Source organism: Salvelinus namaycush, chromosome 19 (genome assembly GCF_016432855.1).
Source record: "Salvelinus namaycush isolate Seneca chromosome 19, SaNama_1.0, whole genome shotgun sequence".
Taxonomy (NCBI): Eukaryota; Metazoa; Chordata; class Actinopteri; order Salmoniformes; family Salmonidae; genus Salvelinus; species Salvelinus namaycush.
Window position 1 is genome coordinate 8946122 of NC_052325.1, and position 121359 is coordinate 9067480.

General features: G+C 44.7%; 2 protein-coding genes across 2 annotated transcripts in view; both read left to right on the forward strand.

Annotated features, from left to right (window-relative positions):
• LOC120063679 (FERM, ARHGEF and pleckstrin domain-containing protein 1) overlaps positions 1-5384 on the forward strand; it is a 193232-nt gene extending 187848 nt beyond the window's left edge. Inside the window, exon 18 of the mRNA XM_039013974.1 lies at positions 5158-5384. Coding sequence (XP_038869902.1) covers positions 5158-5384 — 227 coding nt within the window. The remainder of the gene's footprint in view (positions 1-5157) is intronic.
• Positions 5385-7441: 2057 nt separating this feature from the next.
• On the forward strand, positions 7442-118818 carry LOC120063680 (dedicator of cytokinesis protein 9-like). The gene is made up of 55 exons (XM_039013976.1): positions 7442-7549; positions 21064-21180; positions 34025-34114; positions 38108-38190; positions 38893-38962; positions 44150-44245; positions 44534-44668; positions 51374-51548; positions 52515-52567; positions 58351-58425; positions 58525-58665; positions 59963-60175; positions 60414-60536; positions 61004-61086; positions 66447-66569; positions 66930-67009; positions 67147-67334; positions 67878-67943; positions 68293-68385; positions 68547-68670; positions 68881-68999; positions 69994-70077; positions 70202-70291; positions 72658-72773; positions 72960-73029; positions 77194-77319; positions 77425-77496; positions 79133-79279; positions 79369-79452; positions 79559-79670; positions 89105-89283; positions 89384-89505; positions 90045-90151; positions 90268-90401; positions 93850-93964; positions 94206-94272; positions 94414-94461; positions 98478-98545; positions 99478-99593; positions 99897-100034; positions 100139-100321; positions 101035-101148; positions 101251-101466; positions 102824-102881; positions 103499-103605; positions 108922-109044; positions 111685-111798; positions 112143-112148; positions 113192-113221; positions 113965-114111; positions 114193-114403; positions 115402-115592; positions 116499-116599; positions 117802-117940; positions 118342-118818. The coding sequence occupies exons 1-55, from the start codon at positions 7442-7444 to the stop codon at positions 118465-118467; spliced, it is 6216 nt and encodes a 2071-aa protein (XP_038869904.1). The 3' UTR covers positions 118468-118818.
• The last annotated feature ends 2541 nt before the right edge of the window (positions 118819-121359 follow it).

Below are 121359 nucleotides of genomic sequence, written 5' to 3' on the forward strand. Positions count from 1 at the left end.
GACCAACCAGGACCAACCAAGCCCACAGTGGGTGGGGGGCCCTCGGAGTGTGGTGTCAGGAAAATAACCTCACACTCAACATCAACAAAACAAAGGAGATGATTGTGGACTTCAGGAAACAGCAGAGAAAGCACCCCCCTATCCACATCGACGGGACAGTAGTGGAGAGGGTAGTAAGTTTTAAGTTCCTCGGCGTACACATCACGGACAAACTGAATTGGTCCACCCACACAGACAGCGTTGTGAAGAAGGCGCAGCAGCGCCTCTTCAACCTCAGGAGGCTGAAGAAATTCGGCTTGTCACCAAAAGCACTCACAAACTTCTACAGATGCACAATCGAGAGCATCCTGTCGGGCTGTATCACCGCCTGGTACGGCAACTGCTCCGCCCACAACCGTAAGGCTCTCCAGAGGGTAGTGAGGTCTGCACAACGCATCACTGGGGGCAAACTACCTGCCCTCCAGGACACCTACACCACCCGATGTCACAGGAAGGCCATAAAGATCATCAAGGACAACCACTCGAGCCACTGCCTGTTCACCCCCGTTATCCAGAAGGCGAGGTCAGTACAGGTGCATCAAAGCAGGGACCGAGAGACTGAAAAACAGCTTCTATCTCAAGGCCATCAGACTGTTAAACAGCCACCACTAACATCGAGTGGCTGCTGCCAACATACTGACTCAACTCCAGCTCACTTTAATAATGGGAATTGATGGAAATTGATCAAAAATGTATCACTAGCCACTTTAAACAATGCCACTTAATATAATCTATATGTATATACTGTACTCTATATCATCTACTGCATCTTGCCATCTTTATGTAATACATGTATCACTAGCCACTTTAAACAATGCGCTTTTATGTTTACATACCCTACATTACTCATCTCATATGTATATACTGTACTCGATACCATCTACTGCATCTTGCCTATGCCGTTCTGTACCATCACTCATTCATATATCTTTATGTACATATTCTTTATCCCTTTACACTTGTGTGTATAAGGTAGTAGTTGTGGGATTGTTAGGTTAAATTACTCGTTGGTTATTACTGCATTGTCGGAACTAGAAGCACAAGCATTTCGCTACACTCGCATTAACATCTGCTAACCATGTGTATGTGACATATAACATTTGATTTGATTTGAGGGTGGTATGCTGTTGGCTGATTGTTTGTTACCTATAGTAGAAACAAATTGATACTTGGAATCAAATATCGATATTATATTGGCCCAAAAAAGATATAGTGATTATTTAACTTTATTGGATTTTGTTTCATGTGCCGTTATCAGAGAAAAAACAAACAATCAGATCCCTCCCCCTCCTCTTTTCAGTTCGCTGCAGCTAGTGACTGGAACGAGCTGCAACAAACACTCAAACTGGACAGTTTTATCTCTTCATTCAAAGACTCAATCATGGACACTCTTACTGACACTTGTGGCTGCTTCGCGTGATTTATTGTTCACTCTACCTTCTTGCCCTTTGTGCTGTTGTCTGTGCCCAATAATGTTTGTACCATGTTTTGTGCTACTACTATGTTGTGCAGCTGCCATGCTGTGCTGCTACCATATTGTTGTCGTGTTGTGTTGCTACCATGCTGTGTTGTCATGTGTTGCTGCCATACTATGTTGTTGTCTTAGGTCTCTCTTTATGTAGTGTTGTGGTGTCTCTCTTGTCGTGATGTGTGTTTTGTCCTATATTTTTGGGGGGAATCCCAGCCCCCGCAGGAGGTCTTTTGCCTTTTGGTAGGCCGTCATTGTAAATAACAATTTGTTCTTAACGGACTTGCCTAGTTAAATAAAGTAAATAAAAATCCCCCGTCCCTTTACATTCTGGCCCTAAGCACAGCTAAACAACAACAGACTTAGCTCCCTAGCTGTCTAGCTAAACCAGACTTAGCTCCCTAGCTGTCTAGCTAAACCAGACTTAGCTCCCTAGCTGTCTAGCTAAACCAGACTTAGCTCCCTAGCTGTCTAGCTAAACCAGACTTAGCTCCCTAGCTGTCTAGCTAAAGCGGGAATTGTTTTGTTTTTGTTGTCAGGATTGCTTCCTACCAACAGTATGTGTGTCGTCTCAGGCCATTGTGAAGTTGCCTAGGAGGGAGTGTTTCCAGGCATGCTGATAACATTGAGACGTTTTCCGTGGCCGCCTCTCTGTCACACTCTGACACTCTGACTGGGACAGAAGAACATTATCTAGCTAGGCTCCTGCATCAACACCTTCCCTGGCAACAGGGGCTTTGTTTGACTCTGACAGCTACATTGTACACATCATTGCCCTGCTGTTTGGAACTTGATGGGCAACACATTTTTTGATAGAGTTACATTACATTATATTATTTTCCACAACATTCAACCTTGGCAAAAGACTACATGTATCATGGGCATGCTGTAGAAAGAAAAATGTACCTATATATTTTTTTATAATATAATCTTTGAGAACTAACAATCACCATAATAAAAGCTAAATAGTACAAAAAATTGAAAATTCTAAAAACAATTAATTGAACAATATTGATATAGTTATTAAGTTTGAGCAAAATAACATAGCATTAGCCATGGCAAAATGCATAGAATTGCAGGAAAATATCTTTAAAACTGCAACATTTTCTCTCAATTACTTGTCAGAATATGTAGAATCGTTGGAAATTAGATTTAAAACTCCAAAATGTTCTCTCAGCTCTATGACAAAATGTGTAGAATTGCAGGAAATGAACGTTAAAACTGCAAAACGTTATCTCAGCTCCATGGAGAAATTCTGAGCATTGCAGGAAATTTGCTTTAAATTACAAATATAAAAATAAAATAAAAATAAAACCATCAAGATGGGGCCTCTAAAATGTTCTACAGAATTCTGCCATGCTGACTGTGCCCATTGCCACGCCCCCTGCCACACCCTTTGCCACACCCACAACTTTAGCCCCCTTTTGATCCAGAAAAAACCCTGCTGACATAGCAGTGGTGTAGATGTGGACTGACCTGACATAGCAGTGGTGTAGATGTGGACTGACCTGACATAGCAGTGGTGTAGATGTGGACTGACCTGACATAGCAGTGGTGTAGATGTGGACTGACCTGACATAGCAGTGGTGTAGATGTGGACTGACCTGACATAGCAGTGGTGTCGATGTGGACTGACCTCACATAGCAGTGGTGTAGATGTGGACTGACCTGACATAGCAGTGGTGTAGATGTGGACTGACCTGACATAGCAGTGGTGTAGATGTGGACTGACCTGACATAGCAGTGGTGTAGATGTGGACTGACCTGACATAGCAGTGGTGTAGATGTGGACTGACCTGACATAGCAGTGGTGTCGATGTGGACTGACCTGACATAGCAGTGGTGTCGATGTGGACTGACCTGACATAGCAGTGGTGTAGATGTGGACTGGCCTGACATAGCAGTGGTGTAGATGTGGACTGACCTGACATAGCAGTGGTGTAGATGTGGACTGACCTGACATAGCAGTGGTGTAGATGTGGACTGACCTGACATAGCAATGGTGTAGATGTGGACTGACCTGACATAGCAGTGGTGTAGATGTGGACTGACCTGACATAGCAGTGGTGTAGATGTGGACTGACCTGACATAGCAGTGGTGTAGATGTGGACTGACCTGACATAGCAGTGGTGTAGATGTGGACTGACCTGACACAGCAGTCTAAAGAGAGTGATTAGTTGAGGGTGTTTTACTATGTGCTAACCTTATCATTGGTATACTGACCTGAGGAAAAGTCCCAATGAAAAGACTGCTATCATTGCACAGTTTGATAACTGTCCTCTAGTGCCAGATGCAGTGTGATAGGCCCTACAATTCCAATTTCCTCATATTTACCAAAATAGATAACAAGGTGATTCAGTGATGATGCAGAATGAAACGCAATAAAAGTCTAGGGCTGATATAGATGATCTAAACAGAGGAAGAAACATTTTCTTCTTGATGACGAGTGCTTCAGAGGAAACTGGGATGGCAGTAAAGGGAAGAAGTAACGATGAAACACAAAGATAACTGAAGCAGGGTTCTGCCCCTTCTCTGCTTTGTGCATCATCACACTATCAATCATATGTAGGATCTTAAAGACACAGCTAAACATTATGGGACGCAAATAGAAAAACAGCTACCTTTGTATACCTTTGTATTCACTCTGTCATAACGCTATGACAGAGAACAGGTATACTGTAGCAATAATTTATTAGGGAATAGTATAGCCTAGTATAATAATAATAATAATATAATTTACTATGGAACAGTTGCCAGTTTCTACATGATTCTATATGGTTCTACATGGTACAATAATCTCAAATATAAAATATATTTTGACTTGTTTAACACTTTTTTTTTGGTTACTACATGATTCCATATGTGTTATTTCATGGTTTTGATGTCTTCACTATTATTCTACAATGTAGAAAATAGTACAAAATAAAGCAAAACCCTTGAATGAGAAGGTGTGTCCAAACTTTTGACTGGTACTGTATATATATATATATATATATAATATAAAATAACTACCCAGTTAGGGATTAGAACAGATATCTAGTTGTTTCAGCTGGACTAATACAACATGGATTCACTGTGTCCTGGGTGCTGTGCTAGTCTCAATGACTGTGTCATTGCTGTTAAAGAATTGTTGACATCATGCTAATTTGTAAATGTCACAATCGATATAAACAGCACAGTAATTAATTTGGATTCCTCTGAGACCGTGACATAGTAAACAAGTGGATGTTTCAAAGCATGTCTGGTGAAATTCCTCATGGAGTTGTGGCGTGCAGGAGTAGCTCGATTACTGTACTTGGTCGCGAGTTAGTTGTTTGCTACGAGAGTCAACATCCAAACAAGACTTTTGTCACTAATATGTGGTGGATGGACCTTGCATTACATCAGCAAATGGGGAGATCTTATACATACTGTATAACATAATGAACAATGTACAGCCTTAATGTTGGCCTATAAAGACTTGTCATTCATCGGTTGTTAGTCGTACGAGTGATGACAGTCTTGCACCAAAGGGACATTGCAGACATTGTTTATCAGAGACAGGAACTCAAATGACTCATCGCTGCTCTGTGAAACCTAGAGAGAGCTGCCACTGTTTTCCCTCAGGAAGACACAGACGTGTAACTCATTCCACTGTGATGTTCTCCAGTCCCCTTCTATCTGAGTCTCCGTGCCGCCAACCTGGGGGGGGGGGGGGGGGTGAAGCTGGAGGAAGGTTGTGGATTTCAGGGCCTGGGGCTCCAGCATGTGAGTGGTCTAGTGGGGGACGGGGGTTATGTTTTGGGGACGGGGGTTATGTGTACAGAGGCCAGTGGGGGCAGGGGGACGGGGGTTAAGTGTGGGGACAGGGGGGCAGTGGTAGGGGGACAGCTGTAGTCCTCACCAAGGTCCTGCCCCCTCGCATTGAGCTCTGACACAAGTGTGAAAAGGTAACATCCTCCCTGCTGTGGCCAATTGAGGAATCTGGAGGGTCGAACCTACTTGGAGGTGGGTTAGCACTTGAAAGGCCCCTCTGGTAGATGGATGATCAACAACCAGAGGCTTTTACAGACAGGAGACAAGCCTAATCTCTCTCTCTGAGGCCCTGGTGAGACCCCGTGACCACCAGGAAGCAGAAAGAACACATAAAGATCTACAGCTCAGAGCTACATACAGTGGACAGATACACATTTAATTCTTGACCTTGTTGACTCCATAGATGCAATCATACTGTACATCTGGAGATTTTCATAAGGGGTGCGTCCAAACTGAGTTTGGATCAGTTTCTAACTGAGTTTCAGTCAGTTTCAAACTGAGTTTCAGTCAGTTTCAAATTGAGTTCCAGTCCGTTTCCAACTGAGTTCCAGTCAGTTTCTAACTGAGTTTCAGTCAGTTTCCAACTGAGTTCCAGTCAGTTTCCAACTGAGTTTCAATCAGTTAGAAACTGAGTTTCAATCAGTTTCAAATTGAGTGGAAAAAGGAGAAAAGAGTTTGGTGTTTAGATGGCAGATTATGTGGGTCAGGATTTGCTGTTAAAATAGCAGATTATGTGGGTCAGGGTTTGGTGTTTAGATGGCAGATTATGTGGGTCAGGATTTGGTGTTAAAATAGCAGATTATGTGGGTCAGGGTTTGGTGTTTAGATGGCAGATTATGTGGGTCAGGATTTGCTGTTAAAATAGCAGATTATGTGGGTCAGGGTTTGGTGTTTAGATGGCAGATTATGTGGGTCAGGATTTGCTGTTAAAATAGCAGATTATGTGGGTCTGGGTTTGGTGTTTAGATGGCAGATTATGCGGGTCAGGATTTGGTGTTAAAATGGCAGATTATGTGGGTCAGGGTTTGGTGTTAAAATGGCAGATTATGTGGGTCAGGATTTGGTGTTAAAATGGCAGATTATGTGGGTCAGGATTTGGTGTTAAAATGGCAGATTATGTGGGTCAGGATTTGATGTTAAAATGGCAGATTATGTGGGTCAGGATTTGATGTTAAAATGGCAGATTATGTGGGTCAGGATTTGATGTTAAAATGGCAGATTATGTGGGTCAGGATTTGATGTTAAAATGGCAGATTATGTGGGTCAGGATTTGATGTTAAAATGGCAGATTATGTGGGTCAGGATGTGTGAAATATGTTTTCTGAGGCTACACTACAAACTCAATCTGAGGAGTTGATTCTAGTTGATAACTGATGTTGACACGGGAAAAACCACTACTCATCGGTTCTGCTGATGTGTAAGTGTGTTCCCTCACAGATATGAATTCTCTAGATGTTTGTCAAATTCCTTGAATAAATGACATAATGTATGTCAATGGAAGTACACTATTCTAGTCTCCCTATCTATTATAGTCTTACTTCTCTATGTTATTCTCCATGCTGAAATGGGAAGCAGCTCTATTTACAGCTGTTGTTACATAAGGCCTGGATCCATGGACTGGACAGTCCCTTGAACTAGAAGAACAGTGGCATGGAAGGTGGCATCTTTGTCTGGCATTGTCAGCCCGTGTCATTAAAGTCCAGGTGGAAGCTGAGGGGTCAGATGACTGCAGCAGGAGGAGGAGGAGGAGGAGGTGTGTGTGTGTGTGTGTGTGTGTGTGTGTGTGTGTGTGTGTGTGTGTGTGTGTGTGTGTGTGTGTGTGTGTGTGTGTGTGTGTGTGTGTGTGTGTGTGTGTGTGTGTGTGTGTGTGTGTGTGTGAAGGCTGTAACTCCCCCAGGAAGGCAGGCAGGCAGCGCAGCTGAGTGTGGGAGGGGCCGTCTCTCTCCGTAGCCTGGGTGTGAGTCTAGGACTGGGAGGCTCAGAAATTCAGACACAGAGTGGTCTGAGAGAGAGAGAGAGAGAGAGAGCTATAGGGGCTCAGGAGAACTTCCCTAACTTTACCCTCCGTTGGACATGCTGGCTGCCTATTGCTGCTCTTTGGGATCTAGTGAGGACATTTGTGACCACAGCTGTTGACAATGCAAGGAAGGGCTAACAAAGCCCCTAAGAAGGAGCTGGTGATTGACTCTCCCCAGCAGTACAAGAGTTTGGCTGGAGCCGAGGTGGAGGCAGTGCCACAGGTGGTGGTAAGTCACGGAATGAGGGGATAACCTAGCAATGGTTTCAGCTGAGACACTAAAAGTTACTTTAGTAGTTGGCTGAATTTCTTTACCACATGTTTTGGGTTGGAAACTGTAAGTGGTAGCTAAAGTGGTTGTGTGACTTCATCACATTTCAGCAGTGCTCGAGGATATTGTTTACAGTCAAATAGCACTCAATAGTCCTTGTTGTGGTGTAGTTGTAGCATAACTATTGTGAAGTCAGGTGTCTGGAACCTCTGAACTGGCCTTGTCCTGCTAGCAGCTTCATGACTAGTCTGGAATGGCCTTGTACTGCTAGCAGCTTCATGACTAGTCTGGAACCTCTGAACCGGCCTTGTTCTGCTAGCAGCTTCATGACTAGTCTGGAACCTCTGAACCGGCCTTGTCCTGCTAGCAGCTTCATGACTAGTCTGGAACCTCTGAACCGGCCTTGTTCTGCTAGCAGCTTCATGACTAGTCTGGAACCTCTGAACCGGCCTTGTTCTGCTAGCAGCTTCATGACTAGTCTGGAACCTCTGAACCGGCCTTGTTCTGCTAGCAGCTTCATGACTAGTCTGGAACCTCTGAACCGGCCTTGTTCTGCTAGCAGCTTCATGACTAGTCTGGAACCTCTGAACCGGCCTTGTCCTGCTAGCAGCTTCATGACTAGTCTGGAACCTCTGAACCGGCCTTGTCCTGCTAGCAGCTTCATGACTAGTCTGGAACCTCTGAACCGGCCTTGTCCTGCTAGCAGCTTCATGACTAGTCTGGAACCTCTGAACCGGCCTTGTCCTGCTAGCAGCTTCATGACTAGTCTGGAACCTCTGAACCGGCCTTGTCCTGCTAGCAGCTTCATGACTAGTCTGGAACCTCTGAACCGGCCTTGTTCTGCTAGCAGCTTCATGACTAGTCTGGAACCTCTGAACCGGCCTTGTCCTGCTAGCAGCTTCATGACTAGTCTGGAACCTCTGAACCGGCCTTGTCCTGCTAGCAGCTTCATGACTAGTCTGGAACCTCTGAACCGGCCTTGTTCTGCTAGCAGCTTCATGACTAGTCTGGAACCTCTGAACCGGCCTTGTCCTGCTAGCAGCTTCATGACTAGTCTGGAACCTCTGAACCGGCCTTGTTCTGCTAGCAGCTTCATGACTAGTCTGGAACCTCTGAACCGGCCTTGTCCTGCTAGCAGCTTCATGACTAGTCTGGAACCTCTGAACCGGCCTTGTCCTGCTAGCAGCTTCATGACTAGTCTGGAACCTCTGAACCGGCCTTGTCCTGCTAGCAGCTTCATGACTAGTCTGGAACCTCTGAACCGGCCTTGTCCTGCTAGCAGCTTCATGACTAGTCTGGAACCTCTGAACCGGCCTTGTTCTGCTAGCAGCTTCATGACTAGTCTGGAACCTCTGAACCGGCCTTGTCCTGCTAGCAGCTTCATGACTAGTCTGGAACCTCTGAACCGGCCTTGTTCTGCTAGCAGCTTCATGACTAGTCTGGAACCTCTGAACCGGCCTTGTTCTGCTAGCAGCTTCATGACTAGTCTGGAACCTCTGAACCGGCCTTGTTTTGCTAGCAGCTTCATGACTAGTATGGAACCTCTGAACTGGCCTTGTTCTGCTAGCAGCTTCATGACTAGTCTGGAACCTCTGAACCGGCCTTGTTCTGCTAGCAGCTTCATGACTAGTCTGGAACCTCTGAACCGGCCTTGTTCTGCTAGCAGCTTCATGACTAGTCTGGAACCTCTGAACCGGCCTTGTCCTGCTAGCAGCTTCATGACTAGTCTGGAACCTCTGAACCGGCCTTGTTCTGCTAGCAGCTTCATGACTAGTCTGGAACCTCTGAACCGGCCTTGTTCTGCTAGCAGCTTCATGACTAGTCTGGAACCTCTGAACCGGCCTTGTTCTGCTAGCAGCTTCATGACTAGTCTGGAACCTCTGAACCGGCCTTGTTCTGCTAGCAGCTTCATGGCTAGTCTGGAATGGCCTTGTCCTGCTAGCAGCTTCATGACTAGTCTGGAACCTCTGAACCGGCCTTGTTCTGCTAGCAGCTTCATGACTAGTCTGGAACCTCTGAACCGGCCTTGTTCTGCTAGCAGCTTCATGACTAGTCTGGAACCTCTGAACCGGCCTTGTTCTGCTAGCAGCTTCATGACTAGTCTGGAACCTCTGAACCGGCCTTGTTCTGCTAGCAGCTTCATGACTAGTCTGGAACCTCTGAACCGGCCTTGTTCTGCTAGCAGCTTCATGACTAGTCTGGAACCTCTGAACCGGCTTTGTTCTGCTAGCAGCTTCATGACTAGTCTAGAATGGCCTTGTTCTGCTAGCAGCTTCATGACTAGTCTGGAACCTCTGAACCGGCCTTGTTTTGCTAGCAGCTTCATGACTAGTCTGGAACCTCTGAACTGGCCTTGTTCTGCAAGCAGCTTCATGACTAGTCTGGAACCTCTGAACCGGCCTTGTTCTGCTAGCAGCTTCATGACTAGTCTAGAATGGCCTTTTCCTGCTAGCAGCTTTATGACTAGTCTAGAATGGCCTTGTCCTGCAAGCAGCTTCATGGCTAGTCTAGAATGGCCTTTTCCTGCTAGCAGCTTCATGGCTAGTCTAGAATGGCCTTGTCCTGCTAGCAGCTTCATTAGTCTAGAATGGCCTTGTCCTGCTAGCAGCTTCATGGCTAGTCTAGAATGGCCTTGTCCTGCTAGCAGCTTCATGGCTAGTCTAGAATGGCCTTGTCCTGCTAGCAGCTTTATGACTAGTCTAGAATGGCCTTGTCCTGCTAGCAGCTTTATGACTAGTCTAGAATGGCCTTGTCCTGCTAGCAGCTTCATGGCTAGTCTAGAATGGCCTTGTCCTGCTAGCAGCTTCATGGCTAGTCTAGAATGGCCTTGTCCTGCTAGCAGCTTCATGGCTAGTCTAGAATGGCCTTGTTCTGCTAGCAGCTTCATTAGTCTAGAATGGCCTTGTCCTGCTAGCAGCTTCATTAGTCTAGAATGGCCTTGTCCTGCTAGCAGCTTCATGGCTAGTCTAGAATGGCCTTGTCCTGCTAGCAGCTTTATGACTAGTCTAGAATGGCCTTGTCCTGCTAGCAGCTTTATGACTAGTCTAGAATGGCCTTGTCCTGCTAGCAGCCTCATGGCTAGTCTAGAATGGCCTTGTCCTGCTAGCAGCTTTATGACTAGTCTAGAATGGCCTTGTCCTGCTAGCAGCTTTATGACTAGTTTAGAATGGCCTTGTCCTGCTAGCAGCTTCATGGCTAGTCTAGAATGGCCTTGTCCTGCTAGCAGCTTCATGACTAGTCTAGAATGGCCTTGTCCTGCTAGCAGCTTCATGACTAGTCTAGAATGGCCTTGTCCTGCTAGCAGCTTCATGACTAGTCTAGAATGGCCTTGTCCTGCTAACAGCTTCATGACTAGTCTAGAATGGCCTTGTTCTGCTAGCAGCTTCATGGCTAGTCTAGAATGGCCTTGTTCTGCTAGCAGCTTCATGACTAGTCTAGAATGGCCTTGTTCTGCTAGCAGCTTCATGACTAGTCTAGAATGGCCTTGTCCTGCTAACAGCTTCATGACTAGTCTAGAATGGCCTTGTTCTGCTAGCAGCTTCATGACTAGTCTAGAATGGCCTTGTTCTGCTAGCAGCTTCATGGCTAGTCTAGAATGGCCTTGTCCTGCTAGCAGCTTCATAACTAGTCTAGAATGGCCTTGTTCTGCAAGCAGCTTCATGTCTAGTCTAGAATGGCCTTGTCCTGCTAGCAGCTTCATGGCTAGTCTAGAATGGCCTTGTCCTGCTAGCAGCTTCATAGCTAGTCTAGAATGGCCTTGTTCTGCTAGCAGCTTCATGACTAGTCTAGAATGGCCTTGTTCTGCTAGCAGCTTCATGACTAGTCTAGAATGGCCTTGTTCTGCTAGCAGCTTCATGACTAGTCTAGAATGGCCTTGTTCTGCTAGCAGCTTCATGACTAGTCTAGAATGGCCTTGTCCTGCTAGCAGCTTCATGGCTAGTCTAGAATGGCCTTGTTCTGCTAGCAGCTTCATGACTAGTCTAGAATGGCCTTGTTCTGCTAGCAGCTTCATGGCTAGTCTAGAATGGCCTTGTCCTGCTAGCAGCTTCATGGCTAGTCTAGAATGGCCTTGTCCTGCTAGCAGCTTCATAGCTAGTCTAGAATGGCCTTGTTCTGCTAGCAGCTTCATGGCTAGTCTAGAATGGCCTTGTCCTGCTAGCAGCTTCATGGCTAGTCTAGAATGGCCTTGTCCTGCTAGCAGCTTCATAGCTAGTCTAGAATGGCCTTGTTCTGCTAGCAGCTTCATGACTAGTCTAGAATGGCCTTGTTCTGCTAGCAGCTTCATGACTAGTCTAGAATGGCCTTGTTCTGCTAGCAGCTTCATGACTAGTCTAGAATGGCCTTGTTCTGCTAGCAGCTTCATGACTAGTCTAGAATGGCCTTGTCCTGCTAGCAGCTTCATGGCTAGTCTAGAATGGCCTTGTTCTGCTAGCAGCTTCATGACTAGTCTAGAATGGCCTTGTTCTGCTAGCAGCTTCATGGCTAGTCTAGAATGGCCTTGTCCTGCTAGCAGCTTCATGGCTAGTCTAGAATGGCCTTGTTCTGCTAGCAGCTTCATGGCTAGTCTAGAATGGCCTTGTTCTGCTAGCAGCTTCATGACTAGTCTAAAATGGCCTTGTTCTGCTAGCAGTTTCACGACTAGTCTGGGAGCTCTGAGCTGGCCTTGTCCTGCTAGCAGCTTCTAGGAGGACAATATTTTAATTATTCCACACAATGGTGCAGGCTCACATTTCAAAAGTGCATTGTGTCCGACAGTGGAGAGGAACGTTGGACTCTGCTGATGTTAAACTAGCTGTATAGACCAAGATACTGAATTGCAGTCTTTAGAGGTAATTACTGTAGTGTATACCTCTTATAAAAGTCCCCTCCTTGTTCATTCAGCTCAAAAGTCAATCATAATAACAGATGTACTGTTCAATCCATGGCAGGTTGAATTTGTCATCTGATTGGTCTTGGATTACCTGAACAGCGTATTTAAATCGAAGTGAAATTCAACCGTATCCAATAGAAAGGGACCGCAGACTGTTCCGGTGTAAAGTAGTAGTGTAGTGAGAGATGGAAGCTGAGTCCCGGTGAAAAACCTCCATCAGAGTGGTAGAGAGTTGGACTTTGACTCCAGAAGAAGCTATTTTTGTTAACTATTTCCTATGGTGAGTAGAACTGTAGAACTGCCATTTCTATGGTGAGTAGAACTGTAGAACTGCCATTTCTATGGTGAGTAGAACGGCCGTTTCTATGGTGAGTAGAACTGACGTTTCTATGGTGAGTAGAACTGCCGTTTCTATGGTGAGTAGAACTGCCGTTTCTATGGTGAGTAGAACGGCCGTTTCTATGGTGAGTAGAACGGCCGTTTCTATGGTGAGTAGAACGGCCGTTTCTATGGTGAGTAGAACTGACGTTTCTATGTTGAGTAGAACTGCCGTTTCTATGGTGAGTAGAACTGACGTTTCTATGGTGAGTAGAACTGACGTTTCTATGGTGAGTAGAACTGCCGTTTCTATGGTGAGTAGAACGGCCGTTTCTATGGTGAGTAGAACTGCCGTTTCTATGGTGAGTAGAACGGCCGTTTCTATGGTGAGTAGAACGGCCGTTTCTATGGTGAGTAGAACTGCCGTTTCTATGTTGAGTAGAACGGCCGTTTCTATGGTGAGTAGAACGGCCGTTTCTATGGTGAGTAGAACGGCCGTTTCTATGGTGAGTAGAACGGCCGTTTCTATGGTGAGTAGAACTGCCGTTTCTATGGTGAGTAGAACTGACGTGTCTATGGTGAGTAGAACGGCCGTTTCTATGGTGAGTAGAATGGCCGTTTCTATGGTGAGTAGAACGGCCGTTTCTATGCTGAGTAGAACTGACGTTTCTATGGTGAGTAGAACGGCCGTTTCTATGGTGAGTAGAACTGACGTTTCTATGGTGAGTAGAACGGCCTTTTTTTCAAAAGGCTAAAATTTCCCAGAGGCACTTGTTGTTAATAAGGAATAGTTGCCCTTCTGTTTCAAATCATATGCACTATTTAACCATGTTGTCACTGAGCCGCACTACCCATCGTTTGTGATAAGTCTCTGGTTGCCCTCATGTAATATTATAATATATGCCATTTAGCAGACGCTTTTATCCAAAGCAACTTACAGTCATGCGTGCGTCCATTTTACGTATGCAAGTTCTGCGAATCGAACCCACTACCTGGTGTTACAAGCACCATGCTCTACCAGCTGAGCTACAAAGAACCACTTGACCTACTATCTCAGAGATGAAAATACAGTGGGTGCTGTATTGTACTGTACTGTACTGTACTGTGCTCTGCTGTGCTGTACTGTGGTGTGCTGTACTGTACTATGCTGTGCTGTACTGTACTATGCTGTACTGTGGTGTACTGTGCTGTACTGTACTCTGCTGTGCTGTACTGTGCTCTGCTGTGCTGTACTGTACTGTGCTGTACTGTACTGTACTGTACTGCACTGTGGTGTACTGTACTGTACTGTACTGTGCTGTACTGTACTATGCTGTGGTGTACTGTACTGTACTGTGCTGTACTGTACTATGCTGTGGTGTACTGTACTGTACTGTACTGTACTATGCTGTGGTGTACTGTACTGTACTGTACTGCACTGTGGTGTACTGTACTATGCTGTGGTGTACTGTACTGTACTGTACTGTGGTGTACTGTACTATGCTGTGCTGTACTGTACTGTACTGTACTGTGCTGTACTGTACTATGCTGTGGTGTACTGTACTATGCTGTGCTGTACTGTACTGTACTGTACTGTGCTGTACTGTGCTGTACTGTACTGTACTGTACTGTGCTGTACTGTACTATGCTGTGGTGTACTGTACTATGCTGTGCTGTACTGTACTGTACTGTACTGTGCTGTACTGTACTGTACTGTACTGTGCTGTACTGTGCTGTACTGTACTGTGGTGTACTGTACTGTGCTCTGCTGTGCTGTACTGTACTGTACTGTGTGGTACTGTGCTGTACTGTACTGTGCTGTGCTGTGCTGTACTGTACTGTACTGTACTGTGCTCTGCTGTGCTGTACTGTACTGTGCTGTACTGTGGTGTACTGTGCTGTACTGTGCTGTACTGTACTGTGCTGTATGAGGATCAGGGTCATCACTACAGCAGTGGACTGGGCTGTGGTCATGGCGGTGGGCTGAGGGAGTGAGAATGACTGGGCTGTGGTCATGGCTGAGGGAGTGAGAATGACTGGGCTACAGTCAGTGAATAGACATTTTCTTATCCAGGGCTTACTCTGTGGTTTGTCTGAATATGCTTGTCTGGTCCCTGACATAGGCATATGGAGAACCTCAACGGTCATGTGGACAGTGGGAGGAAGGTTGACAATAGGCAAATCAAATAACATTTTATTTGTCACATGCGCCGAATACAACAGGTGTAGACCTGAACGTGGAATGCTTACTTACAAGCCCTTAACCAACAATGCAGTTCAATAAATAGAGTTAAGAAAATATTTACTAAATAAACAAAAGTAAAAAGTAACACAAAAAAATGACATAACAATAACAAGGCTATATACAGGGGTCACCGGTACCGAGTCAATGTGCGGGTGTACAGGTAGTCGAGGTAATTTGTAAAGTGACTATGCACAGGTAATTAACAGCAAGTAGCAGTAGTGTAAAAACAAAGGGTGTCAATGTAAATAGTCCGGGTGAAGTCATGACGGAGAGTGTAGGCTCCTGAGTGGCGCAGCGGTATAAGGCACTGCATCTCAGTGCTGGAGGTGTCACTACAGACCCTGGTTCGATTCCAGGTTGTATCACAACCGGCTGTGATTGAGAGTCTCATAGGACGGCGCACAATTAACCCAGCTGGGGTAGGCCTTCCTTATAAATAAGAATTTGTTCTTAACTGACTTGCCTTGTTAAATAAATAAAAATATGGCTCAGGAATCAATCACATAATGCACATGTGATATTGGCTAAATTAAATGTGTACTATTTGTCCTCAAGTCCCTGTATTGAATTGAATGAGCTTTTTGTGTTTTCTTTAATAGTGTGTAGCATATTGTTGGCTTCCGTAGGCTGATGATTGGCTTACTGTTGTAAAATCTGTCAGCAGTCACCTGGCCCCCAGGTGTGTCATGCCCAGGAATTGTCTGGGAAAATCCCTGTTTAGTGAGGTTTCTACAGTATTGGCTCCTGTGGGCTTAACAGTAAACATAACTGTCATATTCAATGTGTAGTCACTGAATTAGAGGCGCCTTTTGCTTTCAAAGAATGTCGAATTCCATGTACAGGTTAATACCTGGAATCAGGACAGGCTACCTATGTTTATAATGTTATGTAGCCAGGGTTTACAGTAAGCTGACTCTATGGCAGGTTGGCCTTGTGTAGCTGTGGGGCCCCACACACACCAGCGACTCTGCTCTGTGATCATAGCGATGTGGTGATTTCAGCTGACAGAGGATAAGTGTGCACACACACACACACAGCTCATCTGTCTGGACTGTTATCTCCCAGTAATCTGTATTCATGTCTCCTCACACACCTGGCCTGAGAGCATGACTCTGTCAGCTGTCATTCGTGTTCTTGTCTCAGTGTGTTAGAAAGTGTGTGTGCGTGTGTCAGACCTCAATGCGGGTATGTTTGGGCACGTTTGCGTGTCTTCACAGTACGTGTGTGTGTGTGTATTCATGCTTGCATAAGCCAGCGTCACTCTTCTGAAGAATGTCTGATAATACCCTCACAGGCTAGGAGCAGATAGGAAGACACCCTCCTCCTCGCTGTCTTGCACTTGTCCAGTGGATTGTGACTGTGAAAGGGACAAAAACAGTGATCTCTCCAGTCAACACTGAGGTGCTGACTGTGTTATTAGCATGGCCGCTAGCAATACATCTTAAAACTGGTCCATTAATAAGACTCTCCCTCTGAGATCATCATCCTAGATGTCGAAGCAACTGTACTGCTGCTCAACCCAAAGTCCTGGCTCTCTACCGGAGCTGTTGAGAATGTATAGATTTAGTCGTCTCAAGCTGTTGAGAATGTATAGATTTAGTCGTCTCAAGTTGTTGAGAATGTATAGATTTAGTCGTCTCAAGCTGTTGAGAATGTATAGATTTAGTCGTCTCAAGCTGTTGAGAATGTATAGATTTACTCGTCTCAAGCTGTTGAGAATGTATAGATTTAGTCGTCTCAAGCTGTTGAGAATGTATAGATTTAGTCATCTCAAGCTGTTGAGAATGTATAGATTTAGTCGTCTCAAGCTGTTGAGAATGTATAGATTTAGTCATCTCAAGCTGTTGAGAATGTATAGATTTAGTCGTCTCAAGCTGATGAGAATGTATAGATTTAGTCATCTCAAGCTGTTGAGAATGTATAGATTTAGTCGTCTCAAGCTGTTGAGAATGTATAGATTTAGTCGTCTCAAGTGTTCTGTGCCTCTATGGCCACTATGTATTATTACTGCTTGATGAGTGTATGTCTGAACTGTGCCATATCGTATACACTACCATGATAATACCACCAACATTATCATATAGCAAAGTCCCTTGTGTTTCAGTGGATTCATATAGTTCAATGGACATTGTCATCGTCAGTGATGGATGTGGTCTGTAGCAGCACTATCGAGGTATCTTATGTAACTCCACTGCCTGCTGTGGTACAGCTTGTCCAAGCAGAAGACATTACGTGAGATGCAAAAGCTACAGTTGATTCCCTCTGGAATGAAATCTACATTCTTATCTGCTTAAGGCCTTATGTTGATATGAACAACAATGCGTCACAATTCTGTTTTTAAAATACTCCCGAAAGTTGATTATATAACAGTTCAATGTTTTTAGCTAACTGTAATCATATCAATCAGAAAACCAGATGGTTTGGACGGTGAGGTTCAAACATTCATATAGATACCATGTGTGTTCTCTAAACATTAGATAGTGTAGCTCTTACCCATGGTGTTGAGTTGTAACGTGCTCCTTAGTGACGGGACAGAGCTGTGTGTTAGCTGTCAGAGAGTGATGTCATACTGATCCTCCCTTCCATCAGAGCTGTGTGTTAGCTGTCAGAGAGTGACATGATGTCATAATAATCCTGCCTTCCATCAGAGCTGTGTGTTAGCTGTCAGAGAGTGATGTCATACTGATCCTCCCTTCCATCAGAGCTGTGTGTTAGCTGTCAGAGAGTGATGTCATAATAATCCTGCCTTCCATCAGAGCTGTGTGTTAGCTGTCAGAGAGTGATGTCATACTGATCCTCCCTTCCATCAGAGCTGTGTGTTAGCTGTCAGAGAGTGATGTCATAATGATCCTGCCTTCCATCAGAGCTGTGTGTTAGCTGTCAGAGAGTGATGTCATAATGATCCTGCCTTCCATCAGAGCTGTGTGTTAGCTGTCAGAGAGTGATGTCATAATGATCCTGCCTTCCATCAGAGCTGTGTGTTAGCTGCCAGAGAGTGATGTCATACTGATCCTCCCTTCCATCAGAGCTGTGTGTTAGCTGTCAGAGAGTGATGTCATAATGATCCTGCCTTCCATCAGAGCTGTGTGTTAGCTGTCAGAGAGTGATGTCATAATGATCCTGCCTTCCATCAGAGCTGTGTGTTAGCTGCCAGAGAGTGATGTCATACTGATCCTCCCTTCCATCAGAGCTGTGTGTTAGCTGTCAGAGAGTGATGTCATAATAATCCTGCCTTCCATCAGGGAGCTAGTAAAGGCGGATGTGTTCTCTGTGGGCGGCTGCAGGCTGCAGCCCTCGTAGGGTTGTCGCGGGGGGGCTAACAGATAGCATATGTGAGAAGGGCCCCAGCAGCTACAGATTCTCTGAGCTCAACTTACAATACTGACTGCGTCCCAAATGTATTACTTTTGACCAGGGCCCAAGTTCACTTCTTAGCTCTCCTTTTGAAGTCCACAGTGAGACTCCGCCATCTTTATGTTGTGTGTTAGAGTTGAGAAAGTCCTCCCTAAAAGAGATATCCACCTTTTCAAAGCACTCCTCTGGTCGGCTTTGAAAACAGCATGTTGTCTGTGTAAATACCTGGATATTATCAACATGTTGTCTGTGTAAATACCTGTATATTAACAGCATGTTGTCTGTGTAAATACCTGTATATTAACAGCATGTTGTCTGTGTAAATACCTGTATATTAACAGCATGTTGTCTGTGTAAATAACTGTATATTAACAGCATGTTGTCTGTGTAAATACCTGTATATTATCAACATGTTGTCTGTGTAAATACCTGTATATTATCAACATGTTGTCTGTGTAAATACCTGTATATTATCAACATGTTGTCTGTGTAAATACCTGTATATTATCAACATGTTGTCTGTGTAAATACCTGTATATTATCAACATGTTGTCTGTGTAAATACCTGTATATTATCAACATGGTCTCTGTGTAAATACCTGTATATTATCAACATGTTGTCTGTGTAAATACCTGTATATTATCAGCATGTTGTCTGTGTAAATACCTGTATATTATCAACATGGTCTCTGTGTAAATACCTGTATATTATCAACATGTTGTCTGTGTAAATAACTGTATATTAACAGCATGTTGTCTGTGTAAATACCTGTATATTATCAAAATGTCTGTGTAAATACCTGTATATTATCAACATGTTGTCTGTGTAAATACCTGTATATTATCAACATGTTGTCTGTGTAAATACCTGTATATTATCAACATGTTGTCTGTGTAAATACCTGTATATTATCAACATGTTGTCTGTGTAAATACCTGTATATTAACAGCATGTTGTCTGTGTAAATACCTGTATATTAACAGCATGTTGTCTGTGTAAATACCTGTATATTATCAACATGTTGTGTTTGTAAATACCTGTATATTAACAGCATGTTGTCTGTGTAAATACCTGTATATTATCAACATGTTGTGTTTGTAAATACCTGTATATTAACAGCATGTTGTCTGTGTAAATACCTGTATATTATCAACATGTTGTCTGTGTAAATACCTGTATATTAACAGCATGTTGTCTGTGTAAATACCTGTATATTATCAACATGTTGTCTGTGTAAATACCTGTATATTATCAACATGGTCTCTGTGTAAATACCTGTATATTAACAGCATGTTGTCTGTGTAAATACCTGGATATTATCAACATGTTGTCTGTGTAAATACCTGTATATTATCAACATGTTGTCTGTGTAAATACCTGTATATTAACAGCATGTTGTCTGTGTAAATAACTGTATATTAACAGCATGTTGTCTGTGTAAATACCTGTATATTATCAACATGTTGTGTTTGTAAATACCTGTATATTAACAGCATGTTGTCTGTGTAAATACCTGTATATTATCAACATGTTGTCTGTGTAAATACCTGTATATTATCAGCATGTTGTCTGTGTAAATACCTGTATATTATCAACATGTTGTCTGTGTAAATACCTGTATATTATCAACATGTTGTCTGTGTAAATACCTGGATATTATCAACATGTTGTCTGTGTAAATACCTGTATATTATAAACGTGTTGTCTGTGTAAATACCTGTATATTATCAAAATGTCTGTGTAAATACCTGGATATTATCAACATGTTGTCTGTGTAAATACCTGTATATTATCAACATGTTGTCTGTGTAAATACCTGTATATTATCAACATGTTGTCTGTGTAAATACCTGTATATTATCAACATGTTGTCTGTGTAAATACCTGTATATTAACAGCATGTTGTCTGTGTAAATACCTGTATATTAACAGCATGTTGTCTGTGTAAATACCTGTATATTATCAACATGTTGTCTGTGTAAATACCTGTATATTATCAACATGGTCTCTGTGTAAATACCTGTATATTAACAGCATGTTGTCTGTGTAAATACCTGGATATTATCAACATGTTGTCTGTGTAAATACCTGTATATTATCAACATGTTGTCTGTGTAAATACCTGTATATTAACAGCATGTTGTCTGTGTAAATAACTGTATATTAACAGCATGTTGTCTGTGTAAATACCTGTATATTATCAACATGTTGTGTGTGTAAATACCTGTATATTAACAGCATGTTGTCTGTGTAAATACCTGTATATTAACAGCATGTTGTCTGTGTAAATACCTGTGTATTATCAGCATGTTGTCTGTGTAAATACCTGTATATTATCAACATGTTGTCTGTGTAAATACCTGTATATTATCAACATGTTGTCTGTGTAAATACCTGTATATTATCAACATGTTGTCTGTGTAAATACCTGTATATTATCAACATGTTGTCTGTGTAAATACCTGTATATTATCAACATGTTGTCTGTGTAAATACCTGTATATTATCAACATGTTGTCTGTGTAAATACCTGTATATTATCAACATGGTCTCTGTGTAAATACCTGTATATTATCAACATGTTGTCTGTGTAAATACCTGTATATTATCAACATGTTGTCTGTGTAAATACCTGTATATTATCAACATGTTGTCTGTGTAAATACCTGTATATTAACCGCATGTTGTGTCTATGTGTTCCCCAGGTGAAGCCCAAAGTTATCGAACCGCTGGACTATGAGACTGTTCTTGTCCAGAGGAAGACCCAGATTCTCAGTGATGTCCTCCGGGACATGCTGCAGTTCCCCCAGGAGGACTTCCAGGTGAGTCACCTCTGGCCTTCTGACCTGGCACCAGAACCAGGCTCAGATACCATTAGTGTGTCCCGCATGGCGTCCTAGCGGTACCGGAGCCAAGTCCAGGTCCAAAAGGCTCCTTAACAAGTTCTATCCCCAAGCCATAAGACTGCTGAACAATGAATCAAATGGCCACCCAGACTATTTACAATGACCTCCCTCCCTTGTTTTTACACTGCTGCTACTCGCTGTCTATTATCTATGCATAACCTACATGTACAAATGACCTCAATTACCTCGACTAACCTGTACCCCCCCCGCATATTGACTCGGTACCGGTACCCCCTGTATATAGCCTTATTATTGTTATTTTATTGTGTTACTTATTTATTGTTTAAAAAAAAAATCTTTAGTATTTCTTAACTCTTTTTCTTGAACTGCGTTGTTGGTTAAGGGGATTGTAAGTAAGCATTTCACTGTAAGGTCTACCTACACCTGTTGTATTCGGCACGTGACAAATAAAATTTGCTTTGATATTCCTTATATAGTCCGCTGTTTTTGAGCAGGGCTCAGAGATTGCCAGACAGAATAGAACACCATTTGACTAGACTGCTACAGAATAACTGTCCCGAGTAAGGAATAACTGTCCCGAGTAAGGAATAACTGTCCCGAGTAAGGAATAACTGTCCCGAGTAAGGAATAACTGTCCCGAGTAAGGAATAACTGCAGAGTAAGGAATAACTGTCCCGAGTAAGGAATAACTGTCCCGAGTAAGGAATAACTGTCCCGAGTAAGGAATAACTGTCCCGAGTAAGGAATAACTGCAGAGTAAGGAATAACTGTCCCGAGTAAGGAATAACTGTCCCGAGTAAGGAATAACTGTCCCGAGTAAGGAATAACTGCAGAGTAAGGAATAACTGCAGAGTAAGGAATAACTGTCCCGAGTAAGGAATAACTGTCCCGAGTAAGGAATAACTGTCCCGAGTAAGGAATAACTGTCCCGAGTAAGGAATAACTGTCCCGAGTAAGGAATAACTGCCGAGTAAGGAATAACTGCAGAGTAAGGAATAACTGTCCCGAGTAAGGAATAACTGTCCCGAGTAAGGAATAACTGTCCCGAGTAAGGAATAACTGTCCCGAGTAAGGAATAACTGTCCCGAGTAAGGAATAACTGCAGAGTAAGGAATAACTGCAGAGTAAGGAATAACTGCAGAGTAAGGAATAACTGTCCCGAGTAAGGAATAACTGTCCCGAGTAAGGAATAACTGTCCCGAGTAAGGAATAACTGCAGAGTAAGGAATAACTGCAGAGTAAGGAATAACTGTCCCGAGTAAGGAATAACTGTCCCGAGTAAGGAATAACTGTCCCGAGTAAGGAATAACTGTCCCGAGTAAGGAATAACTGTCCCGAGTAGTCAGTGAGGTAAGGATGGATATAATTTATTGCTGACGGTAAACAATCTGTCAATGTTGATAAGATCTTGATAGTTTCCATTATAGTGTACCATGTTGCATAATTGCTATCAACTTAATGTAATCTATCAACATCAAATAAAATACAATTGTATTTGTGACATGCGCCGAATACAACAGGTGTAGACTTTTCCCTGAAATGCTTGCTTTACGAGCCCTTCCCAACGATGCAGTTTAAAAATAAAATGGTAACATGTGCTGCTATATACAGGGAGTACCAGTACCAGATCAATGTGGAGCTATATACAGGGAGTACCAGTATCAGATCAATGTGGAGCTATATACAGGGAGTATTAGTACCAGATCAATGTGGAGCTATATACAGGAAGTACCAGTATCAGATCAATGTGGAGCTATATACAGAGAGTACCAGTACCAGATCAATATGGAGCTATATACAGGGAGTACCAGTACCAGATCAATGTGGAGCTATATACAGGGAGTACAAGTACCATATCAATGTGGAGCTATATACAGGGAGTACCAGTACCAGATCAATGTGGAGCTATATACAGAGAGTACCAGTACTATATACAGGGAGTACCAGTACCAGATCAATGTAGAGCTATATACAGGGAGTACCAGTACCAGATCAATGTGGAGCTATATACAGGGAGTACCAGTACTATATACAGGGAGTACCAGTACCAGATCAATGTAGAGCTATATACAGGGAGTACCAGTACCAGATCAATGTGGAGCTATATCCAGGGAGTACCAGATCAATGTGGAGCTATATACAGGGAGTACCAGTACCAGATCAATGAGGAGCTATATACAGGGAGTACCAGTACCAGATCAATGTGGAGCTATTGTCACGTTCCTGACCGGTTTTCTGTTATTTTGTATGTGTTTGACGGTCAGGGCGTGAGTTTGGGTGGGTAGTCTATGTTATGTGTTTCTATGTTTGTTTAAGGGTGACCTGATATGGCTCTCAATTAGAGGCAGGTGGTTTTCATTTCCTCTGATTGAGAGTCATATTAAGGTAGGTGTTTTCACATTGTTTGTTGTGGGTGGTTGTCTCCTGTGTCTGTGTACGTTGCGCCACACGGGACTGTTTTCGGTTTGTTTGTTCGTTTGTTCGGTTTATGTAGTCTGTTCCTGTTTCATGCGTTCTTCGTTATATGTAAGTTCTTATGTTCAGGTGCGTCTACGTCGTTTGTTGTTTTGTAGTTTGTTAAAGTGTTTTCGTGTTTTTTTCGTCTTGTTCAATAAATCAGTATGTCATATTCCAACGCTGCATTTTGGTTCAATCCCTGCTCCTCCTCTTCGGATGAAGAGGAGGAGGAAAGCCGTTACAGAACCACCCACCACACCAGAACCAAGCAGCATGAATTTGAGCAGTGGCCTGCTACACAGGAATCCTGGACATGGGATGAAGTATTGGAGGGAAAAGGACACTGGGCTCACATTGGGGAATATCGCCGCGCTCGTGAGGAGATGGAAGCAGCGAGAGCCCAGGAGCGGTGGTATGAGGAGGCAGCAAAGAGACGTGGCTGGAAACCGGAGAATGAAGCTCAAAACCGCAGATATGAAGGTACGCGGCTAGCAAGGAAGCCCGAGAAGAAACCCCAAAAATTTCTTGGGGGGGGGGGCTAAGAGGTAGTGGGTCTAGGGCAGGTAGGAGACCTGCGCCCACTTCCCAGGCTAACCGTGGAGAGCGGGAGTACGGGCAGACACCGTGTTACGCAGTAGAGCGCACGGTGTCTCCTGTACGTGTGCATAGCCCGGTGCGGGTTATTCCACCTCCCCGCACTGGTAGGGCTAGATTGAGCATTGAGCCAAGTGCCATGAAGCCGGCTCTACATATCTGGCCACCAGTAAGTCTCCTTGGGCCGGCTTACATGGCACCAGCCTTACGCATGGTGTCCCCGGTTCGCCTACATAGCCCGGTGCGGGTTATTCCACCTCCCCGCACTGGTCAGGCGACGGGGAGCATACAACCAGGTAAGGTTGGGCAGGCTCAGTGCTCAAGGGAGCCAGTACGCCTACACGGTCCGGTATTTCCGGCGCCACCTTCCCGCCCCAGCCTAGTACCACCAGTGCCTACACCACGCACCAGGCTTCCAGTGCGTTTTCAGAGCCCTGTTCCTCCTCCACGCACTCTCCCTATGGTGCGTGTCTCCAGCCCAGTGCCTCCAGTTCCGGCACCACGCACTAAGCCACCTGTGCGTCTCCAGAGCCCTGTACGCACTGTTCCTTCTCCCCGCACTCGCCCTGAGGTGCGTGCCCTTAGCCCGGTACCACCAGTTCCGGTACCACGCACCAGGCCTATAGTGCGCTTCGAGAGGTCAGTGTGCCCTGTCCCTGCTCCCCGCACTAGCCTGAAGGTGTGTGTCCTTAGCCCGGTGCCTCCAGTTCCGGCACCACGCACCAGGCCTACAGTGCGCCTCATCCGGCCAGAGCCATCCGTCTGCCCAGTGCCATCTGAGCCATCCGTCTCCCCAGCGCCATCTGAGCCATCCGTCTCCCCAGCGCCATCTGAGCCATCCGTCTCCCCAGCGCCATCTGAGCCATCCGTCTGCCCAGTGCCGTCTGAACCATCCGTCTGTCCCGAGCCATTAGAGCCGCCCGTCTGTCCCGAGCCGTCAGAGCCGTTAGTCAGTCAGGAGCCGCTAGAGCCATTCGTCAGTCAGGATCTGCCAGAGCCGCCAACCAGACAGGATCTGCCAGAGCCGCCAACCAGACAGGATCTGCCAGAGCCGCCAACCAGACAGGATCTGCCAGAGCCGCCAACCAGACAGGATCTGCCAGAGCCGCCAACCAGACAGGATCTGCCAGAGCCGCCAACCAGACAGGATCTGCCAGAGCCGTCAGCCAGCCATGAGCGTCCAGAGCCGTCAGCCAGCCATGAGCGTCCAGAGCCGTCAGCGAGCCATGAGCGTCCAGAGCCGTAAGCCAGCCATGAGCGTCCAGAGCCGTCAGCCAGCCATGAGCGTCCAGAGCCGTCAGCTAGCCATGAGCGTCCAGAGCCGTCAGCTAGCCATGAGCGTCCAGAGCCGTCAGCTAGCCATGAGCGTCCAGAGCCGTCAGCCAGCCATGAGCGTCCAGAGCCGTCAGCCAGCCATGAGCGTCCAGAGCCGTCAGCCAGCCATGAGCGTCCAGAGCCGTCAGCTAGCCATGAGCGTCCAGAGCCGTCAGCCAGTCATGAGCTGCCCCTCAGCCCAGAGCGGCCATTTATCCAGAACTGCCTCTCAGTCCAGAGCTGTCTCTCTGTCCGGAGCTGCCCTTCAGTCCGGAGTTGCCCCTCTATCCTGAGCTACCTCTCTATCCTGACCTACCTCTCTGTCCTGAGCTATCTCTCTGTCCTGAGCTACCTTATCCCGGTGCTGCCCCTTATATCGACGGTACCCTTTAAATTAAGTGGGTGGAATAGGAGGGTGGTCATTCAGAGGGGGAGACGTAAGCTGGGATTGACTATGGTGGGGTGGGGACCTCGCCCAGAGCCTGAGCCACCACCGTGGTCAGACGCCCACCCAGACCCTCCCCTAGACTTTTGGTGGTGCGTTCGGAGTACGCACCTTGAGGGGGGGGTTATGTCACGTTCCTGACCGGTTTTCTGTTATTTTGTATGTGTTTGACGGTCAGGGCGTGAGTTTGGGTGGGTAGTCTATGTTATGTGTTTCTATGTTTGTTTAAGGGTGACCTGATATGGCTCTCAATTAGAGGCAGGTGGTTTTCATTTCCTCTGATTGAGAGTCATATTAAGGTAGGTGTTTTCACATTGTTTGTTGTGGGCGGTTGTCTCCTGTGTCTGTGTACGTTGCGCCACACGGGACTGTTTTCGGTTTGTTTGTTCGTTTGTTCGGTTTATGTAGTCTGTTCCTGTTTCATGCGTTCTTCGTTATATGTAAGTTCTTATGTTCAGGTGCGTCTACGTCGTTTGTTGTTTTGTAGTTTGTTAAAGTGTTTTCGTGTTTTTTTCGTCTTGTTCAATAAATCAGTATGTCATATTCCAACGCTGCATTTTGGTTCAATCCCTGCTCCTCCTCTTCGGATGAAGAGGAGGAGGAAAGCCGTTACAGCTATATACAGGGAGTACCAGTACCAGATCAATGTGGAGCTATATACAGGGAGTACCAGATCAATGTGGAGCTATATACAGGGAGTACCAGTACCAGATCAATGTGGAGCTATATACAGGGAGTACCAGATCAATGTGGAGCTATATACAGGGAGTACCAGTACCAGATCAATGTGGAGCTATATACAGGGAGTACCAGATCAATGTGCAGGGGTACAAGGTATTTGAGGTAGATATGTACATGAAGGCAGAGGTTCAGTCCCAGGGTCCCTAGCTTGGTGATGAGCTTGGAGGGGACTATGGTGTTGAACGCTGAACTGTAGTCTATGAACAGCATCCTCACATAGTTATTTCCCCTCTTGTCCAAGTGGGAGGTTGTTTGTTTATGACCCCATACAGTTCGTTGAGTGCCAGAGTGGTGTTGGCTTATGGAGGGATGTACAGTCGTGGGCAGTCGTGATAATTATGGATGAGAACTCTCTTGTTTGATAAAAGGGTCTGCAGCTTACCATGAGGTATTCTATATCAGGTGAACAAAAGCACGAGATTTCCTTCACACTTGAAGCAGCACACCAGTTGTTATGTATGAACAAACGCACTCCACCTCCTTTCGACTTCCCGAAGCCGCCGTCCCGTCCTGCCATTGGATGGAGAATCCACCGAGTACTATGTGCATAGTGTCATCATCCAGCCATCATCCATCAGTCCTTTCTGCCTCCCACATGCATGTTTTGGTTGTCGTGTTTATTGTGATTTCATGCTATTTCAGTGCGGCCCAGCCAGGCCCATGTTGCGAGAGTACGGTGAGGTCATTCACAGAGGCTTACCTTACGTTTGCATCCCTGCTTCACGCTTTAGAGGTCAGGGGTCATCTGTTTTGTTGTGATAGTGTAAGGAAGGGCTAGGCCTATCTCTAGCCCCATTCAGCAGGACTTAGCCCATGTCACCCTCTAAAACTTTCCATCTCTACACGACACATTATGAAATGGGAATCTGGCCTGGCAGAAGCACTTCAGGAAGTGAGACCTCTTTGGAAAATGCTCTTAACAGTGACAGGAATGACATCCTGTATCAGCAAAGCATGACCCTTCCTCACTGTCTCACGATCCAACGGATATTTTTTCTCTCTCGTCTATTGAGAAGGTTCTTTTGTTTCAGAAGCCATAATGGTTTTTAGATATTATCCGTAGGATATAGCTATGTTGAAAAATAAACATTTGAAAGGAAAGGCTCAATTTCCTAGATTTATTCAGCGGGTTAACAGTTTTTTTGCTTTATGGCCAGAAAATAAGAACACTGTTACACTCGTTGATGGAGGATCGGACCAAGGTGCAGCGTGGTAGGCGTACATCTTTCTTTTATTGATGACACCAAAAAAACAAATACAAAACGAAACACACCGTTCTGTAGGGCTGGAAAGCAACAGTACAAAAACAAGATCCCACAAACTAAGGTGGAAAAAAGGCTGCCTAAGTGTGATCCCCAATCAGAGACAACGATAGACAGCTGCCTCTGATTGGGAACCATACCCGGCCAATAAAGAAATAGAAAAACTAGAATGCCCACCCTAATCACACCCTGACCTAACCAAATAGAGAAATAAAAAGGCTCTCTAAGGTCAGGGCGTGACAAATACTTACTGACGCTTACTCATGGACTATCAAGCTATCCAATTCCTCAGTCAACAGTGGAACTCTCTGCTCTGGCCATGACATACGAGTCCTGCATGCCGTACACTACAAGCGGCGTGTTGTGAAGGGAGTGACAGGTGATGACATCTGAAGACATCTTGACTGAGCCCCAACATTTGTTTAGGTCAGATGACTCTCTAAACCTTTATTCTTCTTTATTCAAGCGTTTTATCCGGCAGTATGTCAGGACCTTTCAATTGTGGGCATTCAGTATTATAAGCATGTAAAGGGGGGATTCAGTGTTATAGGCAGGTAAAGGGGGATTCAGTATTATAGGCAGGTATAGGGGGATTCAGTGTTATAGGCAGGTATAGGGGGATTCAGTGTTATAGGCAGGTATAGGCGGATTCAGTATTATAGGCAGGTAAAGGGGGGATTCACTATTATAGGCAGGTAAAGGGGGATTCAGTATTATAGGCAGGTAAAGGGGGATTCAGTATTATAGGCAGGTATAGGGGGATTCAGTGTTATTAAACTCCCAGACACTGATAACTGTGAAGTGATCGGAGCCTATAAATCCAGTCCAGATCCAGCTGAGCTCATCTGATCACACTGCTAGTCTGTGGGCTGTTCTTGTCTGGTGTGTAAATCTTTTGTTGGCAGACACTGCCTCAGCTAAGGACCTACTGTCAGGTTTCTCTACCCTGCTGCCCCCCCCCCCCCCCCCCCCTCCCCCCATTGGAGGTTGTTATTAAATTATAATTTCAGAGCGAACAGAGACTTAAATATTTAAGAAAATAAATGGTGAGACTGTGTTTACGTTGTCTCCATCTGGACTTGATCAGCCTGGCGATAGGAGAGCCAACCACTGGTTCCTCCAGGTTTAGTCAACGTGCCTTCTTAGGGAATTTGTTTGGGATTACTACTATTCATCTTCCTCCTCCTATTCCGCCTCTTCCTCATCTTCCGCTTCCTCATCGTCCTATTCATCCTCTTCTTATTCATCCTCTTCTTATTCATCCTCTTCCTCCTCTTCATCTTCCTCACCTTCCACTTCCTATTCATCCTCTTCCTATTCATCCTCTTCCTCATCCTCTTCTTCCTATTCCTATTCATCCTATTCCTATTCATCCTCTTCCTATTCATCCCCTTCCTCTTTCTCCCTATTGGAGCCACTTCAGCATGGCAGGATGGTTCTAATACAACTCTTCGTATGTCTTCAAGTACTAGGGTTCAGAGAGAGACCTGAGGGGAACAGGAGATAAGGAGAAGTGTAATAGTAATTTCCGGAGAAGTACATATGGGAGATTCCTCTGTAGTAGCAGACCTACAATATGTATCATCAGTGATTGACCCCAGGACGTTCAGCAAAGTGTTGTGAGGGACGACGTGCTAGTGGCTCCATGCTGGGTGTAGCTGGATCTCATGCTGGTCTTTTCACTAGAGATCTCCACTGTGCTCCATAGAGACTAATATCCCCTGTGCTTCCTCTTGTCCACTTCCTGACTCCCTCTGGCCTCCTCCAGCCTACTCGTCCATTTGTTTCTGCTGGTTAGATCATGGAGAGATTACCATCTCCCAGCATGAAACTTGGGGCTGGGGAGTGGAAGTGGAGGAGGGGACTCTGTCTCACAAATAGGACCTTAATACGGTCCTCATTGCAGTTGTCGTACATGATTGAATGCTTATGGTGATTGTCGCCTAACCAAATGGAAATTCTAATGACGTAGTCAATCACTGAATCAGATCTAGTCCTCTGCTGATGACACAAATGCACTACTATTCATGAGCAGCTTTGTTTCTGAGGAATTGTCACGAAAAAATAAACATGATGGACAATGAAACATTACAGTACATTACGCCAGCAATGTTAAAACTGATTTGGTGACTCTCTATGGTAAAATTGTGAGGCAACCTCACTCGTCCCATAACTTATTAATTGTATTTTTGGCAGGCAGCAGAGGGCTAGGCTTTACTAGCACTAACTACTAACTAACTATTTACTAGCGCTAACTATTCACATCAACCACAGTCACTGACTGTAACCCTGCACTCCTGTACGTTAGGTTAGTTACCTGAAAGGACCTCTAGACCCGTCGTTAGGCTCAAAGACCAAATCTGTACAGTGCATAATAATATCCCACTGATTCACAAGGAAATCATTTCAGCAAGAAAATATGAGATAGAGCTATTCTCTTTCTTTTAGTGGTACTGCACCTTGGGGTGATGTTTGGTCTAGTATTGATTAGCCTTGGGGTGAGGTTTGGTCTAGCATTGATTAGCTGTGGGGTGAGGTTTGGTCTAGTATTGATTAGCCTTGGGGTGAGGTTTGGTCTAGTATTGATTAGCCTTGGGGTGAGGTTTGGTCAAGCATTGATTAGCCGTGGGGTGATGTTTGGTCTAGTATTGATTAGCATTGGGGTGATGTTTGGTCTAGTATTGATTAGCCTTGGGGTGAGGTTTGGTCTAGCATTGATTAGCCTTGGGGTGAGGTTTGGTCTAGCATTGATTAGCCTTGGGGTGAGGTTTGGTCTAGCATTGATTAGCCTTGGGGTGAGGTTTGGTCTAGCAATTTGAATGTCTATTTTCCATCCTTTGTTTGGGCATTGCGAATAGAAAATGATGTCTGTACTGGCCTGCTCTGGCTTTTGTGTCTCATTTCACAGTCTGTGACTCAATTCAAGTTTAATTGGAGAGCTACTTTGCCCTGCATGCTGGACAAATCATGAAAATGTGTCTGCTGGAGTTCAGAGATAATGACGAAAGCAGACCTATAGGTTAAGTTGCTCAGCAAAAGCTGCATGAACAGGAAATCTACAGCTGTGTTGGATTGCTTACGTCACCACTGTCCCATTGCCCCGATCTTGAAAATACTGTATGCTTTACCATAAGTCAGGGACCACAGACACATCTCTGTCACGGTTCTCCTTTGAACTATGTCCAGTTTGGCTTTAAAAGGATTTGAGGTAGGTGAGGAAGTTAATGTTTGTTATTCTTGCAGTTAGCCTAGTGGACTACTAACAGCAAGGTTGCAAGATCAAATCCCCGAGCCGACAAGGTAAAAATCTGTTGTTCTGCGCCTGAACAAGGCAGTTAACCCACTGTTCCTAGGCTGTCATTGAACATAAGAATTTGCCTAGTAAAATAAAGAAAAAATGATTTGCTGTAGTTTGTTTCTCTCTCACCCATGTGGGGTAACTGTACTCTGCTGCATCCTCTGTAGTGGTGCTTTTTTTCTTCATATCTCCTACTTTAAAGATGTTAATTTGAAAGGTTTCTGCTTAAGGAATCACCATGGAGTAAACATCTAGAGAGGATAGGGGTACAAAACACTCTGTTGAACAGTTATTATCAGGGGGAATCTCCTTTTTAGTGAGACGTGTCAGACAGGTCTCCAATGGGAACTCAAAACTAGGCTCCTAACTGGGATGAAAAGGTGCTGTTAAGAATGAAGAACAACAGCAGGGATCTCCAAACAGTAGTTGACTTTCATAAATCCTCCTGCACGTCAAGACATTACTCATATCTAAAAATGAGTCCCACATATACAGTAATTCATTCTCAAAATGTATCTGTCTTAGTGAAAAACGGTCTTACTGAAAATGAAGTCCTACTGCGTAGGTTCTGTGTAGTTAGGTTAGAGGCCTTGTGAATGGGTGATGAGGGTCTTACTGAAAATGAAGTCCTACTGAGTAGGTTCTGTGTAGTTAGGTTAGAGGCCTTGTGATGAGGGTTGAACGTGTCAAGATATTTTCTGTGAGGACTGGCATGTTGAAAGCACTGAGTTCCTAGTTATTCTAGTGGTATTATGTTGATACTGTAGATACTACTAGGTGTATCTGTGTTGCGTCATTCCGTCAGTCCAACACCCACCACCAGCTGAAGGAAACAGCCATTAGAGAGAGAGAGCAGGAGAAAGGTAGTGGAGGTGTTGAGACACAGAGTTTTTTATTTTATTTTTTATTTAACTTTTATTTAACCAGGTAGGCCAGTTGAGAACAAGTTCTCATTTACAACTGCGACCTGGCCAAGATAAAGCAAAGCCGTTCGACACATATAACAACACAGAGTTACACACATGGAATAAACAAAGGTACAGTCAATAACACAACAGATAAAGTCTATATACAGTGTGTGCAAAAGTACAGGGGCCGGATTCACAAAATCATCTTAAGAAGACATTTCTTCTTAACTGCAATTTTTTTCTTTAATTATAGACTTATGAAGAAAGTTAAGCAAAGTTGCTATTCCTCAATAAAGTTATTGGAAATGTTCTTAAAGTTTTTCTATGTTTCTTCCTAAGAAAAAAAGTTAAGAACAAATGGAATTCTTGAAAATAATGTTTTAGGATTTCTTCTTGGAAATGTACTTACCTTTAGGACAGCTAAACCCGTGTCCTGAGACGAATGGATTCGCCTGTAAACATGAACGTTTTCTAGCGCCACAGACACAGTTGGCTACCGGATATTTAAATACAGCAAGAAAACAAATTATACACACATTATCTAGCTAGCTAGTAATTAACAACGTATTACAATATTCTATAAGTGTTAAATAGCTAACGCTATCTCGTCAATTTGCAAAAAAAGAACTTGGCTAACTTAGGTAACGCGTAACGTCGTTAGCTATGTTGTTGGCTATAATGTCGTTACACGTTAGCTAGCTAACGTAGCTACCTAACTTACCTGTTGCGCAGTCCCTCTACCACCATCTCTCCTATCATGGACGACACCTTCTCCTCCAGCTGGTCCACATGAATGGTCTCTACGCTCCCTTCTTCTTAGCAGCCGCCTTGATGTCGGACCACTTATTTTTTACGCCGTCACTGTCCCTTGCTATACCCCCGGCGGCAGAGACAGACACGGCCACTCTCACCCATCCTCTCTTTTTGGTGTCTGCAGTGACCCAGCAGTTATTCAGTCTCCCCAACAGCAACCTTTTCCTGGCTGCTCTTTCCTCCACCATCACGTCAAGCTCTTGTTTGCTGATGGGTTTTTTGCTCTTTCCTTGGTTATCCATTTTTATTTTGATATAGCTAATCTGATGGCTATAATGTGTGAAAAATAATGAAATAACCAAATCCTATCATCCCTGTCACGTAAGCTTATTTATTGGTTTCAAGCATGTCACTAATGTCAATGACACATAAGAAGATATTTACGAAGTTCTTAAGAAAAATATTTACGAAGTTCCTAAGAACATTTTAGAGGAACTGCATTTACGAACTATCTTATGAACTTATTATTTTTTTCCTAAAGAAACCTCTTACGTTTTTTCATAAGGAATGTTTTGTGAATCCGGCCCCAGCTCCTCAGGGAGGAGGGCTGGGCTGGGTGGCTGAGAACCAGGCTGAGGCCCTGGGTGTGTCTGTCTGTATGTGGTTCCCTAGCCCCGGCCTGGAGCTCAACAATGTGTAGGAGAGGAGCATCCCATTCTGGCCCTGCCTCCCTCTCTGCCCTCTAGAACCTCCACAGACCTGAGACCATTCTCTAGCATGAAACAATATTTTCCCGGAGCATTTAGTAAACCAGGTCCACATACTGTAGTACTGAGAAAAAAACATGTTAGGAATCTGTGTTGTCATTCCCGAAGGATGTCTTGTATAGCTGTCTTTTCTTAATCTGTCGTGATTTACCGTTTTGGGTTAATTGTCAGAGCATCACTCTACGCTCATCCAGTCTCATAATTTAACCAGAGCCTGGCATGAACTTGATTTAATAAATAAAACTGTTTTCCGTCTACAGATTTCGACTCAGAGACGCCAAGGAAGAACTGTCTACCCCACAGTGCCTGAGAACGCTGAGAAGGAGGCGCAGAGTCTGTTTGTCCAAGAGGTAAGATCCTACGAGTGCAATAATCACAGTGGTTTTATTGACAGTTAGGTGTTGGCATTGAGATGTGCCATTACTTTCACCATGCAGCCATTGTCACGTTCCTGACCTGTTTTCTCTTGTTTTTGTATGTGTTTAGTTGGTCAGGGCGTGAGTTGGGGTGGGCATTCTATGTTATGTGTTTCTATGTTTAGGTTCATTGTCATTTAGCCTGATATGGTTCTCAATCAGGGACAGGTGTCTTACGTTTCCTCTGATTGAGAACCATATTTAGGTAGGTTGTTCACACTGTTTGTTTGTGGGTGGTTGTCTTCCGTGTCTGTGTCTGTGCACCACACGGGACTGTTTCGTTTGTTCGTTCGTTTGTGTAGTCTGTACCTGTTCATGCGTTCTTCGTGTATATGTAAGTTCTCTAGTTCAGGTCTGTCTACATCGTTTATTTGTTTTGTAGTTTGTTGAAGTATTTTCGTGTTTCGTCTTTACTTTAATAAATATCATCATGTCGTATAACAACGCTGCGCTTTGGTCCAATCCCTACTCCTCCTCTTCGGACGAAGAGGAGGAGAACAACCGTTACAGCCATATTAAATACAGACATTAGAGTCAGTCTTCAGCCAGCTTCTGACCTCTCATTTATGTAGATGGCGGCCTGTACGAGATCAATAGATATGGAAACACACTGTGCCGCACAGACTTTAGGGTCTGTGATGATTTCCCCATTGTTTATTGAATGTGTCCAGCCGAACCGAACTTCTATTTCACTTAGCACATACTTTGTTACACAATGGTGTTTTATTGTTCAGTACAGACAGGCGTAGGAATTATGGGCCGTTACTGGAAGCCATCCAGCCAATAGGAGTATTTTCATTCTCTTCAATAACATCTGTTCAGGCCAGGAGACCAAAAAACTGATAAACGGAATCCAGTTCCAAGGTAAATGGATTGTTCTTCTCAAAACGTCTGGTCTTCATTCTCTCAGAGCTCTGTTAACAGTAGTGCCTCCCTGTACCAAGCCCGGTAAATGCCTTCTGCAACTAAGTGGTATTGAAATTGATCTTGAAATCAGAATATAGTCAGGCTTACTGTCTATTCTGTTCTGAATTATTAGACCAAAGGTGAGTGAACAACAGTTCACCTGACACAAGAAGTCTGGGGTGAAGTGTCAAACACACGCCTTAAACGCACCTGCTCTAGACTAACTGTAGATGGGATACTTTACAGCGACCTTTGTATTGAGCTATGAACTCCTCCTTACTGGACAGCCAGGCTCCCCTAACAAAGCTGAAGTATTTTGATGTTTGATATTTATTAGGATCCCCATTAGCCGCTACAAAAGCATCAGCTACTCTTCCTGGGGTTCACATGAAACATGACATAATGCATAGTACAGAACCTGATTAGTCCAGGACCGAACTATATACATTGAAAATGTCACACATAGCCTACATATCTGTTCTCAGATAAAACTATGGATGTGTCATAATTCAGATTTCTGTCATACTGTTATCATCATAAAATATTTCCTTTTCTCATTGCAAGATTTGACTCAACCAAAAAACTCTACCATTTTAATCACCAAAAAAAGTCTCAAAGCATTTAGGTAGAATAACTAAACTGATATCTAGGATGTGAGATGAGACAAAGTCTCACAGCATTTAGGTAAAATAACTAAGCTGATATCTAGGATGTGAGATGAGACAAAGTCTCACAGCATTTAGGTGAAATAACTAAGCTGATATCTAGGATGTGAGATGAGACAAAGTCTCACAGCATTTAGGTAAAATAACTAAGCTGATATCTAGGATGTGAGATGAGACAAAGTCTCAAAGCATTTAGGTAAAATAACTAAACTGATATCTAGGATGTGAGATGAGACAAAGTCCCAAAGCATTTAGGTAAAATAACTAAACTGATATCTAGGATGTGAGATTAGACAAAGTCTCAAAATTTTACTTAATCCCAGACTTTTTAAATATGAACTTTTTAGTCATCAAGTACTAAATCTGTAGGCAGATGAGGAAGTGGCTGCTGAACTACTGAACACTGAACTACTGAGCACTGAACACTGAACTACTGAACACTGAACTACTGAACACTGAACTACTGATCACTGAACTACTGAGCACTGATCTACTGAACTACTGAACACTGAACTACTGAACACTGAACTACTGAACACTGAACTACTGAACACTGAACTACTGAGCACTGAACTACTGAACACTGAACACTGAACTACTGAACACTGAACTACTGAACACTGAACACTGAACTACTGAGCACTGAACTACTGAACACTGAACTACTGAACACTGAGCACTGAACACTGAACTACTGAACACTGAACTACTGAACACTAAACTACTGAACACTGAACTACTGAACACTGAACACTGAACTACTGAACACTGAACTACTGAGCACTGATCTACTGAACTACTGAACACTGAACTACTGAACACTGAACTACTGAACACTGAACTACTGAACACTGAACTACTGAACACTAAACTACTGAACTACTGAACACTGAACTACTGAACACTAAACTACTGAACACTGAACACTGAACACTGAACACTGAACTACTGAACACTGCACACTGAACTACTGAACACTGAACTACTGAACACTGAACTACTGAACTACTGAACACTGAACTACTGAACTACTGAACACTGAACTACTGAACACTGATCTACTGAACACTGAACTACTGAACTACTGAACTACTGAACACTGAACTACTGAACACTGAACTACTACTGATCTACTACTTCTCTTTTCTGCCAACTATCTGCATTCCTGTTAATCAAGTGTTATTTGTCACATACACATGGTTAGCAGATGTTAATGCGAGTGTAGCGAAATGCTTGTGCTTCTAGTTCCGACAATGCAGTAATAACCAACGAGTAATCTAACCTAAAAATTTCACAACAGCTACCTTATACACACAAGTGTAAAGGGAAGAAGAATATGTACATAAAGATATATGAATGAGTGATGGTACAGAACGGCATAGGCAAGATGCAGTAGATGGTATTGAGTACAGTATATACATATGAGATGAGTAATGTAGGGTATGTAAACATAAAAGTGCCATTGTTTAAAATGGCTAGTGATACATGTATTACATAAAGATTGCAAGATGCAGTAGGTGATATAGAGTACAGTATATACACATGAGATGCGTAATGTAGGGTATGTAAACATTATATGAAGTGTCATTGTTTAAAGTGGCTAGTGATACATTTTTTACACGTATGGCAGCAGCCACTCAATGTTAGTGGTGGCTGTTTAACAGTCTGATGGCCTTGAGATAGAAGCTGTTTTTCAGTCTCTCGGTCCCTGCTTTGATGCACCTGTACTGACCTCGCCTTCTGGATAACGGGGGTGAACAGGCAGTGGCTCGAGTGGTTGTCCTTGATGATCTTTATGGCCTTCCTGTGACATCGGGTGGTGTAGGTGTCCTGGAGGGCAGGTAGTTTGCCCCCGGTGATGCGTTGTGCAGACCTCACTACCCTCTGGAGAGCCTTACGGTTGTGGGTGGAGCAGTTGCCGTACCAGGCGGTGATACAGCCCGACAGGATGCTCTCGATTGTGCATCTGTAAAAGTTTGTGAGTGCTTTTGGTGACAAGCCGAATTTCTTCAGCCTCCTGAGGTTGAAGAGGCGCTGCTGCGCCTTCTTCACCACACTGTCTGTGTGGGTGGACCATTTCAGTTTGTCCGTGATGGGTACGCCAAGGAAATAAAACTTTCTACCCTCTCCACTACTGTCCCGTCGATGTGGATAGGGGGGTGCTCCCTCTGCTGTTTCCTGAAGTCCACGATCATCTCCTTTGTTTTGTGTTACGTGGGAAGAAGACTTAGTTCGGTTAACACATATTGGTTGTTGTGTGCTTATATGAATGTTTCTGGTTTCTTTAGACTAAACATTGAAACTGTCTTGATTTACACATGAAAGCCGTTGATTTTTCTCTCTCTCTTTATTTCAGTGCATCAAGACCTACAACACTGACTGGCATGTCGTTAATTACAAGTATGAGGACTACTCTGGGGACTTTCGGCAGCTTCCAAAGTAAGCCTGTTGTTCAGAACGGTGTCTTGACAGTACAGTGTTGTATTTCATGTAACCAAGTGGTGATTTCCTCCTGGGCAAGTTAGTACAGCTACCCTCTTTGTGCCAAGATTTCACACTAAAATGCACGCACACAGAAACACGCACACACACAGGTGTCAGACAGTGTCAGGCTGTCTGTAATCTTCTATCAGCCTTAGTTGCTGATTGGTGAGGAGATTTTGGCATTGGATACCCTACAAGGAAATGCAGGTTTTATGTTTTAACCAGCAATAACAATGGATACTTCCTGTTCAAGCCAAACTCAGGTTATTCCTGGAGCAGTGGGATTTAGTCAGTGTGGAAACTAACCCCGGTTCTAAGAGTGTCTCATTAGTTCCAGGAATATGGTTTCCGGTGTCATCGTTGTGGAATTTGGACATAAAACGAAGCTGCCCCAACCTTGAGACTTGCCATTGATGTCACCATTCAGTGTCCAGGGAGGGACATTGAAACAATGAAATATGGCATGACACTAATTTTTACAGTGGTTTTCCTGGGTTGAATTAGTTCAAGGTTCCTATGTAAGTGGGACTTGTAAAGTACATTACATTTGGTTTCATTTCTTATAACAATCACTGACCTCTGATAGATAATGAATGACCTCTGACCTCTGATAGATAAGATCAAATCATACTTTATCCATGTCCTTGTGTTTTACAGCAAAGTGTCCAGACCAGACAAACTGGCTGTCCACGTTTTTGAGGTTGATGAAGATGTCGATAAAGATGAGGTAAGTGAATGTCTGTAGAAAGTTACAAATAACAAACTATTTAGCTAAGCCACTTGTTTATTCCTATCAGCACACAGATCTTAAGTTTTTACCTCAACTCTTGACCCTCAGCCTTGCCCACATGCTCCATGTACAAATAATTTTAAATCAAATAATCCTCCATACAGACAGACAGACAGACAGACAGACAGACAGACAGACAGACAGACAGACAGACAGACAGACAGACAGACAGACAGACAGACAGACAGACAGACAGACAGACAGACAGACAGACAGACAGACAGACAGACAGACAGACAGACAGACAGACAGACAGACAATTAATTAAATGTTCATGCTCCTCTAAGACAGTCCAGTAGCTTTCTACACTGCCAGAAGGCCCCGGTATCTAAACTCTTTACTCCTAGAAACCTGTATTACCTAGAAGAACACCCCTTCTGAGTCTCACAAGCATCAGATCCTATTTCAGGTTTTCATTCAGACTACGACTGATTTGGCTTCCCTGGTCCAATCACAGTTGTTAAATGTCTCTGGCAAAATATGAAAGATTTCTGTGTCTAAACAGCACATATTGTGCCTAAATAGTACATTTTGTGTCTAAATAGCATGTTGTGTCTAAATAGCACATATTGTGCCTAAATAGTACATTTTGTGTCTAAATAGTACATTTTGTGTCTAAATAGCACCTGTTGTGTCTAAATAACACATGGTGTGTCTTAATAGCTTATATTGACTGGAACGAATTGCAAAAATCACTGAAGTTGGAGACTTTTATTTCCCTCACCAACTTTAAACATCTGCTATCTGAGCAGCTAACCGATCGCTGCAGCTGTACATAGCCCATCTGTAAACAGCCCACCCAATTTACCTACCTCATCCCCTTACTGTTTTTATTTATTTACTTTTCTGCTCTTTTGCACACCAGTATCTCTACTTGCACATGATCATCTAAATAGCACGTGTTATGTCTTAATAGCACATGTTATGTCTTAATAGCATGTTGTGTCTTAATAGCACGTGTTATGTCTAAATAGCATGTTGTGTCTTAATAGCACGTGTTGTGTCTAAATAGCACATGTTATGTCTAAATAGCACATGTTGTGTCTAAATAGCACATGTTGTGTCTTAATAGCATGTTGTGTCTTAATAGCATGTTGTGTCTTAATAGCATGTTGTGTCTTAATAGCACGTGTTATGTCTAAATAGCATGTTGTGTCTTAATAGCACGTGTTGTGTCTAAATAGCACATGTTGTGTCTTAATAGCACGTGTTATGTCTAAATAGCATGTTGTGTCTAAATAGCACATGTTGTGTCTAAATAGCACGTGTTATGTCTAAATAGCACCTGTTGTGTCTAAATAGCACATGTTGTGTCTAAATAGCACATGTTATGTCTAAATAGCACATGTTGTGTCTAAATAGCACATGTTGTGTCTAAATAGCACATGTTGTGTCTAAATAGCACGTGTTATGTCTTAATAGCACATGTTATGTCTAAATAGCACATGTTATGTCTAAATAGCATGTTGTGTCTAAATAGCATTTGGTATGTCTAAATAGCATGTTGTGTCTTAATAGCACGTGTTATGTCTAAAGTATAAAGGGTAATTAGCTGCAGGATTTTGGTTCAATGGCCACCTCTCAAATGGTCTCAGGTTTTCTTTTTTTCTTCTCATGCAGAAGTTCATGTGTTCATGGTCCGAGGTTCCTCACTCCTTACAGCTCATGGGTTTGGCCCTTTTTGTTGTGAGCAAATTATTTTACATTTAGTGACTGCCTGATTTATACAACTGTGAAACCGTAGCTAGAACCCTTTGGTCTGTGAACCATAGAAATGTCTGATTCTGCTGTGAACAGTGTAAATTAGTCTTTGTTGGCCTTGAAATGGCTTGTGAGACAGGGAGTCAGTGCACACGAGGGAGGCTATGGAGTCACCTGTGTTCAAGCCAACTCTGAAGAGAGGCTGAATCACAGATGCCTGTAGAACCCTCAGAGGGATGGTGTTCTGCAGAGCGTGACCTGAGGCAGTCCCAGGCTGTTTGATAACACCGATGTTATACTTGCATCTCTTCAACTGCTAGGGTCATGTTGACATTTGCATCTGTCACATACGTGTGAATTATGTCTCCTTTATTTCGTGTCAGACAATGCCCCCTACAGGTCTTTAGAGTCATATTTATCGAGACTTGAGTAACCTTATTCACTTATCTGTGATTTAGGCAAATGGTTTGTTGAGCCGAGAGACTAGCCCAGGTCACCAGAGGTCAGCGCCTGACCACTGAACCCCTCAGTCAAACACAGTACAGTATGAAGATAGGCAGAACCTGCTTCTCCAATAGGAATCCCCGATCATGCGATGTCATGGCGATGTCATGGCGATGTTGGCTAGCTAAGTTCATGTTCAGAAACACGTAATCGGGTCTAACGGTTGTCCCGCGCTGAACTGTGCATGTGCAGCCCATCAAATCAAAGGCACTCTTTTGATATAATGTTGTGGTGCTTTTAGATTTCGAGAAAGTTAACAGCAAAGGAAAAAAATTCACTTCTTTCATTGATTTCTCAAACCCCAAACCCCTGCCTGGTCTGCCTGGTCTGCCTGGTCTGCCTGGTCTGCCTGGTCTGCTTGGTCTGCCTGGTCTGCCTGGTCTGCCTGGTCTGCTTGGTCTGCTTGGTCTGCCTGGTCTGCCTGGTCTGCCTGGTCTGCTTGGTCTGCTTGGTCTGCCTGGTCTGCCTGGTCTGCCTGGTCTGCTTGGTCTGCCTGGTCTGCTTGGTCTGCCTGGTCTGCCTGGTCTGCTTGGTCTGCCTGGCCTGCCTGGCCTGCCTGGTCTGCCTGGTCTGCCTGGTCTGCCTGGTCTGCTTGGTCTGCCTGGTCTGCTTCGCAAGCATTCCCGGAAGTCTCGCGATGTTGCGTCTCTGGGTTTAGAAACTCTGTGCCTCAGTGAACATTAGGTCTGACAGGGGAGGGGCATTAGGTCTGACAGGGGAGGGGCATTAGGTCTGACAGGGGAGGGGCATTAGATCTGACAGGGGAGGGGCATTAGATCTGACAGGGGAGGGGCATTAGATCTGACATGGGAGGGGCATTAGATCTGACAGGGGAGGGGCATTAGATCTGACAGGGGGGGGGCATTAGATCTGACAGGGGAGGGGCATTAGGTCTGACAGGGGAGGGGCATTAGGTCTGACAGGGGAGGGGCATTAGGTCTGACAGGGGAGGGGCATTAGGTCTGACAGGGGAGGGGCATTAGATCTGACAGGGGAGGGGCATTAGATCTGACAGGGGAGGGGCATTAGATCTGACAGGGGAGGGGCATTAGGTCTGACAGGGGAGGGGCATTAGGTCTGACAGGGGAGGGGCATTAGGTCTGACAGGGGAGGGGCATTAGGTCTGACAGGGGAGGGGCATTAGATCTGACAGGGGAGGGGCATTAGATCTAACAGGGGTGGGGAATTATATCTGACAGGAGAGGGGCATTAGGTCTGACAGGGGAGGTGCTTTAGATCTGACAGGGGAGGGGCATTAGGTCTGACAGGGGAGGGGCATTAGATCTGACAGGGGAGGGGCATTAGATCTGATAACAAGACTCCTCCCACCTCACCCTTCACCTCACCTCTCTCCCACACCACTGTAAGAGAATGTTCCCAGGCCCAGCAGCCGAGAGTGTCCCATCTATAGACCCCTCAGCAGTCTCTTGCAGGGAAGTGGGCTGAGCAGATGATAGTTAAGAAAGTGACCCTTTTCTCCTGAAATCCCCAAATAAATCCTCCCTTTCTCGCTCACTCACTCACTCACTCACTCACTCACTCACTCACTCACTCACTCACTCACTCACTCACTCACTCACTCACTCACACACACACACACACACACACACACACACACACACACACACACACACACACACACACACACACACACACACACAGAGAGAAACCCCAGCCCCATGTCTGTTCATGTATTTAAAGACAATAGCATTACCACAGGCAGGGAGGGGTAAAACGTTTATGGTCGAATGTGTAAATGATTATGGAAATATTCTGCAGTGTATTGCATCTAAGGTTGATTGATGCAACAGTTTTGTTCACTGGTTGTTTGGGTGTTTCCAGGCAACATTTGCGGAGCTTTGGGGTTCACTGAAAGTAAACACAAGTAAAATGTCTGGTCCTCTGGGGACTGGTGTCTTCTGGCCAGAGGGTGATGACTGGAAGCAGGCCCTGAACGTTTCCAGACCCTCCTCAGATGAGTCGATGATATGCTCGATGATATGCCAACACCTTTAAATACATTTTATTGGATGAGAAAGAGAATAGGAATCATGTCATACAAAGTCATATTAAAAACCCATTTCATTATTGTCAGTTTCTAAAAGTATCTGGAACATTGGGTTTTAACTCTGTAGTATGTCAAAGAGAAGAGGCTTAAACACTCTGGGCATGTGTTCTGATCATGAGGACCTGATGGAGACCAGGCCAGGGGTAAAACGCTGGTGCCCTGTCCCCTCTACCCTTACTACTCTCCTAATTGACTTATTTACACAGATCATTACGTCTATGGAATTCTTCATGGAATAGAGATGGTAGCCATGTGTTTTCGTCATATGTGCCCTTTGCCAATGGATTGGATGCTTTCATGGTATACCTAAGAACTGGGATGATATGGTCACGTCTCAGTGCAGAAGCCATGGAGAGGGGCTGTTTATTTGGGTTCATAGTGGAGGTTTGTTGAATATGCTGGCTGCTTGTTTGGTATCAAATAGACCTACACTCTTAGAAAAAAGGTGCTATCTAGAACCTAAAAGGGTTCTTCAGCTATACCAATAGTAGAACCCTTTGAAGAACCCTTTTTGGTTCCTTTCCACATAGGGTTTTACATGGAACCCAAAAGTGTTCTACCTGGAACCAAAAAAGGTTCTACTTGGAATCAAAAAGGGTTATCTTATGAGGACGGCGAATAACCCTTTTGGAACCCTTTTTTCTAAGAGTGTACATCAATCAAAGGTTTTTCTCATCTCGTCTTCCATGTCTCCTATACTGACATTTATATCAGCCACAGGATCAAGGGGAGTTGCACAGTTTGGCAGAGAGTGAGCACAGTAATGTGTTGATGTGGTGCAGTGTATGTCATTGTGTACTGTATGTGTGTTGTCTTGAGTGTGTCTGAGCCCATTTCCATGTCTCTTCCAGGACACAACCTCCCTAGGTTCCCAGAAAGGAGGGATCACCAAGCATGGCTGGCTGTACAAAGGCAACATGAACAGTGCCATCAGTGTCACCATGAGGGTGAGTGATCCTAATGAGGATGATGACACTAGCTGTCTCTGTGAGGAATGGTTTTTACACGGTGTACCAGATGTATCGGGAGGAGCAATAGTCCGTTCTCGTGTCTCCAGTGACAGAAGGAGGAAGCTAGATTTTCATCAACACCATTTATCAGACAAACTGATGGATTTTGTGAAATACTAATGGTGTTGACTTTCTCCTAACCATGCTGGGGCAATTAGCCCAAATTGTGCCTCTTGTTCTCTAATAATAGAAATGGGATTGTTATTGTTTTACTGTACTTTCCAGTCTTTCAAGAGGAGGTATTTCCATCTAACCCAGCTGGGTGATGGCTCTTACAACCTGAACTTCTACAAGGATGAGAAGATCTCCAAAGAACCCAAAGGAACCATCTTCCTGGACTCATGTATGGGGGTTGTTCAGGTGATATTGTGAACTTTGTATCTGGCAATGTGCTTTGACACCATAATTGTTAACGTTATATGGGATGAGTTCAGGTCATCTAGACGGACATGCTTCCTTTCCAAAGATGTTACTTTCTAGAATATATGTACCTGTGTAAAATCTTATATGATCAGTAAAACTCAGCACAAGTTAAAGCTAACAACAGAGCATCAATGAGGAAATGTTTCTGTCTGTATCGCTGCTGGGACCCTTCCCCAATCCCCATTTACTACCATGCACTTTGCAGCAGGCCAGCAATTAATACCACATACTATAGCTAGCAAGCGCACATCTCCCAGTCCCAACACAGGCTTGAAGCATCATTATCTGTCTTCTACACACAGATGGATGTAAAAGTCATGTTTTTACTGACCAAGCATTCAGCTCACATTAATTATCTGTCTTCTACACACAGATGGATGTAAAAGTCATGTTTTTACTGACCAAGCATTCAGCTCACATTAATTATCTGTCTTCTACACACAGATGGATGTAAAAGTCATGTTTTTACTGACCAAGCATTCAGCTCACATGAATTAGATGCATTAAAAGGAGTCATCAGTGTGGAGTTGAGAGCTCGGCCAGGGCGTCTCTTGTCTCTTGCCCTACGGAAGTGGCTTTTATTTCTGCCAGTGAAGACGAGTGGGAGTGTGTACTTGGTATGGAGTGGATGGCGTGGTTGGGCGGTCCCTTGAGTGGATTGGTAAAATATTCAGACCCCTTCCCCTTTTCCACATTTTGTTACATTACAGCCTCATTCTAAAATGGATTAAATACCCCATAAGGACAAAGCGAAAACATGTTTATATAATTTTTTTCTAATGTTTTACACAAAAAAAACTGAAATACCTTATTTACATAAGTATTCATACGCTTTGCTATGAGACTTGAAATTGAGCTCAGATGCATCCTGTTTCCATTGATTATCCTTGAGATGTTTCTACAACTTGATTGGAGTCCACCTGTGGTAAACTAAATTGATTGGACATGATTTGGAAAGGCACACATCTGTCTATCTAAGGTCCCACAGTTGACAGTACATGTCAGAGCAAAAACTAAGCCATGTTCGAAGGAATTGTCTGTAGAGCTCAGAGACAGGATTGTATCGAGGCACAGATCTGGGGAAGGGTTCCAAAAAATGTCTGCAGCACTGAAGTTCCCCAAGACCACAGTGGCCTCCATCATTCTTAAATGGAAAAAGTTTGGAACCACCAAGACTCTCCCTAGAGCTGGCCGCCCGGCCAAACTGAGCAATCAGGGGAGAAGGCCCTTGGTCATGGAGGTGACCAAGAACCCGATGGTCACTCTGACAGAGCTCAAAGGTCCTCTGTGGACATTGAGAACCTTCCAGAAGGCCTTCATGGTAGAGTGGCCAGATAGAAGCCACTTCTCAGTGAAAGGCACATGACAGCCCACTTGGAGTTTGCCAAAAGGCAACTAAAGACTCTCAGACCATGAGAAACAAGATTCTCTGGTGTGATGAAACCAAGATTGAACTCTTTGGCCTGAATACCTAGCTATCTGTTTAGTCTTGGCTACCCAGCAATATGTTTAGCCTTGGCTTGCTTGCACATTAGCTGTACACACACCTGTTTGTATTGATGTCCTGGCCGGTGTGGCCTTGTCTTCTTTACCTTTAGCGAATTGTGTCTGTCGGTCTATGTTTCTTATCTAGGAGTAAACGTATTGCCGTTTGGTTTCGCAGGTTTCTTCAAATGTAATGCTTTGAGCCAATAGCTGGTCTTTTGGAGGTACAGACGGTAAGCCTACGGCACGCATTCCACAACTGAACTGGACCGTAAGGTTGATGACCAAAACATTGCTTTTGTAAAAAAATAAAAAAATCTGTCAACTTTGTACGGAATATTGTATACTAGTTGAAGAACTCCTCGTTTGCCGGCGGATCAAGCTAGTTGACAGAACAGATTATAATGGACACCGGTATGTCGTCTGCGTAGCAGTGGTGGTTTTAATGGACACCGATATGATGTCTGCCTAGCAGTGGTGGTTTTAATGGACACCGGTATGTCGTCTGCGTAGCAGTGGTGGTTTTAATGGACACCGGTATGATGTCTGCCTAGCAATGGTGGTTTTAATGGACACCGGTATGTCGTCTGCCTAGCAGTGGTGGTTTTAATGGACACCGGTATGTCATCTGCCTAGCAGTGGTGGTTTTAATGGACACCGGTATGATGTCTGCCTAGCAATGGTGGTTTTAATGGACACCGGTATGTCGTCTGCCTAGCAGTGGTGGTTTTAATGGACACCGGTATGTCGTCTGCGTAGCAGTGGTGGTTTTAATGGACACCGGTATGATGTCTGCCTAGCAATGGTGGTTTTAATGGACACCGGTATGACGTCTGCCTAGCAATGGTGGTTTTAATGGACACCGGTATGTCGTCTGCCTAGCAGTGGTGGTTTTAATGGACACCGGTATGTCGTCTGCGTAGCAGTGGTGGTTTTAATGGACACCGGTATGATGTCTGCCTAGCAATGGTGGTTTTAATGGACACCGGTATGTCGTCTGCGTAGCAGTGGTGGTTTTAATGGACAACGGTATGTCATCTGCGAAGCAATGGTGGTTTTAATGGACACCGGTATGTCATCTGCCTAGCAGTGGTGGTTTTAATGGACACCGGTATGATGTCTGCCTAGCAATGGTGGTTTTAATGGACACCGGTATGTCATCTGCCTAGCAGTGGTGGTTTTAATGGACACCGGTATGTCATCTGCCTAGCAGTGGTGGTTTTAATGGACAACGGTATGTCATCTGCGTAGCAGTGGTGGTTTTAATGGACACCGGTATGATGTCTGCCTAGCAGTGGACACTGTACTGTCTGAAGATCTGGCCAAGTGGGAGTATGTAAATGCTTGTAAATGTGGCAATGCATGCTATCCCCTTCACTCTGTGTTTCATTTAGCCCGAGATTTGACATTATATGGGCAAGATAATGTGCCTAATTATAAACCACAACAACTGGCCTTGGAGGGGATCTGCTCTTAGGTAATTATAGGCATATGGTGTGACATCATACCCCCCCTCTGCCTCAAGCTGCTTCAGCACGCTTCTCCCCGCTCTTTTATGAAAGACAAACACACACACTCGCACACGCACACGCACGCACGCACGCACACACGCATGCACACACACAGAGAGAAAGTCACTGGCCACGTCCCACGTCCCTCTCTCACTAGGTGGACCTCCTCTGTGTGATCTGATCTGAGGTCTGGTGACCTGAGAGACATCTCCAACCATTTCCTGTCACCACCATCATAATCCATCCCAGTGCTCCTCAGACTTTCCATGATGATAGAACCAGAGAACACATCCAAGATTCTCCTCCCCTCTCCTCTCCTTCCCTCTCCCTCTCCTCTCCCTCCTCTCCCCTCTCCCTCCTTTTCCCTCTCCCCTCTCTCCTCTCCTCTCCCTCCTCTCCCCTCTCCCTCCTTTCCCCTCTCCTCTCCCTCCTCTCCCCTCTCCCTCCTTTTCTCTCTCCTCTCCTCTCCCTCCTCTCCCCTCTCCCTCCTTTTCCCTCTCTCTCCTCTCCCCTCTCCCTCATTTTCCCTCTCCTCTCTCTCCTCTCCCTCCTCTCCCCTCTCCCTCCTTTTCCCTCTCCTCTCTCTCCTCACCCTCCTCTCCCCTCTTCCTCCTTTCGCCTCTCCTCTCTCTCCTCTCCCTCCCAGTATAGTGATAATCTACTCTCCACTCACAGTTAATGTGTTATTTAAAGAACCCAGTATAGTGATAATCTACTCTCCACTCACAGTTAATGTGTTATTTAACGAACCCTGCTTATTAGTCCCTTGATGATGAATCCACTCTGACTCCTGTCCTAAACACCCCCTTAACTAGTGTTTACTCTACTGGCCTTGAGCTAATGACTCTCCCTCCCATTCACCTCCCTCTCTACAGGCCCCTCTCTGCAGGCCGAAAGGCTCAGCCTGATGTTATGTGGAGCTATGATTTATATAGAAACATTCAGGCAATATTTTGGGGAGGTTGTTTACACAACAGTGGAATGACTACACCTCAGCCTCCCATGGTAGGATCTCCTGGACATTTGAATGAACTCTATAATAACCAAAGCCTGGATGCATATCCGTAATCAGCCACGGTGGTTAGTTTATGGTGGCTGACTGAATCACCAGCTTCGGAAGGTGTGTAATTGAGACGATCTGAGGCCGACCTGAGGTAGTGACATCATTCTTTCTGGCTGATTGGGGGCCATAGGTCAACTCCACGGTCCAGTGCTGCTGGCAGACTCAGTTCCCTTTATAAGAGCTCAGCTCCAGTGCTGCTGGCAGACTCAGTTCCCTTTATAAGAGCTCAGCTCCAGTGCTGCTGGCAGACTCAGTTCCCTTTATAAGAGCTCAGATCCAGTGCTGCTGGCAGACTCAGTTCCCTTTATAAGAGCTCAGCTCCAGTGCTGCTGGCAGACTCAGTCTCTTTATAAGAGCCTAGCTCCAGTGCTGCTGGCAGACTCAGTCCCTTTATAAGAGCTCAGCTCCAGTGCTGCTGGCAGACTCAGTTCCCTTCATAAGAGCTCAGCTCCAGTGCTGCTGGCAGACTCAGTTCCCTTTATAAGAGCTCAGCTCCAGTGCTGCTGGCAGACTCAGTTCCCTTTATAAGAGCTCAGCTCCAGTGCTGCTGGCAGACTCAGTACCTTTATAAGAGCTCAGCTCCAGTGCTGCTGGCAGACTCAGTCCCTTTATAAGAGCTCAGCTCCAGTGCTGCTGGCAGACTCAGTTCCCTTTATAAGAGCTCAGCTCCAGTGCTGCTGGCAGATTCAGTCCCTTTATAAGAGCTCAGCTCCAGTGCTGCTGGCAGACTCAGTCCCCTTTATAAGAGCCCAGCTCCAGTGCTGCTGGCAGACTCAGTCCCTTTATAAGAGCTCAGCTCCAGTGCTGCTGGCAGACTCTGTCCCTTTATAAGAGCTCAGCTCCAGTGCTGCTGGCAGACTCAGTCCCTTTATAAGAGCTCAGCTCCAGTGCTGCTGGCAGACTCAGTCCCTTTATAAGAGCTCAGCTCCAGTGCTGCTGGCAGACTCAGTCCCTTTATAAGAGCTCAGCTCCAGTGCTGCTGGCAGACTCAGTTCCCTTTATAAGAGCTCAGCTCCAGTGCTGGCAGACTCAGTCCCTTTATAAGAGCTCAGCTCCAGTGCTGCTGGCCGACTCAGTCCCTTTATAAGAGCTCAGCTCCAGTGCTGCTGGCAGACTCAGTCCCCTTTATAAGAGCCCAGCTCCAGTGCTGCTGGCAGACTCAGTCCCTTTATAAGAGCTCAGCTCCAGTGCTGCTGGCCGACTCAGTCCCTTTATAAGAGCTCAGCTACAGTGCTGCTGGCAGACTCAGTCCCTTTATAAGAGCTCAGGTCCAGTGCTGCTGGCAGACTCAGTCCCTTCATAAGAGCTCAGCTCCAGTGCTGCTGGCAGACTCAGTCCCTTTATAAGAGCTCAGCTCCAGTGCTGCTGGCAGACTCAGTTCCCTTTATAAGAGCTCAGCTCCAGTGCTGGCAGACTCAGTCCCTTTATAAGAGCCCAGCTCCAGTGCTGGCAGCACTACGCTCTTTGTTGCTCATATTGAAATACTTTCTACCGAGCACCCTGCTCCTCCTCTGTTCACTCAGTTGGTTTATTCCCTTCTGTGTCTCTCTAACCAACACAAATAATCATTTTTTTAAGCTTTCCAAAAAATTCCAGAAAGATGGATAATGATGTTATTGTTGTCAAATATTTACACACAACTGTTTCCCTTGTGTTTTCTCACCCTTTAGTGTGTAAATAGTGTGTAAATAGTGTGTAAATAGATACAACATCAATTGATCAGTTCTGGTAGTTATTACAAAATCTCAAGTCAAAAGTCAATGCAGTTTCTACTGGGGGAGAGGATTGGAGTTGTTTCCAGTAACGCTCTCTCTTCAAAGTCCCGTGAAACAGATCATAAAACTAAGCAGCAGCTGCCTTCTGGTGACTTGCCAATATATTGGATGTTAACTTTGGAAGGTGGATCAGAACATTCTCTTTGGACCTGTTTTATTTTATTCACAGTTGGACATTTGATTTTAGACTGTAAGAAACACCCACTCACACTTGACCTGCACACACTGTAATCATCCTCTTTAAAAAAAGAACTACATTCATGCTGTTTTCTGGGATGGTACGGCATTGCTTTTTCTAGAGATCAGAGCACAGTCCTCATATTGTTGTTGATCCTCTGTTGCGTTTCCTGAGCAACCTTCCCTCCACTACAGCATTACCTAAACAATGATGTATCTCCTCCTCTCCTCTTCTCCTCTCCTCTTCTCCTTCTCTCCTCCTCTCCTCCTCTCCTCTTCTCCTCCTCTCCTCCTGTCCTCTTCTCCTCCTCTCCTCTTCTCCTCCTCTCTTCCCCTCCTCTCCTCTTCCCCTCCTCTCCTCCTCTCCTCCCCTCCTCTCCCCCCCCCCCTCCTCTCCTCCTCCTCTCCTCCCCCTCTCCTCCTCCTCTCCTCCTCCTCTCCTCCTCTCCTCCTCCTCTCCTCCTCTCCTCCTCTCCTCCTCTTCCCCTCCTCTCCTCCTCTCCTCCTCTCCTCCCCCTCTCCTCCTCTCCTCCTCTCCTCCTCCTCTCCTCTCCTCCTCCTCTCCTCCTCTCCTCCTCTTCCCCTCCTCTCCTACTCCTCTCCTCCTCTCCTCCTCTGTGTCTGTCTGCAGAATAACAGGGTGCGGCGCTTTGCCTTTGAGCTGAAGATGCAGGACAAGAGCACGTACCTGCTGGCTGCCGACAGCGAGGGAGAGATGGAAGACTGGATCGGCACTCTCAACAAGATCCTCCACAGCAGCTTTGAGATCGCCATGCAGGAGAAGAGGAACGGGGACATCCACGATGGTGTGTGTGTGTGTGTGCATGACGTGTGTGTGGGGGGCGTGTGAGCCCATGCGTGTCTGTGTGTGTGATGTGCATGTGTGCTGTGCCGGTCATGCTGTGCATGTGTGTGTGAGTGTGTGTGTGTGTGTGTGTGTGTGTGTGTGCGTGTGTGTGTGCGTGTGCATGTGTGTGTGTTTTCAGAGTTCAAGGATGGGAGTTAAGAGTGGAGACAAAGATTTCCGTGTAAATGCTGTTAAAAGATCTTCCTTTCTTTCAACAAAACCCCTAGTTCAAGGAGAATGTGCTTCTCAAAGTGTCAGTAATACAAAGAAAACATCCCAGGGTTCACTGCAGTACACTTGTCTGCCTGTCGGGCCAAGAGAAGCCATGTGTAAATAAGATGTACTTAGGCCTGTTCTACAGTCTTTCATCAACCGCCCATGTAAATAACCCTGTTGCAGGGCATAGCTAGCATAAAGCACCACACTGATGGGCTGTAGTTGGCTCAGAGTAGTTTAAAACACCTTGGAGCCAGACTGGGGAAGACATAGATGATAGTGGTACACTAGTTCCTGTACAAGCTAAAGCACATCATTAACAGTCTTGTCTGTAAATGTGAACTCTCAAGACATCTCCTTCTAGTCTGATGATGGTGGAGCTGGAGGACCACCCAGGTATTTAATCTGATCTGAGGCCTGAGCCAGGAGGAAAGAACACCGTTAACTCTCACTACCTTTTAGTAGTCACGCTTTCCTAGGGGGAAAATAACACAGTGGTTCCCATAAGAGCTCTAGGATCTGATCTCAGGCCTGCTCTGTTTTTCTGTCTGTCCTCGCTGTTCTCAGGGCAGTCTAAGTCACTGTTTACTCTACTTAACTATTTAGTAGTGTGTGATTAAGGAAGAGGTGTGGTAATGGAGCCTGTAAAATAGTGGAATTGCTGAACTTCTGTTTTCAATGGGGTACTCTGCCCTTTTTTCTGTTGCAGATGACGAGCCGGGAAAGGCGGACAGTTCGTTGGGGAGTATGGACAGCTTTCAGGTGGGTGCTGTTTTCACTAATGGGCGGTTCCAAGCAGAAGGAAAATTTATGCCCAGTTCACATGAGACATAAAGTAGTTACCCCATGAAATCAAATCAAATCAAATCAAAAGTATTTATATAGCCCTTCGTACATCAGCTGATATCTCAAAGTGCTGTACAGAAACCCAGCCTAAAACCCCAAACAGCAAGCAATGCAGGTGTAGAAGCACAGTGGCTAGGAAAAACTCCCTAGAAAGGCCAGAACCTAGGAAGAAACCTAGAGAGGAACCAGGCTATGAGGGGTGGCCAGTCCTCTTCCGGCTGTGCCGGGTGGAGATTATAACAGAACATGGCCAAGATGTTCAAATGTTCATAGATGACCAGCAGGGTCAGATAATAATAATCACAGTGGTTGTCGAGGGTGTCGAAATCACTTCACCATGGTAGGTATGTAGAGAGCAGTACCATGGTAGGTACGTAGAGAGCAGTACCATGGTAGGTACGTAGAGCGCAGCACCATGGTAGGTACGTAGAGAGCAGCACCATGGTAGGTATGTAGAGAGCAGCACCATGGTAGGTACGTAGAGAGCAGCACCATGGTAGGTACGTAGAGAGCAGCAGCATGGTAGGTACGTAGAGAGCAACACCATGGTAGGTACGTAGAGAGCAGCACCATGGTAGGTACGTAGAGAGCAGCACCATGGTAGGTACGTAGAGAGCAGCACCATGGTAGGTACGTAGAGAGCAGCACCATGGTAGGTGCGTAGAGAGCAGCACCATGGTAGGTACGTAGAGAGCAGCACCATGGTAGGTACGTAGAGAGCAGCACCATGGTAGGTACGTAGAGAGCAGCACCATGGTAGGTACGTAGAGAGCAGCAGCATGGTAGGTACGTAGAGAGCAGCACCATGGTAGGTACGTAGAGAGCAGGACCATGGTAGGTACGTAGAGAGAAGCACCATGGTAGGTACGTAGAGAGCAGCACCATGGTAGGTTAGTAGAGAGCAGCACCATGGTAGGTACGTAGAGAGCAGTACCATGGTAGGTACGTAGAGAGCAGCACCATGGTAGATACGTAGAGAGCAGCACCATGGTAGGTACGTAGAGAGCAGCACCATGGTAGGTACGTAGAGAGCAGCACCATGGTAGGTACGTAGAGAGAAGCACCATGGTAGGTACGTAGAGAGCAGCACCATGGTAGGTATGTAGAGAGCAGCAGCATGGTAGGTACGTAGAGAGCAGCACCATGGTAGGTACGTAGAGAGAAGCACCATGGTAGGTACGTAGAGAGCAGTACCATGGTAGGTACGTAGAGAGCAGCACCATGGTAGGTACGTAGAGAGCAGCACCATGGTAGGTACGTAGAGAGCAACACCATGGTAGGTACGTAGAGAGCAGCACCATGGTAGGTATGTAGAGAGCAGCAGCATGGTAGGTACGTAGAGAGCAGCACCATGGTAGGTACGTAGAGAGCAGCACCATGGTAGGTACGTAGAGAGCAGCACCATGGTAGGTACGTAGAGAGCAGCACCATGGTAGGTACGTAGAGAGCAGTACCATGGTAGGTACGTAGAGAGCAGCACCATGGTAGGTACGTAGAGAGCAGCACCATGGTAGGTATGTAGAGAGCAGCAGCATGGTAGGTACGTAGAGAGCAGCACCATGGTAGGTACGTAGAGAGCAGCACCATGGTAGGTACGTAGAGAGCAGCACCATGGTAGGTATGTAGAGAGCAGCACAATGGTAGGTACGTAGAGAGCAGTACCATGGTAGGTACGTAGAGAGCAGCACCATGGTAGGTACGTAGAGAGCAGCACCATGGTAGGTACGTAGAGAGCAGCACCATGGTAGGTACGTAGAGAGCAGCACCATGGTAGGTACGTAGAGAGAAGCACCATGGTAGGTACGTAGAGAGAAGCACCATGGTAGGTACGTAGAGAGCAGTACCGTGGTAGGTACGTAGAGAGCAGCACCATGGTAGGTACGTAGAGAGCAGCACCATGGTAGGTACGTAGAGAGCAGCACCATGGTAGGTACGTAGAGAGCAGCCAGTCAGTCAGGCTTCTCAGAGGAGAGCAGCCTCCTCCCCAAACCTATGGCTTTAATTAGCTTCAACTGGTGTGTTCACACCTCCATTTTAAACATTATTTTCTATCTCTAGTAAGACCTGAAAGAGCAAAAATAGATAAGATCTTGCTACCATGGAAAGGAAAATACCTGTCTATTTGTGGAGAAATCCCCCTGATTAACTCTTTAGTTATATCCCAGTTGACCTATTTGCTTATGACCCTGCCTACACCTAGAGATCTGTTTTTTAAATTATATGACCAAAATTAGACCTCTCACAAAAAGCTTCAGTCATACAAAAGTTATGCTTGAATCCGAACTGGTTCTCTAGCAGATTAGTCTCACCCCATGTTCAAGAATGAAGAATAATTTTTCCATTTATTCAGATTAGAACCTCTCACTTTCGGTTATTTGAAAATGAAATAATCTCCAAAATATCATTCTTTTTAAAACAAGACATATAAATTTGGTTGCAGTTTCAGTTTAATCCACCAGAAAAGACAGAACAAATAATACAACAAATATTATGGTTAAACTCAAATGTACTAATTAATAAAAAAAACTAATTGCAGCATTACCGCAAAAATGGAAGAGGCAAGTGGAAGGGGGAAAAGTAAGGAACTTGTCTGTCGGCATTAAAGACCAACTTTGGTTTAAGAAAATTGTGATGAATAAAAAAGTATGGCAGTTTCATTTAACAACCATTTTTTTTTTAAAGCTGTCAAAATAGTTGGGAAGAGATTTTCAATGTACCAATTCCATGGCACATGGTTTATGAACTGATATGCAAAACGACAGCGGATTCAAAATGTAGCATTTAAAAAATATATATATTATAGAAAATACTTGCAACCAATAGAATGTTATATACAGTATATAGTGGAAACAACCTTTCCAACTCTGCAGATTTAGCTGCGAAGAGACAAAATCATTCGATCATTTGTTTTGGTACTGTCCATGTTTTTGGTAGCAGGTCCAGGAATGGCTGAAGAATTGCAACATTTACCTGGAGCTAACTCTGCAAATGGCACTGCTGGGTGATTTTAAAAGTCATAGTTAAACGATCAGTAATATAATAATACTTTTAGCAAAAAAATATATATTTATTTTACAATCTGTAGAACTATGAGAATTGAAAGGTTCAGAACTTTTGTGAAACATCACAGCAGAGTTGAAAAATATATGGCAAATGAAATAAAATAAATGGATGGTGTTAAGAGATAGATGGGAGGGGTTGAGTGGAGCTGAAGGGTGGGACTAAAAACAATAAGATTATCTAATGTAAAATATAGTGTGTCCGTAAAATGTATGTAGGTTCAGAACTTTTGTGAAACAGCACAGTAAAGAATATATGGCCAATAGAAATCAAACTGGATGGTCTTCAGGGATAGATGGTAGGGGTTGAGGGTAGCTAAGGATTGGGATTAAAAACAAACAAAAGATAACTATTTGTAAAATATACTGTGTCCGTAAAATGTACATTCGTGGCCAATTTTTTTTGAGAATGACACAAATATTAATTTCCACAAAGTTTTCTGCTTCAGTGTCTTTAGATATTTTTGTCAGATGTTACTATGGAATACTGAAGTATAATTACAAGCATTTCATAAGTGTCAAAGGCTTTTATTGACAATTACATGAAGTTGATGCAAAGAGTGAATATTTGCAGTGTTGACCCTTCTTTTTCAAGACCTCTGCAATCCGCCCTGGCATGCTTTCAATTAACTTCTGGGCCACATCCTGACTGATGGCAGCCCGTTCTTGCATAATCAATGCTTGGAGTTTGTCAGAATTTGTGGGGTTTTGTTTGTCCACCCGCCTCTTGAGGATTAACCACAAGTTCTCAATGGGATTAAGGTCTGGGGAGTTTCCTGGCCATGGACCCAAAATATAGATGTTTTGTTCCCCGAGCCACTTAGTTATCACTTTTGCCTTATGGCAAGGTGCTCCATCATGCTGGAAAAGGCATTGTTCATTACCAAACTGTTCCTGGATGGTTGGGAGAAGTTGCTCTTGGAGGATGTGTTGGTACCATTCTTTATTCATGGCTGTGTTCTTAGGCAAAATTGTGAGTGAGCCCACTCTCTTGGCTGAGAAGCAACCCCACACATGAATGGTCTCAGGATGCTTTACTGTTGGCATGACACAGGACTGATGGTAGCGCTCACCTTGTCTTCTCCGGACAAGCTTTTTTCCGGATGCCCCAAACAATTGGAAAGGGGATTCATCAGAGAAAATGACTTTACCCCAGTCCTCAGCAGTCCAATCTCTGTACCTTTTGCAGAATATCAGTCTGTCCCTGATGTTTTTCCTGGAGAGAAGTGGCTTCTTTGCTGCCCTTCTTGACACCAGGCCATCTTCCAAAAGTCTTCGCCTCACTGTGCATGCAGATGCACTCACACCTGCCTGCTGCCATTCCTGAGCAAGCTCTGTACTGGTGGTGCCCCGATCCCGCAGCTGAATCAACTTTAGGAGACAATCCTGGAGCTTGCTGGACTTTCCTGGGCGCCCTGAAGCCTTCTTCATAACAGTTGAACCGCTCTCCTTGAAGTTCTTGATGATCCGATAAATGGTTAATTTAGGTGCAATCTTACTGGCAGTGATATCCTTGCCTGTGAAGCCCTTTTTGTTCAAAGCAATGCTGACGGCACGTATTTCCTTGCAGGTAACCATGGTTGACAGAGGAAGAACAATGATTCCGAGCACCACCCTCCTTTTGAAGCTTCCAGTCTGTTATTCGAACTCAATCAGCATGACAGGGTGATCTCCAGCCTTGTCCTCGTCAACACTCACACCTGTGTTAACGAGAGAATCACTGACATGATGTCAGCTGGTCCTTTTGTGGCAGGGCTGAAATGCAGTGGAAATGTTTTTGGGGGATTCAGTTAATTTGCATGGCAAAGAGGGACTTTGCAATGAATTGCAATTCATCTGATCACTCTTCATAACATTCTGGAGTATATGCAAATTGCCATCATACAAACTGAGGCAGCAGACTTTGTGAAAATGTATATTTGTGTCATTCTCAAAACCTTTGGCCACGACTGTATATAGTATGTATAAGCTGGAAGTAGAAGCCTAAAATATGTTGTCCATTAGTTTACTCCAATTAGTGGAGGGGTGGTAGGGTTAGGGGAACATAATAAAGGAAAATTCATATCAAAAATAAAAATGACCTGACAGAGACACACAGACAAATGACAGCTCATGCTGTTTGAAAAGCGACCAAAAGCAGGAATGGAACCAATATCTGGTTCTTTCCCATAGTGGAAAGCTACAGTAAGAGATTTCCATGACCATTTGCTGAAGCACTCAGTGCTTGGGCAGACTTCAACGGCTGGGTTTCCAGTAACAGCCTGGGCTCTGAGGTGGACATCTGCCTGTCTCCTAGGATCACATGTCCGTATGTTAGCCTTGAGGAGCAATCGGCCTATAGATAAGCCATACTGTATGTGCATGGAATCTGATGGTAGCAGTTAACTAACAAAGCAGACGTCTGACAGAGTGCTTGACAGGCTTTGCCGTGGTAATAGGCACCACCCGACTTTACCCTTGAGTCTGTCTGGTCTGTCTTGATCAGCACGTTATAGGAAACCTCAACTCCAGATGGACTCAAATGAAGAGAAATGTTCAAGTGATAAAAGCAGTTCAATCTGAAAACCTTTTTGCTTAAGGAGTTCTGCCTAGTAAGAAAAGCTGTGGTATTTATTTAAAAAATAAATGTCTTGTCCTCAGAGTGCAAGAGATATTGAATCTAAAATGAGGAACGAGACCAGATTGAAACTGTTCACCTTGGATCCGGACACACAGGTTCGTAACTATCAGAGTTTTCAGAAAGGCATTTGACAATCCCCCAGCTCTAAATGATGATTAAAATAAACCTAACCTCCGCTCTTTTTGTCTCTTTAGAAACTTGACTTCTCAGGAATTGAGCCAGATATAAAGCAATATGAAGAAAAGTTTGGCAAGCGCATTTTGGTCAATTGCAATGACCTGGCCTTCAACCTGCAGAGCTGTGTAGAGGAGAATGACGAGGGACCAACAACAAACGTAAGACAGGTCTCCTTCCCCTAGTTCTCCATGAGTCAGTGCCCAATGTGAGCCAGATCTCCTTCCCCTAGTTCTCCATGAGTCAGTGCCCAATGTGAGCCAGATCTCCTTCCCCTAGTTCTCCATGAGTCAGTGCCCAATGTGAGCCAGATCTCCTTCCCCTAGTTCTCCATGAGTCAGTGCCCAATGTGAGCCAGATCTCCTTCCCCTAGTTCTCCATGAGTCAGTGCTCAATGTGAGCCAGATCTCCTTCCCCTAGTACTCCATGAGTCAGTGCTCAATGTGAGCCAGATCTCCTTCCCCTAGTTCTCCATGAGTCAGTGCTCAATGTGAGCCAGATCTCCTTCCCCTAGTTCTCCATGAGTCAGTGCTCAATGTGAGCCAGATCTCCTTCCCCTAGTTCTCCATGAGTCAGTGCTCAATGTGAGCCAGATCTCCTTCCCCTAGTTCTCCATGAGTCAGTGCTCAATGTGTACAGTCATACTATTGTTTTATAACCAGTATTTGCTCGGAACAATGGGTGAGTGACAAAGAGAGGGGTGGAGGGATCACATCTCTGGCCTATGTCATCACTGCTGTTTGTCTTTTTCACGAGGGAGCTCTGGGTTAGTAACCCGCAGAGAGCCATAGTAATGGCTGAAGGCACTGTTTAAAGGAGGGCAGGCAGCACAACAGCTTGTCCATTACCGAGAGAACATGTCAACCTGTTCAGGTATACAGACCTGACATAGACAGAGATACACTGACATGGACAGAGATACACTGACATGACAGAGATACATAGACAGAGATACACTGACATAGACAGAGATACACTGACATAGACAGAGATACACTGACATAGACAGAGATACACTGACATGACGGAGATACACTGACATGGACAGAGATACACTGACATGACAGAGATACATAGACAGAGATACACTGACATAGACAGAGATACACTGACATAGACAGAGATACACTGACATAGACAGAGATACACTGACATGACAGAGATACATAGACAGAGATACACTGACATAGACAGAGATACACTGACATAGACAGAGATACACTGACATGACAGAGATACACTGACATAGACAGAGATACACTGACATAGACAGAGATACACTGACATAGACAGAGATACACCGAAAGGTATTCAGCCAGTCTCTTGTCCAACTCATGAACCTTCTGTGGCATCACAGTATCATCTATAAATGGCAAAGACTAGAATTGTATTTAGTGTCGTCCTCTACATGTGTTTACTACACCAGTTAAGACACTTTTCCTGATGCTTCATTTCCAGGTGGAGCCGTTCTATGTGACCCTGTCGCTGTTCGACATCCAGAATAGCAGGAAGATCTCATCAGACTTCCACGTGGACCTGAACCACCCGTCCGTTAGACAGCTGGTGGCCAACCCCAGCAGCCAGTACATGAACGGGGGTGGGGACGCCTTGCTGGGGATGCAGAGGGGGGTCCACGGTCTGCCTGAGGAGGCCATGCTGTACCCCAGACAGGTGAAGAGATTATATTAATCTATATAGAATATTTTGAGATATTTAATTCTTTCAATATGACATGATTGATATACTTTAATTTAGCTACCTGTACAGATTTAGGTCTGCATATTAAATGTTTTTAAATGGTGTGTGGATGTTTTTGTCTGACCGTCATGTACAGCCAATAAACCAAAGAACCTTTAAAAAAATGTTTCACTCTTACTCTTGTTTTCACTGTTGTCTTGTCTCGCCACAGGGAGTGTTCTCTGTAACGTGTCCACACCCAGATATCTTCCTGTTAGCTCGCATTGAGAAGGTCCTCCAGGGAGGAATCACACACTGTGCTGAGCCCTACATGAAGAGCTCAGACTCCACCAAGGTACGCTCTGTAGCAGGCCTCGGCATCACAAAACATAACAGTCAATTAGATTATTCCACATGATGAATGATAAAATCATACACATCATAAGTGCTGTCTGGTTACAATAACACTCCACAAGCATTGGTTTTACAACGTCTGGTTCTGTTCTGTTATACAGAGCAGTAATGGGTTTTAAGAGAAAAAATATGAACTGCATTAGGGACCATTTTCAGGGTGTGTGTGTGTGTGTGTGTGTGTGTGTGTGTGTGTGTGTGTGTGTGTGTGTGTGTGTGTGTGTGTGTGTGTGTGTGTGTGTGTGTGTGTGTGTGTGTGTGTGTGTGTGTGTGTGTGTGTGTGTGTGTAGCTTGGCAGGCCTCAGAGCTAACTCAATAGGATATGCTGGAGCCTGGAGTGCTGCCCATCACCCCTGTCTGTATTGTTAGACCAGAATGGACCACTCATACTCAGTTCCTTTCTCCCACCAGGTTGCACAGAAGGTTCTGAAAAATGCCAAATTGTCTTGCAGCCGGTTGGGCCAGTACAGGATGCCTTTTGGATGGGCCGCCAGGTACTGGACGGTTACTGACCTGAACTGAACTGATGTTTATAGTTAGAGGTTATTGAAAGATGCTTGACCTTTTGGATTATCTTGTCATTATTAGAGGAACCTGATAGTAGGTCTGCTTAGTATGGCATCGCTTTGACTACAAAATATCTAGATGAAATTAAATACATTTGTAAAATGTGATAAAAGACAGCAAGTTTATTTCCAGGCAAAATAAAGGTAGTGAGTTTCTGTTTTTTTGACATTGATAAATAGGGCTGTTGACTGTATTACCTCCACACCGGCAGTCATTCCACGTGACCGTTGAGTCACGGTAATCTCCTCTTATGCGCTCTGGACATGCATTGGCAGTATCCAACTTACTAACTACCATTATGTCCTAATGGCCTGGTACTCAGGGCTCAATTGTCCCTCCATCCGGTCCTAATGTCCTGGTACGCAGGGCTCTATTGTTCCTCCATCCGGTCCTAATATCCTGGTATGCAGGGCTCTATTATCCCTCCATCCGGTCCTAATGGCCTGGTACTAAGGGCTCTATTGTCCCTCCATCAGGTCCTAACGGCCTGGTACTCAGGGCTCTATTGTCCCTCCATCATGTCACTAATGGCCTGCTACTCAGGGCTCTAGTGTCCCTCCATCAGGTCACTAATGACCTGCTACTCAGGGCTCTATTGTCCCTCCATCAGGTCACTAATGGCATGCTACTCAGGGCTCTATTGTCCCTCCATCAGGTCCTACTGGCCTGCTACTCAGGGCTCTATTGTCCCTCCATCAGGTCACTAATGGCCTGCTACTCAGGGCTCTATTGTCCCTCCATCAGGTCCTAACGGCCTGGTACTCAGGGCTCTATTGTCCCTCCATCAGGTCACTAATGGCCTGCTACTCAGGGCTCTATTGTCCCTCCATCAGGTCACTAATGGCCTGCTACTCAGGGCTCTATTGTCCCTCCATCAGGTCACTAATGGCCTGCTACTCAGGGCTCTATTGTCCCGATATCAGGTCACTAATGGCCTGCTACTCAGGGCTCTATTGTCCCTCCATCAGGTCACTAATGGCCTGCTACTCAGGGCTCTATTGTCCCTCCATCAGGTCACTAATGGCCTGCTACTCAGGGCTCTATTGTCCCTCCATCAGGTCACTAATGGCCTGCTACTCAGGGCTCTATTGTCCCGATATCAGGTCACTAATGGCCTGCTACTCAGGGCTCTATTGTCCCTCCATCAGGTCCTACTGGCCTGCTACTCAGGGCTCTATTATCCCTCCATCAGGTCACTAATGGCCTGCTACTCAGGGCTCTATTGTCCCGATATCAGGTCACTAATGGCCTGCTACTCAGGGCTCTATTGTCCCTCCATCAGGTCACTAATGGCCTGGTACTCAGGGCTCTATTGTCCCTCCATCAGATCACTAATGGCCTGCTACTCAGGGCTCTATTGTCCCGATATCAGGTCACTAATGGCCTGCTACTCAGGGCTCTATTGTCCCTCCATCAGGTCCTAATAACCTAGTACTCAGGGCTCTAGTGTCCCTCCATCAGGTCCTAATAGCCTAGTACTCAGGGCTCTATTGTCCCTCTAACATCAATGCAAATACAATCTAAAATCACATCAAACATATCATCAAAACAGTATGTGCTTTTAAAACTCACCTCACAGTGATGATCAATTTACATTTACATTTTAGTCATTTAGCAGACGCTCTTATCCAGAGCGACTTACAGTAGAGTGCATACATTTTTACATATTACATACATTTTTATTAAATTTTACATACTGAGACAAGGATATCCCTACCGGCCAAACCCTCCCTAACCCGGACGACGCTATGCCAATTGTGCGTCGCCCCACGGACCTCCCGGTTGCGGCCGGCTGCGACAAAGCCTGGGCGCGAACCCAGAGACTCTGGTGGCGCAGCTAGCACTGCGATGCAGTGCCCTAGACCACTGCGCCACCCGGGAGGCGATTTAAAGAAAGAAATTCAACAACAGGTTGCAAACTGAGTGTAAAACATGGTCATTGTGGATGTTGTTTTCAAAGCCTAACACAATTAAATGGCCAGGGCTTTCTAATGTGATGATTCATTCAAAACACCCATGAAGATAATGCATACGTGTAGATGAGCACGACACAATGTTTTTTTTAACCTGAATTAAAATAATAATTGTGCCGTTATACAATACATAGCCTACCGCATATTACAGTACTCATGGCAGAAAAACTTTTTTTTTTAAGTATTTGGTACATACTTAGTCTAGCCTATACACCAAAATTAAACACATTCTACTAATCGCCTTTTGAGTGTGAACTGTATTATTATGCATACTAGATGGACTGGTTACCTTGTGCTATGTTCCAAAATGTCTATTCATGAGTCTGGGAGAGAACGTATAGGCCTAGGCATTGCTGTTGTTTCATTGATTGTGCAGGGCGGCTAAGCCTACAATTATAGTGTATTCGTATTTGATTTTGAATAGCCTAGTAATATGTATATATATTTTTTTTAATAATTAATAGGCTGACACATTACCTTCTGCTACAGAATATCTCACCACTATGTGTTTATATCTGCCCCTCTCTCTCCTTCATTCCTTTCTCCAGCGCACAGAGAGAGGGGCTGGCAACAGTTTAATTAAATATATTTTGTTGTGAAAATATGTTACTATTCATGTTCCCGAACCGATATATCACTTGGTTTCCCAAATTAAGCACTGGGTAGCTGCAGGAACAGAGGTTGGAGAGCCTATGGCACACAGAGTTTAGGCGGAATATCACCTGTCGTGCAGCGAGAGGCTCCTTAAACAGTGGTTGATGCGTGGAGTGAAATAAGGGTTGTTCAAAGCCCAGACATTTCTATATACAGTCCTGTGTGAAAGCAGAGTGTTGATGGTTGCTACTAAAAAGAGGAGGATCCCAGGTGCTACGATATTTATACCGGAATAGCCGACTCTGTATGACTGAAAAACGAACCGGCAGGGAAAGCGGCCTCCATTTGCTATTCGAGTGCATATGGATGACAGGTCTTTTATCCCCTGTTCATGTTCCTGCCCCTGTTCCTGTTCCTGCCCCTGTTCCTTTTCCTGTTCCTGTTCCTGCCCCTGTTCCTTTTCCTGTTCCTGTTCCTGCCCCTGTTCCTGTTCCTGTTCCTGCCCCTGTTCCTGTTCCTGTTCCTGCCCCTGTTCCTTTTCATGTTCCTGTTCCTGCCCCTGTTCCTGTTCCTGCCCCTGTTCCTTTTCCTGTTCCTGTTCCTGCCCCTGTTCCTGGTCCTGCCCCTGTTCCTTTTCCTGTTCCTGTTCCTGCCCCTGTTCCTGTTCCTGCCCCTGTTCCTTTTCCTGTTCCTTTTCCTGTTCCTGTTCCTGCCCCTTTTCCTGTTCCTGCCCCTGTTCCTTTTCCTGTTCCTGTTCCTGCCCCTGTTCCTTTTCCTGTTCCTGTTCATTTTCCTGTTCCTGTTCCTGCCCCTGTTCCTTTTCCTGTTCCTGTTCCTGCCCCTGTTCCTTTTCCTGTTCCTGTTCATTTTCCTGCCCCTGTTCCTGCCCCTGTTCCTTTTCCTGTTCCTGTTCCTGCCCCTGTTCCTGTTCCTGCCCCTGTTCCTGTTCCTGCCCCTGTTCCTTTTCCTGTTCCTGTTCCTTTTCCTGTTCCTGTTCCTGCCCCTGTTCCTTTTCCTGTTCCTGTTCCTGCCCCTGTTCCTTTTCCTGTTCCTGTTCCTGCCCCTGTTCCTTTTCCTGTTCCTGTTCCTGCCCCTGTTCCTTTTCCTGTTCCTGTTCCTGCCCCTGTTCCTGTTCCTGCCCCTGTTCCTGTTCCTCCCCCTGTTCCTGCCCCTGTTTCTGTTCCTGCCCCTGTTCTTGCCCCTGTTCCTGCCCCTGTTCCTGCCCCTGTTACTGTTCCTCCCCCTGTTCCTGCCCCTGTTCCTGCCCCTGTTCCTGTTCCTGCCCCTGTTCCTTTTCCTGTTCCTGCCCCTGTTACTGTTCCTCCCCCTGTTCCTGCCCCTGTTCCTGCCCCTGCCCCTGTTCCTGTTCCTGCCCCTGTTCCTGTTCCTGCCCCTTTTCCTGTTCCTGTTCCTGCCCCTTTTCCTGTTCCTGCCCCTTTTCCTGTTCCTGTTCCTGCCCCTTTTCCTGTTCCTGCCCCTTTTCCTGTTCCTGCCCCTGTTCCTGCCCCTGTTCCTGCCCCTGTTCCTGCCCCTGCCCCTGTTCCTGCCCCTGTTCCTGCCCCTGTTCCTGCCCCTGTTTCTGTTCCTGCCCCTGTTCCTGTTCCTGCCCATTTGATAATGGGCCATGTTAGTAAAGACAATATTGAGAAAATTGAGAATAGTCTGATGGGTGAAAATAGGATCACTTGATGAGAGAACAGCTGTGCAGCCTGAGGCAAGGAACAGAGCACAAGCTTTTATTTTGTGACTTTCTCAAATCATCAATAGTCTATAGTCGTATCATGCAGCCCATATATGTTTTGATTTCTAAGGCATTCTAAGGTTTGTATCATTCACATCTAAGTTGCCAAATAACTCTAAATAACCCCCTCTGAAATCTAGCCCATACCAGTGGAAACCCCCTCTGAGATCTAGACCAGACCAGTGGAAACCCCCTCTGAGATCTAGCCCAAACCAGTGGAAACCCCCTCTGAGATCTATCCCAAACCAGTGGAAACCCCCTCTGAGATCTAGCCCAAACCAGTGGAAACCCCCTCTGAGATCTAGCCCAAACCAGTGGAAACCCCCTCTGAGATCTTGCCCAAACCAGTGGAAACCCCCTCTGAGATCTAGCCCAAACCAGTGGAAACCCCCTCTGAGATCTAGCCCAAACCATTGGAAACCCCCTCTGAGATCTTGCCCAAACCAGTGGAAACCCCCTCTGAGATCTAGCCCAAACCAGTGGAAACCCCCTCTGAGATCTAGCCAAACCAGTGGAAACCCCCTCTGAGATCTAGCCCAAACCAGTGGAAACCCCCTCTGAGATCTAGCCCAGACCAGTGGAAACCCCCTCTGAGATCTAGCCCAGACCAGTGGAAAACCCCTCTGAGATCTAGCCCAGACCAGTGGAAAACCCCCTCTGAGATCTAGCCCAAACCAGTGGAAACCCCCTCTGAGATCTAGACCAGACCAGTGGAAACCCCCTCTGAGATCTAGACCAGACCAGTGGAAACCCCCTCTGAGATCTAGCCCAAACCAGTGGAAACCCCCTCTGAGATCTATCCCAAACCAGTGGAAACCCCCTCTGAGATCTAGCCCAAACCAGTGGAAACCCCCTCTGAGATCTAGCCCAAACCAGTGGAAACCCCCTCTGAGATCTAGCCCAGATCAGCAGAGCTTTGTCCAGAGAACAACTGGAAACAGACCTGTCATTTTTGATTTTCATTTCTCCTTCCCTGCAGGCCTCTGTTCAAAGATGCATCAGGGACGTTGGACAAAAGTGGTCGTTTCTCCGCCATCTACAGACAGGACAGTAACAAGCTGTCCAACGACGACATGTTTAAACTGCTGGCTGACTTCAGAAAGTTAGTAACTCCTACTGTCTGCATTCTTTGCTGACTTTGGTTCATCGTACAAGTACATCGCATCACGTTGAGAATATTGAATTTATTCTTGTTTAGTCTGAATGATTAAAGTGTTTTAACAGTGGGTATTTTGTGAGCTGATTCCCATAGGCAGGATTTTTTGGGCTGAAGAGATTCTCTTTCACAATGAAAGCCTGTATCGCAGATGTTTTCTCACCTTTACAAACATTTGGTTTTTCCTCTTGGGTTCTGTCTGTTCACAGAGTAGTTTCCAGGCAGTTTGCCTGTTTTCCATCAGATCCTCCTAGGTAGATGATAACAAAGGCATTAACCAGTACTTATTATGCTTCTTCTCCTTAGGCCAGAGAAGATGGCCAAGCTCCCTGTAATCTTAGGAAACCTAGACGTTACCATTGATGATGTTGCCCCTGACTTGACAAGTAAGCCCTCCAAATTCAACACACACTGAAAGATGGAAGCTGTTTCTCTTCAACTCAGATTGGTCTGATTGTCTGTCGGCTATTTTTTTGTCCCCCCCCCCCCCCCCTGTCTGTCCTGTCTCTGTCGCTGTGTGTAGATTGTATTAGCTCATCCTATATTCCTGTGAAGACTTTTGATAGCAGTGAGAAGACGAACATCTTCTTTGAAGTGGAGGAGTTTGTTCCCTACATAGCCAAGTGCTCCCAGCCGTTCACCATCTACAACAATCACCTCTATGTCTACCCCAGGCACCTGAAGTACGACAGCCAAAAATCTTTCGCAAAGGTACAGTCACAAAGACACAAACTGCTCAGTTTGATCAAGATACACAACTCTTGTGTTGCTAGATGTTTTTAATGTTTTACATTTTATTTAACAAGGCAAGTCAGTTAATAACAAAATTCTTATTTACAATGGCGGCCTACCTCGGCCAAACCCGGACGACGCTGGGCCAATTGTGCGCCACCCTATGGGACTCCCAATCACGGCCGGATGTGATACAGCCTAGAATGGAACCAGGGTGTCTGTAGTGACGCCTCTTGCACTGAGATGCAGTGCCTTAGACCGCTGTGATACAGCCTGGAATGGAACCAGGGTGTCTGTAGTGACGCCTCTTGCACTGAGATGCAGTGCCTTAGACCGCTGCGCCACTCGGGAGCCTAAAAAGATACTTGATTACATGTAACAATTTGTTACGAGAGACTACTAAATATCATGATATTACTTTTCCAACGTTACTATAGATGTGTCCAGCAGAAATGTGTTTCCCTCTAGCATCTCCACGTGGGTCAGCTTTTATTCTGTTTATTCTGTCTGCTCTCTCCTCAGGCTAGAAACATAGCTGTCTGCATCGAGTTCAAGGACTCTGACGAAGAGGAGGCTGTTTCGCTCAAGGTAAGCTACCACTCATATGACTCCTTCTCAGCAGAGTTCATCGGATGCCACAGTGTCGTTTGGTACAAGAGGAACAGTATACCACTCAGGGGAATAACATTTTAGTTTTTAGTTTTCCTTTATTTAACTAGGCAAGTCAGTTAAAAACAAATTCTTATTTACAATGACAGCCTACCCGGGGAACAGTGGGTTAACTGCCTTGTTGAGGGGCAGAACGACAGATTTTTACCTTGTCAGCTCGGGGATTCAATCTTGCAACCTTTCGGTTACTGGCCCAATGCTCTAACCACTAGGCTACCTGCCACCCCAGGTAGCCTAATAACAAAATTATTGTTATTATTACCCACAGTGCATCTATGGTCGACCAGGAGGACCCCTGTTTACAGAGAATGCCTCTGCTGCAGTATTACATCACCAGCACAGCCCAGAGTTTTATGATGAGGTACTGATGGGATTTCTATTTGATTTAATTCATGCTCGCAGTCGACCAGACTGAATCATGCAGAATGCACAGTTACATTTTAAACAATACTTTAGAGTAAGTAGTGAGTAGACGAAGCAGTGGCAGCGTGTATTCTAACCCTGTCTGTTCCCGTTCCTCAGTTTAAGATTGAGCTTCCCACTCAGCTCAATGAGAAGCACCATCTGCTCTTCACCTTCTTCCACGTCAGCTGTGACAGCAACAGCAAGGCCAGCACCAAGAAGAGAGACGTGGTGGAGACACAAGGTAGACACCAGACCCAGGATACAGACCCATGTGACTCAGGCCTACATCCAGTCTTAAGCCATCCAAATGAATTCTCCCCAGTATAATGATGGATGATTTGTGCCAGTTTCCATTCTTCCCTATACTCCCAGTGCTGGGTCACTGTTAGGTATAACACTGTCTGTAAGCTGACTGCCAGTCCTGTCTCTCATTGTCCTTGTCTGTCCTCAGTGGGTTACGCCTGGCTCCCTCTGCTGAAGGATGGCAGGGTGATCATGAATGAGAGTCACGTCCCGGTGGCTGCCAACCTGCCCACTGGCTACCTCAGCTGTCAAGAGGTTATCAGCAAGGTAGCTCTCCCTTCAGACACACACACCCACACACACACAAGACACACATACACACACACAGTCTTGCGCAGCTAACCTTGTGGGGACATACAATTCACTCCCATTCAAAATCCTATTTTCCCTAACCTCTAAACCTAACCTTAACCCTAACCTTAACTTTAACCCAAAAATCTAACCTTAACCCTAAACCATATTCTAACCGGAACACTAATTCTAACCTTAACCCTAAACCCCTAGAAATAGTATTTGACCTCGGGGGGACTAACAAAATGTCCCCAGTTGGTCAAATCTTTGTTCTGGTCCCCACAAGTATAGTTAAACACATCCACACAAGACACACACACACACACACACAAGACACACACACACACACACACACACACACACACACACACACACACACACACACACACACACACACACACACACACACACACACACACACACACACACACACAAGACACACACACACACACACACCCTATGGCTTCCTTTCCCTTTCCCGTGGCTCCTTTCCTTTATCCCCACACATCTGAAAGAACATAACGGTTTTAAAGAAAACGGATTTAAACCAATCCAGTCATTTTCTATCAGTAATATGTAACCTGTAAGTGTCTGTGAAAGAAAGTAGTGGAGGAAAGAGAGAGCCACAGAACCTTTCTGAGTGGTACGCTGCCTTACAAGGGGCTTGTTGTCTGCCTCAAGGTTGTGTGAGATGTCATTATCTCAGCCAATCAGGGAAAGTGAAAGCACACAGCAGTGGGACTTAACAATGTTAAGCTAATTGTGTGGGAAATACATGGCTGAGTTAATGACTGGTGTTTAGTTGTTTCAACTTGAGCTTTAATTCTCTTCTCTGTATTGTATTGTACCCACCTAGAGTACACTAAATGCCCTTTACTTTACTATACTGTAGGTTAATCCAATACACCACCTTTGTAGTATGATAACCTGTGACTTTGTTTTTACTATTGTTAAAATGTGTCCCATGCAGCAGCATCCTGAAATCAAATGGGTGGATGGAGGCAAGCCTTTGTTCAAGGTGTCCACTCACCTTGTCTCCACTGTGTACACTCAGGTTGGTTTCATTTCTCAGATAAGTTCAGTGACGTAACTGATCCAGGGTTTTTAAATGCATGATCTCCACCTCCTCTTCTAGACATCTGTTTTTTTTCTAACATCTCTACTTCTCCTCTCTGTAGGATCAACATTTGCACCATTTCTTTGCCCACTGTCAGAGCACAGAGTCTGCAGCCCAGGTGACAGGAGGAGAGCTGGTCAAGTATCTGAAGGTAAAGCATGGTCAGTGACGGTGGCACCTCCGTGGGCGTGACCAGGATGTGTGAAGACATGTCTGACTGGGGTCTGAAAGACATGACCAGGATGTGTGAAGACATGTCTGACTGGGGTCTGAAAGACATGACCAGGATGTGTGAAGACATGTCTGACTGGGGTCTGAAACACATGACCAGGATGTGTGAAGACATGTCTGACTGGGGTCTGAAACACATGACCAGGATGTGTGAAGACATGTCTGACTGGGGTCTGAAAGACATGACCAGGATGTGTGAAGACATGTCTGACTGGGGTCTGAAAGACATGACCAGGATGTGTGAAGACATGTCTGACTGGGGTCTGAAAGACATGACCAGGATGTGTGAAGACATGTCTGACTGGGGTCTGAAACACATGACCAGGATGTGTGAAGACATGTCTGACTGGGGTCTGAAACACATGACCAGGATGTGTGAAGACATGTCTGACTGGGGTCTGAAAGACATGACCAGGATGTGTGAAGACATGTCTGACTGGGGTCTGAAAGACATGACCAGGATGTGTGAAGACATGTCTGACTGGGGTCTGAAACACATGACCAGGATGTGTGAAGACATGTCTGACTGGGGTCTGAAAGACATGACCAGGATGTGTGAAGACATGTCTGACTGGGGTCTGAAACACATGACCAGGATGTGTGAAGACATGTCTGACTGGGGTCTGAAAGACATGACCAGGATGTGTGAAGACATGTCTAACTGGGGTCTGAAACACATGACCAGGATGTGTGAAGACATGTCTGACTGGGGTCTGAAACACATGACCAGGATGTGTGAAGACATGTCTGACTGGGGTCTGAAACACATGACCAGGATGTGTGAAGACATGTCTGACTGGGGTCTGAAACACATGACCAGGATGTGTGAAGACATGTCTGACTGGGGTCTGAAACACATGACCAGGATGTGTGAAGACATGTCTGACTGGGGTCTGAAACACATGACCAGGATGTGTGAAGACATGTCTGACTGGGGTCTGAAACACATGACCAGGATGTGTGAAGACATGACCAGGATGTGTGAAGACATGTCTGACTGGGGTCTGAAAGACATGACCAGGATGTGTGAAGACATGACCAGGATGTGTGAAGACATGTCTGACTGGGGTCTGAAAGACATGACCAGGATGTGTGAAGACATGTCTGACTGGGGTCTGAAAGACATGACCAGGATGTGTGAAGACATGTCTGACTGGGGTCTGAAACACATGACCAGGATGTGTGAAGACATGTCTGACTGGGGTCTGAAACACATGACCAGGATGTGTGAAGACATGTCTGACTGGGGTCTGAAAGACATGACCAGGATGTGTGAAGACATGTCTGACTGGGGTCTGAAAGACATGACCAGGATGTGTGAAGACATGTCTGACTGGGGTCTGAAAGACATGACCAGGATGTGTGAAGACATGTCTGACTGGGGTCTGAAAGACATGACCAGGATGTGTGAAGACATGTCTGACTGGGGTCTGAAACACATGACCAGGATGTGTGAAGACATGTCTGACTGGGGTCTGAAAGACATGACACCTGTTGTTGTGTGCCGAATAGGGTAGCTTGAGAGAAAACACATTCATTTATCCATTCTGGATCTCGATCTCCCTCCAACACCTGTCACCCATCACTCTCTCTGCCATCCAGGCTGTCTGATTTACCCAGGATGTTTATAAGTCAGTGCTTGTTTACTCAGGCCTGGGTGGGACAATGCTAGCATTACCCTCGGCTCCAGTCCACAGGTGCTCTCTACATTTCCCTCCTCTGAACACTGACATGAGCAGAGACACATATTCAGATGGATCTCTGGGGTTCTCATGTAAACACACTATTCCACACAAACAATGGTCACCCAAGGCCAGGTCTAGCAGAGAGTGTTTCCCTGGCAGGTTGTCAGATAACTTGGCAGGCCTTGGCCCGTACAGAGTGATGCACCAACGGGGCGCTCAGGAACTAACTCGTAGGTGTGTGTGATTAACCTGCTTGTTCTCAATTGTGTCCTGTTATTCTTTGCTGCTTCCGTTTCCTCTTACGCAACTGTGTGTTTGGTTTCCGCCCCTCTTGGTGAGATGCAACTTTCACCTCCTCATCAGAGACTGATTAGAGCCGGCTTGGGAGTGCATGTTTACTGTACGCCACCAAGCACTTAGATTGAAGCTGTTTCTAATTTCATCTTTCCTTGCGAATAATTTCAACATAAGTCAGGTCTGTTAATGCAGTTAAGCCTGTCTTTGATGTGCTTGTGGATGACATTCTGCAGGATCAGCATTTTGACTCAGGGAAATACAAGGCCTTCAACGTGTTAGTAACCCTATTCTCTTCCCTCCTCAGAGTCTACACGCTATGGAGAGTTCTGTGATGATACACTTCCTGCCCACCACTCTCAACCAGCTCTTCCGTGTGTTGACCAGTGCCACCCATGAGGAGGTGGCTGTCAACGTCACCAAGTCAGTAGTGTTAGTCTGTGTCCCAAAATGGCACCCTATTCCCCCACAGGGCTCTGGTCAAAAGTAGTGCACTATATAGGGAATAGAGTGCCACTTGGGAAACTCCCATAGACATATGTTCTAATTGGGTTCTCTGTGAGGCCTGAGTATTGACCTGCTCTTACATCTGCTTTCTGGCCCATTCAGAGTCATGATTCACATTGTTTCCCAGTGCCACGAAGAGGGGCTGGAACACTACCTACGATCATATGTCAAGGTAAGCATGGTACTGGTCCATTTGTCATATGTCAAGGTATGCATGGTACTGGTCCATTTGTCATATGTCAAGGTAAGCATGGTACTGGTCCATTTATAATATGTCAAGGTAAGCATGGTACTGGTCCACTTGTCATATGTCAAGGTATGCATGGTACTGGTCCATTTATAATATGTCAAGGTAAGCATGGTACTGGTCCATTTGTCATATGTCAAGGTAAGCATGGTACTGGTCCATTTATAATATGTCAAGGTAAGCATGGTACTGGTCCATTTGTCATATGTCAAGGTAAGCATGGTACTGGTCCATTTGTCATATGTCAAGGTAAGCATGGTACTGGTCCATTTATAATATGTCAAGGTATGCATGGTACTGGTCCATTTGTAATATGTATTTTGGTATTTTATTAGGATCCCCATTAGCTGTTACAAAAGCAGCAGCTACTCTTCCTGGGGTCCACACAAAACATGAAACATAATACAGAATGACATAATACAGAACATCAATAGACAAGAACAGCTCAAATACAGAACTACATAAAAAAAATTCAAGGCACATGTAGCCTACATATCAATGCATACACACAAACTATCTAGGTCAGATAGGGGAGAGGCGTTATGCCGTGAGGTGTTGCTTTATCTGTTTTTTGAAACCAGGTTTGCTGTTTATTTGAGCAATATGAGATGGAAGGAAGTTCCATGCAATAAAAGCTCGATATAATACTATACGCTTTCTTGAATTTGTTCTGGATTTGGAGACTATGAAAAGACCCCTGGTGGCATGTCTGGTGGGATAAGTGTGTGTGTCAGAGCTGTGTGTAAGTTGACTAGGCAAACAATTTGGGATTTTCAACACATTGTTTCTTATAAAAAGAAGTGATGCAGTCAGTCTCTCTTCAACTCTTAACCAAGAGAGACTGGCATGAATAGTATTTATATCAGCCCTCTGATTACATTTAAGAGCAAAACGTGCCGCTCTGTTCTGGGCCAGCTGCAGCTTAACTACAGTGGCTTGCGAAAGTATTCACCCCCTTGGCATTTTTGCTATTTTGTTACCTTACAACCTGGAATTAAAATTGATTTTTGGGAGGTTTGTGTCATTTGATTTACCAACATGCCTACCACTTTGAAGATGCAAAGTAATTTTTATTGTGAAACAAACAAGAAATAAGACAAAAACCAGAACTTGAGCGTGCATAACTATCCACCCCCCCCCCCCCAAAGTCAATACTTTGTAGAGCCACATTTTGCAGCAATTACAGCTGCACGTCTCTTGGGGTATGTCTCTATAAGCTTGGCACATCTAGCCACTGGGACTTTTGCTCATTCTTCAAGACAAAACTGCTCCAGCTCCTTCAAGTTGGTTGGGATCTGCTGGTGTACAGCAATCCTTAAGTCCTACCACAGATTCTCAATTGGATTGAGGTCTGGGCTTTGACTAGGCCATTCCAAGACATTTAAAGGTTTCCCCTTAAACCACTCGAGTGTTGCTTTAGCAGTATGCTTTGGGTCATTGTCCTGCTGTTTGTCTTATCTGGAAGAGACTGACTGCATCACTTCTTCTTTTTATAAGAAACATTAATGTGTTGAAAATCCCAAATTGTTTGCATAGTCAACTTACACACAGCTCTGACAGACACACTTATTATGCTTCACTGTGGGGATGGTGTTCTCGGGTGATGAGAGGTCCTTGGGTTTGCGCCAGACATAGCGTTTTCCTTGATGGCCAAAAGCTACATTTTAGTCTCATCTGACCAGAGTACCTTCTTCCATATGTTTGGGGAGTCTCCCACATGCCTTTTGGCGAACACCAAATGTGTTTGCAAATTTTTTTCTTTAAGGAATGGCTTTTTTCTGGCCACTCTTCCATAAAGCCCAGCTCTGTGGAGTGTATGGCTTAAAATGGTCCTATGGACAGATACTCTAATGTCCGCTGTGGAGTTTGCAGCTCCTTCAGGGTTATCTTTGGTCTCTTTGTTGCCTCTCTGATTAATGCCCTCCTTGCCTGGTCCGTGAGTTTTGATGGACGGCCCTCTCTTGGCAGGTTTGTTGTGGTGACATAGTCTTTCCATTTTTTAATTATGGATTTAATGGTGCTCCGTGGGGTGTTAAAAGTTTCGGATATTTTTTTACAACCCAATCCTGATCTGTACTTCTCCACAACTTTGTCCCTGACCTGTTTGGAGCGCTCCTTGGTCTTCATGGTGCCCCTTGCTTAGTGGTGTTGCAGACTCTGGGGCCTTTCAGAACAGGTGTATATATACTGAGATCATGTGACACTGAGATTGCACACAGGTGGACTTTATTTAACTAATTGTGTGACTTCTGAAGGTAATTGGTTGCACTCGATCTTATTTAGGGGCTTCGTAGCAAAGGGGGTGAATACATATGCACGCACCACTTTTCTGTTTTACATTTTTTTAGCATTTTTTTAAACAAGTAATTTTTTTCATTTCACTTCACCAATTTGGACTATTTTGTGTATGTCCATTACATGAAATCCAAATAAAAATCCATTTAAATTACAGGTTGTAATGCAACAAAATAGGAAAAACGCCAAGGGGGTGAATACTTTTGCAAGGTACAGTAGGTCTTTCCTTGCAGCACTGGACCACACGACTGGACAATAATCAAGATTAGACAAAACTAGAGCCTGCAGAAGTTGCTTTTTGGAGTGTGGTGTCAAAAAAGCAGAGCATCTCTTTATTACGGCCAGATCTCTACCCATCTTTACAACCATTGAATCTATATGTTTTGACCATGACAGTTTACAATCTAAGGTAACACCAAGTAATTTAGTCTCCTCAACTTTTTCAACAGCCACACCATTCATTACCAGATTCAGCTGAGGTCTAGAACTTAAGGAATGATTTGTACCAAATACAATGCTCTTAGTTTTAGAGATGTTCAGGACCAGTTTATTACTGGCCACCCATTCCAAAACAGACTGCAACTCTTTGTTAAGGGTTTCAGTGACTCCATTAGCTGTGGTTGCTGATGCGTATATGTTTGAATCATAAGCATACATGGACACACATGCTTTGTTTAATGCCAGTGGCAGGTCATTGGTAAAAATAGAAAAGAGTAGAGGGCCTAGAGAGCTGCCCTGCGGTACACCACACTTTACATGTTTGACATTAGAGAAGCTTCCATTAAATATAACCCTCTGAGTTCTATTAGATAGAGAGCTCTGAATCCACGATATGACAGAGGTTGAAAAGCCATAACATTTTTTTTCAGCAACAGGTTATGGTCAATAATATCAAAGGCTGCACTGAAATCTAACAGTACAGCTCCCTCAATCTTTTTATTATGAATTTCTTTCAACCAATCATCAGTCATTTGTGTCAGTGCAGTACATGTTGAGTGCCCTTCTCTATAAGCATGCTGAAAGTCTGTTGTTCATTTGTTTACAGAGAAATAGCATTGTATTTGGTCAAACACCATTTTTTCCAACAGTTTGCTAAGAGCTGGCAGCAAGCTTATAGGTCTGCTGTTACAACCAGTAAAGGCCGCTTTACCACTCTTGGGTAGCGGAATACTTTGGCTTCCTTCCAGGCCTGATGACAAAGGCTTTCCTCTATGCTCAGATTAAAGATATGACAGATAGGAGTAGCTATAGAGTCAGCTACCATCCTCAGTAGCTTTCCATCGAAGTTGTCAATGCCAGGAGGTTTGTCATTATTGATCGATAACAATAATCTTTCCACCTCTCCCACACTAACTTTACAAAATTCAAACTTGCAATGCTTTTCTTTAATTATTATTTTTTTTATTCGTGAATACAATTGCTCACTGTTCGTTGTTGGCATTTCCTGCCTAAGTTTGCCCACTTTGCGAATTAAATAATCATTCTAATAATTGGCAACATCAAATGGTTTTGTGATGAATAAGCCATCTGATTCGATGAAAGATGGAGTTGAATTTGTCTTTCTGCCCACAATTTCATTTAAAGTACTCCAAAGTGTTTTTCCATCATTCTTTATATCATTGATCTTGGCTTCATAATACAGTTTCTTCTTCTTTTTGTTGCGTTTAGTCACATAATTTCTCAATTTGCAGTAAGTAAGCCAGATAAGCATGGTACTGGTCCATTTGTCATAGGGCACAATTACCTACTGTGTAGTTGTAGAACATGATGTTCTTTTCTCCCTCCCTGGTTCAGTATGTGTTTAAGACCGAGCCATACACATCCTCTACCACGAGAACAGTTCACGAGGAGCTGGCCAAAGCCATGACTGCAATTCTAAAGCCTTCCACAGACTTCCTCACCAGCAACAAATTGCTCAAGGTAATGAACAGCACAGCAATAGGGTGAAGAAGGGTTTTCTGGACATTTACATCAAGTTTCATGTTTGCATTGATTTGTATTTGTTTCTGTATCTCTGTTTCGTAGTACTCGTGGTATTTCTTCGAAGCCTTAGTGAAGTCCATGGCACAGTACTTGATTGAGAGCAGTAAAGTGAGGGTAAGTCTGTTGTGACACTTGACTACGCCAAGTCTTCATTTTTTCTATGATATAAATGTCAGCTTATGAGTTTGAGCTCCTAACATGCGCAGCAGTGTGGGCTGCCACAGTCCTCACACAGAATAAAGCACAGCCATGTCTCATAACTAACCATCACTTCAATGCTATCCACAGCAGTCTCCCCTAACCAACCATAGCCCTGAGTTTCCTCCCTGACATGGCCATGTATAATCAGGAAGCTGCTGTAGGAACCATTACTCTCCCTCAGGAGTGTGCCACACTGAACAGAGGAAAGAGGGAGTTTCCATTAAGGGTTGCTCCCTCTACTGTGGTTCTGTGGTGGCTCACTGGGATGGCCTCCCTCTAGGAATAGCTGTGGTGGGGTCAGAAACACAACCTGGGATGGCCTCTCTCTGGGAACAGCAGTGGTGGGGTCAGAAACAAAACAGCAATGTGTTGTTGGAAGTGTGTAGCTCCTCGAGGACCAAATTGAAGTGTTGCATAGTACTTTCATATGTTATCCTCTGGGCACTTCTGGAATCCTAACGCAAAATCAATCTCACAGTAATAGCTGTGACAGTAACAGCTGTGACAGTAACAGCTGTGACAGTAACAGCTGTGACAGTAACAACAGTAACAGCTGTGACAGTAACAGCTGTGACAGTAACAGCTGTGACAGTAACAACAGTAACAGCTGTGACAGTAACAAAGGTAACAGCTGTGACAGTAACAACAGTAACAGCTGTGACAGTAACAACAGTAACAGCTGTGACAGTAACAACAGTAACAGCTGTGACAGTAACAACAGTAACAGCTGTGACAGTAACAAAGGTAACAGCTGTGACAGTAACAACAGTAACAGCTGTGACAGTAACAGCTGTGACAGTAACAACAATAACAGCTGTGACAGTAACAACAGTAACAGCTGTGACAGTAACAAAGGTAACAGCTGTGACAGTAACAAAGGTAACAGCTGTGACAGTAACAACAGTAACAGCTGTGACAGTAACAAAGGTAACAGCTGTGACAGTAACAACAGTAACAGCTGTGACAGTAACAAAGGTAACAGCTGTGACAGTAACAACAATAACAGCTGTGACAGTAACAACAGTAACAGCTATGACAGTAACAAAGGTAACAGCTGTGACAGTAACAACAGTAACAGCTGTGACAGTAACAGCTGTGACAGTAACAACAATAACAGCTGTGACAGTAACAACAGTAACAGCTGTGACAGTAACAACAGTAACAGCTATGACAGTAACAAAGGTAACAGCTGTGACAGTAACAACAGTAACAGCTGTGACAGTAACAGCTGTGACAGTAACAACAGTAACAGCTGTGACAGTAACAGCTGTGACAGTAACAACTCTGACAGTAACAACAGTAACAGCTGTGACAGTAACAGCTGTGACAGTAACAGCTGTGACAGTAACAACTCTGATAGTAACAGCTGTGACAGTAACAGCGCTGACAGTAACAGCTGTGACAGTAACAACTCTGATAGTAACAGATGTGACAGTAACAACTCTGATAGTAACAGCTGTGACAGTAACAACTGTGATAGTAACAGCTGTGACAGTAACAACTCTGACAGTAACAACTCTGATAGTAACAACTCGTCTCTGTTTCTCAGCTGTCCAGGAACCAGCGTTTCTCGGCCGGTTTCCACCACACGGTGGAGACCCTGGTCAACATGATGATGCCCCACATCACCCAGAAGTACAAGGACAACTTGGACGCAGCCCGCAACGCCAACCACAGCCTGGCTGTCTTCATCAAGGTCAGCTGGCGCCATCTGATTGGCTAGACGGGCACACTTGGTCATCCTTGTACTCTACTGAAATAATCATTTTCTTCCTGTTTCCACAGCGCTGTTTGACCCTCATGGACAGAGGCTTTGTCTTCAAGCAGATCAACCACTACATCCACTGCTTTGTGCCAGGAGACCCCAGGGTAGTTCTCATGATGATATGATTATGTTGAGTTATTACAATACCTTTCATATTTCCACCACTATACCTTAGGAGTAACACTTATGTACATGGAATCTTGTTTTCAGACTCTGTTTGAGTTCAAGTTTGAGTTCCTGCGTGTCATATGCAATCACGAGCACTACATCCCCTTGAATCTGCCCATGCCTTTTGGAAATGGGAGGATACAGAGATTTCAAGGTGAGCAAAATAGAATATACAGTATGAAGGTATACCAGGGCTGTATGAGATACTTCTATCTGTACTAACCTAAAACCATAATGCTTTTATACAGTAATATGATGTTGGGAAAGCTGTCTGCCAAAGTTGAAGGATCCTGTCCATTTTAGTGTTCAATCAATCAATCAATCAAATGTATTTATAAAGCCCCTTTTACATCAGCCGATGTCACAGAGTGCTATACAGAAACCCAGCCTAAAACTCCAAACAGCAAGCAATGCAGGTGTAGAAGCACGGTGTCTAGGAAAAACTCCCCAGAAAGGCAGGAAGCTAGGAAGAAACCTAGAGAGGAACCAGGCTCTGAGGGGTGGCCAGTCCTCTTCTGGCTGTGCCGGGTGGAGATTACAACAGAACATGGCCAAGATGTTCAAATGTTCATAGATGACCAGCAGGATCAAATAATAATAATCACAGTGGTTGTAGTGTTCAGAGTGTTTTAAATTGCTTTTCCATCTCATCAAACTCAAGTACACTACCTACAGTGCATTCAGAAAGTATTCAAACCCAGGTTGTCATTATGGGGTATTGTGTGTAGACTGCTGAGGAAATGTTTCATTTGATCCATTTCAGAATAAGACTGTAACGTAACAAAATGTGGAAAAAGTGAAGGGATGTGAATTATTTCCTATTGCACTATATGCTGTCAAAGTTCTGATAGACCACTACCTATACTGTCCTGATAGACCCCTACCTATACTGTCCTGATAGACCTATACTGTCCTGATAGACCCCTAGCTATACTGTCCTGATAGACCCCTACCTATACTGTCCTGATAGACCCCTACCTATACTGTCCTGATAGACCACTACCTATACTGTCCTGATAGACCACTACCTATACTGTCCTGATAGACCCCTACCTATACTGTCCTGATAGACCCCTACCTATACTGTCCTGATAGACCCCTACCTATACTGTCCTGATAGACCCCTACCTATACTGTCCTGATAGACCCCTACCTATACTGTCCTGATAGACCACTACCTATACTGTCCTGATAGACCCTACCTATACTGTCCTGATAGACCCCTACCTATACTGTCCTGATAGACCACTACCTATACTGTCCTGATAGACCCCTACCTCTACTGTCCTGATAGACCCCTACCTATACTGTCCTGATAGACCACTACCTATACTGTCCTGATAGACCCCTACCTATACTGTCCTGATAGACCACTACCTATACTCTCCTGATAGACCCCTACCTATACTGTCCTGATAGACCCCTACCTATACTGTCCTGATAGACCACTACCTATACTGTCCTGATATACCACTACCTATACTGTCCTGATAGACCACTACCTATACTGTCCTGATATACCACTACCTATACTGTCCTGATAGACCACTACCTATACTGTCCTGATAGACCCCTACCTATACTGTCCTGATAGACCTCTACCTATACTGTCCTGATAGACCCTACCTATACTGTCCTGATAGACCCCTACCTATACTGTCCTGATAGACCCCTACCTATACTGTCCTGATAGACCACTACATATACTGTCCTGATAGACCCCTACCTATACTGTCCTGATAGACCCCTACCTATACTGTCCTGATAGACCCCTACCTATACTGTCCTGATAGACCACTACCTATACTGTCCTGATAGACCACTACCTATACTCTCCTGATAGACCTATACTGTCCTGATAGACCACTACCTATACTCTCCTGATATACCCCTACCTATACTGTCCTGATAGACCACTACCTATACTGTCCTGATAGACCACTACCTATACTGTCCTGATATACCACTACCTATACTGTCCTGATAGACCACTACCTATACTGTCCTGATAGACCACTACCTATACTGTCCTGATATACCACTACCTATACTGTCCTGATAGACCACTACCTATACTGTCCTGATAGACCTATACTGTCCTGATAGACCTATACTGTCCTGATAGACCCCTACTTATACTGTCCTGATAGACCTATACTGTCCTGATAGACCACTACCTATACTGTCCTGATAGACCCCTACCTATACTGTCCTGATAGACCCCTACCTATACTGTCCTGATAGACCCCTACCTATACTGTCCTGATAGACCACTACCTATACTGTCCTGATAGACCACTACCTATACTGTCCTGATAGACCCCTACCTATACTGTCCTGATAGACCACTACCTATACTGTCCTGATAGACCCTACCTATACTGTCCTGATAGACCCCTACCTATACTGTCCTGATAGACCACTACCTATACTGTCCTGATAGACCTATACTGTCCTGATAGACCTATACTGTCCTGATAGACCCCTACTTATACTGTCCTGATAGACCTATACTGTCCTGATAGACCACTACCTATACTGTCCTGATAGACCCCTACCTATACTGTCCTGATAGACCCCTACCTATACTGTCCTGATAGACCCCTACCTATACTGTCCTGATAGACCACTACCTATACTGTCCTGATAGACCACTACCTATACTGTCCTGATAGACCCCTACCTATACTGTCCTGATAGACCACTACCTATACTGTCCTGGTAGACCTATACTGTCCTGATAGACCCCTACCTATACTGTCCTGATAGACCCCTACCTATACTGTCCTGATAGACCCCTACCTATACTGTCCTGATAGACCCCTACCTATACTGTCCTGATAGACCCCTACCTATACTGTCCTGATAGACCCCTACCTATACTGTCCTGATAGACCCCTACCTATACTGTCCTGGTAGACCTATACTGTCCTGATAGACCTATACTGTCCTGATAGACCCCTACCTATACTGTCCTGATAGACCTATACTGTCCTGATAGACCTATACTGTCCTGATAGACCACTACCTATACTGTCCTGATAGACCACTACCTATACTGTCCTGATAGACCTATACTGTCCTGATAGACCACTACCTATACTGTTCTGATAGACCTATACTGTCCTGATAGACCACTACCTATACTGTTCTGATAGACCCCTACCTATACTGTCCTGATAGACCCCTACCTATACTGTCCTGATAGACCACTACCTATACTGTCCTGATAGACCTATACTGTCCTGATAGACCCCTACCTATACTGTCCTGATAGACCTATACTGTCCTGATAGACCCCTACCTATACTGTCCTGATAGACCCCTACCTATACTGTCCTGATAGACCCCTACCTATACTGTCCTGATAGACCACTACCTATACTGTCCTGATAGACCTATACTGTCCTGATAGACCCCTACCTATACTGTCCTGATAGACCTATACTGTCCTGATAGACCCCTACCTATACTGTCCTGATAGACCACTACCTATACTGTCCTGATAGACCCCTACCTATACTGTCCTGATAGACCCCTACCTATACTGTCCTGATAGACCCCTACCTATACTGTCCTGATAGACCACTACCTATACTGTCCTGATAGACCCCTACCTATACTGTCCTGATAGACCTATACTGTCCTGATAGACCCCTACCTATACTGTCCTGATAGACCTATACTGTCCTGATAGACCCCTACCTATACTGTCCTGATAGACCTATACTGTCCTGATAGACCCCTACCTATACTGTCCTGATAGACCTATACTGTCCTGATAGACCACTACCTATACTGCCCTGATAGACCTATACTGTCCTGATAGACCCCTACCTATACTGTCCTGATATACCTATACTGTCCTGATTGACCACTACCTATACTGTCCTGATATACCACTACCTATACTGTCCTGATAGACCCCTACCTATACTGTCCTGATAGACCTATACTGTACTGATAGACCCCGACCTATACTGTCCTGATAGACCACTACCTATACTGTCCTGATATACCACTACCTATACTGTCCTGATAGACCACTACCTATACTGTCCTGATAGACCCCTGCCTATACTGTCCTGATAGACCTATACTGTCCTGATAGACCTATACTGTCCTGATAGACCTATACTGTCCTGATAGACCCCTACCTATACTGTCCTGATAGACCTATACTGTCCTGATAGACCTATACTGTCCTGATAGACCACTACCTATACTGTCCTGATAGACCACTACCTATACTGTCCTGATAGACCTATACTGTCCTGATAGACCACTACCTATACTGTTCTGATAGACCCCTACCTATACTGTCCTGATAGACCCCTACCTATACTGTCCTGATAGACCCCTACCTATACTGTCTTGATAGACCCCTACCTATACTGTCCTGATAGACCACTACCTATACTGTCCTGATAGACCACTACCTATACTGTCCTGATAGACCCCTACCTATACTGTCCTGATAGACCTATACTGTCCTGATAGACCCCTACCTATACTGTCCTGATAGACCACTACCTATACTGTCCTGATAGAGCTATACTGTCCTGATAGACCCCTACCTATACTGTCCTGATAGACCCCTACCTATACTGTCCTGATAGACCCCTACCTATACTGTCCTGATAGACCCCTACCTATACTGTCCTGATAGACCACTACCTATACTGTCCTGATAGACCCCTACCTATACTGTCCTGATAGACCCCTACCTATACTGTCCTGATAGACCACTACCTATACAGTCCTGATAGACCACTACCTATACTGTCCTGATAGACCCCTACCTATACTGTCCTGATAGACCTATACTGTCCTGATAGACCCCTACCTATACTGTCCTGATAGACCACTACCTATACTGTCCTGATAGAGCTATACTGTCCTGATAGACCCCTACCTATACTGTCCTGATAGACCCCTACCTATACTGTCCTGATAGACCCCTACCTATACTGTCCTGATAGACCCCTACCTATACTGTCCTGATAGACCCCTACCTATACTGTCCTGATAGACCACTACCTATACAGTCCTGATAGACCTATACTGTCCTGATAGACCACTACCTATACTGTCCTGATAGACCCCTACCTATACTGTCCTGATAGACCACTACCTATACTGTCCTGATAGACCTATACTGTCCTGATAGACCCCTACCTATACTGTCCTGATAGACCTATACTGTCCTGATAGACCTATACTGTCCTGATAGACCTATACTGTCCTGATAGACCACTACCTATACTGTCCTGATAGACCACTACATATACTGTCCTGATAGACCCCTACCTATACTGTCCTGATAGACCCCTACCTATACTGTCCTGATATACCTATACTGTCCTGATAGACCCCTACCTATACTGTCCTGATAGACCACTACCTATACTGTCCTGATAGACCCCTACCTATACTGTCCTGATAGACCTATACTGTCCTGGTAGACCTATACTGTCCTGATAGACCTATACTGTCCTGGTTGACCTATACTGTCCTGATAGACCTATACTGTCCTGATAGACCACTACCTATACTGTCCTGATAGACCTATACTGTCCTGATAGACCACTACCTATACTGTCCTGATAGACCTATACTGTCCTGATAGACCTATACTGTCCTGATAGACCTATACTGTCCTGATAGACCTATACTGTCCTGATAGACCTATACTGTCCTGATAGACCCCTACCTATACTGTCCTGATAGACCACTACCTATACTGTCCTGATAGACCCCTACCTATACTGTCCTGATAGACCCCTACCTATACTGTCCTGATAGACCCCTACCTATACTGTCCTGATAGACCACTACCTAGACTGTTCTGATAGACCCCTACCTATACTGTCCTGATAGACCACTACCTAGACTGTTCTGATAGACCCCTACCTATACTGTACTGATAGACCTATACTGTACTGATAGACCCCTACCTATACTGTACTGATAGACCTATACTGTCCTGATAGACCCCTACCTATTGTAACGGCAGTCCTCCTCCTCTTCATCTGAAGAGGAGGAGTATTGAGGGAACCAAGGCGCAGCGTAGTGAAATGACATATTTATTAAACGAAAACACGAACTTGACTAAACTAACAAAAACAACAAACGGTGTAGACAGACCTAAACGACGAACTTACATAAACCAAGAAGAACGCACGAATAGGAAAACATAGACTACACAAACCGAACAAACCGTAAACAGTCCCGCGTGGTGTACAGACACAGACACGGAAGACAATCACCCACACCGAACACTGTGACAACGCCTACCTAAATATGACTCTTAATTAGAGGAACGCAAAACACCTGCCTCTAATTAAGAGCCATACCAGGCAACCCAAAACCAACACAGAAACAGAAAACATAGAATGCCCACCCAACCTCACGTCCTGACCAACTAACACACATAACAAACTAACATAAATAGGTCAGGAACGTGACATAACCCCCCCCATAAGGTGCGAACTCTGGGCGCACCAGCACAAAGTCTAGGGGAGGGTCTGGGTGGGCATCTGACCACGGTGGTGGCTCAGGCTCCGGGCGAGGTCCCCACCCCACCATAATCAATCCTAACCTCCCTCTCCCCCTAAAAATGTCCACCCTCAATTTACCCCCACAAAATCCTTTTAGTAACATCAATGATATGGACAACACCGGGACAGAGAGATAAATCAACACAGAGGGATAGCACCAGACAGAGGGATAGATCAGAAAATAGATGTAGATCAAGATAGAGAGGGAGATCACGATAGAGGGGCAACTCCGGACTGAAAGGCAGCTCCGGACAGAGAGACAGCTCTGGACTGAGGGGCAGTTCTGGGTATATAGCCATTTCTGGCTGAAGGGCAGCTCCTGGCTGACTGACGAATCTGGATGCTCATGGCAGGCTGACGGCTCTCGACGCTCATGGCTGGCTGACGGCTCTCGACGCTCATGGCTGGCTGACGGCTCTCGACGCTCATGGCTGGCTGACGGCTCTCGACGCTCATGGCAGGCTGACGGCTCTCGACGCTCATGGCAGGCTGACGGCTCTCGACGCTCATGGCAGGCTGACGGCTCTCGACGCTCATGGCTGGCTGACGGCTCTCGACGCTCATGGCTGGCTGACGGCTCTCGACGCTCATGGCAGGCTGACGGCTCTCGACGCTCATGGCAGGCTGACGGCTCTCGACGCTCATGGCAGGCTGACGGCTCTCGACGCTCATGGCAGGCTGACGGCTCTCGACGCTCATGGCAGGCTGACGGCTCTCGACGCTCATGGCAGGCTGGCGGCTCTGGCAGATCCTGTCTGGTTGGCGGCTCTGGCAGATCCTGTCTGGTTGGCGGCTCTGGCAGATCCTGTCTAGTTGGCGGCTCTGGCAGATCCTGTCTGGTTGGCGGCTCTGGCAGATCCTGTCTGGTTGGCGGCTCTGGCAGATCCTGTCTGACGGGCGGCTCTAGCGGCTCCTGTCTGGCGGGCGGCTCTAGCGGCTCCTGTCTGGCGGACGGCTCTGTAGGCTCATGGCAGACGGGCGGCTTTGCAGGCTCATGGCAGACGGGCGGCTTTGCAGGCTCATTGCAGACGGATGGCTCAGACGGCGCTGGGGAGACGGATGGCTCAGATGGCGCTGGTGAGACGGATGGCTCAGATGGCGCTGGTGAGACGGATGGCTCTGGCCGGATAAGGCGCACTGTAGACCTGGTGCGTGGTGCCGGAACTGGAGGCACCGGGCTAAGGACACGCACCTTCATACTAGTGCGGGGAGCAGGGACAGGGCACACTGTACTCTCAAAGCCCACTCTATACCTGGTGCGTGGTACCGGCACTGGTGACACCGGGCTGAGGACAAGCACATCAGGATTAGTAGGGGGAGAAGATACAGTGTGTACAGGGCTCTGGAGACGCACAGGAGGCTTAGTGCGTGGTGCCGGAACTGGAGGCACCGAACTGGATACACGCACTACAGGGAGAGTGCGTGGAGGAGGAACAGGGCTCAGGAGACGCACTGGTAGCCTAGTGCGTAGTGTAGGCACTGTAGGTACTAGGCTGGGGCGGGGAGGTGGCGCCGGAAATACCGGACCGTGGAGGCGTACTGGCACTCTTGAGCATTGAGCCTGCCCAACCTTACCTGGTTGAATACTCCCGGTCGCCCGACCAGTGCGGGGAGGTGGAATAACCCGCACCGGCCTATGTAGGCGAACCGGGGAAACCATGCGTAAGGCAGGTGCCATGTATGCCGGCCCGAGGAGACGCACTGGAGACCAGACGCGTTGAGCCGGCCTCATGACACCTGGCTCAATACCCAATCTAGCCCTACCAGTGCGGGGAGGTGGAATAACCCGCACTGGGCTATGCACTCGTACAGGAGACACCGTGCGCTCTACTGCGTAACACGGCGCCTGCCCGTACTCCCGCTCTCCACGGTAAGCCTGGGAAGTGGGCGCAGGTCTCCTACCTGCCCTTGGCCCACTACCTCTTAGCCCCCCCCCAAGAAATTTTTGGGTGTTACTCACGGGCTTTTTGGGCTTCCGTGCCAGACGCGTTCCCTCATAACTCCGGTTCCTCTCTCTCTTTTCCTCCACTCTCCGAGCTGCCTCCAGCTGTTCCCATGGACGGTGATTCACTTTAGCCCATGGTCCTTCTCCGTTAAATATTTGCTCCCAACTCCACAAGTCCTGTATACTTCCCCGTTGCTCCAAATTACGCTGCTTGGTTCTGGATTCTTGGTGGGTGATTCTGTAAAGGCAGTCAATGTTGTTCTCCTCCTCAAACGAGGAGGAGCATGGATAGGACCAAGATGCGGATTGAGGGAAATAAGCCATCTTTTAATGAAAACAGCAAAACAATACACTACAAAACTACAAAACAACAAAACAACAAATGAGACTAACCTTCAACTGTCCTGTGAGGACACAGGAACAGACACGGAAGACAATCACCCACACCGAACACTGTGACAACGCCTACCTAAATATGACTCTTAATTAGAGGAACGCAAAACACCTGCCTCTAATTAAGAGCCATACCAGGCAACCCAAAACCAACACAGAAACAGAAAACATAGAATGCCCACCCAACCTCACGTCCTGACCAACTAACACACATAACAAACTAACATAAATAGGTCAGGAACGTGACACCTATACTGTCCTGATAGACCACTACCTATACTGTCCTGATAGACCCCTACCTATACTGTCCTGATAGACCACTACCTAGACTGTTCTGATAGACCCCTACCTATACTGTCCTGATAGACCACTACCTAGACTGTTCTGATAGACCCCTACCTATACTGTACTGATAGACCTATACTGTACTGATAGACCCCTACCTATACTGTACTGATAGACCTATACTGTCCTGATAGACCCCTACCTATACTGTCCTGATAGACCACTACCTATACTGTACTGATAGACCTATACTGTACTGATAGACCTATACTGTCCTGATAGACCCCAGTCTAACAGTTCAAACATCAACTCAGTGCTGCTGTTGTGTTGTTGTTTACATCATAGCAGATAGTTCACGTTTGGGACGTCCTCCTAACGTCTGTCTCCTGTTTGTCCTCCTCCCAGACCTCCAGTTAGACTACTCGCTGACAGACGACTTCTGTAAGAACCACTTCCTGGTTGGGCTGCTGCTGCGGGAGGTCGGCGGGGCCTTGCAGGAGTTCCGGGAGATCCGTCAGATATCCATCCACGTGCTCAAGAACCTGATGGTCAAGCACACCTTTGACGAGCGCTACACCTCCAAGGTAAGCAGCCCAGTCATCCCTGTCTCTTTCCTCTCTCGTCATTTAGTAATTCTTCTTAAAGGAAAAGGAAGTTTATTTCATCAGATTATCTCTATTTCAGAGTCAGCAGGCTAGGTTGGCCACCCTTTACCTGCCCCTGTTCGGTCTGCTCCAGGAGAACGTCCACAGGCTCAACGTGAAGGAAGTTTCCCCATTCACCATCAACTACTCCAACAACGTAAGGCTTCTATCTAGTGGCTAGCTACGACAACAACTCAAATCAACAGCGTAAGGCTGCCATCTAGTGGCTGGCTACGACAACAACTCAAATCAACAACGTAAGGCTGCCATCTAGTGGCTGGCTACGACAACAACTCAAATCAACAACGTAAGGCTTCTATCTAGTGGCTGGCTACGACAACAACACAAATCAACAACGTAAGGCTGCCATCTAGTGGCTGGCTACGACAACAACTCAAATCAACAACGTAAGGCTGCCATCTAGTGGCTGGCTACGACAACAACTCAAATCAACAACGTAAGGCTTCTATCTAGTGGCTGGCTACCACAACAACTCAAATCAACAGCGTAAGGCTGCCATCTAGTGGCTGGCTACGACAACAACTCAAATCAACAGCGTAAGGCTGCCATCTAGTGGCTGGCTACGACAACAACTCAAATCAACAGCGTAAGGCTGCCATCTAGTGGCTGGCTATGACCACAACTCAAATCCCTAACTGCAAAGACTTGATTAATGGTTCATTTTCCTTTCAGAATGGAAGAGATGATCCACTCTTGGGCAACACCGTGATAATGACGCCTCCGAGGTCCAGTACTTTTTTCGACAACAGTTTGCACAAGGATTTGTTTGGAGTCATCTCTGGCACCGGTGAGATTTCAGTCTCCTTTTGGCACCGACGTGAGATTCAACTCATGTTGTCCAGTGGTGATTGAGGGACATGAGGGTCATATATTTAACCGTGCTGACATGTCTATGTTCTTCAGCCTCCCCTCATGCATCCTCTACCCCCAACGTTAACTCTGTCCGCCACGCTGACTCCCGGGGCTCCCTAATCAGCACTGACTCTGGATACAGCCTTCATGAGAAGAGCAACGATAAGAACAACTCTCTGGACAAGGTACCGTGGACTCATACTACAGCCAGTGTCATGGACCATTACTTAAACATGATTATGTTGACTTATTATTGGTCAAATCACTGCAGGCTGAGATCTGCTCGACATCAGTTACTGAGGGTCTAACCAATGCCTGAGGACTGTAGCACATGGCTACTGCAGTGATGTTAGTCAGTTAATCTGTTAGTGTTAGTCTGCTAGTGTTAGTCTGTTAGTGTTAGTCTGTTAGTCAGTTAGTCTGCTAGTGTTAGTCTGTTAGTCTGTTAGTGTTAGTCTGTTAGTCTGTTAGTCTAGTCTGTTAGTCTGTTAGTCTAGTCTGTTAGTGTTAGTCTGTTAGTCTAGTCTGTTAGTGTTAGTCTGTTAGTCTAGTTAGGCTAGAAATTAACCTGGGTGGGGTCAATGTGAGTTTCAGCAGCTATTTAGTTGGTCATATTTAGGCCATAGATTTAGTTGAGGATGTTCCATGCATCGTTTTCAGTATTTTCTCAGACAGACACATACACCTGTTATACCATTGACAGTTATGAGGTTAGTGCCTGTTAACTTGTCATTGTACTATTGACTATTGACTCCTCCATCCACCTACCCACTACTGCTGCTGGCAGAAGGAGAATATCAGGCGGAGACACTCTGCCAATATGCTATGCTTATTTTCCGAACCCGAGGACTCCATTCGCTCCAAACCCGCCACCATGGATTTTATCCTGCTCACAGTCCCCAGTGTCTCAGAGAATCCCACCACTCCACTCAAAGTACAGAATTAGAATTAACATCCCTCACCCTTACTTTCTCCCCTTCCTCCCAGGAAGTGTCCTGTGTGTGTGAGTGTGTGTTTTAGTCTTTGCCGAGGTCCTTTCTTTGCCAGGAGGATGATACACAGTTTAATCTCTGGTGCCATGAAGCCCAGCTACTGCTTTCTGGTTTTCTATAGGAGTGACACTGAAGCATGCAACCTGGCTGGAGTCTCTTCATTTCTCATCTCCCTCATGTGTGCCGTGTGACTCTTTTAGCTGTAAGAGTTTTAGAGGATTGTTCTCAGAACTCTAGAACTTAGGGTTGGCACAGTTACCGTTTACGGATTCTCAACAACACGATGAAACTTTGTTGCTCCTTGCTGAAACAAGACAGGTGTTGTAGCGAACGAGTATTCGGTTGCCTAACATTTGATTGGTTATAACGGTGACCACGGTCATTTTGGCTGACCAATAACCGTCATCCAAAATTCCATGACCGTCACAAGCCCTATACAGTATGTACTGAGGAGGTCCCCTTTTTTTGTGTTATGTTTATGTCTGTTATTTTCACAGTTTTCTCTATGAATGATAGTCTGAGGAGACAGTCAGTCAGAAAGGGAAAGAAAGACGATGTAATATCTGCTTCATTTTTAAGCCATGAATGACATCCATCTACAATATATAGTCTCTCTTTGATAAAGAATTCATGAAAATGATCGCCTACTGTGTTTAGTCAAGTTTTCAGACTGAGTGTACAAAACATTAAGGACAAATGCTCTTTTCATGGCATAGACTGACCAGGTGAATGATGATCTCTATGATCTATGATCTCTTATTGATGTCACTTGTTAAATCCTCTTCAATCAGTGTAGATGAAGGGGAGGAGACATGTTAAAGCAGGAATTTTAAGCCTTGAGACAATTGTAGACATGGATTGTGTATGTGTGTCATTCAGAGGATAAATGGGCAAGACAAAAGATGTAAGTGCATTTGAATGGGGTATGGTAGTAGGTGCCAGGCGCATGACTTTATGTCAAGAACTGCAACGCTGCTGGGTTTTTCATGCTCAAAAGGTTCCTGTCTGTATCAAAAATGGTCCGCCACCCAAAGGACATTCAACCAACTTGACACAACTGTGGGAAGCATTGGAGTCAACATGGGCCAGCGTCCCTGTGGAAATATTTCGACACATTGTAGAGTCCATGCGCCAACGAATGAAGGCTGTTCTGAGGGCAAAAGGGTGGAGGTATAACTCAATATTAGGAAGGTGTTCCTAATGTTTGGTATAATCAGTGTATATGGCAGCTAAGTTTAGCTGCTAACTATCTCTGTCAACAAGATATGGCTTCAGTCTGTTAACTCTGGTCTACACTAACTCACCGCTGGTAAAGGAAGACGCTGTATTTTCCCACGCTATGGTAGATCTGCTACTCCACTGCTTCCTGCTCTCTGTTCCGGCTTGGAGAGTGCTTTGTTGATTCCTGCTTCCTGCTCTCTGTTCCGGCTTGGAGAGTGCTTTGTTGATTCCTGCTTCCTGCTCTCTGTCCCGGCTTGGAGAGTGCTTTGTTGATTCCTGCTTCCTGCACTCTGTCCCGGCTTGGAGAGTGCTTTGTTGATTCCTGCTTCCTGCTCTCTGTCCCGGCTTGGAGAGTGCTTTGTTGATTCCTGCTTCCTGCTCTCTGTCCCGGCTTGGAGAGTGCTTTGTTGATTCCTGCTTCCTGCTCTCTGTTCCGGCTTGGAGAGTGCTTTGTTGATTCCTGCTTCCTGCACTCTGTCCCGGCTTGGAGAGTGCTTTGTTGATTCCTGCTTCCTGCTCTCTGTCCCGGCTTGGAGAGTGCTTTGTTGATTCCTGCTTCCTGCTCTCTGTCCCGGCTTGGAGAGTTCTAGTGATTTAAGCCCTGCACGTACAACTGATCTGGCAGTCTCCCCCGCATCTAGAGCCCAGAAGGGTCTGAGTGACTGACTCCATTAGTGTAGTCATAGCCATGAGTACCATGTGCTTGCTGCCAGCCATTACAGTAGGCTTACCTGCTTATGAGTGCATCATATGAATGTAAATGTATAGGAGATAGATGTACTGAAAGGTACTTTAGTATTACATCATCAGAAATCAGAAATAGATGTACTGAAAGGTACTTTAGTATGACATCATCAGAAATAGATGTACTGAAAGGTACTTTAGTATTACATCATCAGAAATAGATGTACTGAAAGGTACTTTGGTATGACATCATCAGAAATAGATGTACTGAAAGGTACTTTGGTATGACATCATCAGAAATAGATGTACTGAAAGGTACTTTAGTATGACATCATCAGAAATAGATGTACTGAAAGGTACTTTAGTATGACATCATCAGAAATAGATGTACTGAAAGGTACTTTAGTATGACATCATCAGAAATAGATGTACTGAAAGGTACTTGAGTATATCATTGAACTGATGATGTAATACTAACGTTTTTCTCTTTGCTGACCAAGGTACAGAAATCAGCATTCAAAATTCTTCAGTATCTTATTTTTTTCCTACCCCTTTTTTTGCCTTATAAAACATGTACAGATTACCATACATTAAGAACAACAACATGGCAAATAGAACAACAAGCACAAATCTCCCAATAGCATTACTGTGTGACTAGAGCAGTGCAAACAGGGTGTCAGTAGCGTGTGTTGTAGTGTATTTTAGCTGATCTCTGACCAGCGTGACTGTTCCTCAGAGCCAGCCAGCGTCAGCTCTGAGCGGCAGCCTGCTGCGTTGTGACAAGCTGGACCAGGCTGAGATCAAGAGCCTGCTCATGTGCTTCCTCCACGTCCTCAAGAACATGTCTGAGGGTAAGACTTTACCGCTCTCTACTTAAGCACTTCATTTGATTTTTTCATTTTTTGGGGGGGGGGTATCCTTAGTGAACTGTGTATTCCTACAGCCAGTAGTTTTCCTCAGGACTGCGTCCTAAATGACACCCTATTCCCTATTTTGTGCACTACTTTTTTTTAACAAGGGCCCATAGGGTACTATAGGATATAGGGTACCATGTAGGACACACATATAACGCTTCACCTCTCCTTCGTTCAGATGCTCTGTTTACCTATTGGAACAAGGCCTCGTCTACTGAGCTCATGGACTTCTTCACTCTAGTAGAGTAAGCATCGGACTGTCAGCTTAACCTTGTTATTGACCCCATGCTACTTTATACCATTTTACTGTATAGATTGAGTATGTTTAAGCATCTTTTTATTAGCCGCAATGAGTAACAATGAGTCTAATGCTTTTTTGTCTCCAGAGTGTGTCTCCATCAATTCAGATATATAGGAAAGAGATGCATCGCAAGGTAATGTTGTTGTACGAATGGTTCAATTGAAGCTTTTAAGCTAAAACCTGTAGATGAGACTAAATTACTTAATTTATTACACCTTTTGTTGATAGTATCGTGTTGAAAATGTTGCTGTTTTAATGTCAGTGTGAATATTGTCCGAGCCATTTTAAGGTGATCGTACACCACAAGCTATCTACTGAAGATGCTATGAATGTTTTCTAGTAACACCTGAGATCGTTTGAATGACACAACCATTGCCTGATGTCGCTAGTGATAGGTCGAAAACATTGCCCATGTGTGGCTTGGTTCGTTCAGTTGTATTACCGTTGTGTGTAAAGTAAAGGCCCTCGAACACTGCAGAACGCACACTATAACCACACACCACCCTCTACGCTCATATTTACCTTTGGACTGGACTCTGGCACACACTTTCTCTGTGAGAGCTCTGTCCTGATGGCTCTCCTATCTCTCTGACCACCACCACTGTCTGTTTATCTGTTCACTTTAATGCTGGCAAGTTTAATATAGTAAATAAAACAAACATGGCTCCTGCCCCCTCCTGCTTGGGTAAGACTACAAATGGAATTAAGTCTCCTATACTAAAAGCATGTTTTCTTCTCTCTTTTCTGATTGGCCATCTTATAACTCCACACCACTTTGATTGGCCATCTTATTACTCCACACCACTTTGATTGGCCATCTTATAACTCCACACCACTTTGATTGGCCATCTTATAACTCCACACCACTTTGATTGGCCATCTTATAACTCCACACCACTTTGATTGGCCATCTTATAACTCCACACCACTTTGATTGGCCATCTTATAACTCCACACCACTTTGATTGGCCATCTTATAACGCCACACCACTTTGATTGGCCATCTTATAACTCCACACCACTTTGATTGGCCATCTTATAACTCCACACCACTTTGATTGGCCATCTTATAACTCCACACCACTTTGATTGGCCATCTTATAACTCCACACCACTTTGGTTGGCCATGTAATCGCACCACACAAACCTGCCATGAGCTTCACCGTCGACTGTGTCTCTTTCATAGTCACATGCATGAGTTGGCTTCTGCTGCTACTAACTGCTATAGTGCTGCTCTAGCAATGTCTGCTTCTATGGATTCGCCTCACAACCTGACTTATCAACACTGAATCAAGATTGTATAGATGTTCACAAATACACTGAATGCACAAAACATTATGAACACTTGCTCTTTCCATGACATAGACTGACCAGGTGAATTCAGGTGAAAGCTATGATCCCTTATTGATGTCACTTGTTAAATCCACTTCAATCAGTGTAGATGAAAGGGAGGAGACATGTTAAAGGAGGATTTTTAAGCAGTAGAAAGAGGAGGAAGGGAAGCGCTACTAAGGTACACAATAGTACATTTTGGTAGATAGAAGGTGCTCTTTGGTAAAAGGGGTAAATTGGTCATCAAAAAGAAAGGAGGACCAAGGCACTCTTCATATAATTAATTAAAATGCCTTTATTAGTATGGCATGTTCAATAGAAACAAAGTTAGTTTAAAAAAACGACGCGTTTCGGCTGCCTGGCCTTCGTCATGTACAAAAAAAAAGGGAAAAAAAGAATGATTTTTAAGCCTTGTGACAATTGAGACATGGATTGTGTATGTGTGCCATTCAGAGGATGAATTGGCAAGACAAAAGATTTAACTGCCTTTGAACGGGATATGGTAGTAGGTGCCAGGTGCACCGGTTTGTGTCAAGAACGCCAACGCTGCTGGGTTTTCCCACGCTCAACAGTTTCCCGTGTCTATCAAGAAAGGTCCACCACCTAAAGGACATCAAGACAACTTGACAACTGTGGGAAACATTGGAGTCAACATGGGCCAGCATCCCTGTCGAACACTTTCGAAACCTTGTAGATTCCATGTCCCGACGAATTGAGACTGTTTTGAGGGCAAAAGAGGGTGCAACTCAATATTAGGAAGGTGTTCCTAATGTTTTATACACTCAGTGTAGAAAGAATAGTTGTGTGTCAAATTAGCCTCAAAATGCTCCTAACATACCTAAAGCAGACATTCCTATGGATTTTATTTTCACTTTGGCCCTATTTCTAGCCTGGGAGCCAGTTTATGATTTAGACAACCTTAAACAGGAACTGATCTGGCTACCAGGCTATACAGTATTTCCTTCTATTTTGTGATCAATAGAATAGTTAGGTATTCTAACCTGCTTGACTAACCCTGGTCCTGGTATGTGTGATATCCATTCTAACCTGCTTGACTAACCCTGGTCCTGGTATGTGTGATATCCATTCTAACCTGCTTGACTAACCCTGGTCCTGGTATGTGTAATATCCATTCTAACCTGCTTGACTAACCCTGGTCCTGGTATGTGTAATATCCATTCTAACCTGCTTGACTAACCCTGGCCCTGGTATGTGTAATATCCATTCTAACCTGCTTGACTAACCCTGGCCCTGGTATGTGTAATATCCATTCTAACCTACTTGACTAACCCTGGCCCTGGTATGTGTAATATCCATTCTAACCTACTTGACTAACCCTGGCCCTGGTATGTGTAATATCCATTCTAACCCTGGCCCTGGTATGTGTGATATCCATTCTAACCTGCTTGACTAACCCTGGCCCTGGTATGTGTGATATCCATTCTAACCTGCTTGACTAACCCTGGCCCTGGTATGTGTAATATCCATTCTAACCTGCTTGACTAACCCTGGCCCTGGTATGTGTAATATCCATTCTAACCTGCTTGACTAACCCTGGCCCTGGTATGTGTAATATCCATTCTAACCTGCTTGACTAACCCTGGCCCTGGTATGTGTAATATCCATTCTAACCTGCTTGACTAACCCTGGCCCTGGTATGTGTAATATACATTCTAACCTGCTTGACTAACCCTGGCCCTGGTATGTGTAATATCCATTCTAACCTGCTTGACTAACCCTGGCCCTGGTATGTGTAATATACATTCTAACCTGCTTGACTAACCCTGGCCCTGGTATGTGTGATATCCATTCTAACCTGCTTGACTAACCCTGGCCCTGGTATGTGTAATATCCATTCTAACCTGCTTGACTAACCCTGGCCCTGGTATGTGTAATATCCATTCTAACCTGCTTGACTAACCCTGGCCCTGGTATGTGTAATATCCATTCTAACCTGCTTGACTAACCCTGGCCCTGGTATGTGTGATATCCATTCTAACCTGCATGACTAACCCTGGCCCTGGTATGTGTAATATCCATTCTAACATGCTTGACTAACCCTGGCCCTGGTATGTGTAATATCCATTCTAACCTGCTTGACTAACCCTGGCCCTGGTATGTGTAATATCCATTCTAACCTGCTTGACTAACCCTGGCCCTGGTATGTGTGATATCCATTCTAACCTGCTTGACTAACCCTGGCCCTGGTATGTGTAATATCCATTCTAACCTACTTGACTAACCCTGGCCCTGGTATGTGTAATATCCATTCTAACCCTGGCCCTGGTATGTGTGATATCCATTCTAACCTGCTTGACTAACCCTGGCCCTGGTATGTGTAATATCCATTCTAACCTGCTTGACTAACCCTGGCCCTGGTATGTGTAATATCCATTCTAACCTACTTGACTAACCCTGGCCCTGGTATGTGTAATATCCATTCCAACCTGCTTGACTAACCCTGGTCCTGGTATGTGTAATATCCATTCTAACCTGCATGACTAACCCTGGCCCTGGTATGTGTAATATCCATTCTAACCTACTTGACTAACCCTGGCCCTGGTATGTGTAATATAAATTCTAACCTGCTTGACTAACCCTGGCCCTGGTATGTGTGATATCCATTCTAACCTGCTTGACTAACCCTGGCCCTGGTATGTGTGATATCCATTCTAACCTGCTTGACTAACCCTGGTCCTGCTGGTAGTGGGCCAGTTGTCTAACAGTTTCCTGTTTCCTCATCAGGAGCCAGGAAGGGGTGGGACCCATAGCAGCACATGAGCGGAAGTCTCAGACTCTGCCTGTGTCCCGTAACAGGGCGGGAATGATGCATGCTCGCTTACAGCAACTCAACAGCCTGGATAACTCATACACTTTTAACCACAGTAAGTGTCCCCAATCACCCGCCTCTTAACCATAGGCCCCTCCCTCTGTAGTCAGTCACCTCATCATCATCATCATCATCATGTGTGCCACACCCAAGTCCAAAGTCAGCCGTTCCTGAGCCATTTCTCCATGGATGTGGTGGTTTTGAGTGAACAAAAGTGAAGGGTTTTATCCTAGAAAGTATATGACCCCTTGGGGGTCAACACATATCCAGTCGCCACTGGATATGTGTTGAAGGGATGGTTTTAATCAGGACCAAGTTCACTGTTGTAACCGTTGTATTGACTCCACCAAAAGCAAAATAGATTCAGCTCTATAGTAAGTATCTTACTTGATTCCCTTTAATGAAGTGAATTTCTTTGTGTTTTCAGTGTAAGAAAGATTTCAAGTGTTCTTGGAATATCTGTAGACCATGGTAAGAATGTGTCAGGTCAACGACAGGCAGTTTACAGACTATTAGCTCTGTTCATCTGGTTGAATTAAGAGCATGCCATTTTAGCTGAGAACGAGCCCTCTGTAAACCCTCGGTTCCCTCTGACCTGTTCATTTCTGTTCCCTTCGTAACTCATTTCATTGTATTCAAACCTCTGAAGTTGAATGCATTTGTTTTCAACTCAACTGAATATTATTTCCTCCTCTTAAGCAGTGTGTTTTTTTGCCTTGATTACTAATAATAGCTATTCTTTCAGACTGTATTGTAATGATTACTCACAAGAGGGCATCTATGCAGCCCTGACTCAGTCATCCCAAATGGCACCCTATTCCCTATTATGGTGCACTACTTTTGACCAAAGCCCTATGTGCCCTGGTAAAAAAGTAGTACACTAAATAGAGATTAGGGTGCCATTTGAGATGCACCCAGAGCAGTACAGGAGTGTATTGTAGGGATGATGTGAGAGAGCTCCAGCAGTGTGGTGTGTGTCCTCTGCAGCCTATAGCCACTCTGATGCTGACGTGCTGAACCAATCGGTTCTGGAGGCTAACATCGCCACGGAGGTCTGCCTCACCGTGCTGGACACGCTCAGCATCTTCATCGTGGGATTCAAGGTACACTCCTAACTGCTGGTTCTGTGGCTTATAATAAGTGATCCTCAACATGTAAAACACATCACCTTCCTTGCTTGTTATGTGTTTATGTTATCTAAGAAACTTGAAACTCCCTCTTTAGCTTTGCCTTATCAATCGCTGACAAGAACCCCCTCCTGCTTGTCTACATACATGCATTTGATCTATGTTGTTGGTGATTTTATTTGATATTTCACCCTTTTTCTACTTCTTACTTGATGTTGTCTGTTAGTGTCAATCTCTGGCTTTTGAAGTTGCTAATTGTCTGTCCTCGTATGTTGTCAGACCCAGCTCTGTTCGGACCATGGCCACAACCCACTCATGAAGAAGGTGTTTGAGGTGCACCTCTGCTTCCTACAAATTAACCAATCAGAGACGGCCCTCAAGCAGGTCTTCACCTCGCTGCGCACCTTCATCTACAAGGTGAGGAGGCCATTGGTTCTTAACAGTTCACAGTAGTCAAGTGTTTTTCTCTCCCTCTCTTAAACGTGCCGACTATCTAATCATCACTGTGTGTCTGTTTCCAGTTCCCCTGCACCTTTTTCGAGGGCCGAGCGGACATGTGTGCTTCGTTCTGCTACGAGATCCTGAAGTGCTGCAACTCCAAGCTGAGCTCCATCCGCAGCGACGCCGCCCACCTCCTCTACTTCCTCATGAAGAGTAACTTTGACTACACAGGGCGCAAGTCCTTTGTCCGCACTCACCTACAGGTGAGAGAGAGGGAGAGAGAGAGAGAGATGGGGGGAGAGGTTACCCTCTACATGCTGATCCACTTGTCTTCTCAGAACGTCTCTATGTAGAAGAACAGTCTATGGAACTCTCCTAAAGAGTGGTTTGTCTGATGGTTATGGGAGTAGTGTGTTATTGACGTGATGGTTATGGGAGTAGTGTGTTATCGACGTGATGGTTATGGGAGTAGTGTGTTATCGACGTGATGGTTATGGGAGTAGTGTGTTATCGACGTGATGGTTATGGGAGTAGTGTGTTATTGACGTGATGGTAATGGGAGTAGTGTGTTATCGACGTGATGGTTATGGGAGTAGTGTGTTATCGACGTGATGGTTATGGGAGTAGTGTGTTATCGACGTGATGGTTATGGGAGTAGTGTGTTATCGACGTGATGGTTATGGGAGTAGTGTGTTATCGACGTGATGGTTATGGGAGTAGTGTATTATCGACGTGATGGTTATGGGAGTAGTGTGTTATCGACGTGATGGTTATGGGAGTAGTGTATTATCGACGTGATGGTTATGGGAGTAGTGTGTTATCGACGTGATGGTTATGGGAGTAGTGTGTTATCGACGTGATGGTTATGGGAGTAGTGTGTTATTGACGTGATGGTTATGGGAGTAGTGTGTTATTGACGTGATGGTAATGGGAGTAATGTGTTATTGACGTGTGCCACTTCTGCCATCTCGCTCAGGTGGTGATCGCCGTCAGTCAGCTGATTGCTGACGTCATCGGTATCGGAGGAACCCGCTTCCAGCAGTCCCTGTCCATCATCAACAACTGTGCCAACAGTGACAAGACAATCAAGGTCAGAACCCGATGGATGCTCTATTCTCATTCAAACTCCATGTTACCATTGGACCACATGAATAATCTGGTCTTTACTCTTCCTGTTTATTGTCCTGTACAGAACACCGCCTTCCCATCAGATGTGAAGGACCTGACCAAGCGGATCAGGACGGTCCTGATGGCCACGGCTCAGATGAAGGAGCATGAGAGGGACCCGGAGATGCTGGTGGATTTGCAGTACAGCCTAGCCAAGTCCTACGCCAGCACGCCCGAGCTCCGCAAGACCTGGCTGGACAGCATGGCCCGCATCCATGTGAAGAATGGAGACCTGTCCGAGGTCTGTACAAGGCTAGGGTTCAGGCTAGGGGTCAGAGTGTGAAAAATGGAGACCTGTCCGAGGTCGGTACCAGGCTAGGGTTCAGGCTAGGGGTCAGAGTGTGAAAAATGGAGACCTGTCCGAGGTCGGTATCAGGCTAGGGGTCAGAGTGTGAAGAATGGAGACCTGTCCGAGGTCGGTACCAGGCTAGGGTTCAGGCTAGGGGTCAGAGCGTGAAGAATGGAGACCTGTCCGAGGTCGGTATCAGGCTAGGGGTCAGAGTGTGAAGAATGGAGACCTGTCTGAGGTCGGTACCAGGCTAGGGTTCGGGCTAGGGGTCAGAGTGTGAAGAATGGAGACCTGTCCGAGGTCGGTATCAGGCTAGGGGTCAGAGTGTGAAGAATGGAGACCTGTCCGAGGTCGGTATCAGGCTAAGGGTCAGAGCGTGAAGAATGGAGACCTGTCCGAGGTCGGTATCAGGCTAAGGGTCAGAGCGTGAAGAATGGAGACCTGTCCGAGGTCGGTATCAGGCTAAGGGTCAGAGTGTGAAGAATGGAGACCTGTCCGAGGTCGGTACCAGGCTAGGGTTCGGGCTAGGGGTCAGAGCGTGAAGAATGGAGACCTGTCCGAGGTCGGTATCAGGCTAAGGGTCAGAGTGTGAAGAATGGAGACCTGTCCGAGGTCGGTATCAGGCTAAGGGTCAGAGTGTGAAGAATGGAGACCTGTCCGAGGTCGGTATCAGGCTAAGGGTCAGAGTGTGAAGAATGGAGACCTGTCCGAGGTCGGTATCAGGCTAAGGGTCATAGTGTGAAGAATGGAGACCTGTCTGAGGTCGGTACCAGGCTAGGGTTCGGGCTAGGGGTCATAGTGTGAAGAATGGAGACCTGTCTGAGGTCGGTACCAGGCTAGGGTTCGGGCTAGGGGTCATAGTGTGAAGAATGGAGAGCTATCCGAGGTCGGTATCAGGCTAGGGGTCAGAGTGTGAAGAATGGAGACCTGTTCAAGGTCAGTACCAGGCTAAGGGTCAGAGTGTGAAGAATGGAGACCTGTCCGAGGTCGGTATCAGGCTAGGGGTCAGAGTGTGAAGAATGGAGACCTGTCCGAGGTCGGTATCAGGCTAGGGGTCAGAGTGTGAAGAATGGAGACCTGTCCAAGGTCGGTACCAGGCTAGGGGTCAGGCTACGGGTCACAGTGTATAAGTATAAGACGATGGGCCTATGCCAGAGGGATGGGTGTTATTTTGAGGTGTAGTTGTTTAAGGAGTGGATTATGGTAGAATCTCTATATGGAGTATGATGATGTAATATGATGAATTCAAGTCATGTGGCTGGCTAGTAAAACGTACTGATGTATCTGTGATGTTCTCTGTTGTTCACAGGCAGCCATGTGTTATGTGCACGTGGCAGCCCTGGTGGCCGAGTATCTCCGGAGGAAAGGTGCAGTATGTTGCTCATTATTGCCACTTGATGATGCCATTTTCTCTTTTTACAGACTTCACAAGGGGTTAATTAAATGGTCAGCGCAATGTGATTTTAATGAAATGATTGGTAGTTATTAGTTTGTTATTAATAAGTAGTCCAATACTATACCCTGCATATTGTAGATGTTGTAGCATATTGTAGATGTAATCTGTCGTTCTTGCGTCTCAGAGTAGGAGTGCTGGTCTAGGATCAGGTTCTCCCTGTCCATTTTGATCTTATTCAATGTGATCTAAAAAGGCAAAACTGATCCTAAATCAGTACTCTAACGTTTGATACAGGCAATCCCAGATTTGTGATTTTGTTATGTAATCTGTGTTTCAGTGTTAGTTCACACGTGTTCTTTACTTCTTAACACCAGAGGGTTAATCACCTCAGCAGGTCCAATCATAGCACACTATATGAGAGAGCAATTCTCAAACGTTGACCTTTTGCCTGTTTGTACATGACAGAATGTTCTGAGTGAAATCATATTTTCCCCTTAATGTAGAACCTGTCTTATAGACCACAGAAATAAGAAAACATCTGTCTATTTGGTTTATTGATGATGTTCCCATCTCCTTAACGGTCCGTAGGCATGTTCAAGCAGGGCTGCTTAGCCTTCCGAGTGGTCACCCCCAACATTGATGAGGAGGTATCTATGATGGAGGATGTGGGCATGCAGGATGTCCACTTCAACGAGGTGAGAGACTAAAAGCCAGCTGCCCTCTGCTGCTAGGTCAACTAATGAGTTCTGGTGCATGTTCCTTTTTGGGCAGGCATTCACAAGTCTTATATCCATTTCACACTGAGACGTTTTTCCGGCAACTTCATCATACCGCCAACTTCATCATACCGCCAACTTCATCATACCGCCAACTTCATCATACCGCCAACTTCATCATACCGCCAACTTTATTCTGCCTTTTCTTTATATCTGAAAGGTATTGCCGGTATCAAAGCCAAAACTTTTATTTCCACCTAACGACCTAGTAATCATTTCGTCAAAGTTCTGTCTACGGCTTAGTATGAAACGTAGCCATAATGCTGAGGCGGCATTGGCACGCACTACGATCTTAAACTCTTGATGGTTGCTAGGCAGCGCCCGTTAACCATCCTCCTGCCGGTTCTAAACTTTGCAGGGCGTGTCATTTCTCTTCAGCGGTGCACGACTCCAGGACTTTTGGAGTCGACTCCGACTGCTGTGAACGACTCTCGCTCGACTCCCAAAACACTCTGAAACGGGCGCACACACACACACATACAGTACACACCATCTCATTATTGCAGTCCCACACATACAGTACACCCCATCTCATTATTTCATCTCATGAGCATGATACTGCCCATTAGCCTATAAAAGGTATATTTTGTTTGACTGTAGAAGGTGGTGTGTAGGTACTAGAATATTTCTGTGATATTTCTGCTGTGTGCAGCCTTGACGGATTCCATGGGATGATGTGGCGCACTCTATGCTGATCAACCTATTCTTAGCCATGTTCAGTGGTGATTTCAGCATGTAAATCTTGGTGGAGCAAACAAAAAAATGTTTTTAGATGCATGCCAGCAAAGCCAATAAATAACAAACTTCCTGTTTGGATTTTATCTCAGGTTTTTGCCTGCCATATGAGTTCTGTTATACTCACAGACATAATTCAAACAGTTTTAGAAACTTCAGAGTGTTTTCTATCCAATACTAATAATAATATGCATATATTAGCAACTATGACTGAGGAGCAGGCCGTTTACTCTGGGCACCTTTCATCCAAGCTACTCAATACTGCCCCTGCAGCCCTAAAAAGTGAATTAAACAAATGTGGTTTCTACTGACAATTGAGATGTACAAACTATGGCATAATGGGACAACGAGTGGATAAGAGGCTTAAGATATTAATGAGCGAGCTAGGAAGAACGTAGTCAATATAACTATTTGTTTTGCACTTTTGAAATGTACAGCGACAGAATTCAGAACATGGGCCGTTCTTAGTGATCTCCCTGTACACCAAGTCAGAACTGTAGGATAAATAAATGGGGCATATAAGCACACAATGAAGCTCTTACAATATTGGATGATGACATTTCTCTAAAACAGGTTATAGGCTACATGTGCACCACCAAATCAGAAAAGTAGGCTAAGTTATGAGGGGGAAAGGGACCAAATTATTAGGGTGAGGCACATGGGCTACTAACAGCTTACTATACAACATACACTTAGTATTACTTTCTTAGCTACAGTATACATATCTCCCTGCCACATGACATAATTTATGCAGGAACATACAATACGTTTTTGGACTGTGCTCACTCGAAACAGGAAGGTGGTGCAGCGGTCCTTCTTGTGGGCAAATTTTGTCATCAGACTTTGTCATCAATGTCTGGCATTCTCTGGATTGATGGTGCTTTCAAGACAACTGGGAACTCAGAAAAAAACAAGGTTGAATCATGACGTCAGTCATCTTCAAGTCGGAGCTCTAGAAAGAGGCCTGAGTTCCCGACTTGGAATTCCGAGTTGGATGACCGTTCAAAACATATTTTCCCAGTCGGAGCTCGTTTTTTCAGATTACACAGTTGTCTTGAACTCACTGAAGTCTGAGATTTCCCAGGTCTGAGTTTCCAGTTGTTTTGAACGCAGCAGATGTCATGCTGGTTTGACAGCATGGCCAATGTATTCAACCTTTTCTGGCCCATGGTGTTGAATGTTTATCCTTTTAAGCTTGGAAAAGAGACCCTTAAACCCAGACATGGACCACACACCCACTCCACTCAATAGCAGGCTAGTGATTGCTTCGCAATGCTTGCAGTTAGCCACTGATTCCTTCCAAACCACTCATTGTTGAATTTGCGATTTCCGACTTGTTGTGGAATATTTATGTCCAATGGCTGATGAGCACCGATACGTTTGATCTATAATTTCTCTTCATATGACAAGGATTGAAAAGGATTTTCCAGTAGATTATCGACTTGATTCATGATTACTGCTTGTCTAGCTTGCTAGCTAAAATGTTGACATGATCAGTCCAATCAAAGCTACGGTAGATATAACGTGATTTGACATCATTTTATCTATGGCCAATGACCTTGAGCTTTCTTGGATGGGCACTTCTAATGTAAATGTATGGCAGCCCCCAGGGCTTGAACTGCCTAACTTTCCCTGTAGATTCTGCAGTGACATAGTGTCCCCATGAGTGACAGAACACTGAGCCAATCACGGCGCAAATAAAGAGTATTTTCCGCTGGCTGCCCCTCCACCACAGAAAGCACTGAGCTAGGCTGAAACACCTGCATTTTGAAGCTGCAATACTCAAGAAAGCAAGAAAGAGATAATGCTTGTATGCAGCTTTATTCACTCAATAATTTGTTTTTACATTGTTTGCAAACTGATATGTAACACAAATGAATGCCAAAATAACATTCAAAACAGGCAGCAAACCCTAAACAGGTGGGGCTCGAAACAGGTGGAGCTCTGCCCCACCTGCCCTGAATGACAGGTCGCCACTGTGTCTAGTTGACTGATTTATTAAAACATTTTGCCATGTTATGTATTTTAACAAGTGGATTATTTAGCTTTTCACTCGTAGTCGCTGAGTAGCCAATAGGCCTACTCCCTATCAAAAGCCTGTGACTTCACTGGCTTGTTTAATAACCAATCAATGTGGTTTTGTTTCACTGAATATCTGTCTTTATAGGCTATTTGGTTTAATTGGTTTCTGTCTGGGCAAATAAGTGGAGATGGTATCTCATCTATTCGTTTGCTCATCTATCACTGATCGTAAACATTTATCATGCTATAATGTAGTCTATATCAAGTGTTCATCTATCACTGAACATAAACATTTATCATGCTATAATGTAGTCTAAATCAAGTGTTCATCTATCACTGATCGTAAACATTTATCATGCTATAATGTAGTCTATATCAAGTGTTCATCTATCACTGATCGTAAACATTTAGCATGCTATAATGTAGTCTAAATCAAGTGTTCATCTATCACTGATCGTAAACATTTAGCATGCTATAATGTAGTCTAAATCAAGTGTTCATCTATCACTGATCGTAAACATTTAGCATGCTATAATGTAGTCTAAATCAAGTGCAGGCCTATTATTTTGCTCGACCGTATATAGACAACTCCAAAAGCCCGCGGAGGTTGTGAAATATGAACAGGAGACTCACATGCTTCTGAAAGTAGGATGACTATTATTTTCTATCAGTATCATGATGAATGTAAGACCCAACGCCTGCTCCCTAACGAAGGATGACTATTTTCTATCAGTATCATGATGAATGTAAGACCCAACGCCTGCTCCCTAACAAAGCGCAGTGAGGGTAGGACAGAGATGAAAGGTGGCTTGCCTTGGTTTCAAAATTATAGATTATATGACAGCGGTTCCACACGTTACCTTGAAACAAATTGTGTGAGAAAAATACTATTTGTATTTTACTGTTATTTTTCATTATATTCTTACTATAAAATATATGTGTGTTGACTGTGATCGGGTAGATGTGTCTTATCTGTTTGAATGAACAAAACATCTAACTATTGATTTCATTTGGATGGCGCAACCATGGCTACACAGACCTGTAACATAGGCCTAATTAAACTCAAAATATGCTATCCATTATTTTGAAAATGAATTGTATTTGTCTTATAATGCTTCTTAGGACCTGCCTAAACAAATAAAAAAATATATTTATTTTTGATGGCGTATATTCCCAATGGATTTATTAAAATAGACGCCCACCCATATCTGCACACCACTACTATCGCTCGTCCTCGGCATGGAAGGTACAAAAGGTGTACGCAGCTAAGAATGTGGTAAAAATGGTCCCGTTTGTAAAGGGGTCATCTAAACATTGCCCAATTATTTTTTTTTACAGGCAAAATACTGTAAATCCTTAGCATGATTAGCTTCTTTTATGCTCCGTTTATCACCTTGGCTTCTCTCCAGCACTCCTGAACCGCTAATCAAAGGGCTACCCAGACTATTTACATTGCCCCCCCCCCCCCCCTCTCCCCCTCTTTAGCGCTGCCGCTACTCTCTGTTTATTATCTACGCATAGTCACTTTAATAACTCTACCTGCATGTACATATTGCCTCAATTGCCTCGACTGGCTGGTGCCCCCGCACATTGACTCTGTACCGGTACCTCCTTTATATAGCCTCGCTATTGTTATTTTAATGCTGCTCTTTAATTATTTATTAATGATTAATTATTTGGTACTTTTATTTATTTGGGGGGGGTATTTTTCTTTAAACTGCATCGTTGGTTAAGGGCTTGTAAGTAAGAATTTCAGGTCTTGTAAGTAGAGTCTACACCTGTTGTATTCGACGCATGTGACAAATAGAATTTGATTTGAAATGGTGGAGTTTTCAGTCTCCTGGAGATAACCAGGCATCTACCTTGTAGAGATGTTATCAGTGAATCAGCTCTGCTCCACACTATCCAACAACGTGTAAAGCAAAAAAAACGCTCACAGACAACATGCAACCAATTCCACATCTAATTATATGCTTGAATTTAGTACAAAGAAATGGCACCGCATAGCTTATCAGCTCAATAGCTTTTAAGAGACCATGTGGAACAAATTTGCTTTTAAATCCCATTTTCATCTCTCGTTCACCCATGTCCTCATTATACACAATGTCAGTGGAGTTAAACAACTCTTCATGTTGTGTTGCATCAAGGACACTAGCTTGTGTTGCATCAAGGACACTAGCTTGTGTTGCATCAAGGACACTAGCTTGTGTTGCATCAAGGACACTAGCTTGTGTTGCATCAAGGACACTAGCTTGTGTTGCATCAAGGACACTAGCTTGTGTTGCATCAAGGACACTAGCTTGTGTTGCATCAAGGACAATTAGGTCTCTAGTATTCATAACTCTTCCAGTACTTTTGCACTAACCTTCATAAAAGCTTTGAAATGAAGCCCTGGTGTGTGTGTCATCCATATCCAGATCGTCTTCGTGTGGACACGGTATGACAGCAGTGTTTTATCTGTCCCTCTCTCCCATACAGGATGTCCTGATGGAGCTGTTGGAAGAGTGTGCTGATGGCCTGTGGAAGGCTGAGCGCTATGAGCTCATCTCAGACGTCTACAAGCTCATCATCCCCATCTATGAACAGGGGAGGGATTTTGAGGTACAGCAGCAGACCTGCAGCCTCTGATGTCACTCTCTATGTCACGGGGCTCAACTCTATCTGATGTCACTGTCTATATCATTGGGCTCAACTCCCTCTGATGTCACTCTCTATGTCATTTTTTTTTTTATTTTATTTTTTTTATTTCACCTTTGTTTAACCAGATAGGCTAGTTGAGAACAAGTTCTCATTTACAACTACGACCTAGCCAAGATAAAGCAAAGCAGTGCGACACAAACAACAACACAGAGTTACACATAGAATACAGTCATTAACACAATAGAAAAAAAAGAAAGTCTATATACAGTGTGTGCAAATGGCGTGAGGAGGTAAGGCAATAAATAGGCCATAGTAGCGAAGTAATTACAAATTAGCAAATTAACACTGAAGTGATAGATGAGCAGATGATGATGTGCAAGTAGAAATACTGGTGTGCAAAAGAGCAGAAAAGTAAATAAAAACAATATGGGGATGAGGTAGGTAGTTGGGTGGGCTATTTACAGATGGACTATGTACAGCTGCAGCGATCGGTTAGCTGCTCAGATAGCTGATGTTTAAAGTTAGTGAGGGAAATATAAGTCTCCATCTTCAGCGATTTTTGCAGTTCGTTCCAGTCATTGGCAGCAGAGAACTGGAAGGAAAGGCAGCCAAAAGAGGTGTATAGAATATGTAGCGAGGGCCAGCCGACTAGAGCATACAGGTCGCAGTGGTGGGTGGTATATGGGGCTTTGGTAACAAAATGGATGGCACTGTGATAGACTGCATCCAGTTTGCTGAGTAGAGTGTTGGGGGCGATTTTGTAAATGACATCGCCAAAGTCGAGGATCGGTAGGATAGTCAGTTTTACGAGGGTATGTTTTGCGGCGTGAGTGAAGGAGGCTTTGTTGCAAAATAGGAAGCCGATTCTAGATTTAATTGTGGATTGGAGATGGTTAATGTGAGTCTGGAAGGAGAGTTTACAGTCTAGCCAGACACCAAGGTATTTGTAGTTGTCCACATATTCTAAGTCAGAACCGTCCAGAGTAGTGATGCTAGTCGGGTGGGCAGGTGCGGGCAGCGAACGGTTGAAAAGCATGAATTTGGCTTTACTAGCATTTAAGAGCAGTTGGAGGCCACGGAAAGAGTGTTGTATGGCATTGAAACTCGTTTGGAGGTTTGTTAAACAGTGTCCAAAGAAGGGACAGATGTATACAGAATGGTGTCGTCTATGTAGAGGTGGATCAGGGAATCACCCGCAGCAAGAGCAACATTGTTGATATATACAGAGAAAAGAGTCATCCTGAGAATTGAACCCTGTGGCACCCCCATAGAGACTGCCAGAGGTCCGGACAACAGGCCCTCCGATTTGACACACTGAACTCTGTCTGAGAAGTAGTTGGTGAACCAGGCGAGGCAGTCATTTGAGAAACCAAGGCTGTTGAGTCTGCCGATAAGAATACGGTGATTGACAGATTCGAAAGCCTTGGCCAGGTCGATGAAGACGGCTGCACAGTACTCTCTTTTATCAATGGCGGTTATGATATCGTTTAGTACCTTGAGTGTGGCTGAGGTGCACCCGTGACCAGCTCGGAAAACGGATTGCACAGCGGAGAAGGTACGGTGGGATTCGAAATGGTCAGTGATCTGTTTATTAACTTGGCCTTCGAAGACTTTAGAAAGGCAGAGCAGGATGGATATAGGTCTATAACATTTTGGGTCTAGAGTGTCACCCCCTTTGAAGGGGGGATGACCGCGGCAGCTTTCCAATCTTTAGGGATCTCGGACGATACGAAAGTAAGGTGGAACAGACTGGTAATAGGGGTTGCAACAATGGCAGCGGATAATTTTAGTAAGAGAGGGTCCAGATTGTCTAGCCCAGCTGATTTGTACGGGTCCAGGTTTTGCAGCTCTTTCAAAACATCTGCTATCTGGATTTGGGTGAAGGAGAAGCTGGGGAGGCTTGGGCAAGTAGATGCGGGGCTGTTGGCCGGGGTTGGGGTAGCCAGGTGGAAAGCATAGCCAGCCGTAGAGAAATGCTTTTTGAAATTCTCGATTATCGTGGATTTATCGGTGGTGACAGTGTTACCTAGCCTCAGTGCAGTGGGCAGCTGGGAGGAGGTGCTCTTATTCTCCAGGGACTTTACAGTGTCCCATAACTTTTTGGAGTTAGAGCTACAGGATGCAAATTTCTGTTTGAAAAAGCTAGCCTTAGCTTTCCTGACTGACTGTGTGTATTGGTTCCTGACTTCCCTGAAAAGTTGCATATCGCGGGGACTACCCGATGTTAGTGCAGTCCGCCACAGGATGTTTTTGTGCTGGTCAAGGGCAGTCAGGTCTGGAGTGAACCAAGAGCTATATCTGTTCTTAGTTCTACATTTTTTGAAAGGGGGCTCAACTCCCGCAGATGTCACTGTCTATGTCATGGGGCTCAATTCCTTCTGATGTCACTGTCTATGTCATGGGGCTCAACTCATTCTGATGTCACTGTCTATGTCATGGGGCCCAACTTCTGCAGATGTCACTGTCTATGTCATGGGGCTTGACTCTATCTGATGTCACTGTCTATGTCATGGTGCCCAACAATAATGTCTGAAAGGCCCCCAAACATGGATAAAGACACAGATTCTTATCAATGTGTTTGTGTGTTTCTCAATTCCATAGAAACTGTCTCACCTGTATGACACACTCCATCGTGCCTACATCAAAGTGACAGAGGTCATGCACACGGGCAAGAGGCTGCTGGGAACCTACTTCAGAGTGGCTTTCTTTGGCCAGGTAAGATAATGATTGAAATCTGATGGTAAACTGTCGTACAACAGAAAAACAATGCAATGGAGATCAAACAAGTTGTTTCCCTTTCCCATTATACTATTGCTTTGCTCTTTCCAGTACGTTATACAGGTATTAGATATTGTAGATATTATATTTTTTGTATTTTTTAAAGATTAATTCAGACATTTAGAACACGTCTCCAAGTGCCCTATATCAAAATGGTGAACATCTTGATTTGAGCATGGGAGCTGCCGGAAGCGTTTTTGATTGATAAAAGAATGACCACATCACGTGGTCTTTTGTTACTCATTCTAATGCTTTTTTTCTGCATTTCATCCTCTTTAAAGGCAGCGGTAAGTTCTGCAGTAGGCTCTGCTCATTTTCCTGAGCAGCCTAAATCTGTGTGGTGTGATGCTGCTGTAATCCATTACATGTTTCAGCCACTAGTGTGCTGCTGCTGTAATCCATGACATGTTTCAGCCACTAGTGTGCTGCTGCTGTAATCCATTACATGTTTCAGCCACTAGTGTGCTGCTGCTGTAATCCATGACATGTTTCAGCCACTAGTGTGCTGTTGCTGTAATCCATTACATGTTTCAGCCACTAGTGTGCTGCTGCTGTAATCCATGACATGTTTCAGCCACTAGTGTGCTGCTGCTGTAATCCATGACATGTTTCAGCCACTAGTGTGCTGCTGCTGTAATCCATGACATGTTTCAGCCACTAGTGTGCTGCTGCTGTAATCCATGACATGTTTCAGCCACTAGTGTGCTGCTGCTGTAATCCATGACATGTTTCAGCCACTAGTGTGCTGCTGCTGTAATCCATGACATGTTTCAGCCACTAGTGTGCTGCTGCTGTAATCCATGACATGTTTCAACCACTAGTGTGCTGCTGCTGTAATCCATGACATGTTTCAGCCACTAGTGTGCTGCTGCTGTAATCCATGACATGTTTCAGCCACTAGTGTGCTGCTGCTGTAATCCATGACATGTTTCAACCACTTGTGTGCTTCTTAAAGGTCTTAGCAGTTACATTAACTCACCACTACCTTCCACCTACATGTTTTACTTTTTTTTACAACAGTAATGCATGTTGCTGATTCAATGGAGTAATCCACTGAATTTGGCTTTTTTTGCTTCCATTTTTAGATGTCATTTTCACCTAAGTCTTCTCACACCTGGTTGTTCCTCGTCTTTCAGTGTGTTAACTAGTTGCTTTTGACAGTGTGCTTTGTTGGACTGGATAACCTTCCCAGAACCATGTTGCTTCTGACTCAGTGTTATTTCTGTATGTGGTGTTATGGTGTGAACGCTTATCTGCTATAGTTGTAGTCTGGGTAGTGTTGGAATAACTATGATTTTGTTTTCTGTTGCTCTACCTTACAACTCCGTAGCAGTACCAGTTTACTGACTCTGAGACTGAGGTAAATGAATGAGAAAGTGATGAATCTGGTGAATGCACTGCATTGAAGCTTATGATTGTGGTCCGGGTTAGTACAGTCAGTGGTATTACTGGTATGTGTCCATCACCGCTTCATTACCTCCTCCTAGCTTATCTTATCCATCTCAGCACTCTCTACTACTGCCTGGCTCAGTGTTGCCCTGACAACAATAGGCTATATTAGTCCAGGTTTAATGGTAGGATGTCATGTCTTACTGGGTAAATGTATCCAGTCACCTAGCTGGGGGCTACTACCCCATTCATCTACAGTGTTAAGGTACTTTTTATTGTCGTTTTTGGGGGGGTATAAATACTGTAGACGCTTTGATAGAGTGAAATTCAACCTTTTTATTGGTCCCATAGCACTGTTCTTAGACCAGTTTTGTTGTTTGTTTCTGTGCTTTTGGGAATACGTATTTTTGGGAATATTTCTTGCTCTTAGGTTCAGGATTATAGTGCCTTAGCTCCTCGCTTGTGTTGTTGTGCTCATTGTTTTAGATGTTCATACTACTTTTGATGTCTTTGTTACCTGAATACCTTCACATTTGTGTTTTCATGTTGTTTTCCTATTCTCTAGTACTGTATGTACTATAACCATAGTGTGTCATGTTGTTTTCCTATTCTCTAGTACTGTATGTACTATAACCATAGTGTGTCATGTTGTTTTCCTATTCTCTAGTACTGTATGTACTAGAACCATAGTGTGTCATGTTGGCTTCCTCCTAGGGATTCTTTGAGGATGAAGATGGTAAGGAGTACATCTACAAAGAACCCAAATTCACCCCACTGTCAGAGATATCTCAGAGGCTACTCAAGCTCTACTCTGACAAGTTCGGCCCGGAGAATGTCAAGATGATTCAGGACTCTGGGAGGGTAAGAGTCAAACTTTACTCCTAGTATTTTACCATTTATTTTGGGGTTTCCATGGTTCTGATTGGTCCTTCATCCATCCAGATCAACCCTAAAGATCTGGACTGTAAGTACGCCTACATCCAGGTGACCCACGTTACCCCGTTCCTGGAAGAGAAGGAGCTGATGGACAGGAAGACAGACTTTGAGAAGAGCCACAACATCCGGCGCTTTGACTTCGAGATGCCCTTCACCGTGTCGGGGAAGAAGCAGGGAGGGGTGGAGGAGCAGTACAAACGCAGGACCATCCTGACCAGTAGGTTCTACAGTACTTCATGTGAATCATAGGGTCGATGTGTTCACAGTAGAGACCCATAGCTAGACCTCTCCTTCTGATGTGCTGTTCATGGATGTAGAGAAGTTCTGACAAAATCTGTGAATTTAAGATATGGTTTCCCTTTAGAGACACAGATTGGGACACACCTCTAGATGACTCATCTCACTGAAAACAACGAGACACAAATATCAGACAGGTTCCTTATCACTCCAAACTAACATGATCCGCGCATACTGCTTAGAACATTCCCTACGAGTCGCTGGAAAAGGGGGGAGGGACTCCAGACAATCTACAGATATGTGTAGTCCATGGGACCCAGCCGCAGAGCAGACAACCGTATCAAAACCCATCAGTCCACACAAATCCACTCACATGGCAATACTGATGTTAAACATGTCATAGTATCTACAGTATTTACTCAGACAAGCACCTCATTCCCATAGAATACCTTTGCTAGTGCAGGCATACCTGTATCTTTCTCGCTGTCATATTAGGAAGGGTCCTGTGTAATTTTATTTTGTTTTACAGTGTGAAAGATCCCATAGTGCAACCTTTATCTTCATTAACTGATAGGGCTGCCTTACCTCAAAGGTCTTTAGTGAATGAATGAGTCTCACACTATAAAGCTGCTTGGGAACACACATCTTTCTGAACACCTAAGAAATGCCCGTGTGGGTAAGGAGTTGTTGTGGGCCAAATAGGGTGACGTAAGAAACCACGTTAATGTATCCATTCTCTCTCTCTCTCTCTCTCTCTCTCTCTCTCTCTCTCTCTCTCTCTCTCTCTCTCTCTCTCTCTCTCTCTCTCTGTCTCTGTCTCTGTCTCTGTCTCTGTCTCTGTCTCTGTCTCTGTCTCTCTCTCTCTCTCTCTCTCTCTCTCTCTCTGTCTCTCTCTCTCTCTCTCTCTGTCTCTCTCTCTGTCTCTCTCTCTCTCTCTCTCTCTCTCTCTCTCTCTCTCTCTCTCTCTCTCTCTCATAGCAACCCACTGTTTCCCCTATGTGAAGAAGCGTATTGCGGTGATGTACCAGCACCACACAGACCTGAACCCCATAGAGGTGGCTATAGATGAGATGAGCAAGAGGTTGACCGAGCTAAGACAGCTAGTTGCCACCAGCGAGGTGGACATGATCCGCCTGCAGCTCAAACTACAAGGCAGCATTAGTGTCCAGGTGCAGACCTCCGTCCTCACAAACCACATCCTCCGTCCTCACAAACCACATCCTCCGTCCTCACAAGCCACAGACACACACACTTTCTCATTTTACCCATTCAACTATTTTATTCAATATATGTTCTATATGGTAAAGACATCCCTCAACTTGTTCTATATGGTAAATATATCCCTCAACTTGTTCTATATGGTAAATATATCCCTCAACTTGTTCTATATGGTAAAGATACACCTCAACTTGTTCTATATGGTAAATATATCCCTCAACTTGTTCTATATGGTAAAGATACACCTCAACTTGTTCTATATGGTAAAGATACACCTCAACTTGTTCTATATGGTAAATATATCCCTCAACTTGTTCTATATGGTAAAGATACACCTCAACTTGTTCTATATGGTAAAGATACACCTCAACTTGATCTATATGGTAAAGATACACCTCAACTTGTTCTATATAGTAAAGACATCCCTCAACTTGTTCTATATGGTAAAGATACACCTCAACTTGTTCTATATAGTAAATATATCCCTCAACTTGTTCTATGTGGTAAATATATCCCTCAACTTGTTCTATGTGGTAAAGATATCCCTCAACTTGTTCTATGTGGTAAATATATCCCTCAACTTGTTCTATGTGGTAAAGATACACCTCAACTTGTTCTATATGGTAAAGATACACCTCAACTTGTTCTATATGGTAAAGATACACCTCAACTTGTTCTATATGGTAAAGACATCCCTCAACTTGTTCTATGTGGTAAATATATCCCTCAACTTGTTCTATGTGGTAAAGATATCCCTCAACTTGTTCTATGTGGTAAAGATATCCCTCAACTTGTTCTACATGGTAAAGATATCCCTCAACTTGTGAATCTAAAATACATTTTCCTTTAATCTATAGGTAAATGCTGGTCCCCTCGCATATGCCCGAGCTTTCCTGGATGATGCCAGCACCAAGAAGTACCCTGACAACAAGGTCAAACAACTTAAAGAGGTCTTCAGGTGAGTTGTTAAAGTACACATTGTAAAATAGGATAGGTCTTGACAGGAATATACATATGAAGTGGGTAAAACAGTATGTAAACATTATTAAAGGGGCCAGTGATCCATTATTAAAGTGACCAGTGTTCCATGACTATGTACAGTACATAGGGCAGCAGGCTCTAAGGTGCAAGGTAGAGTAACCTGGTAGTTGCCGTCTAGTGACCGTGACTAAAGTTCAGGGCAGTGTACTGGGCAGGGGCCAGCTAATGGTGACTATTTAACAGTCTGATGGCCTTGAGATAGAAGCTGTTTTTCAGTCTCTTGGTCCCAACTTTGATGCACCTGTACTGACCTCACCTTCTGGATGGTAGCGGGGTGAACAGGCCGTGGCTCAGGTGGCTGGTTATGTATGACACTGGCCTCCCGGGTGGCGCAGTGGCCTAGGGCACTACATCGCAGCGCTAGCTGTGCCACCAGAGACTCTGGGTTTGCGCCCAGACACCAAGTAAAACTGAAGTGATAACTTAAAACACAAAATATAAATATCCATTAACAAACTTCTTATAGCTTAGACTAATTTCCACTTCCTGAACACATACTACTTAAATAAAAAACATAGCCTTTTCTTAGTAAAACGCAAAAGTAAAAATTAAATAAATAGTCTTTCCCCCATATAGTCAGACACATTCTATTCACAGGCTTGATTTCTGGAACACCAGTGCAATAACTACAAAGTGGGAAAACTGAAGAAGTGTAATATTCTAAACTTGTATATTATTTCTAAAATATTGTAGACTGAATATTCACAGTTAAAATGAAGACTTGTTCCCTTTTAAAAATGTGTTAAGCGTCGTCCGGGTTAGGGAGGGTTTGGCCGGTAGGGATATCCTTGTCTCATCGCGCACCAGCGACTCCTGTGGCGGGCCGGGCGCAGTGCACGCTAACCAAGGTTGCCAGGTGCACGGTGTTTCCTCCGACACATTGGTGCGGCTGGCTTCCGGGTTGGATGCGCGCTGTGTTAAGAAGCAGTGTGGCTAGGTTGGGTTGTGTTTCGGAGGACGCATGGCTTTCGACCTTCGTCTCTCCCGAGCCCTTATGGGAGTTGTAGCGATGAGACAAGATAGTAACTACTAACAATTGGATATCACGAAATTGGGGAGAAAAAGGGGGGTAAAAAAATTTAAAAAATAAATGTATGACACTGGCCTTTTGTGGAGCAGGCAGTTTGTGGAGGCGTGTGGCCATGGCCTGGGCATCAACGAGCGGCTGATTAAAGAGGACCAGCAGGAGTACCATGACGAGATGAAGGCCAACTACAGAGATCTGGCCAGAGAGCTGTCTGCCATCATGCACGAGCCAGTAAGCATGAGTTATCTGCTAGCGTAACAAACATTGGGATCCATCATTGTTTGTTCATCAGCCGTTTTTGATTATTTGTACATTTTGGAAGAATCTGTTGTGTTTGTTTTGATTGCAATACTGGTAAAACAGTTTAATTTGAGTATTATTATGAAAGTAACAGTTATTATTAGTTAGGCATTGGGATTTCATAGTCATTTTATAATATAATATCATGCTATTGTGATATTTGATAACCCCCTTTTCCCTCTGTTTTTCCTTTGTGCTGACATGAGCAGATTGGATGGTAAAACATCTTTGGCATGGGCTTCATTATGTGTGCTTCATTCTTACTAAGTTGTCTGAAAGAATCATTTGTTCCTTTAGCATAATCTTGAACACCCTCCGTCGCTCCCTTCCAGATCATTCCAGTGGAGGATGGCATGAAGAGCGTTCTTCCAGACTCACTGCACATCTTCAACGTCATCAGTGGTACCCCCAGCGGTGCCACCATCGTGGGCATGCCCAACTCCTCCTCTGTGGTGTGAGACCCACCCGGGATTGGATGACTCCTGACCTCAACGCTCTGTGCCAGCACTGCCATGAGTGGCCATTCCTGCTTTTCTGTTCTCCTTATCATCAAGTTTGCTTCTGGCTAAACTGGGACAATATGGATGTTCTGTTAATTTTCTCTCACACCTTCTCTGGCTTGTCCAATGGGCCAGGACAAAGGACTGTGTTACACTGTTGTATAGAGTACAGTCACTCTGTGGAGGATGGGACCAGGGACATTCATCCATGAGGATTGATTGAATACATCATTTAAACATTCACAGTGTAGGTTGGAAAAAGTATGTGAACCCCTAGGCTAATGACTTCTCCAAAAGCTAATTGGAGTCAGGAGTCAGCTAACCTGGACTCCAATCAATGAGATGAGATTGGAGATGTTGGTTAGAGCTGCCTTGCCCTATAAAAAACACTCACAAAATGTATTAGAGTTTGCTATTCACAAGAAGCATTGCCTGATATGAACCATGCCTCGAACAAAAGAGATCGCAGAAGACCTAAGATTAAGATTTGTCGACTTGCATAAAGCTGGAAAGGGTTACAAAAGTATCTCTAATGGCCTTGATGTTCATCATTCCACGGTAAGACAAATTGTCTATAAATGGAGAAAGTTCAGCACTGTTGCTACACTGTGTATGTCTATTGTTGTGACTTAGATGAAAATCAGATCAAATTTTATGTCAAATTTATGCAGAAATCCAGGTAATTCAAAAGGGTTCACATACTTTTTCTTGCCACTGTATATGACATCACTGGTAGTGTTTCCTGTGGAGCCGTCCCCATAGGGATCCTTAAAGCGACAGAAATGTGCATGTGATGTCACTAGCTCTCTGTTTGTTTCGATCATTTGTCTTCTGCTCTGAACTCTTCAAATGATTTTCTATGTATTGATGTCTTGACGAACATTATAAACCAGGTGGTTTGAGCCCTGAATGCTGATTGGCTGAAAGCTGTGGTATATCAGACCATTTACCACGGGTATGACAAAAACAAATATTTTTACTTTTTTAATTACGTTAGTAACCAGTTTATAAGAGCAATAAGGCACCTCAGGGGTTCGTGGTATAAGGCCAATATAGCACGGCTAATGGCTGTATCCAGGCACTCCGTGTTGCGTCGTACGTAAGAACAGCCCTTAGCCGAGGGAATATTGGCCATATACTAGACCCCTGACGTGCCTTATTGCTTAAATATATGCTGCATACATTGGCATTCATCTCTCTGTACATGTACACAAAGTCTTGTTATATTTCTACAAAGCTGCAATTTATTGGAAAAAGAGCCTCCTATGAAAAAGTTAGCGTTCAACCGTAATCACTTAAATGTCTTAGAATGGGATTTTTTTTTAAATATTTAAAGCCATTGCATATAAGTATATTCCAAGCTGTTTATTCATGTATATAAAAAAGGAGTGCAATATTTGTATTTTGCAAGGTACAGTGTCTTGCAGTGTTGGGTTCAATAATACATTGTAAAGATTATGTTCATCCTTCTTTTCAAAGCAATTCTAGTGTATATTCAGAGACCTACTGTGGAAGTTATATTAAGCTTTTACCATTTGAGTGTTTATTCAAATGTTAAAGAAATCATTTTATATTTGGGAAGCAATGGGTTTTTAATTTTTATTTAACAGAAAGTCACTTTTCTGCTGTAAACAGAAATGTTCTCTAATGCTTTTCTTTTCAATAAAATTCACTCATTCCTCTTCACTTCTACTTGAGATTTCCTGATAAACTTTGTTTGTTTATTGTCCAATAATTGTACAACCGCTATAGATATGGAATGTTTGGTTCTAAACCATATTGATGGGAGTATAGGTCAAACACATAAATGTAATCCTAATCTTATTTTACCTGCAGGATGTGGAACCAGCACAGAAGACATCCTTTATGGCCCCCACCTCCTTCAATCATGAAGGCCCTAAATGGAACAATAAGACAGAAGAGGTATAACATGTTACATTGAGAGTTTACAACTGTTTGCCCTGGTGTCATGTGGCTGCCGTGTCGACTTTCCTCTTGCCTTGTGTCGTTCGCGACTTTTGCAGACATTATGACCAACCCATCAAGGTGACAGATGTAGCTTTCGATGAACTCCTCAGCCTCAACCACCTCCACCTCTGCCCCATGACTTCTTTTGATAGTGCTCTCTCTTAATTCATTTAAAAATATACTTGTCAAGAATTCCATTCTGGAAGAATATAACAAATACAGCATATCATTTCACTCCTCTACCTTTACCTCACCCATGTCCTTTACCTTATAAACCACATCTACCTCCCCCACAGTCATATTTTTCTTCAATTACCAAATTGGGGTTAGTGGGGCCCATCAACAGTCTTTTTTAAAAACGGGCCACCAAATCGCTAAGTCCTCTGCAGTAGGCCTATCGAGAGCACTCTCCCTGAGGTGAATTAACTCAGACTGCTGAAGTGATGTTTAGCAAGCGCTCTGACTTGTCTGTCAACCAAAAGCTATGGTAATGTTTTACAATACATACAAGTCCATTGTAATGACGGGTCATAAATTCTAGACAAATATATATATTTTTAAAACTATTTTCATCAATCACTGAGACTTAACCTACCTCTCTCTCTCCAATAAGTTTCTTCTCACAACAAGTGTATTTCTAAGGGGAAGACACAGGGGCAGCTGATCGGCAGATAATTAAGGTATTCATATATTCAAATCTCTTACCAGGAAGTTTAGTAATAAGAGACAACTCAAGTCATATCAACTGATATCAATCAACAATTCAGCTTTATTAAACATAGACATGTTTATTAAAGTTTTATTAAACATACTACATCATTGTTGTCAACCCCTTGCCTTGTGGGACATCATGGTAACAGGACACAATGCAACTATACAGAC

Coding starts and splice junctions, on each gene's coding strand:
- LOC120063680 (XM_039013976.1), top strand. CDS start 7,442: ATGCAAGGAAGGGCTAACAAAGCCCCTAAGAAGGAGCTGGTGATTGAC. Junction 58,426..58,524: donor CCTTGGATCCGGACACACAG/GTTCGTAACTAT, acceptor TTGTCTCTTTAG/AAACTTGACTTCTCAGGAAT. Junction 60,176..60,413: donor CCATGCTGTACCCCAGACAG/GTGAAGAGATTA, acceptor GTCTCGCCACAG/GGAGTGTTCTCTGTAACGTG.